Source organism: Gopherus flavomarginatus, chromosome 1, assembly GCF_025201925.1.
Source record: "Gopherus flavomarginatus isolate rGopFla2 chromosome 1, rGopFla2.mat.asm, whole genome shotgun sequence".
Classification (NCBI taxonomy): domain Eukaryota; kingdom Metazoa; phylum Chordata; order Testudines; family Testudinidae; genus Gopherus; species Gopherus flavomarginatus.
The window spans coordinates 144418326-144562504 of record NC_066617.1 but is presented as its reverse complement, the minus strand read 5'-3'; the positions used below and the strand labels follow the sequence as shown (position 1 = coordinate 144562504).

The 144179-nt window shown below is 46.8% G+C and overlaps 1 protein-coding gene across 1 annotated transcript; it reads left to right on the top strand.

The window, feature by feature from the left end:
* Nucleotides 1–38576: 38576 nt before the first annotated feature.
* Nucleotides 38577–98351, top strand: LOC127047175 (alpha-2-macroglobulin-like). The gene is made up of 36 exons (XM_050945205.1): nt 38577–38709; nt 42506–42689; nt 44620–44776; nt 45079–45131; nt 50209–50229; nt 51337–51505; nt 53180–53264; nt 54298–54421; nt 55390–55504; nt 55685–55794; nt 56258–56419; nt 56799–57026; nt 57407–57470; nt 58448–58590; nt 59033–59182; nt 59668–59838; nt 60790–60898; nt 62458–62593; nt 63293–63521; nt 64663–64789; nt 66726–66847; nt 72206–72257; nt 72863–72946; nt 73428–73604; nt 75564–75648; nt 76879–77035; nt 77380–77454; nt 79324–79489; nt 83018–83241; nt 84253–84471; nt 84774–84901; nt 92841–92931; nt 96171–96239; nt 96689–96791; nt 97730–97771; nt 98233–98351. The coding sequence occupies exons 1-36, from the start codon at nt 38621–38623 to the stop codon at nt 98256–98258; spliced, it is 4446 nt and encodes a 1481-aa protein (XP_050801162.1). The 5' UTR covers nt 38577–38620; the 3' UTR covers nt 98259–98351.
* Nucleotides 98352–144179: the final 45828 nt, after the last annotated feature.

Sequence of the window (144179 nt, the reverse complement as noted above, 5' to 3'; positions counted from 1 at the left end):
TTATGCCATCTTGTGACTTAATCTCACTGTTAATTTATTTGCTTGTGCTAACTCATTAAGCAAGTGCTCCTATTCAGGCTGTAATGCCCTGTACTTGTGCTAACTGCTTGAGCTTTTCCTATGGGTCTGGGCCTATAGGTCTCTTGCATTTCTCCTATCAATTCCTTATAGTAGTAATCATAAGATAAAGGGGTAATTGGGGTTGCAGAAGGGTGGAGGGGGCTTTCTATGACATTTTGCCCCTTTCTCTGGTGGCTAGGAAAACCAGCACTGGACTGCAAAATGCCTTCACCAAGCACCAGGTTTCTTATTGCTGGGCACTGTTTGATGCCCAGGCTGAAGGGTAACTGGGGAGGAGTCTGAGTCAATCCTGCACCTTGATGAAAATATTATACACACAAGGTCTCTTAAATCTGTCTCCCCAAGCACTCTGGCCTTGTGCCATCACATCTGTGCTTCTGCCAGCTGTCACTACAGGGAACTCCCATTCCACACTCCATTCACGCTGCTCCTGATGAGTGCTCTTCATGTAAATCATATGGTGAACTAGGAGTGTCACCCACCCATTGTTTCCATCCTCTGCTGCCTCACGGAAGCCACGGGCTAAGAGCAAGACACCAGACTCCCTCTTGGCAGCATTTATACCACCGTCCGAGGCCACTAAACTGAGCATTCAGATGGGTTTCCCATCAGCCCTTAAGAGTGCATGATGGATGGTGAAATCACTTTGTAGCGGGGTGAGCACCCGCTCCAGCCCGGAAGGGGTTGGAAAAGCCCTGCAGAGGGCTGGGGCTGGACAAGGGAGTAAAATCCTGGCTGATTGAGGGAAGTGGCTGCAGCTGAGGCCATGCCCCAAACTAGGCAAGTTGGCCTTATAAAAAGGCCAGGGAAGCAAGAGGGAGGAGTCCCTCTCTGACTGGAGAGGGAGACAGGCTTGGCTGCTTGGGAAATCACCTAGGGGACCTAGAGAAAGGTAGGGCTGGAGAAAGGCCTTCGGAGCTGGGAAGCCCTAGACCAGTAACTCCCCAGGCTGCAGGGCCTGGTCCTAGGCCCATCTAGGTATTGGGCTTGCAGAGGGGCAGCTGGAGGGAGGGTAAAGGCAGCAAGTCGAAATCCCTTGTTGTCAATGATGATTGGCTGATAAACTGCAGTCTGCTCCAGGGCACGGGGGGCTAAACAGAGACTGACAGTACCCATGACTGAGGTGATGTGGGGATAGGGAGTGGGGGTTCCCCTGGGGTGGGAAAGCATAGTAAAACTGTGAGGTACTGCAGGAGGCAGAACCCTGGGATAAGGGCACCAGGGTCCTTGGAGGGACACGGGGGGCCAATGGCAAGTGGATCACTGGCTTGCAGAGGGTGCTCCTGGGTCAAAGAGCTAATTCCTGAGGATGACCAGCAGGAGGCGCTGCCGGGTGAGTCTGCACCAGCTTACTCACTTATACCATCTGGAAATTAGTTGCTGCACAAAATATCTAAGGAGGTGCTAGTCTAAAATAGTGGTTTAGCATGCCACTAGAAACTCCTGGATTCCACTAGTGATTCTTCCACTGATTTGCTGTGCTGGTGAAAGTCACTTGCCTTCCCTATCCTTCAGTTTCTGCGTCTTTAAGAAGGGGATAATAACTTCTCTGTCTGGTCAGAGAGATTAGAGATTAGTGTTGGTATGCTGCTTGGAAGATGTAAAGTACTAAAAAAGTGGTCAGGTTAATTTAATGCTGCTTTCTCTGATTTCTGTCCATTGTGTTAATCACCAGGAAGAATTTTCCTTTCGTGTGATCAGAAAACAAGTAACTCATGCTGAGAAGAGTCTCAGATGCATGTTAATATTTGTAGGAGAGGCATTTGCTTTTCATTGTAACATACCAAGGACTTTTGGCCTCCAGGGCTCACCAGATGTTTTTAAGGGATGGGAAAAGAGACTTTCAGGTTTCAGTATTTCCTGAATGTCTTAGATATCTGCTTTTTTTCCCCTTTGCCTTAGCTCAAGCTAGTACAGGAGGACAACTCTCCCATCGCCAGTGACACTGTCCAGCTGAAGCTCAATGGAAAGAATGTGGGCAACTACACCGCAGCTGAGAATGGCACTGTTCAGTTTTCTCTCGACACGCCTGAGCTCTTCTTCAATCCTGATTTCAATCTGACAGTGAGTCGCCAAAAAGAGGAGGAGCCTATGCCCTGGAAAGTTCCTCTGCAGAGGAGGTTGAGGGATGGTCTTGGCCATCATCAAAGCTAGAGAGGGGGCTCAAACCAAACGCTCAGATCTGAACACAGCTTCACTTTGGGGAACTCTGGATCCAGATGTGAAAAGCACAGCTGGCCCAAGCTCTGTACTGGAGTGAAACAAAACCCTGGATTGTCTCAACAATCCCAAATTTGGTTGCCATTTTTGACCCAGATCCCATAATGATTCAGACAGTAACTCTTCAGTGGCAGCCCCATGTATTCAGTGATGGCTTGTGCAATAGTAGCCTCAGACATTAGTCTGTTTTAGATATGGAAACTCACATCCTTTTGCTCCCAGATCACAGCCTCCAGCCACTGAATCTAATCTGAATCTGTCAGCAGTACAAGGTGTTTGCTACACAGCTGAACAAGTCTGATGCAGTCCTTGAAGAAAGTGGACACACACGCATACAGTAGCCAGTTCATTACAGTAATTACTGCAAGGCTTGTGGAAACTGCAAATCTCACAGATCTGGCATTAACACTAAATGCATCTACACAGTAAATGTAGGAAATTCAGTGCAATCACACATCTTAAAAATGGCTTGCGACTATTGGTCTCTACAGGTTTGTGTGATTTGATGTTCTGCTTCTTCTCCAGTGAAGTATTGTAACTTTTTTCTCTCCACCTTCCCCCTTTCCTGTCAGGCAATATATAAAACCAATGACAATTGCTACAGTGCTGGCTGGCTGGTATTTTATTATCCTGAGGCCTATTACTCTGTCTAGTGCTTCTTCTCCTGGACTAATGGCTTTGTGAGATTGAGCCTGTGTGGGAAGATCTGAGCTGCCAGGAAAAGGCGATCACTGTGCATTATGTCCTGAGCAAAGAAGGGAACGGGGAGGCCACCAGTGCAAATTTCTCCTATGTGGTAAGTGTTGGATGATTGCTCTGCTTCCCTAAAAGCCTTCGCTGAGTACTGGTCAAATCTGTAAAGTGGGTAGAGATCAGAAATTTTCCAAAGGGCTTTTTCTGGGATCTGCCCAGCAAAACACCAAACTGAATAATTGCCAGTTTCTATATTCATCTCCCAGAGCATGGGAAGCAGAGACTCACCACTGGATGGACTGTCCTTCAGTCCAGGAAGCTGCACAACTGGCAGGCAGGAGAGTCCTAAATCAGAATAGCAAGAGGTGCCTCAGGCCTTCCCAGCAGTCCATCTCCAGAGCTCTGAGAAGGTGCCCGGAACTCTGGCACTTGGGAATGAAATAGCAGAGTGAATGACATTGGCATTATTGAGTTTAAGGAAAGCTTGCACAATATCTGCTCACACCGTGGCTTTGTCTACACTGCAAGCTAGGGTTGTGATTCCCAGCTGAGGACACACTCACTGGCTTCAGGCTCATGCTGCTGCTCACAGCTGCCCATGCTGCCTTGGCTACACCACTTTTGTCAGCACACTAGCTCAAAGAGAGCTAGCTCCAGTATGTCTGCACAAGCTGAGGATCACAACACCCCCCACCACACACACACAGACCCCAAGTGTAGACATACCCTGAGTGGCTCCAAATTCACCCCTCAGTTACAAACACTGAGATGCCATAGTGAAGATTTTAGGATCATAGAAACTTCCCTGTCTCCCTGAACTAGGCCGCTGCCCCTTAGCTCCCATCTCGAGAAATCTTTCTATGCACAGGTGATGGTGAAAGGTGTGATTGTCAGGAATGGCCAACAGCAAGTTAGATTCAGTGGAGGTAAGTGCAGTCCTTGGTGAGAATTAGCTAGGCAGGATTCTTAATAGTCACTTTCCCTTAGATCTCATCCTCTGGAGTCAGGATCTTTTGACAAAAAGGGCCCAATTCTGCCCTCAGTTAGATGGGCGTATCACCCACCCATTGGCTTTACTATAAATGAGGACATAACTGAGACCCAAGATGGCTGCTTCTCAGCCACGTCAGGTTCCCTTGGCTCCTCTAATCACTATTTCCTTTCCTCCCCGGTTCCCAATGGCACTTTCATGCTATCGCTCACAGTCAGCAAGGAGCTGGTTCCTGTTGCCAGAATGCTGCTCTACATGGTGCACTCTGCTGGGGAGCTGGTGGCTGATAGCACCAGATTCCAGATCGAGAAGTGCTTCAGGAACAAAGTGGGTGCTCTACTCCCTCTCCTGAGTCAGGGAGCAAGTGCAACTGTGTCTACTTGTGCCCTGTGCTCAGGCTGGTCTTCAGGGAATCAGAAGACATATCCCATGGAGAAGAAGTTCTAGTGAAGACTTAGACCTGGTCTATACTATGACTTAAAAAAAAACAACTTTAAGTTGAATTTAGCCATGTTACCTCAATCTTACCTGGACCCATCCACACGATGAAGCCCTTTTTTTTGACTTAAAGGGCTCTTTAAATCGATTTCTTTACTCCACCTCTGACAAGAGGATTAGTGCTGAAATCGGCCTTGCCAGGTCGAATTTGAAATAGTGTGGACACAATTCAATGGGGGGAAGGAAAAACTCTGGTTTGAACATTGGCCTGCTAAACCCAGGGTTGTGAGTTTAATCCTTGAGGGGGCCATTTAAGGAACTGGGGTAAAAATCTGTCTGGAGATTGGCCCTGCTTTGAGCAGGGGGTTGGACTAGATGACGTCGTGAGGTCCCTTCCAACCTTGATATTCTATTGATCTCCAGGAGCTATCCCAGAGTGCTATATTGTGGTTCTGCTTTATTCTGTATTTGAGGTTTTTTGATTAATCAAGTAAATAAAAAAAACCAAATATTCTGTTTTGGTTTGAAACATTTCCCCACACATACCAGATTTTTTTTCATTTTGGCCACTGGATCAAAATATGTGATTCACTCAGCCCTTTACTTGTGCTCTGTCTAATCTGAGGTTTAAATGTCTCATACTGTTGGAGCTGTCTTCAGGTTACACAATGAGTGCATTTAATAAAGGCCAAAATAAGTCATGTATCTCTCATGGATATAACCACCCAGCCACTCCCATTCCTGTTAAATCCCCAGTCACTACCCAGCACTTGCACCAAAAATACTTTGCTATTTCATTTCTTTTAATCCCAACATAGCCATCCCACAGCATTTGCCCCTGTAGGTACCCAGCCGCTCTATACAATTTTTATCTTGTAAATATCCAGATACTCTACAGCTCCAGAAATTGTAAATATCCAGCCTTTCCACAAAACCTTCTTAGATATCCATATAGCTTTATCTTGCTCCATGATGTCTTATTCAGAGATCAGCTAAGTGCTCTATGACATCGTACCCTGTCAGTGCCCCAGCACTCCCAGGTGCTTCTCTTCGTAGCTGAAGGGGGTCTGTCACTTGGGAATTCTCATTCTTGAGAGGTCAGTGCTGTTGAGTCTCTCTGCCTTTGACGCTCAAGTCTGGTGCTATTTTATTCAATCCAAGACAGGAAGAATTTTTAATCAGTGGCTTTCTATCCAAACCAGCAGTTACTCCTAAAATCCTGGCCCCAGAAGAGTGACTTCCCAGGAAATCACGGAAAAGAAGCCTTCGAGGAATTCCACCTTGATTTTAACAATTTCCATCCCACCATCAACCTCAGCCTAGACCAATCCACACAAGTAGTCCATTTCCTAGACACTACTGTGCTAATAAGCGATGGTCACATAAACACCACCCTATAACGGAAACCAGTGACCGCTATACTTACCTATATGCCTCCAGTTTCCATCTAGGACACACCACATGATCCATTGTCTACAGCCAAGCTCTAAGATACAGCTGTATTCACTCCAATCCCGCAGAGATAAACACCTACAAGATCTCTATCAAGCATTCTTAAAACTACAATACCCACCTGCTGAAGTGGAAAAACAGATTGACAGAGTCAGAAGAGTACCCTGAAGCCATCTACTACAGGACAGGCCCAACAAAGAAAATATCAGAACATCACTACCCGTAACCTATAGCCCCCAACTAAATCCTCTCCAGCACATCATCAAAGATCTACAACCTATCCTGAAAGATGATCCCTCATTCTCACAGGTCTTGAGGGACAGGCCAGTCCTCACTTATAGACAGCCTCCCAACCTGAAGCAAATACTCACCAGCAAGCGCACACCATACAACATAAACACTAACCCAGGAACCTATCCTTGCATCAAAGCCCGATGCCAGCTCTGTCCACATATCTATTCAAGTGACACCATCATAAGATCTAATCACATCAGCCATGCCATCAGAGGCTCATTCACCTGCACATCTACCAATGTGATATATGCCATCATGTACCAGCAATGCCCCTCTGCCATGTACATTGGCCAAACCGGACAGTCTCTACACAAAAGAATAAATGGACACAAATCTGACATCAGGAATCATAACATTCAAAAATCAGTGGGAGAACACTTCAACCTCTCTAACCACTCAGTGACAGACTTGAAGGTGGCAATTTTGCAACAAAAAAACTTCAAAAACAGACTCCAAAGAGAGACTGCTGAACTTGAATTAATATGCAAGTTAGATACAATTAACTCAGGCTTAAACAGAGACTGGGAATGGTTGGGTCATTACACTAACTGAATCTATTTCCCTATGTTAAGTTCTCCTCACACCTTCTATGGGTCATCTTAATTATCACTTCAAAAGTTTTTTTTTCTCCTGCTGATGATAGCTCATCTCAATTGATTAGACTCTTCCTGTTGATATGCATACTTCCACCTTTTCGTGTTCTCTGTAGGTATAAATATCTCCTGTCTATGTGTTCCATTCTGTGCATCCGAAGAAGTGAGCTGTAGCTCACGAAAGCTCATGCTGAAATAAACTTGTTAGTCTCTAAGGTGCCACAAGTACTCCTGTTCTTTTTCCCAGGAAATATCACTTCCCCATCCAAGTGGCCACTTAACTCTGCTTTTGGGGACTGCTGCATTGTGGATGATACTCTATTTGATGGAAAGTCCCTTTCTGAATGATGGGGCTTTTCTCTCTGACTTTCTCATCTCTCAGTTCCACTGGAAATTCCAGTGTCTCATTCACGATCCCCAAGACCATCACCAAATGTAAAGCTGGAGCCTTCTGCCTGGAGGAGGAGGCTGGATTTAGGATCTCTGTGATTGTCTCCTTGATTGCCTTCCAGCCTTTTTTGATTGACCTCATCTTGCCCTACTCCATCATACATGGGGAAGACTTCCTCCTTATGGCCATCTTCAACTACCTGGACAAATGTACCCAGGTCCATTCTGTCCCACTCCATCTCTGCTCCCTTCATGTAGGTGCTGCTTCCTTGACAGGAAGTGCACATGCACATGTATGAACAAACCCAGGTCAGGACACTAGGTTACCTCTGAGAACTGCTATGGAGGGTTTATTTTGCCCTGGTGAGGCCATGAGAGAGGGCAGGAAGGGGGATGGGCTTAACCTCTTTGGCCCAGGACAAGACCTTGCACACAATAGCATGTCTGTGTGCAGTACCACCTTGCTGTAGCAGTGTGGGAACCTTCTGGACATGGGTGAGAGAGAGTTCAGTTTGTCTTCTCTGAAGAACCCTCCCCTACCGCTGACATTACTGGCCTGAATGGTCAATATTGAGATCCAGCAGAGACGGAGGTGACGGGAGCTCTGAGTGTCTGGTGCTCACTCTCCCTCTCTTTCTGTCTTTACCCCACACAGTCACTTGCTCTGTCCCTCTTTGCTGTGAACATATGAACATAAGAACGGCCATACTGGCTCAGACCAAAGGTCCATCTAGCCCAGTATCCTGTCTACCAACAGTGGCCAATGCCAGGTGCCCCAGAGGGAGTGAACCTAACTGGTAATGATCAAGTGATCTCTCTCCTGTCATCCATCTCCACCCTCTGATAAACAGAGGCTAGGGACACCATTCCTTACCCATCCTGGCTAATAGCCGTTAATGGACTTAACCTCCATGAATTTATCCAATTCTCTTTTAAATGTTGTTATAGTCCTAGCCTTCACAACCTCCTCAGGTAAGGAGTTCAACAAGTTGACTGTGTGCTGTGTGAAGAAGAACTTCCTTTTATTCTTTTTAACCTGCTGCCTATTAATTTCATTTGGTGACCCAATGTTCTTGTATTATGGGAATAAGTAAATAATTGTTCCTTATCTACTTTCTCCACATCACTCAAGATTTTATATACTCTATCATATCCCTCGTTAGTCTCCTCTTTTTCAAACTGAAAAGTCCAAGCCTCTTTAATCTCTCCTAATATGGGACCCGTTCCAACCCTCTAATCATTTTAGTTGCCCTTCTCTGAACCTTTTCTAGTGCCAGTATGTCTTTTTTGAGATGAGGAGACCACATCTGTACGCAGTGTTCAAGATGTGGGCATACCATCGATTAATATAAAGGCAATAATATATTCTCTGTCTTATTCTCTATCCCTTTTTTAATTATTCCTAACATCCTGTTTGCTTTTTTGACCACCTCTGCACACTGCACGGACGTATTCAGAGAACTAGCCATGATGACTCCAAGATTTTTTTCCTGATTTGTTGTAGCTAGATTAGTCCTCATCATATTGTATGTATAGTTGGCGTTATTTTTCCCAATGCACATTATTTTACATTTATCCACATTAAATTTCATTTGCCATTTTGTTGCCCAAAGACTTATTTTTGTGAGATCTTTTTGAAGTTCTTCACAGTCTGCTTTGGTCTTAACTATCTTAAGCGGTTTAGTATCATCTGCAAACTTTGTCACCTCACTTTTTACCCCTTTCTCCAGATCATTTATTGATAAATTGAATAGTATTGGTCCTAGGACTGACCCTTGGGGAACACCACTAGATACCCCTCTCCATTCTGAAAATTTGCCATTTATTCCTACCCGTTGTTCCCTGTCTTTTAACCAGTTCTCAGTCCATGAAAGGATCTTCCCTTTTATCCCATGACAACTTACTTTATGTAAGAGCCTTTGGTGAGGGACCTTGTCAAAGGCTTTCTGGAAATCTAAGTACACTATGTCCACTCGATCCCCCTTGTCTACATGTTTGTTGACCCCTTCTAAGAAATCTAATAGATTTGTAAGACACAATTTCCCTTTACAGAAACCATGTTGATTTTTTGCCCATCAATTTATGTTCCTCTTTGTGTCTCACAATTTTATTCTTTACTGTTGTTTCAGCTAATTTACCCAGTACTGACGTTAGACTTACTGGTCTGTAATTGCTGGGATCATCTCTAGAGCCCTTTTTAAATATTGGCGTTACATTAGCTATCTTCCAGTCATTGGGTACAGAAGCCGATTTAAAGAACAGGTTACAAACCATAGTTAATAGTTCCACAACTTCACATTTGAGTTCTTTCAGAACTCTTGGGCGAATACAATCTGGTCCCCCCGCCCCTGATGACTTGTTAACGTTAAGTTTATCAATTAATTCCAAAAACCTCCTCTAGTGACACTTCAATCTGTGATAGTTCCTCAGATTTGTCATCTACAAAAGCCAGCTCAGGATTGGGAATCTCCCTAACATCCTCAGCCATTAAGACTGAAGCAAAGAATTCATTTAATTTTTCTACAATGACTTTATCGACTTTAAGTGCTCCTTTTGTATCTCGATCATCAAGCAGCCCCACTGGTTGTTTAGAAGGCTTCCTGCTTCTGATGTACTTAAAAAACATTTTGTTATTACCTTTTTGAGTTTTTGGCTAGCCGTTCTTCAAACTTCTCTTTGGCTTTTCTTATTACATTTTTACACTTAATTTGGCAGTGTTTATGCTCCTTTCTATTTACCTCACTAGGATTTGACTTCCACTTTTTAAAAGATACCTTTTTATCTCTCACTGCATCTTTTACATGCTTGTTAAGCCACGGTGGCTCTTTTTTAGTTCTTTTTACTGTGTTTCTTAATTTGGGGTATACATTTAAGTTGGGCTTCTATGATGGTGTCTTTAAAAAGCATCCATGTAGCTTGCAGGGATTTCACTTTAGTCACTGTACCTTTTAATTTCTGTTTAACTAACCCTCCTCATTTTTGCACAGTTCCCCTTTTTGAAATTAAATGCCACAGTGTTGGGCTGTTGAGATGTTCTTCCCACCACAGGGATGTTAAATGTTACTATATTATGGTCACTATTTCAAAGCAGTCCTGTTATAGTTACCTCTTGGATCAACTCCTGCGCTCCACTCAGGACTAAATCTAGATTTGCCTCTCTCCTAGTAGGTTCCCGTACCAGCTGCTCCATGAAGCAGTCATTTAAAGTATCGAGAAATTTTGTCTCTGCATTTCATCCTGAGATGACATGTTCCCAGTCAATATGGGGATAATTAACACCCCCCCACCACTATTATTGAGTTCTTAATTTGTGTAGCCTCTCTAATTTCCCTTAGCATTTCATCATCGCTATCACTGTCCTGGTCAGGTGGTCAATAATAAATCCCTAATGTTATATTCTTATTAGAGCATAAAATTATTATCCACAGAGATTCTGTGGAACATGTGGATTCACTTAAGATTTTTACTTCATTTGATTCTACATTTTCTTTCACATATAGTGCCACTCCTCCCCCTGCATGACCTGTTCTGTCCTTCCGATATATTTTGTATCCCGGAATGATTGTGTCCCATTGATTGTCCTCAGTCCATCAGGTTTCTGTGGTGCCTATTATATCAATATCCTACTTTATCATGAGGCACTCTAGTTCGCGCATCTTATTATTTAGACTTCTAGCATTTGTGTACAAGCACTTTAAAAACTTGTCCCTGTTTATTTGTCTGCCCTTTTCTGATGTGTCCTATTCTTTATGTGATTGTTTCTTGTCTGATCTGGCGCATACATTATCCTCTTCCATCCTCTGCTCCTGACTATAACATAGAGAATCTCTATCAATAGACTCTCCTCTAAGAGAAATCTCTGTCCGATCCAAGTGCTCCGCTACAGCAACTGGCTTTCCCCCATCTCCTAGTTTAAAAACTGCTCTGCAACCTTTTTAATGTTAAGTGCCAGCGGTCTGGTTTCACTTTGGTTTAGGTGGAGCCCATCTCTCCTGTATAGGCTCCCCCTACCCCAAAAGTTTCCCCAGTTCCTAATGAATCTAAACGCCTCCTTTCTACACCGTCATCTCATCCACGCATTGACACTCTGAAGCTCTGCCTGCCTACCTGGCCCTGTGCGTGGAACAGGGAGCATATCTGAGAATGCCACCACAGAGGTCCTGAATTTCAGTCTCTTCCCTAGCAGCCTAAATTTGGCCTTCAGGAAGTCTCTCCTACCCTTCCCTATATCATTGGTACCTACATGTATCACGACCACCAGTTCCTCCCCAGCACTACACATAATTCTATCCAGATGCCTCGAGAGATCCACAACCTTCGCACCAGGCAGGTAAGTCACCATACTGTTCTCCCGGTCATCACAAACCCAGCTATCTATGTTTCTAATGATCGAATCTCCCATTACTAACACCTGCCTTTTCCTAGTGACTGGAGTTCCCACCCCCGGAGAGGTAACCTCAGTGCGAGAGGCAATCCTAGCACCATCTGGAAGGAAGGTCCCAACTATGGGAAGGTTTCCCTCTGCTCCCATTGACTACTCTGGTTCCCTGGGCCTTTCATTCCCCTCAACAGCGCAGGGGCCATCCAGCCAGAGGTGGGACAATTCTAGAGTGTCATGGAAAGCCTCATCAGCATACCTCTCTGCATCCCTTAGCTCCTCCAGTTCCACCACCCTGACCTCCAAAGCCCATAGACGGTCTCTGAGGGCCAGGAGCTCCTTGCAGCGAATGCACACATACCCTACCCGCCCACAGGGCAGGTAGTCATACATGCTACACTCAGTGCAATAAACAGGATAGCCCCATTCTGCTGCTGGTCTTCTGCCTGCATTGTCTCCTTGTCAATAACCTAGTCCCAGATTTGGACCTTAGCATCCAAAATATGGGGGTTAGCATGAAAACCTCCAAGCTTAGTTACCAGCTTGGACCTGGTACTGCTGCCACCACCCAAAAAATTAGAGTGTTTTGGGGCACTCTGGTACCCCCAAAAACCTTCCCTGGGGACCCCAAGACCCAAATCCCTTGAGTCTCACAACAAAGGGAAATAAACCTTTTCCCTTCCCCGCCCTCCAGGTGTTCCTGGAGAGATACACAGAAGCAACCTCCGTGAATCTAAACAGAGGGATTCCACCCTCCCCGTTCCCAGCCTGGAGAACAGAATTACCGAGAGTCAATCTCTCTTCCCCCCTCACCCAGAGTGAATGCAAAGTCAGGCTAGTATATCTAACACACACAGGTTTTCCCCTGACTTCTTCCTCCCACCAATTCCCTGGTGAGCTGCAGACCCAATTCCCTGGAGTCCCTCACTAAAGAAAAACTCCAACAGGTCTTAAAAGAAAGCTTTATATAAAAAGAAAGAAAAATACATACAAGTGGTCTCTCTATATTAAGGTGATAAATACAGGGTCAATTGCTTAAAAGAAATATTGAATAAACAGCCTTATTCAAAAAGAATACAATTCAAAGCACTCCAGCAACTATAGACATGTAAATACAAAAGAACATAAACCCACTTTGTACTCACAACTTGGAAACAGAAGATTAGAAAGCAGGAAATAGAAATCACTCCTCATAGCTGAGAGAGGCAGACAGAAGACAAAGAACTCAGACACAAACTTCCCTCCACCCAGGGTTGAAAAAATCCGGTTTTCTCATTGGTCCTCTGGTCAGGTGCTTCAGGTTACTTTTTTTCCAGGTGAAAGAGACATTAACCCTTAGCTATCTGTTTATGACACTCCTACAGCTACCTAGTTAATGAAAGGGTTTTGTTTAGATCAAGACGTTTTGAATGTAGTTTAGTTTACAGGTTTTAGAGAACAGCAAGTGAACCTTGCCCCCAGTGTGTGCCCCAGTCTCCTCTCAGTGCTGTTTGTTTATCTGTGGCTGACACTTAACATGCTGGATGCTGCAAGAGCTCCCTCCTCACTCTGTCAGTCTGAGCTACTGGGCAGAAAGCTCCATTGCTGGTAGGACTTGATGTTGTCTGTTTGGCTGAAGAGCTCAGCACTCCATGCCCATAGCCCTGGTGCAGAACCCTAACTTCCACCATCATGAGGAGAACTATGCTGGGGGACATCGTCTAACCGACTGATCACAGGCTGGGGAGCCAGGAACTCACTTTCTACTCCCAGTTCTGACATTCTCTTTGTGACTTTGGGCAAGTCTCTTAACCACTCTGTACCTCAGTTTCCCTACCTCACATGATGAGGACGAGTAATGTCTGTGCAGCGCCTTGTGGATGAAAATCTCTCTAGTGGGGCTCATTCTGAACAATTTAACATGAAGCCAGAACTAGTTTGAGTCACTCAGGATTTAATTCTCTCTCTCTGGTTTGGTACATGGGCAATTATCTCAGGTATCGTCAATTTCATGGTTAGTGCCGAGGTGAAGCCAACCCTGGAGCCTGTGGGAATGGGACATCCCAGGAGCTGGAGAGAGGACAGAAGAACATCCTGATCAAGCCCCTGTTGATTGAGCTATGAGAGAAAGTCCTTACCCCTGAGAAGAGGGAACATTCTTTCTGTCTCATCCCAATCATTGATGAAAACTAATTAGGATTTTTCCTGCTTGTGCTGGGGATAAGGAAAGCTGGCAATGAAGCTAATGTGGACACCAAATAAGATTCCTTCTCCTCAGGAGACCCAGTGCTTGGTAAATGTGACAAACATGGTCTGTTGGGGACTTTGTAGGTTCCAGCCAAAGAGCAGGAGGGGATTGGCTTCAGAAGAATGGGCATCCCTGACCCTTGCCTGCTAAGCTATGGGCAGATGTTCCTCACAGCCAGTTCTTGTCCCCTCCTCCACCATAATACCCCTTGTTGTGCATCTCATCTGCAGGTTACTGTTGCCCCCCATTGCCTATAGGGAGCACCAAGGCCAGGAGAGACCAGAACACCATGCTTAGCATTTCATGAAGACACATCTGCTTGGGTCTGCTCCCCTCTGTGCTGAGCAGCCTGAAGGCATCAAAAAGGAGGTGATCCAAAGCTCCCCGGTCTGCACAAAAGTTAAGGGCATCTCTCCAAATTCTGCACTGCTGGGACTAGAACCAGCAGGGAAGGCAGCAGAGAGTGGGAATTGACACTGTCTCCCTCAGTCCCCAGCTAACATGGTACACTCAGATACATTCATGTAAAAGAAACCCTTGGATGTGAACTAGTAGCTAGGACTCTCTGGCTAAACACTGCAACTCTCTGTTACACTGCACTGTCCCTAATCTTACATCCACAGTCAGGGCCGAATCTTGGTCCTGTTAGAGTCAATGGCAAAGGGCCCATTCGTTTCAATGGGACCAGAATCTGGACTTAATATCAAAAGGTTTCGCCATAACTGATCTGAAGCAGCTTTAGCTTGCTGGCTACCAGTGGAACTTCCAGGATGGATGCCAGTGTGGTCGTATCTCAGTTACCATCTGAACTGCATGCTGGAGCTTGCCTGGTCCCTGAGAGCACAGCCCCTCCAGGTGTCAGGCTTCCAGCCATCACCTGGGGCTCAGGATGGACTCACATGAATCTCTGTGTGGGAGTCTCCTGGGCTGCAATCCCCTGTGTATCCACGACGATTTACCTCCACAGGTATTACATATCCAGACACTGCAGTTCTGATCCCTCCAGGGCAATGACAGTGGTAGCTGCAGTAAGTGAAGACCCTGATAAAGGCCCAGTATGAGGCCTGAGGCCTGAACTAAAATAATGGCCAAGACTTTGCTAACATAAAGCAAAGTGAAGCTGTAAGCCAGAGGCAGGGCCCTGCTCACAGAAGCTGGCAAGGAAAGGGCTGATGCTGCAAGAAGATTCGTACCTAAAAGGTACTGAACACTAGAGATCAGAACATTCACATACTTGCACATTCCACACAGATAACAAGGAACAAACTGACCCATCCCAATGACAGGGGCAAAAGGGAAATATGATGGATAGAGTTGTTTTGATCGAACTAACATGTACAAGGTGAGAGGCGGCACTTTACTACGTAGAAGGGTTGTACCTTACTGCGTAGAGGGGCTGCACCTCAATACGTCAGGAGTGATGTGTAACTTGTTTGTACCTGTGTATAAAAATGTATCCCTGGGGCCATGTCTTTGTCCGGCCTAGGGGGCAGTGGAAAGTCCCGCCACTAACTGAGCCGAGTCCATTGCCAAGAGGCACTCTGTCGCAGTATGCCCGGTAGACTAAGTAATCTACGGGGACCCTGCAAGTGTGTCCGAGCGCAATAAACCTGGCCGACGTGCCTTCGTACCTTACTAGACTCTGTGGTCATTGAGAGTTCTCTTCTGGTCTGCTGTGTCAGCTATCTGCAGAGCTGGGACAGCACAAGAGGGAACACGCGCACGCAGCCGAGTGATACTAACAAGGAGAGAGCAGAGCACCACACCGGTAGCATCTGACAACACACCTCTGACAACACTGGTGACCCCGACCGCTGATCTGGTGAGTAAGCGAGCTGTCCGCTGTAGGAATCGCTATCTAACATGGCAGAAAACCTCGTGCTAGGGAACCCCCTGATCCCCTCCCTTTTGATCCCCATGGAGTTTTATAACTCATGGACCCTCTGGATTGCCAGTAAGGGGGGTCCATATGAATTGAAGAATGGGGAAACATGGACTGGCATATGTAGAGTGATGGTAGAAACCGAGGCTCTGAAAAATAGTAATAAAAGTAAAAAAGCAAAAGTAACAGTAACAAAGAAACAGTTAAAAGAATCAAAAGAAGCTACACAGCCCTGGAATGCTCCCACCGCCCTAGCAGGGTGGCAAGCAGCCCAGAGACAACCAGTACAGGAACAGAGTGAAACACTGAAAACAACTGTAATGAACCTACAAAAAATACATGTGCCGTCCCCTATTATAAATATTGGTGGTAAACAGCAGGCTTCAGGTAGCTACCTTGTGCCTGAAGAATGGGGACAGAAGTGGAAAGAGGTGGTCCTAGTAAAATTAAAATATGTAACTGGGTCCACTGCATTGCAACCATCACCTTATGATAAAAGCCGGGTTCCAGTTAAACTTAAACCGGAACCTAGACTGGTGCCTGTCAGAACGGGACAAGTAAGTGCACAGAAGGAAAGAGTAGCAAACAATACTCTCATTGAATTGGTAAATCAAATGAAGGAAAAAATGGAACAGTTCACAGAGCACATTAGGAGACAGGAACTGCAAATTGATCGTAGGGGAGTGAATAAAAAAGAATTTCAAAATAAAAAACTAAAATTAAGCGGGTTAACACCTAGAATTGATGCATTAACACATGGAGCTGCCCAAAAACAGTTAACTGCAGCAAAAAAGGGCACTCCCACTATCCATTTGGCATGCACACAAAAGCAACAGACACTGGGGAAACAAATTCAGGTTTTACAAGAGCAGGTAACTACCCCCAATCTCCTCTCAGAGCCAGAATAAAAACCAGGGGCGCAATCCCCAACTGTGCAGGTTCCCAATTACTTTAACCCATGGAACCACACTCCGTGCTCATATCTGAAAATAGAACCTGCCTCTGGCTTACAGCTTCACTTTGCTTTATGTTAGCAAAGTCTTGGCCATTATTTTAGTTCAGGCCTCAGGCCTCATACTGGGCCTTTATCAGGGCCTTCACTTACTACAGTAGCCAGTGATCAAACAGCCTCCTTACAGCAAAGTGTCATTTATTAGAAAAAAAAATCTTAAACACAATAAACCAGACTCTGTGCATGTCTAGCATACCCGTTGCTCAACCATCTTCCACAGGGGACCCTAGTAGAACTGCCTCCCTAGAGACTCTTCCACAGCGTCTCTGTGTCAGTTTGTCTCCCTGCCAGCACTCGCTGACAACTCCTTGGACAGCCACTGGCAACTCGTCCCCTTTACCTCCGAATGCTTTCTAATGCTTTAGTTTTCTTTTGACTTCTAGATTCCCAGCCTGGCAAAACCCTGTCACTTCAGCCTGGAGCAATGTCATCATCTTGCAATTGCCCATGATGTTTACCAGGAGGTTGCTGATCTGGGGACCAGTGTGTTGCCTTCCTGTTTGTCCTTCACATTGCCCCCTAGTAAAGTAGATCAATGCAGTCCTATGGAACAGTTGTATAAGCCAGTCTACAAAAACTTCCCTGACTAGATCACATACTGTAATCATTTAATGAAGACATCTTGGTATTCATAACACTGCTACACTTCAGCTCCAAGGCAGTCAGTGCCAAACAGCTAGTACAGGAAAGGCAATGAGTCCAACTGGCTGATCCTTTTATTAATATATTCTACCCTGTAAGACTCTGCAAGCTGAGCATTTATAACAGAGTCTTAGATAAACACACCCATCAGACAGGATTCAAACAAAAGACTTGCTCAGAACTGTAGGGAGGCTTGGATCCAGATCTCAACTTTGCATCTTGCTCTTGCAGAAACTCTAATGGGGTGAGCTAAACCCCCAACTAAACTACCCCACATCAGTGGGAAAATTCAAATCTGGGGTGACAGCGGCCCATTAAACTGCAGTTTTTTTCTGAAACATGACTGTGGGAACAGCACCTTCCTCAGCAGACTTGCCCTCTGTGTGCTTTTTAGAGTCAGAGCTGCTCACTTTAGGGATGCAAGTTTGTTTTAGCTCCTGTTTACTCTGCAGAGCCATCTCAGATCAGAGAGAGGATAGTCTGTTACTTCTTGTGCATCAGAAAATTATTCAACAGGTGCTGATCAGTGCCACCTGCGTAAACCCATTGAGGACAATGAGGTTGTAGGCGTGTCTGTGAGGGCATCATTTGTCCTGCTGGATCTCTATTGCAGGTGGTGATGTTTAAGAAGGAAATCTTTTTTTAGGTAACATATGGACTTTGGAGCATGCTTTGGTCCAGCATCCCTTTTCAAAGTAGGTCCGTCCATTATTTTCCAAGTTAGCTAAGATTCCTTGCTTCAACATCTAACAGCCTCCATGTCAAGGGCTATAAATCTAGTACTGCATATGATATCACAGCCAAATGTCTGAATTGCTGGAAAACTTAGAATCTTAATGTCCACGTGTAGCAGGGTGCTTACCCTGCTCCTGCCCTGAAGGGCTTAAAAAACCCTGGGAGAGGGCTGCGGCCCAGAAAGCAGCTACTAGGCTGATTGGGGAAGCAGCCGCAGCTGGGCCATGCCCCATCAGGCCTCAACTGGCCTTTATAAAAAGGCTGGGAGTCAGGAGCTGAACAGTTTCTCTTTGTGTTCAGAGAGAGAAGGGCCTGGCTGCAGGGAGGTTAACCAGGTATCTGGCGTGGAGCAGGGCTGGGAAAAGGCCAAGGGACCTGGAGACCTCTGCCCTAGGAAAGGTAAGGCCTATTAGGTACTGAGTTGCAGGGGCAGCCCATGGGTAGCCAGAGGCAGCTGGTCAAAACCCTCTTTGCCTGTGATGAGTGGCTTATACTGCAGTCTGCCCCAGTGAATGGGGGCTAGATGGAGACTGGGCAGTAGGCAAGACTAAAGCAAAGTGAGGATAGTGGGTGGGGGTTCCCCTGGGAGGGAGAGATACAGAACTGTGGGGGTACTGGCAGGGGGCAGCACCCATTTAAAGGGGTCCTGGGGTCCTGGGAGGGATACGGGGGTGGAGGCAGCAGTGATAGTGGATCACTGACTGACATAGGATGCTCCAGAGGGCTGGTGAGCTAATTCCCATGGATAACCAGCAGGAGGTGCTGCAGGGTGAGTCCTGCACTTACACCACTAAATTTGTTATTTTAGTGGATTTATAATACAAAACCAAATTTAATTGATACTAAATACATGGAGCTAGACTGTGACCTGGAATGCACTGCATGAGGGGGCTAGGAACTTCCTATGCACTCCTGTGCGGGTTACCCAGCCCAGGATCCAGGTGCACAAGGGTCTGGGGGTAAAGGTGGGAAATGGGCTTAGCTGAGCCAGCACGTAACTTGCTGCTACTATAGGCCAGCAGCAAATTATTATCCAAGTGAGCAACTTCTATCTCAGAAGGGGTACCCGAGGCATGGTGCTTCCCAGAGCTCATCCTGAACTGGAACAGTTCACACATCACCCCTTGCATAGAGGTTTGTCTAACGGTGCAGCCATGTGGCTACACTTTTCAAAAATGAAGTGCAAATGAGACTAAACTAGAAAGTGTGAAATATATTGCCTATGAGTTTTCCATTTCAACCTTCTCCAAGTAAAGCAGCTGTTGCAATGTCATAGGGGTCCGCCCTAGACCTTCCTCCATGTGTGTGGAGGGCCCTGACCCAGCAGATTCAGTGTATCTCTGCTGCAGAAAAAGAGGAGGGAGAGTAGGATTTGGGGACCTATCCTTGAGTATAGGCCCCCCTCCTCCCATACTCTAGTGCATGTGGAAAGTTGGCCAGAGGAGGATGGGGCTGATAGATTCACGACCACCTTTTTATGCAGTATGAATGCCTAGCTAGATGCAGAGAACAAGATGGATTATGGTTGCACAGAGTCTTGACTGTCTGAGGTAATTAAGCCCTGCTGATCCACAGTCACCTCCTGCAAAAATTCCTTTAGTTTTCTTCATGTTGTGTTTCCATTTGCAGTGTCACTGCAAAGGCTGGTGTTTAAAGCATTCAGCATTTGATGTTTTCCCTTTTGTCTTTGGCATTGTCTTCAGATGTCTTTTCCTTGTGAAAGTCTCACCACTGTTTGCCACACACAGTTGTGATCCCCTCATGCCATGCCACCTTCAGAACAGAGTTGCACCGAAGCAGATTCATCTCACTCTAGCTATTCCGCCAGATCCAACACTGATGGTGAGATTTAGGGTGGCATCTGATCCTCAGTTACTGAGGCAGGAAGATGCTTTATCCAGCTACTGCCCTCTTGACATTTTTAAGCAGTTAAAGCTGAGGGTAGTGGGATGAGAGCCTGTAGGCCATCACCACGACTCCGCTTCAGAAGTTAAGTTCTACTATCTAAGTGTATCCAGGAGGTTCTTAAACTGCTACTCCCCTTAGCTTCCTTCAGTCCTGGCGGTGTGTTTGGTGGGCCGAACTCTGCAAAATTCCAAGTGCTTCCTGGCAGAAAAGATTCAAAATTTTCATTGAAAAAGTATTTTCATGGATTGTCTTTCAAAAAGAGAAAAAACAAATGTACAAGGGTAATTTTGTTTCCCCCTTGAAGTTTGCCTGTGACTACATTGTTGGTGGTACTTGCCACTACATTGCTAAGCCTCCTTAATGCTAATGCATACTGAAAGGAGGCACGTCCAACGTGCCAGTCAATTCTATAGCACAAGTTATGGTTTACCTGGCTTCTCTCTTCTTGCATATCTGGAGAAACAATCCCAGCTGCCTAAATGAAATCTTCAGAGAAAATTAGTGTGAGGAACATACACACTTATGTTGTATGTTTCAACCTGCCGTATGTTAATGTGCACTAGGGAACTTAGTGTGCATCCAACAGGGTCTATAATGACCAGCTGGTGTGCAACATATTTGTGCACTTTATAATCACGCCGTCTAGTGCACATTACTGCACCACGTAGAGCAGTCCTAAGACTACTGCAGTTTGCAATTTTCCCTTCACTGATCTTATAGATGGTACATTGTTTATTGCTATTTCACAAGTAGCATTAGAGATAGCATTGAGATCAAGACTCTTTGTCTAGCCCCTTAGATAAATTTGTGATCTGGGCATCCTCCTATGTTCATGTGTATTCAGATCTGTCTCTAGTTACTGATGTTGCAGATGGCTTCAATACACACTCCAAAACAAATAGAAAAGATTCTAATGACCTGCTCACATGGGTAATGGCTAAAGATGTGCAACTAAAACTACCTGCTAGAGATCTGTGAAGACTCCTATAGAGATGTGTTCCTCTGGGATTTTGTATGACTTGTGTGTCACCATTTGAACATAAGATTTCTGAAGTTGCTTGAAGATCACTCCCAAAGTTCGTGTTAGTCATCAAAATATCTTGCCAGTTCATCTGTGGGAGGGATGCCAGCCCTAAAAGTCAAAATAGGTGTATCAATATAAAATGTCCTTTACCAGGAACCAGACACTAACAGAGGGAGCAGACTCTCTCCCTTCACCTCTTCTTCAGGTATGTGGCAACCTCCCAGCAGACCTGCTGGAAATAGTGATTCGGTTCATCTCTGCTATTGTCAGCAATTGGCACGGCCACAAGAACTTATCAATACACCTAGCTAGATTACAAAGCTACAACAATACATCCAGCTGGGGTCCAGAACAGAGACCATCCATAAATTGAAAGATCTAAGGGGTGGGGGGAAGAGTTCCTTCCTTATCAAATAATATTGAAAACCTGGGAAAGCCAGGTAGGCACTAACTACTGAATAGCAGTTTTTGCTGAAAGGAGAGAAAGAGACAGGACATGTGCAGGTCTTCTATAAATCTTAAACTTTTGTGGCTCTCTGCTTTATGCTAGCTTCATGTTAGTTTCCAGATCTGCTTCTAGGTCTAATCTTCCAAGCCCTAAATCCATTAGCTTAGCTATCTTGGGAACTGCCTCTCCCTCCCTAACACACTGAGCTCCAAAGGGATATCGAGGCTGCTGGAACTCAGCATGATGTTCTCAAGGCCTGGGGTCGTGGCATTCTCCATGGAGGACCCTCAGTGATGGTGGGATTCCCTAATGATTGAGATGAGCTTAGTTCTTTCTGCAAGCCTCCCCTTAAGATCAACCACATACCGTTCTGTCTGTTTTTCCCAAAGATGGAAATAATGAAATAACTACTTCAGAAGACAACCACACAATGAAGTGGAGATGGAGAGTACAGTCTTTTGGGGCAGAATTTGTGCTTTGTACTTATATGTTCAATATCTATATATTTTGGATATGTTCCTAATAGTTGCCCTTAAAAGGTGACAGCCCAAAGCAAGTTTAAGGAGTGTTTCTTATTCAATGCAATACCAGAAGAAATGGTTAGCTAACATGTAATATGACACAGTGTAAAGTCTTTGGCGGCATGGTCATAAGCATGATGGACTCTTATATACACACTCTCTCTCCAACAAACTGGCAAAACGGATTTGTGGGGGAAAAAGTTCCAGTTCTGTTCAGTTAGGTGTAGGGAGAAAATTAATATCCTTGTTAGAGGGAAGAGGGGCCATGAAACTGAATAGAGGAGGCCACTTTTCCACGAACAGTTCTGCTGTGGCAGTCTCAGTGCTGAGATCAGAAAGACAGACCAGCAATCAGCATCAAATGTTTTCCTATTTTAAAGATAATCTGCAACCAGATTCTCAGGTCCTAGAACAGCAGTCTTGTGTCGTAAAACCTCACTGGGCCCAAGCAACTGCTCCAAAATTAAATGTGTCCTTACAGAGTCATAAGGCCACAAGTTGGTGTTGAGCATCTTCAATCCCCACTGACTGCAACAGAAGAGGAATGAGCCTCCTAGTGAGGAGAGGTGGAGAAAGAGACAGGAAATGCCTGTTTTCTTGCAAGATAAGTTTTTCATTTACCTCTCAGGGATTCTTCTCCATCTGCACTGCAGATGCTTTCATCCCTGGACTTAATATTACTTTGGCTTGGAGTCTTTGCATCACATCTAATCCATCGCATTGTATTAGGTATGTGGCTGGGAAATGTATTCTGAGTTTTGCCGTTTTATTAAAATCTTCATATGGTAGATCAAGCAGTTGGACACAGTGGAGATGCAGGGGCTCAGATACATCCCTGCAATAACACTGCAGTTAAAACAGGGATAAATCAAGCTTAGATCTACGAACAAATAGCAATGCACTTTTTTTATAAACCCACTCACTGTTATGTTACGTGCAGAGTGTTGACTAGTATTTAATTTTTTTATTTCATGTTTGTTTATGTGTGTATGCAAATTAAATTGCTCAGTGACCTGTTCTGCATAAATAGTTCTTTGCACACTAGAAAACTGTTACCTGGAGAATGGGAAGGGAGAGATTGGGGTTCAGCCCCAGGTTGAGAAAGAAACAAACATGTTTTTGTTTGTCACACTCAGATTTATATTTGTACAACGTAAAGAATTTGTATTCTTTATTTATTCACAAGCTCTTCAGTTTCTGAACTAGAGTGTCTGAAGGTGCCAGCAAAATGGTTGCAGGAATCAGTCACAGCCTTGTTCTCCGTCCTTGGTAAATTTACTAATTCTCAAGCTTAATTTCATACTTAGACTCTTGTGTCTCAGACACCAACTTCTGAACTCTGAGCTTGGTTCTTTTCCGTTAGAAACTTGCTGCCCTTGCTCAACATTGTGTGTAGCAAAGGGGACACCTAGTCTTCAGTGAGGAGAAATGGATTCTTTGAACCTTATAGTATGTACAGACTGGGTGCTTTGATGCACTGACTCCCTATGTCTCCATCTTCAGGCGATATCCTGGGCACAGCCTGCAGAACCTGCAGCAGCTTCTGCAGATGCCCTTTGGCTGCAGGGAGCAGAACATGGTCCTGTTTGCCCCCAACATCTACATCCTGGACTATCTGAATAAGACAGGGCAGCTGAGCGAGGAGACCAAATCCAAGGGCACTGAATACTTAGTCAGCGGTGAGGGGCATTAGAGGACTCCTCCTTCTGATATATGCACATATTTTAGGGCTGGTTACATTGACCTTGGCAACTCTTTTCATCAAATTATAATTCATGAAGAACACTTCCTCCTTCTGTTCCTGTGTAGCTTTGTCACATTATCCAGGGCCAAATGATCGCTTCACTTCCAGTGCTGCAAGTCAGTTGATTTTCATAGGGTGGCTTTGGTGTAAATGGCAAAAGAATTTGGTCCCCTGTTAGTTTATAAATCCTATGGAAAGCTGTTTGGAGACTGAGGTTTAATTTATGGCAAAAATGGATTTTACCGTTCACCTAACTTTAAAAGCAGGGAATGGTTCAGTCTCCTCCTTGTGCTTTTAGGGTACCAGAAGCAGCAGTCTTACCAACACCCAGATGGATCCTACAGTGTCTTTGGGAGCAGAGATAAGGAAGGAAGGAACACATGGTGAAAACTGGGAATCTGTGGCGGGGGCAGGGTTGAGACACTAGCATTGTCTACACAGACTCCAATTTCTTATCTGAGCTTGCATGGAGGGAAAGGGATCTGAGCTGAGCTTTACTGCTACTGACTCATAGTAGGTGCTCATGTCTCTGTGGTTTCCTTGCAGGCTTTCTGTCTTCGTATATAAGTCACTTGCAAAAGCCAGGTGCTACATCCATACTGATAAAAACAGCGAAGAGTCCTGTGGCACCTTATAGACTAACAGACGTTTTGGAGCATGAGCTTTCGTGGATGAATACCCACTTCCTCAGATCACATGCATCTGACGAACTGGGTATTCACCCACAAAACCTCACACTCCAAAATGTCTGTTAGTCTATAAGGTGCCACAGGACTCTTTGCTGCTTTTACAGATCCAGACTAACACGGCTACCCCTCTGATACTTGACATCCATATTGATGACATTCTCAAACTCTGGTCTGGATGGCAAGCAAACAGAAGCCAGACTGCTGCTTCCGAAATGCTGGGAAACTCTTCAATAACACCTTGAAGGGATTGTGTCTCTGCATATTCAGCCATTGCATATTTAATGTAACCGCTAAAAAAATTGTCCTTACCAAGCACATTTTGTTCTACCACTGGGCTTACTGGTGTGTGCAAAATATTCTAGGCTGAGTTCTGCTGTAACACTTGTGTAAATCTGGAGTAACTCCATTGACTTTCATCAGGATTTGGACTACCACATCCAAGAGCAGAACAGGGCAATCAACTGCATCCACACAGTCCAGCTAGAAATATTTTATAGCACATATATGTTGATATCAATGAAAACTGTATCTCTCACCATCTCTCCTGCACTCTGCCCACTAATTCATATCCACCAGGATTTAGTCTAACTTTCCAAACTTCTGATAAGCTTTTTAAAAAGCCGTCATTTTAAAGTCAACCTGCCATGATCAACACACTCAGTGTTCAGGTGTACCAGATCTACGGACGCTGTGATTCTAGAGGTAAATTTGCTATTTGTGAATATGGTTGCCATCACAAATTCATGCTGATAGAACCTTTACCACACCATTATTCTAAGCGCTGCAACCTGGCACCACACTCTTGAGGTTGGGGCGGGGACAATAAAGATGTGGATTTTGAACAAACCTATAGAGTGGGTATCAGTGGTCCACCATCCAGTCATACAATGGGTTAGGGAGAAACTGTAAGAAGAAGGGGAGAAGATGCCTTGTTCACTGCTTGCAGGAAGAGCAGCCCGTTGGAGCTAGCTGATGAGGGCTTGGAACCAGGCTGGACCGGAAGCCCCCCTATCAGCTCCCCGCTCCTGTGTGGCAGCCTCCCAACAGGCTATCATTTGTCGGCAGTTCAGCTGTCCCTCCCCCCACAGCCATGTGCTGCTCCTGCTTGCTGTGCAGGGGGAGAGGGGGCTAATGTCACGGTGTTCCCTTCCCCCCTGCTCCTGCTCCCTGCTTACTCCATTTCCATATAGTGGGGGGAGGGGGCACAACAGGGCTCAGGACGGAGGGAGCTTCTTGGCAGCAGCTTCTGTCTCAACTTGCTGATCTACTTAAAAAGGCAGTATAGTTAGAGTGGGGTCAGCCTACTTAAAGGGGAAATGTGTATCTCTCTCTCTCACACACACACACATGGTGTGTCTCTGTCTGCCATGCTGTCTACCCTCCCTCCATTCTTGCTGCCTTGTAGAGTGTGAGGCTACATTAACAACAATGGGTTAACCCTTGAGGGCTCAGCTGACTGATAGTTCATCATTTAGCAGCAAGGCATTCCCTGGGAAATATCCCACCCTCTGACTCCTCCACCTCAACCAGGCTTCACAAAAATCATTGCTGTGTACAAGTATTATATTGTTTGCTTAAAACTTATACTTGTGTGTGTTAAAAGTAATAGATTGTGTCTCTGATGCAAATGCAACCCTTACCTTGGAGTCACTGTGGGGTAGTATTTGAGTCACAAGTGAAGCATTTTTGGAGCTGAATTAATGATGTGAAAAATAGAGAATAGAGGCTGATCTGTCAGAAAAGTGTTTGAGAACTGCCACCGTGTTAAATGAAGGATGGGAGTGATTGGGGTTTTATTGTCAGGATTATTTCCCTTTTTTCTAGATACAACATCCTTGTGCCTGAGAAGGCATCTGGGTTCTCTCTGTCTGTGCAGCCAGTGAATGCTACCCGCACAGCTGATGTGCTAACAAAGTTTGACCTTGTCCTTTCAGCCAGGTAACCTCCTCTCACTGCCTCAGCTCCCTGAATGACAAGAACCAGCTGACTGGGAAAGGGGTGCAGGGAGGGTTTAAAACAAGGCTGATAATAAATATTAGAACAAATCTGTGGCACTCCAGGACTTTGCCATGGCTAGTGTGATTGTGAGCATAGGACATGGCTTCTCCTACTCTGAAAACTAGGTCTTAACAAATGGCTCTAAAGGAGATTTTCCACTAGCTGTTAGCAGTATGGGGCCTATGATACACAACTAAGCATTTCTGATTCCATTCAGCAATGCCCTGCAGTGCGCATATACACTCGGCAGTTGAGTACAGTGTTAGTGCTGTTTTATAATGGGGATGATTCACATTTGCTCCCTGCACCCCTTTAGCCACATGGTGGTTGTTTGCATGCATACAATGTGCATATAAGCAGTGAATCATTTAAATGGCAGTTGCCATTGCAGAAGCCATTGTAAGTATGCTGGGGTTCTCTCCAGCCACAGCCCTGTGGTGCCCGAGTCCCCTGAAGCACTCTCTCCTGCTGAGACACCTGTTGCCTGTTCCTGATGCTGGGACCTCTCCCCAAATGCAAGTCCGACAGTTCTGGATCGTGTCCCTTTGACTATATATATATATATATATATATATATATATATATATATATATATATAACACTCAGAACATTAGCACCCTCACCCTGCATGGAACTTACTGTGCTTCATGGCAAGACCCTTTCCATCGCTAGGTGTTTATAGAGCACCCAGCACTATAGAAACTAGATGCTGTATTAATAGACCTCTCCACACCCTGTCCCTCTCATGCACTTATGCCTCTTGCAGTCCTGTCTTTCTCCTCCATGTAATCAGGGCTTGATCTGCACAAAAAAACTAAGTCAGTTTAACTATGTTGCTCAGGGGTATGAAAAATCTGCACCCCTGAGAGGTGTAGTTAAGCTGACTTAAGCCCTGGTGTAGATAGCTATCTAGCCTGTTTGGGAAGGGGATTATCTACACCAATGGGAGAACACCTCCCATAAGCATAATGGTGTCTACACAGAAGCACTGCAGTGCTGCAGCTGTGCCACTGTAGTGTGTTAAGTGCAGACATACTCTAAGAAGTAAAAATAGAACAGGTTAATCAAAAAGGTCTTATGCTCTGGAGCAGAAGGTAACATTGTGATTCCTCCTCATTCATGGTCCAAACTGCTCTGGTCTCTCTCATTGCAGTTATGCCAAGAAGTGTAATAGCTCCAGCATGGCCATTCTTGATGGCAAGATGCTCTCAGGCTTTGTCCCAGTCGGTTCATCCCTGTGGAAGGTAAAGGATGAGAGTGAGGTGAATAAACCACCCTGGGGCAGAGGGGATTATGAGCTGTTATGCCCTGGGCTGGATAAAGGGAGAGGACTGGGCTAGGCAACCAGTGTTCTGAGCCATGCGAGCATTCACTGGAGCCCACTTGTCTCAGGACACATTGCCATCCCCTTCATTCCATACAACCAGTAACCCACTTAATGAAACAAACATTATACCCAAACTGTGTGTGGATGCCTGACAGACTGCTGCAGACTAGCTTAGGCCAAATAAATACACACATAGACCGGGGGGCAGGGTGTATGTTACAGCACCCTCCACTTCCCCACCCAAGGACAGATTTTTAAAGGTATGTAGGCTCCTAGTGGGACATTCAAAAGAACCGAGCTCCCATTAAAATCAGTAGGAATCAGGTATTTGAGCACTTTAGAAAAATTCACTTGGGCATCTGCCTATCTGTATTCTTAAGTACCTAAATACCTCTGACAATCTGCCACCTAGTGATTATTATGCAGTTTCCACCTTGGCTATTACACAGCACTGGTTCCATGGTAATAGAGCTGCCAATACTTGCACTGATTAAGAATGTGTTAGGTGTTTAATGACATCATGTGGCCATTTCTGCAGGTTCTGGGATGTCTTTTGTGTTAATAAATGAATCTTTCCTTTTTCCTTGTTTCAAGCTTCAGGATGATGGTATGGTGATGTAGGTGGAAACCAAGAACAACCGTGGCCTCTTCAACTTGAGAGTGTAAGTCTGAGAAAATATTAGTTTTTCTTGACTGTTTATGTATATTTTATAAAACTGTTTTCCCCTAAGACTAGAAGTCCTAACAAGACAATTGTAAAGCAACCAAGTCAAGTGAACAGGGTCTCTGGGAAGATGGTATCATACAAGGTAAGCAGCCATGTGTCTGAGACCCACTTTAGGGGTCTTTGGTGGAAAGAAATTGATATTAAAAGAAAATAATCTGACAAGCTTGTCTGTCTTTCCATTCTCGGACCTCACAGAAGAATATTGCTTTCTCTTTCTCAGTTGAGCAAGAACTTCCTGTATTCAACATCAAACCAGCTTCAGTGCTGATCTATGATCACTAGGAAGTAGATAGAAGGCCTGGCTGAGATCCTTGTCTGTTTCCACTAAGCTGGATGGGATTTGTTTAAATGCTACTACTCTTACCTTAACACACATTGACGGGGGGAGGGCATTCCCAGCTTTTATATTGGATGTTAGCCCCATGTCCCTCCCAGACGGGACCAGGGGACACCTTAAAACTCGCCAGACACTGCCTGTATATTGTAGCTCAGCCTGAGGAATGGATCAGCCTGAAATGGGGAGATTGCAATGGAGTTTCATCATATGTTTAGGGACTTATTGAACATGTCAAATGCTGCCCATGAATTTATAGATCAGCCATGAAGACAGGTCATTCTGAAACAAGGGACGCTTCAAGTTCTCAAAGGTGTTTGTGAGCTGAGAAGATTTTGTAACTGGGGCAGGGACACTTATTGAGGAGATGGAATATTTGAATTGAATGTGTTCGGGTTTCTTCTTTTGTAGATGTACTTGCTGAGTACAGCACAGCCTGTGGTCAGACATCTCAGCCTGAAAGCAGCTACAAGTCTGCACCAGATAGAGCAGCTTGTGAGTGGTACTCTCCATAGAGCACAATAAGAATGGGGAGAGGACAGGCTGGGTGGAGGGAAGTGGACAAGAGACTGGGTAACGTAATCCAAATGAAAAGGAGAGCTGTTCAGAACCTGAGGGCTTTGATGTATTTTGTAAAGAATTTGAAAGTAGTGTAGTGGGATGGATTTCACTGGGAAAATATACTAGATTTTGTAGATGTTGAGCTTGGAAACAGATCCCTTCACCATGTAAATAAGCCATTTTCTGAGCAGAAAATGGCCCCACTGGGCTGGAAAGGGGGGTGGGTGTTTCAAAAGCAGCTAAATGACTTAGGAGCACACATGCTATTGAAAGTTAGTGGGACATGTACTCCTGAGGCACTTCTGAAAATCCTACTGATCAGCTGGAGGTGACTCTGGAATTGGAACTCTTGCATATACAGGATTTGAAACTTTCACATGGTGCTGGTGTTGTAACCAGCCACTTCAGGGAGTTTTCTGGAAAAGTGAAACTTGGTGAAAATGTCTGTGCTTAATTATGCAGTTAAATTATCAGCTATTTCATACAGCTACAGTAGTTTGTAGAGCAGGAAAAGAAAGGCAGAGCGATTAAGTGTGGTTTTGTCCTCCTGGAACAACCAGAATTGGCACATTGGCTTTTAATAAGAGAGTCTGATCTCTGTCTCTCTCTAGCTTGCTTCAAAAGTAAATCCTCTGAAGTCAATAGAGAATCTACAGTGAAGGAGAGAGCATGAGTGGGGCCCAATGTGTGGGGATGCAGGATTGCTCTGCATGGGACCGAACAGGCTGATGTTTCATTGGTCCCACATGGAACTGACAGAAACTTCCTTTCAGGATAGGCCTACTGTCATTCTGTACAACTGAACATCATTTTCTGGGGAGAAAATTAAGCTATACAAAAAAAATTCCCATTTTCATCATTCTCATTTTTAGTCTTTTTTTTTTCTTGGTTTTTTCCCCCCTCACAGAACAAAACCAGACTGAGAAAAGAAGCCAGAGCATTTATTTCCCCTCTTTCCTTCTGCAATCCCTCCACTACTACTTGCTTGTAAATGTTACACTTACAGCATGCAGTCAGTCAGGTTGTGACTGTGCAGTAGATAACTTGGCTTGATTTCAACCCCAGCCTGCATGTCCCATCATACTCTCCCTCCAGACTTATATAGACAACCCTCTACCCTGCCTCCAAACTGACTGAGAACAGTAGTTGGCAATAAAACACATAATATTCCCTATAATAATCAAATTCCGTGTGTCTGGGTCCTGATTATCTTGTCTTTGCTCACCAAAGCATGATTATTACTTGTTGACCAAGCAAAGTCAGGCCCTACATTCAACTTGTTGGAGTTTTTGTCTGTAATGTGATAACTTTCTCACACTTTTGACCGGTGTGAGAAAAATCAGGCCTACAGCATGCCCACTGTGGTGCTGTAAGCAAAGGAATTTCTCTATTGCCTCTGTAGCTAGCTACACAAATCATAATCAATAGTTCAATATACTGCTTTCTCTCACACTGCAGGGGAGAGCTCAGCCTCAGTAAGCAATGAAGTGTGTAACTAGTTTGAGCTAATGCCAATTTTAAAGAGCCAGTGACCCAGACAGTAACAGAAGGGCAATGGAGTTGTACAAGGGTCAGAGACTGATAGTCAGGACTACTGTGGACAAGCTGAAGTGCAAAAATCTGCCGCATAGTTCTTTAAATGCAAGCTGTCTTATTTCAGTGCTGGACTTCCTGTACAGCTCTGCCCATGCCCCTCAGTCCTGCCCTGCAGCCCCCTGCTATTCCAGTCCTGGGCTCCCCACACAGCTCTGCCCATGCCCCTCAGTCCTGCCCTGCAGCCCCCTGCTATTCCAGCCCCGGGCTCCCCACACAGCTCTGCCAATGCCCCTCAGTCCTGCCCTGCAGCCCCCTGCTATTCCAGTCCTGGGCTCGCCACACAGCTTGGCCCAAAACTTCTTTAGGAATGCCAAGGATACTGAGATGTAGGTTTGTAGGGGGAAAAAGCAGCTGAATTTTTCGAGTTACAGAGAGGCAGGATGAGAACAATAGCACTATATAGAGTCCTTCCACAGATTAAACCCTTCAGCTCTTAAGCAAAGTAAGCCATTATGGGATAAGAGGGAAAGTCCTCTCATGGATCAGTAACTGGTTAAAAGACAGGACACAAAGGATAGGAATAAATGGTCAGTTTTCAGAATGGAGAGTGGTGCCCCCCAGGAATGTGTATTGCCACCAGTCCTGTTCAACATACTCATAAATTATTTGGAAATAGGGGCAAACAGTGAGGACGGCTCTACTGGGTCAGACCAAAGGTCCATCTAGCCCAGTATCTGTCTACCGACAGTGGCCAATGCCAGGTGCCCCAGAGGGAGTGAACCTAACAGGCAATGATCAAGTGATCACTCTCCTGCCATCCATCTCCATCCTCTGACAAACAGAAGCTAGGGACTCCATTCCTTACCCATCCTGGCTAATAGCCATTTATGGACTTAACCTCCATGAATTTATCCAGTTCTTTTTAAAACACTGTTATAGTCCCAGCCTTCACAACCTCCTCAAGTGAGGAGTTCCACAAGTTGACTGCGCACTGAGTGAAGAAGAACTTCCTTTTATTTGTTTTAAACCTGCTGCCTATAACTGGGTGACTGGGCAAAAAAATGGCAGCTCTAATTCAATATTGATAAATGCAAAATAATACATGTTGGAAAACATAATCTCAACTATATATACAATGTGATGGGGTCAAATTAGCTGTTAACACCCAAGAAAGAGCCTTGTTGTCATTGTGGATAGATCTCTGAAAACATTCACTCAATGTGCAGCAGCAATCAAAAAAGTAACAATGTGAGGCACCATTAGGAAACGGCTAGATAATAAAACAGCGAATATCATAAAGCCATTCTACTCCTAATCCATGGTATTCCTACACCTTAAATACTGCATACAGCTCTGGCTGCCCCATCTCAAAAAAGATATATTAGAATTGGAAAGGGTACAAAGAAGGGCAACAAAAAAGCTTAAGGGTATGGAACAGCTGACCTGTGAGGAGAGATTTAAAAGACTGGGACTATTTTTTCTGGAGGATAGCCATTGATGGAGCTATCAGACAAGATGGGCAGGGGTGCAACCCCATGCTCTGAGTGTCTCTAGCCTCTGATTGCCAGAAGCTCGGCATGGACAACAGGGGATGAATCAATTGGTAATTGCCCTGTTCTGGTCATTTCCCTCTGAAGCACCTGGCACTGGCCACTTGCAGAAGACAGGATTCTTGTCTAGACAGACCATTGATGTGACCCAATATGGTTGTCTCCCCAGCCCACATCCAAAGAACCTTTTCCTTCCTCTTGCCTCTGAGGTCCCTCTAAAGGTCATCGCTGTCCCTCTTCCACATGCTCAGGAGTTAGTCCGGCTTTTCCTTCTCAATGGTGTAACTGAGCCAGAGCTCTACATGCTACAGGCATGGGGGAAAGGCTAACAGGAACCACACTGGCCCTTGCGATCTCAGTGTCTGCACAGGGAAGAGTAACAGTAGATCATAAATCTACTTCTGAGCTTCCTGTCCATTAACCTCACTGCATCACTGAAGGGGACTCTTCTCAGCATTGCAAACCCCAACCAGTAACCAAAATTCTGGCTCAAATTCTAATAGTCACTATAACTACTCTTCTTTATTGATTGGTTCAGGCCATAGGTTTTCACCATGGAGCCCATCCCAGTGTTGTGCAGGATGGAATGTGCTGAGAGCCATGTGGTGAGGGACTGGAGTTCTGGGTGTGCCTCTCTCCCACCCAGTGTGGGGACCAGAATGAAAGAGCTGCAGAGCTCCTTGGCATAATGTCTGGCCCCAGCAGGGGTGCTGAAACAATTTGTATAGTGGGGGTCCTGAGAACCACTGAGCCAAACTGTAAACCATGGATAAAATGGAAACCACTTCAAGCCAGGGGTGTGTGGCAGCACCCCCAGCACCCATAGTTCCAGCACCTACGGGCCCCAGAGAAGCTGGAACAAAGGCAACGTGCATGTCCTTGCTGGGTCTCTTGGTTGTTTACTCCACGTCCCTCCTATTAGAACAAAGGTGACGTGGGCCATGGCCCTGCAGCAAATCAGTTCCTCACTTGTAAATATGCAGCTGGCTGCTCTGTAGTTTGGCTCAAATCCACTGTGCTCCCCTTGGCCCTTGTTATAATGAAGCCAAATCATTAAGTGATGAACCAGCAAATTCTGTTCTGTCCCACTTTCCAAATCCTCTGTTATCTGCTCACTGCTTCCTGTCTTCTCCTAAACTCCCACACTGTCAATGTACTCAGCAAATACAAGGTGTTGGAAATTGCCAATGGAAAGTTCTTCCATGGGAAAATGATGATTCATCAAAATCAGAATGTTCCCTGGTACTGGGTAAATATTGATGAAACATTCAATGGAAACCTGCCTGCTTTTTCTGCTAGCTCATCACCAGCCTCCCGGGGCTCCTCACCTGGAGGGCTGGCTGGAGCCTCTGCTCCCAGGGCTCCTCAGACAGCTCAGAGGGCATCCCTTGGCCCAGAGTCAGCCAACTCAGGAAACCAAATGACTAGGGAGTCAGTCAGCCCCTGGAGCAAGTAGTTAAATTCTGGCTTGGTCTCCCCAAAGGGAATCTTTTCAGGCTTTTCTCCTAGTGAAAAATTTCAAATTTTATACCTTATGTCTTTGCTTGGGACAAAAGAGTTTTGTTTTGTTCTGTTCAAAACAATTTTAATTTTTTCACAAGAAAGGGAAACTGTTTTTCAGCCACTTCCACTAGTGGGCTATGCTTAATGCCAGCCAGGACACAGCTTCATTCCCCCACGCATGAAGGTTCAGACTTGTCAATGAGACCCTAAAAGCACCACCATGGTGTGGAAAAGGGGTCTCACAAGTTTTATCCAGAGATATACCTCAATCCTGCTCTGCAGTCCCCCTTCTTTTCAAGCCCTGGGCTCCCCACATAGCTCAGATGATGCTCTTCAGTCCTGCCCTTCAGCCCCCTGCTATCCCAGTACTGGGCTTTCCACCCAGCTCTGCAAATGCCCCTCAGTCCTGACCTGCAGCCCCCTGCCATTCCAGTCCTGGGTTCCCCAAAAAGCTCTGCCAATGCCCCTCAGACCTGACCTGCAGCCCCCTGCCATTCCAGTCCTGGGCTCTCCACACAGCTCTGCCAGTGCCCCTCAGTCCTGCCCTGCAGCCCCCCTGCCATTCCATTCCTGGTTCCCCACACAACTCTGCCAGTGCCCCTCAGTCCTGCCCTGCAGCCCCCCTGCCATTCCATTCCTGGTTCCCCACACAACTCTGCCAATGCCCCTCAGACCTGACCTGCAGCCCCCAGCCATTCCAGTCCTGGGCTTTTCACACAGCTCTGCCAGTGCCCCTCAGTCCTGACCTGCAGCCCACTATTCATAGATTCCAAGGCCAGAAGGGACAGCTGTTGTCATCTGCTCTTACTTCATGTCTAACCCAGGCCATAGACAAATCTTTTTGAACTAGTGCACGTCCTTTAAAAAATCCAGTCTTGATTTAAAAATTGCTCCTGATGGAGAACCCACTGTGACCCCTGGTAAATACTTTTAGTTATTAATTACTCTCACTGTTAAAATGTAGACCTTATTTCCAGTCTAAATTTGTCTAGCTCAGCACTTCTCAAACTGTGAGTCAGGACTCCAAAGTGGGTCAGGACCCTGTTTTAATGGGGTCACCAGAGCTGACTTTAGGCTTCCTGGAGCTGGAGCTGAAGCCAAATGCCAAGCACCACTGCTTGGGCCAAACCCCAAGGACTTCAGCCCTGGGCAGCAGGGCTTGGGCTTCAGCTTCAGCCCTGGGTAGGGTTGGCAGCTTTCTACTTCCCACAAAACCAAACACCGTCCCGCTGCCCCATTCCCTCCTCTGAGGCCCTACCCCTGCCATGCCTCTTCTGTGAGGCTCTGGGCTGGGGATGGAGCTGAGGGGTTTAGAGTATGTGAGGCAGCCCCAGGCTGGGGTTCTGGGCGGGAGGATTGGGCTCCAGGTGGGGATGCTGGCTCTAGTGTGGGGCCGAGGATGAGAGATTTGGGGTGCAGGAGGGTGAGGGCTCCAGCAGGGAATACAGGCTTTGGTCTAAGGCCATGGATGAGAGGTTTGGGATGCAGGAGGGGACTCCGGGCTGGGATTGAGGGGTTCAGAGGGTGCGATGGGGATCAGGGCTAGTGCAAGGGGTTGGAGTGTGGGGGTTTGGAGCTCTGGCTGGGGGTGTGGGTTCTAGGATGGGGCTCAGGATGAGGGTTTTGGGATGCAGGAGGGGGCTCTAGGCTGGGATCAAGACATTTGGAGGGGGATCAGGGCTTGGGCAGGGGTTTGGGGCACAGGAGAGGGCCAGGGCTACAGGCTCCAGTGGTACTTACCTCAGGTAGTTCCCGAAAGCAGTGGCATGTCCCTCCTTCAGCTCCTATGCAGAGGCATGGCGAGACTGCTCTGCGTGCTTCCCAGTCCACAGGCACAACCCCACAGCTCCCATTAACCATAGCTCATGGCCAATGGGAGCTGCAGAACCAGCGCGTGAGGCAGGAACAGTGTGCAGAGCCCCCTGGCTGATCCTACAGATAGGAGCTGGAGGTGAGTCTTGCCGCTGCTTCCAGGAGCCGCACATAGCCGTGGCAGGCAGGGAGCCTGCCTTAGCCCTACAGTGCCACTGACCAGACTTTTAATGGCCCTGTCAGCAGTACTGACCAGACCCACTAGGGTCCCTTTTCGACTGGGCGTTTCAGTTGAAAACCAGACACCTGGCAACGCTAGCCATGGGCGCTGAGGCTCAGGTTACAGGCCCTCCACCTGGAGCTGAAGACCTGGGCTGAAACCCTTGGGCTTCGGCTTTGGCCTCCCCTCCTGGAGGCAAGGCCCAGGCAGGCTCAGGCTTCGGTTCCCCCCTACTGGGGTCATGTAGTAATTTTGTTGTCAGAAGAGGGTTGTGGTACAATGAAGTTTGAGAACCTCATGTCTAGTTTCAGCTTCTAGCCATTGGATCTTGTTAAGAACCCATTATCAAATATTTTTTTCCCATGTACAAACTTATATTGGATTCAAGTCACCCGTTAACCTTCTCTTTGTTAAACTCAAGGAGTTCAATCTATTTATCTTATCACTAAGTCATGTTTTCTAATCCTCTAATCATTCTCAAGGCTCTTCTCTGAACCCTGTCCAGTTTATCAGCACCCTGCTTGCATTGTAGACACCAGAACAGGGCACAGTATTCCCCAGCAGTACCACCATGCATTCCTGGACTCCCTCACAGCTCTGGCAATACGCTTCATCCTTCCCTGCAGCCCCCTCTGGACCTCTCTCAAGACCATTATTTCACAAAGCCTTCTTGATCCCCGAATTCTCAGACATTATGAACTGACAGCTGGGGCATTAAAAATTTCCTTTGAGCATAAAGGGAGAGACAGTATGAAGGGGACTGTGCAGGGGATATTAACTCGCTGTCCTGTTCATTGACAGGACCCTCTGAGTCCGTGGTCCAAGGACTTTTAAAGTGTTGTATTAACTCTTCACATGTTTTCACTTCCCACTCCTGGACCCACAGTGGGGTGAAGGCTGGGTTATCACCCACAGCCAATTGCATAACCTCACCACATTTGTCTTTTCCAACTGTTTGTACTGGAAGTGACTAAAGCTGGGCCTGTGTGGGTTTGGGATTACAGCTGAGTGACAATTTTTGTACAAAAGGCTCTTTTATTGGCAGTAAAAATGCAGCTCAGGCAGCAGCAAAACATTTTGCAAATTATTTTATTTTTTGTGGTGGGAAAACCTTAAACCAAATGACAAAAAAAGAAAATATTTTTTTTTAAATTTTCCAATAAAATGTTATAGGGTGGGAGGTATTTTGGTTGGTTGGTTGGGGTTTTTTTTGTTTGTTTGGTTGGGGTTTTTTTGTTTGTTTTGTTTTCTGGTCTTTTCAAAATTTCCTTCAATTTATTTTTAAAATACACAAAAACATAAAAAAAGACAACATAAAAATGAAATGTTTTCTTTCAGAGTGAATGAAATGTTTCTTTTGAGCCAAAACCATTTTTTTCAACCTTTTGCTTCAGTAAATGTTTAGTAAACTTTTAGTTGTCAGGAACTGAAAAATTACTCATTCTCCCAGGTCTACTGGGGAGCTGAAATGGATTCATCCTTCCCCTGGCTAAGGTTTCCCCAGTATTTCAGATCTCTGTTTCGTGGAATCAGGGCAGGGGCTGCCCACACTCCCTGAATGATCTTAATTCCCTAATGGGGTAAAGGATTAATCTTCAGAACATCTGATTTCTTTTTTCCCATGTGCCCCCCAAAGGGCTTCTTCCTTTGCCTTTCTATAGCACTTCCCATCAGAAGATCCTAAACCACTTGACAATCATTAGTCAGTTGAGCCCAACATATCCCTGCCAGATGGGTCAGGATCATTACCTCCATTTTACTGATGGGTAAACTAAGGCACGGAGAGGGATGTGGACGTGCCCAAAGTCACACTGTGAATTGGTGGCAGGACTGAGAAATGAACCCACTTCTCCCAGCTTTCTCTCACAAGACTTTTCTTCCTCTGTTTAGAGCCCCAGTGTGCCAATTTTACTGTGCTCCCAAGAGACCATTCACAACTAGCATTGGCTTCCTGGGGAGCTAAGGAAGCAATCCTGCTCCCTCAAACAACTGAGGACACTGATATGCCCAGAGCTAGCTCTGAGGACATGAGCAAGTGTGCTCTATGCACTCCTAACAAGGCAGCTCCACTCCTGCAGCCAGCAAAGGGCACTTTTACAGCCATGGCCAGCTCTGACACTCACCATGCAGCGGGGGCAATGATACACAAAATGGTCTCTCACTGGCATCCCTGTGATCTGTACCAGAGGGATATTATTGGAAGTAGCTGACTATCATAGCAGTGGAATACAGCATACAAACAGGAACATTTTCTCTGGAAACACTGGGCAGGATTTGGGAGTTCGTTCCAATCCCCACAGAAAACTGGACTAGCCCTGTAATGAGCTAAAGGGCTTCTCCAACCACTGCAAAGAGCTGCTGGAGTGATACAAACAGGAGTTTGGGGTGAATGGCTCAGACACAGGACAGTGTATCACATGAACACCTCCAATAAATATCTTCCCCCCCGTTTGTCAGGGTCTGGCCAGGGACAGTCTCTGTGCCATGGGTCAGAGCTGTTGGCTCTGGCTCCTCCTCACGTAACTCTCCCCATTTCCCAAACGATCCTGGCCCCTTGCCCTTATCTCGCCCCTCCTGGGGGCTGTTTGCAGAGAGACATATAAAGGGGTGGACCCAGCGGACAGCCAGGGAGCAGGGAGCCAGCGAACAAGGCTGTGTGGCTGCCTCACTCACCATCCTCGCTCTGCACCATGGGGAAGAACAGGCTGCCCGGTGGCCCCAGCATCTTCCTCCTGCTCCTCTTCCTCCTCCCTGGAGACACTTCGCCCACCACCGAACCGTAAGCTGCACATGCAAGGGCTCGTGCTGCCTTCTCTTTTCTTTCCTTCATCCCCCTCACAGCTCTGCCAATGCTTAGCCACCCCCTGCTATTCCAGTCCTGGCTCCCCACACAGCTCTGCCAATGCCCCTCAGTCCTGCCCTGCAGACCCCTGCTATTCCACTCTGGGGCTCCCCACACAGCTCTCGCTACCTATATCCCTACCTAGACATCTTCAGGAGCTTGGCTTTCCCTGTGGCTTCATGGGCAATATGCCATCTGCCTTGTGGTACCTTTAGTGGATGGGCCCCAGTTTCCTTGCCTGTGAGCTAGAGCTCAGAAAGGTGTTTCTCTTTTCTCTTCTTCTTTAAAGACAGTTTGCTTCCCTTGGCAGCCACAGACTGTGCTTGTTCCCAACTAGAGTCTGTGACCTAGATTCCTGTCTGTCAGCACAGACTCTGGCAGTGCCACACTCTGCTGGAATATCCACCTGCGGCACTGCAAACTAACAACTTGGCTGCAACCTCATCTCCACTGAGGGGCCTGAAGAGGGGGTGTAGCCAAGCTCAGTCAGGAGCTGGGCAGACTCAGAATATCTCTTTGCTAGCGTCGACTGACAGAGAGTTCCTGTAGATGGAGTCCAACATAGATTAGAGCATTTACCCTCCAGTGCACACTCCCTTCTCCTGGTATAGCATCCCTCCTCGCTGGTGTATATGAGCAGGTGCAATTTACGCTGCCCTGATTCAGTCCCCTAACTCCAATGTCAGATCGCTTAACCCAATGAATGCCTTGTTAGAATTGTTTGTTTGTGTCTTGTAGTGCCTATGCACCCCAGCTATGGATTAGGGTCCCCACTGTGCTAGGCTTTATACATATACAGAACAAGGAGACAATCTATAGCTGGCTGGAAACCATAACTGCCATGCCACCAGAAAACCTGCCATTTTAAAATTTGTTTCCATTCCAACTCGGAACATGCAGTTTAAATTTTGAGAGGAAGGAAATTCCAGAAAATTTTGATTCAGAAACATAGACGTGTTTCATTTTGATAATGTCACAACATTTTGTTAACAATAATATTGAATAATTATAATATAAATGTATATAAATATTATATTACAACATAATATTAAAGGGAAAATGAAACATTGTGATGTTATCAAAATGAGAAAGTTGAAACCATTTGTTTTATCATTTTTCTATTGGGCCCTTGGTCAAACTCAACATGTTCCAACAAACCAGTTCCATTTTGACTAAACTACACTCTCTGACAGAAAACAGTTTCATCAGACTTTTTTCACCCAGCTCTATTCCATTCTGAGCATGTAGCTTGTGTCTGGTCAGATATGTTGTCTGCATCCTGCACCTTTAAATGGAGAGAAGACCACTCTGTGCTGCAGAAGCAGCTGCCTTTTTGTGTTCGGTTGCATCCTGCTGCACAGGAAAGGCCCCGCTCTTCTCTCCATCTGTCTTACCTTGTATCCAGTCTGGTTCTCTCTGTCACAGCTAAAGTTAATGCAGGCTGAGAAGGCAAGGGAAGAACAGAATGTGATGCCAGTCACAAGTTTTATTCTGCTCCATGAGGCATTTTATGCTGTTTAATGAAGTAATCATCATATTAGTGACTGTTTTGCATATATGCTTAGTTTATAGTTGACATGCTCTGCCCCAAGCTGGTTGGGAGGAGAGGAGGAGGGAAGGGGTGGTGGTTACCAGGAGACTGAACAAAACCTGGCAGCTTTGGCTGGGGTAGCAGGTGCCCAAGAGTGTCAGATGCGGAGTGGCTGGGGTTACTGTTACTGAGTGGTAAGGCTGCTGGAGCTCCTGGGATGCTTTGGGCTGTTGGGGTCACAGCGGCTGGGGGTTTGTACCGGGCGGAAGCCTGGGGCCAGTATCAGATCTCTCACATTCTGCCATCACCTCCAGGCTGCTAGCTCTGATCCAGCAGGGAAAGAGGAGGCACCTGGCTGCTGGCTCAGCAAATGCCACAGCTGCCTCTAGCAGCAAAGGGGCAACTGCACGAAACTGCCCGCTACCTGCTTACAGCTCAGCTATTCACTGAGGCTCTCATACTGTGCTAATCACTGTAGTACCAGCAAGCCTTCCACTCGAATGTTAAGCAACACGACTGTCACGTGTTGTTTCTTCTGTCATCCAGAGGGAGAAGTGTCTGCAGCGCAGTGCTTCATTTGTAATGAAAGAGATGCCGGGGCTCAAGCAATTAGGTGCTGGGGCTCAAGCAATTTTTTTACAAGCCCAGAGGTGCCAGGGCAATGAACTGCCAAGCCTAGAGGTGCTGGGGCTCAGCCCTGGCACAAATTAAGCACTAGAGCAGTGTCTGGTTATGGTAGTGTAAGGGGGTTTCTGTTCTGTTGTGTCAGAATCCAGCTGAGCTGCAGGGACATGTGACAGGGCGGCTGGACAAACAGGTGAGTGTCACACATCAGGCAGGACACTTGACAGCACTAAACGTAGGCCCTGGATTTCCATGGCCCTGCTCTTCATATCGCCATTTACAACAGGGCAGAGAGGGTGTCAAATGCTACCAGAGCAGAACGGCGTGTTTCAGGCTCCCTTTGCACTCACTCTGCACCAGGTGCCAGGCAGGGGAGAATCAGCCCCCAGCCTTTATTGGCTGAGACTAAAGGTAGAGAGAAAATCACTCAGGGCTTGATCCAAAGCCCAGTGAGGTGAATGGAAAGAGTCCTATTGACTTCCATGGGCTTTGGCTCAGGCCTAACAAAGGTTGAAGTGGAATTTAATCAGAGCCATGTTAAGGCTGCTCCTACCTAACTCTGTCACTTTGAAATCTTGGCTAAGCAAGATGAACAGCCCCCCCGGCAGAAAGCTGGGTGTCCCAGGGAGCTTCACACTGCTGCACGTCCAGCCTCCCAGCGGTGATGCTCTGCCAGCGTCTCTGCTCTAAATCAGCAGGCTGCAGCCATGGCCAGCGAGATAACCTTCTGTAGCCCAAATCACTCTGTTGTTGCCACTGCTGGCAAGCTGCGTAAAGTCCTCACTAACACTTGAACCTGTAAGCGAGCACTTTTCATCAAAAGTTCTCCAGGCACATGAAAAGGGGGAGGGTGGGTGTAAGCAGCATCTTCAGGATCCCCATATCAGAAATGGAGAAATTGAGGCACAGAGCTGTGAAGTCCAGTAGCACATGGCATGTCACTGACACACCCAGGAATAGCAATGAGTTCTCCGGCCAAAGCCCTGTACACTAGGCCACGCTGCCCCTTTAGCACAATGGCCATTCCCTAGATTCAGATGTCAGTGCACTCGCAGCTACCTCTACATTTGTATCTCTCCATTACTGAGGGCAGCAGGTGACACACCTAGATCCACAGGCAGCTAGAGAGGATGTTGGATTAAAGCCCTGATCCACACTCCTGTGTAACTGCCTGCCAGCCTCCATGGAGGTAGAACAAACATTTCATCTGAGCTCCCTCCCCTTGTTCAGATAATGCAGCCGGGGGCTGTGGGATACACAGATTTCAATTAACAGCCTGGAACTTTTCAAGCCATCCCCACTCCCTGCTGGAAGCCTGAACAAACAGCCCTTGGACAGCAATTGCTGTTAGCACAGAACCAGCTCCTTTGCTCCAGGTGGTGTCCTAGGTTCCTGGCTGACCGAGCAGACCGGCTGGTATGTTACAAAAGCAAAATGAAATTCACCATCCTGTATGTACAAATTACAGTGTGGATGGATGGTTGGGGATTTGGCTGTCGCACTAGCCCATGCCCTTTCATCAGTACCTTCTCCGTTCCCCATCCCCGCCTCTCTGACCTGTGTCCTTCTCCTTCCCAGGCAGTACATGGTGCTAGTGCCCTTTCTGATCCACACCAACGTTCCTGAAAAGGTCTGTATCCAGCTGACCCACCTGAACGAGTCTGTAACGCTGAGCGCCACGCTGGAATACGCAGGGGAGAACAGGAGCCTGATCGCAGACGTGGTGTCGGAGAAGGACGTGTTCAAGTGCGTCCCATTCACGGTGAGTCTCTGACCCCCACAGGGTTTATTACCTGAGTCTGTAAGATAGTGACAGCCTGGGACCAACCCTTGAAAGACCTGATACCATCAGAAGTCACAAACAGAGACAGGCTTAGCTAGGAGACATTCAAGAAAAACTACGGTTCTTACTGGCAGTGCTGTGGATGACTCATTAGGAGCGATCTTCAGTGGGTACTGAGCTCAGTGACCAGCATGATTCTTGGAGAGGCTGTGCTACAGGCTTTGGTTGGCTGGCTTTGTTGGGTGCTTTTCTCTCTGAGACAGTGCTGACCTTACGGCTGAGAACTGGTCTCCCATTTCTCAAGGGGCTCCACAAGCCTCTGAGTGAGGCCAGAAAGAAAGCCATGGAATATGGAGGTTAGAGAACATCCTCGAGACCATTGACACCTGTCAAGGCTGAATCCTCACTCTGTCACTTCGAGTGCAGAAGGTGAGGGCCCGCAAGGATTCTAAAAATTAATACTGGCCACTCCAGGCTTGTATTAAACTCCCAAGGTTACAGCTTCTCTCTGACCTTGGCTTGGTAAAAGCTGCCACCACCCAAATGCACAAAAAACCCTTGGACCCTGGAAGGAGCACTTGGGAATTCCTCCCTGTGAGGTACCCTTAAGCCCTTCCTCCCCTCAACTCCAGGGAAACGCTGAGAAAGAAAAGAAAGGAAATTAGCTGTTGCCCCCAGTCAATCAAACAGCATGCACAAACCTCTTAAAATATCAAAAATCTAATCCTGTTCTTTAAAAAGAAAAATTTTATTTAAAACAAAAAGAAATTGCTAGATTTTAAAAGAGCAAAAATTCCAACAATTAAGCACCCAAAATAGCTTTTTGAGGGTTCAGCTTAAAGGTTACAAGCAAACAAAAGCATCAGGGGTTAGCACAGAGCAGATCCACAAGCCCAAATAAAGAAATAACTTGATCATGTCTATCTAAACATTCCCTATCCCAATGAGTCCTGCTAGATATGGAAAATAATTTTTCATATTTGGTTCAAACCTTACACAGCATTTCTGCTTATAGCACTGCTGTTCCATGTTCCTTCAGCCCAGAGAGAGCAACCACAAGCAAAGGGAAAGTTTATTTTCCCATTTTAAAAAGTTCTAGCCTTCCCATTGGCTCTTTTGTTCAGGTGCCCACTTTTTTTTCTTTTACCTGTGGGCTTGTTAACCCTTTACAGGTAAAGTAATCAGAGAACAGACCAAGAAGGATTTTACAGCTAACTGGTGGGCTGGGTGTCCATCAAAGGGAGCTATCCCCCCTTCATTTATTACAACGTTAATGAGCTCATCTTGTGCCTCTCCCGGGGACCAGTTTAGGATTTCTCCCTGCAGCTCTCCAGGCTGGCTGGGAGGACAGTAGAAGAAAATGGACCCAGCACAGAAGTAATTACTCAAATGTAGCTTCCCATTTTCCTCCATCACTGGGATTCACAGCTAGGGGGACACAATCACAGTCCATCAATCCCTTTGAGGCAGGAGCATAACAAGGGAAGGGAAATGACCCTCAGTCTTGGCAAGAGGCAGCACAAGGAGTGATGGGCAGAAGGAAAAGCTGAGACTTAGACATTGGAGGACGTTCTTAAGATACAAACTCCTGGGGTGGAGGAGTCAGAGTCTCCTGGTAGGGAGGGAATGGCCAGGGGTGGCCGGCAAAGTCTCCTCTGGAGGAGGTGGTAGAGGCCCCATCACTGCAAAGATTCTGGCAGCATAGAGGTTACATTAGTGGGAATGGAGCAGAAGAGTCCGGCAAAACCATGGTGAAGTGAGACTGGCAGAGCCCCAGACCCCGCAATCCCTGATTCTGGTAGGTAGATCGTGACCTTTTTGTTTTGGTTCCATGTACAACTCCAGGCTCCAATGGCTCAGTGCAGAGCGGAGAGTCTCTAAGGCAAGTGGCTCTTTTGCTGTTTTCCAGGTTCCAAAGTCCAGCAGCTCATCATCAGCGTTTCTCACGGTGCTGGTGAAGGGGCTGACACTGAAGTTCAGGAGCCGGAAATCAGTGCTGGTCAAGAACTCAGAGAGCCTGGTCTTTGTCCAGACAGACAAACCCATCTACAAACCGGGACAAACAGGTACAGGAAATCAGGTGGGGAATTATATACAGAGCAGGAAATCCTCCCTGCCTCCCTAGAAACCCCACAACTCGTCACTAAGTTAGTACAGCTGGCAGTAAACCTGCCTTCCCACTTCCTTCCCACCAGTCATAAACCTGGGCAGTGTGGTGCATGCATCCAACCCTGCCATGTGTCCATGGGTCATTGCATCTAGGCCAAGCATGCACACAGCATCTGCCTCAATGACTGATGGTCCCTGGGTGAGCAGCTGCAAGTTTAACAGTGAAAATCTCTTCCTCTCTCAATCATGGCCTCCGCAGTTCTGTTTCGTATCGTCTCTCTGGATGAAGACTTCCATCCCCTGAAGGAGAAGGTAGGTCTGATCACTGACCAGTTTCCATGGCTGACATGGTGAGCGCTGATGATGACCCTTTTAAAGTCCTTTGTGATTCCTGAGGAATTTATTTCTATTAACATCTTCTAGCACCATAAAAGTGACTGTGTAAAGCAAGTGATGCCTTCTGACTCCCCACATCTTCTTTATAAGGGTCAGATTCTGCCATGATTTACACCCCATTCAACTTCATTGACAGAGTTTACATAGGACAGAATATGTTCTTTTATGTCATAATATGAATCATGCTTTATTATAATGTAAAACTGGCTAATGTCAAAACTTTTTGGTAGTTTTATTAAATCATGATTAATTTAAACATAAGTCTTTTGCAAATACAAAAAGAAAAACATAGAACAGTCTACAACAGCAACATCATATAAAACATATAGAACCCTAAAAGGTCAATTAGAACCTAATAAAAATGCTCCTTATTAGGCAAATGCTGGAAGGGCAAAAATTGGCAGTGATTTGATTACTACCTGGGATTGAGAAAAAACTAAAAACATTATCCTTTTGAGATGGTGATAAAAATTCTTTTTATATAAAAGAGGTAAATCCAGCATGTTTTCAGAGGCTGGAAAAATCTCCAGTCCAAAAGATAATGAGGTAGATCTTCCATTGCTCCATGTGAAGAAACTTTTCCATATCTACCTGTAAGGACAGCAATTTCCATGGTTTGGAATCTTAATTGAGTATATACCTTATATAAATGAGGATTTCATAATTCAGTCAAATACTGTTCAAAAACATGAGCCATCTTCAAAGTAGAAAACCAAAACACAAACTTTGAACCATGAATCATAGCCAGATCTTCTTGTCGGGTAATATTTGTCACTCTATGTTTGAGTAGTTGATTACACTGATTAAAAGATATTGACAATAGATAATAGAAAAATCCAGCCTATTTATAATAAATTGGAGTGCACAGGTTGTTCCTCCATCTCCTGAAGGCAAAAATGGGGCAATCTGTAATCTGGAAGAGTACAGATCTTAGACCAAAATTTAAGAAAAGCAATACAAGCACTATGATGTACAGTAAAACCATTCACCTCAGCATGTAAAATCAAAGGAGGAGTAAAATTATTTTGAATGATCTCTAAGGCCGAAACTTAGCCCCTAAATCAAACTTCAGCCTCATAGATCATCTACAACATTATTTTTGCATTAAAGATTCTTAGCACTGGGGCAGCTCTGTTCCCAGCATATGGGCAGGTAGACCAAGCACCCCTTCGCCAGAGCTAAGGGCCTTTTGTTTTAAGTCTTCATGATAAGGAAACCAGTGGCCTAAATGATGAAACTTTATCCCTAAATAAGTAAAAGCAAAGACTTGTTTTGTTCTTCCCAAAAATCATGACTTTGGGCTTATAATTGAGAACTAGGTCTTGAAAATTATAATAAGAGAAAAAACAAGATAATAACCATCGAAGGCCTCTTGGATGCTGCAATAAAACAACCGTGCCATCAGCATATAACAACACTGGAATGGATCTACTCTTAATTTCCAGGGGAGAGAAATTATCTTCCTTTACAACATCATCACTTCATTAATATATGCATTAAAAAGAAGAAGCACTGGAAAGCAACCCTGGCATACTCCCCTAGAAGTAAGGGAAACAGTACATTCCCCATTGGCTTTAGTTCTTAGCCTCACCATAGTGCACTGGTGTAGAGCCTCCAAAGTATGCAAAAGTTTTAGATCGATTCTCATCCTTCTTAATTTTGCCCAAAGTTTTTCTTGGTTAATAAAATCAAATGCCATCTTTAGATCTATGAAAGTAGCATATAAACTACTACCATTAACCACAGCATATTTATAAATCATATAGGATAAAATAATTATCCACTCTACCAGACCTAAAGCTGGACTGCTCTTTGTGTAGTAAATTACCCTCTAAAGCCCATATTTCAAGTTTAGAGAGTAAAATTCTGCATTAAATCTTCCCTACCACATTTAACAGACCAATAAGTCTACATAGAATCATAGATTATTAGGGTTGGAAGGGACTTCAAGAGATCATCTAGGCCAACCCCCTGCTCAAAGCAAGACCAATCCCAAAGTCACCCCCTCAAGGATCAAACTCACAAGCCTATGTCTAATAGGCTAATGCTCAAACCACTGAGCTATCCCGGACATCTTTCTAGCCCATTTTTTAAAAATAGGAACTATAATCGTGAGCCAGACAGAATGCATCCGATATGATTCAGGACAGTAAATAATTTAGCCAAATCTAGGGACCACCAATTAGGATTATCCTGAGAAACTTCATCAGAGAGAAAACCTTCTCCTAGAGGGTTTTTTCCATTGTTGGGCTAAAATTAATGAGTGGATTTCACTGTGCTGTACTGAAAGACAGAGTGGTAAATCAAAGAGAGGATTCCTCATTGCCTCAGCTATGGTAGAATTAGATTTAAAAACTGGTTGAGGGAATCATTAAAGACCTGGCCAAAATGTACTATCCAAGCTTCATGATTAATATGGGGTTCATCATTCAGAGTATATCTACCAGAACCCGTGGCCACCATCTTCTAAAATGTGTAAGAATTTTTAGCCTTAGCTGCTGCTTCAAAACCCTTCCGCAAGGATCTAAGATATTCTTGTTTTTTCTGATATAATAAGCCTTTATATTGTCTTCTGGTAGCTACTAAATTATGAAGTAAATTAGGAGATGGATTGCATCTTACCCTATTGGCTAGACAGGCTAGAGCTGTCGTTTCCTTCACACAGTCTGCATCAAGCCAAGTGTGCTTATCTTTGAAAGCATTTTTAGAATAGATAAAAGAAAAATCAATTTGTTCAGAGACGAGTGGTTGCAAGGACTTTCCCAGCAACTCATATGATTCACAAATTTGAAAGGAATTCAAGGACAGTAATGATGTCTCTGAGAAATCTAACATCAGAGTCTTCCAATCTCCTAGATAATTTGTCAGGAATGGCTGCGCTTTAGTTTTTGTAGCCACATTTAATTTAAGGCATCCTCACCATGGGTAATAAAAATCTCACTAGAAAGAGCACATCATTGTAATTACAGAGAAATCCCTACAAGGATGAATTATACAAGGATAATAATATTATCAATACCACTCCCAGCAGTCAATTAAACTTATGTGAAATGTGCCCTCACTTCTTCCATTTACAAGTATCATATTAAACTTATCCAATAATATCTTCTGGTTTTGTCCAGAGATGTTAACCATCTGATCTCCGGAGTTTCAGAGGGGAAGTTGAAAAATCTTCTCAGTGTTTTCCTCTCCTCATACTTGGGAAGGAGATTCGTCTTGCCCTGGAGCAGGGAGTGAAAAATGTCCTGTTAGGATCTTGTTGCCAGAGGTGAATAAACTGGAAAGAGTCCAAAGGGAGCAACAGAATGTATAAGAGTTTTCAAAAACCTGATCTATGAGGAAAGGTTGAAAGAATTGGACAATGTTTAGAGAAGAAAAGGCTGAGGGAGGACTACATGATAAATTGCCCACAGTTGGTGGAGCTAAGAACCTCCCTCTATCTTCTGTTACATCTTAAAAATCATAATCCTTTGTTTGTGGCATCCTTACGGGCCCTCTGAATACGGGAAACAGAATTTCAGGACAGAGGGAATGAACAGCAGGGCAGATGAATCTGCAGAGGCAGATCATTATTCTGAACATAAAGGAGCAGGCTAGTGTAATAGGGAGAGTCTGATCACTTCATCTGATCGCAAGGAAAAGTAAAACACTACCAGAGAAGTTAGTGCTTTGAACAGAATTGCAAAGAATATCTATCAAAGAAGAAGTAGTTGGTTTCCACATGCCGAGTAATAACTGGATACTCCAGAGCTTAATTTATAATGAAAGAGATGAGTTATGAATTTGTAATGAAAGAGGCTCAAGCAATTAGATGCTGGGGCTCAAGCAATTTTTTTTACTTTCATAACTGACACAGAAAGCCCAGATGTGCCGGGGCTATGCACTGCCAAGCTCAGAGGTGCCGGGGCTCAGCCCTGGGACAAATTAAGCACTGGGCTTCTCCATTTGATAGGCATCGTTAACACCAAAGCAAAATGGGCATAAAATGTTGCCAAATGAGGCTGGTCGCGGTGTGCCCCACTTTGTACTGGTGTGAGTAACAGCACCAGGGTGGGCTAGCAATGAGTCAGGCCCTGAGGAGATCACTTCTGTCTTGTGGGAAGCCATGTGACTGCACCTCAAGACCCCTATACCTGGCTCTGTCCCACCTTCCTGCATATCATACACTGTGATCTAGCTGACCCCCCTCCATAACCTCACTGCGAGTTTGCAGGGGCAGGGGTCCCTGAGGAGACATCCCAGCAGCAGGCCCCACCTGATGCTGCAGAGCAGGACATAGAGAATTGAGTTGCCACATGAAAGCCCTGGAAACCAGCAACTTTCCAAATGGCTACACTCTTAGGGGCACATTTCCAAAGTGCCTCAGTGACTTAGAAACCCAAGTCCCATTTTCAGAAGTGACTTGGGCACCTTGGGCCATATTGCCTAAGGGATTTAGATGCCTAAAGCTGCAGGTAGGTGCCTAGTGGGATTTTAAAAAGCACATAGGCAGGTTAGGAGACTAACTCCCATTGGCTGCAGTGGGGAACTAGATACCTCAGCACTTGGAAACTCCACTCAGTGCCTGTCTGCATTGTTGGGCACCTAAAAAAATCTGCCTCCTTTACAAAGTCTCACTGAAGGTCAGTGGCTCTTTGGTTCCTAAGCCACAGAACCTCAGAGGTATGTAAGTGCCTGATTCCCATTGAAATCAATGGCCTAAAGTGCCTAAGTCATTTTAAAAGGCTCCTAAGTCACTTAGATGATTTTGAAATTTTTACCCTGAATCCTCTAAATGCAAAACAAAGTGTTTATTTTCACAGCTGTGTTAAACTGACCAGTTCAGGCTCTAAAACATTAGAAGGCCCCGCTGGAGTTTCTCATTGAGTAACAGTGAGCAAGGGGCAAAGGGAAATGCAGGGAAGAGATGCAGAAGTCCCCTGAACAGGGTAAATGAGCTCAGTGCAGGTATGACCTGTATTTCTAACTCTGCTTCTCCCCGTTTTCCCCACAGTTTCCATTGGTCTTCATCAAGGTAAGTGGCCCATTGATTTTTACTCTCACAACCGCTGGCAGAAAGCTAGGGCTGTTTCAGGGATGGGCAGACTCCTGTGCTCCACAGCAGAGGGAGGGTGTAGTGTGGTGTTCATTGTGAATGGATAGTGCAGCCACTATGGGTCTCAGAGCAAGGAAGTAAGGGTGAGCCTGTGTGAACAGGAAATAGAGTCCTGTATGCACCCCACTCACCCTGGAGGCTGGGTCTCTGGCATCTCAGCTGCAGCGCAACATTGGAATATGACTTGGAAAGGGGGAAAATGGGCCCATGGCCTTTTCTGCTTCTTTAGGTTGTTTAAAGGAGCCTGAAAAGGGTCTTTTGTGAAAGTGAGACCTGGTCTGCACGCAAATTTCATTCCAGTTTAACTGTGTCAGTCAAAGTAGTTATACAGGTGCAGTCGCTAGCATGGGCATGGTTATACCAGCATAGAGGTGCCTTATATTGGCACCGCTCATTCCCCTTCCCGTACAGGGATAAGCTATACTGGTCAAAGATATACTGGCTGCCTGAAGAGAAGTAGCAGCCCAAACAACATATTTAAGACCAGATGAGCATTTCCATAGCCCATTGCCTTCCGCATACCTGCATGGGGAGGGTTTTCTCAGCCCCAGAGGTAACTTGAGTATTTCAGTCCTCAGCCAGAGCAGTTACCAGTTCTCAAACTGCAAATATAACATTCAAGCTCACAGGCGCAGAGAAACTCATTGCATCCTGACGTCTGTGCATTGGTCTTTTAGCCTGGTTCTTTCTCAACCTCCTTGCCCACTCCATGCGGATATGGGCATGTTGATCAGGTGGACAGATGCTGGAATAGATTCGGTGCTGGTATCTGGCTATTTCACATGCTGATTGCACAGGACTTGACTGCTTAATCCTTACAGACTATTGGGAAAGTACAGAGCTGGCCACCAGGTGCCCTAACCTCATCTATAGGAGAGGGAGATGATCGCATATATCCTGTATCTCTGCTGAACATTGGACTGCAACTGCCCTGCTCTCCAGCCTCATGCTGTGTAGACACCCTGCCTGTAAATGAAAGGTTAAGAGTCATCCTGTCTTATGACCTTGTGCTCTCCTCACCTCTAGGACCCGCAGAAGAACCGCGTGTACCAGTGGAGAGAGGTGGAGTTAAACGTGGGCCTCACCCAGCTCTCCTTCCCCCTCACCTCCGAGCCCATCCAAGGCACCTACAACGTGGTGGTGCAGAAGGAGTCGGGGACCAATCTAGAACACCCTTTTATGGTGGAGGAATATGGTAAGGAAGAGCCCTACTCGTGCTGGGGCTGAGGGTGTTGGAAGCAGGAGCTTCATCCATTCCAGGCACAAAAATCCAGTTCAGGATTGTCTGGGGTGTAGCTCAGTGAAGAGTGGTCTGAGGAATGGGCCAGGAATACACTGGATGCTTTTAAGGGTTCCGGATCTGAGCCCCCATCCAGTGGTGTGTAGCTTTCTCCTCAGCACTTGAACTGTCAGGGTCACTGTTCACTGTAAGCCTGAGAGTATCTGGGTGTGAATACAAAGGCCTGTCCCTTGGGCCTACTGGATTTGGGCTGTGATTCCAGCCTCAGTACAATGCAGCTTTATTTTTGTGTAGGGTCTTTCCTACCAGTTGTGTGCAGTATATGATATGGATGCAGAACAAACTATGTAAATGCTGCATTTCAGTGGCACAGTTTGCTCCACCTGTGATTTGCCAATGAAACTGGCTTAACTCACCTCTCCTTTCTCCCACTCTGGTCTTCACTCCTTTGTCCTCGTGGCTCCTGATGCCCAGAACATCTTCAAACATTCAAAATAAATAAATAAAGACACTTGGCTGGAGACCAAGCCTGGAAAACATCAGCCCCAAAGGACAAACATTCAGAAGGTTCATGAGGAAAGGAAAATGAGGCCAGCAGGGGTGGTAGATTCTCAAATAACTTTAATTATAGGGTTGCCACTAATCACCCAAGGAGAAACAAATTACAGCTCTGTCTAGTCTAGGGATATGTACCACTCCAGCCCCCACCCCGACCACTTGTGAACCATCCCACAGAAGTGCTCCAGCCACTTACAAGCATTCCAAGAGCTTGATCTCAGCAAGCCTAAGAACGAGCTCATTCTGATCAAGTTAGTAAAAGTGGCTCCACTAGTCCTCTCGCTGCTGTCCGACAGGGCACTCTGAAACTTCCCAGAATCTTCTGCTTCTCTTTCCACCCCGCCAGTGTCTCTCTCCCATTATAACCCCCTCATTCAGTTAGTTCAGAACTTCTGAGAAAATTCACTTTGGGGCTGAAACTTGACATTCTAGTGCCCAGCCAGGAGGTGAATGCAGTCTGTGAGCTCAGCCAGCAGGAAAAAATATTTGCTTTTACTGTGTTATGAAACAGGTTTTATCCGACTCTTTTCATGCAAGGATAAGTTTAAAATGGCTGAACTTTCGCGGCCAGATTCACTGGTGCAGTCTGTCTGCTTTGTACCACTCCAGGGATGCAAAGTAACCGAGCTTATGGCTGCTTTACTTCACTGGAGCAGCACAGGAGCCAGAGCATACAGTGAATGTGGCCCTTTAAATCTGGTGAGTGACGATGGTGCACTGGGGAGTCGGGCCCTCACTAGGTATCACTTGCGTAGCATAGCATACAGCCTCTAAAGCAACGATGGCCCAGAGGTCGGGGTTGGGCAAAGGGAGCAAAGGGGAGAGGAGCAGGGGTTACGATGTCTTCCTCTTCAGTTCCACAGTCCCTGGCCAGATCCTCAGCTGGTGTAAGCTGGCACAGCTGCACTGACGGCCATGGAGCTGTGGTGATTTATAGCAAGCTGAGGATCTGGCGCCATGCGTTGGGATTAGGAGGGGGAGAGGCTGTGTCTGTCACTCAATGGGGAAGTGACAGTGATGTACACGTGTTCCCACCACTCTGCTCAATTCTAGCCTGTCTCTCCCACTCAGTGCTGCCCAAGTACGAGGTGTCGGTGAAGCTGCCCAAGAAAATCACCATCCAGGACGAGGAGCTGAAAGTGGCCGTCTGTGGTCTGTGAGTCGCGGGGTTTGAGTCACTGTACTTTGTGCTCATCCACCGTTGCCTTCCCACTGCTACTCCAGAAACCAGATCTAGAGAAGGTCCCTGGGGTCACTTTCTCTCCCTCCCCAGGGGCCCTGGGCAGGATTGTTCCTACTGTCTAGTCTGTACCCAGCCCAAGCTTTAAACATCCCAAGAAATGGGGCTCCCCCCCATGCCCCAGGAAACAACGCCTCAGCCCGGTACAGCTCCCTCTCAGAATGTTTTTCTCCATTATTCAATCCAAATTTCCCCTTTCTTAACATCATTCTATCCTTCCTAATTAGACCCCCAAGTGCCTCCTTAAATAATCCCGGCCCCCCTTCGTGATGCCTCCTTCAGACCCTTGTAGGCAGAAATTACATCCCTTCTTAGACATACGGTAACCATATTCACCAGACTTAACTCTTCCTCCCATCCTCATGAATCCCTCCCTCCAGCTCCCTGCTCATATTTCTTGCTCTTCTCTGAACTCCCTCCAATTTGTCAATGGCCTTTGGGTAAAGAGGTGCTCAGAGCTGAAAACAGTGCTCCCGAGGTGTCGTGTAGCAGTGACGGGAGATGATAATCCCTCTCTATACAGCATTAGTGCGACCCACCCTGGAAGACAGTGTTCAGCTCTGGGCCCCACAGCTCTGAGGAGACTGCACCTGGAACATTGTCTGCAGGTCTAGGCTCTTCCATACCTGAAAGGTTTGGCCAAATGGGAGGGAGCTGGGAGAAGGGAAACTCAACTGATTAAGGAGCAAAAGAGCCGGAATATCAGGCAACATTTCCTAATGGGGCAGGCCTGCTGGGTAATGGAATAATCTCCCTCGGGAAATGCCTGGAGCCCTGTCACTTCAGTCATTGGAAAACAGGGCTAGACCAAGCTCCAGAGAATAGATATTAGGAAACCAGCAATTGAGTCCTCAGGGGCAATGGTATAAAGGGCCCCAAAAGGCCTCTTCTGCCTGACTCTGTCTCCCTGTCTAAGCACCTTGTGTCTCTTTAACACCTCTGGTTACAGATACACTTATGGGACCCCTGTCCCAGGCCTGGTGAATGTCCGTGTATGTCGGAGATTCTCCCAGTCCAGCTCACGCTGCTATGGAAGAGAGGCTGAGGCTGTGTGTGAGGAATTCACCAGACAGGTGAGTCCAGGCCCATCGCATAGGCTGGAGGTGACTGTCTTGAGGATGGTGATCTGTGTCTGTCAAAAGGGATTGTTAGACCTCAGCTGGGATTCTGTGTTTTGGGCTGGGCTCTGTCTCACAGGAGGGAGGTATTGGTTAGAAGGAGGTGAGGCCAGGGCTGGGTGATATAAATTATGAAGAAAAATCCCTTGGGTGAAATCCTGGCCCCATTGAAATCAATGGCAAAACTCCCATTTACATCAGTCAGGTCAGGATTCACCCCTAGATGGATGTTTCTTCTAGCTGGGAAAGAGAAGACCCTGACAGGTTTTTGTATCAGTGAACGGGATTGAGATGGGAAGGGGAGCAGAGCAGAGCAGAGGAGAAAGCAAGAGGGAACTGTAGGATCTGGAAGAGAGAGAAAACTCGGGAGGAAGAAGAAAGAGAGAGACAGGGCAAGGAGGTAGAGAGAATGGGGTAGAGCAATAAAGAGAAAGATGGAGAATATGAAGGAGAAGAAAGTAAGAGAGAAAATAGAAGTAAGTTAGACAGAGATAATTGGAGAAAAAGAAAGAGAAAGAAAGAGAGGAGGAAGACAGAGAATGTGCATGGAGAAAGAGAGAGGATTCTAAGGATGGATAAAAGACACAACTGGATTTATCACACTGATGGGAAGTTGCAGATCTAGGGGATCTGATTTGAACAGTCAGGGAACCAGGTGTGTAACCTGGAGAACTGGTGATGAAATGCATCACAGAAGGCAGCATATTGGATACATCACTGGGGACCAGAGATGCCTTGATTGGTTTGGTGAAGAAGAAGGGAAGAGAGGGAGTCAGGTTGGGTGAAGCCAGTAAGAGGATGGGATTAAAGCAAATCAAGCAGCAGGCAAATGTCTCAGGTGCTGGTGTATTGGTTCCTGTTCCACACGGACCTGAATTGTACAGGGTTTTCCATGGTAATTTCCTCTTTGGTCTCTGGCTCAGGCGGACGTTCGAGGCTGTGTCTCCAATGTGGTGGAGACTAAAATATTCCAGCTCAAGCGAAAGGGTTATGAGATGAAAATTGAGGTGCAAGGCAAGATCACGGAAGAGGGTACAGGTATGCATCATGCTGCTCTGGTGGAGCTGTGGGGCCACACTGCAATAGCAGTGTGTGTTTCAAACCAGCACTGAAGGGCACTGGCAGAGCTGGACAACGTGGGGGGCAAGACTGGAGCATCTGGAGGTGTTGCAGGTCAATGCATTAGTTCAAGCCCCTCTTTGCTGTGTTTTCTTGCAGGGGTGGAGTTAACTGGGACAGGGTCCAGTGAGATCACAAACACCATGAGCAAAATCAGCTTCGAGCAGGTGGACTCTCATTACATACCAGGGATGCCCTTCTCTGGGCAGGTAGGGAACCTCTGAGAGCCCAGGAAATTACCTGACATGAGTGTGCTTGTCTGTGGAGAATGAGAACTTGCAAATGGAAAAGGGAAAATGTGGGATGATCACAGGAGCCATCTCCCTCTGCCTCTACACATGCTGCGGTATCCTTGCCATTGGTGGGATTTGCAGCACCTTCCTCTGACCCCCTGCTACTGTCAGAGACAGGATACAGAAAAGGAGGTCCATTGGTGTGAGCCAGCACAGTCCTTCCTGTGTTCCCAATCACACACTCTGTGAGAACGTGCCACCTTCTCAGGTGGTTCAGACTCACCCAGCACGTTCATACAAACCTGCCCTTTGGTCGGCTCTGTAAGAAACACCCTCTGGAACTGCCTCAGGGGAATAACGTGGGCAAAGGGCCATTGGCACTGTGGGGACTGCTTTCCCTGCCTCGTATAAGCAACAAAGATTGGATTTGTTCCTTTAGGTGAAGCTGGTGGACGGGACCAATGCTCCAATCGCCAATGAAACAATCCAGATTTTCATAAGGGGAAACAAATATGACGCCAACTACACAACGAATGAAGAGGGCCAAGTCTGGTTTTCCATAGACACTGTCAACTTCACAGACACCTCCATTCAAATCAATGTGAGTGGCTGAATACAGGGAGCTAGGGGATCTGAGATGTCACAGGCTGAGCTTCAGGGGAGATGTCTGTGAGTTTATCCATCTCTCCACCCATTGGGAGATAAAACAAGGAGTTTGTTGGCTGGGAATTTCAGTCTCCTCCTCTCTGTCTTGCTCTCTTTCTGTCTGCCCCTTGCTCTCTGTGTCTTGCACACACTCTGTCACTCTCCCTCTGGTTCTCTCTCTCTCCACACGAGCATGGAAAATACAGATCAATGCACTGTGCACTGAAAAATCTGCCAAGAAAATGTTTTTAGAATTACCCACTTTTTCCTTCTGAAATGCTAGTAGACTTGTTACTCACTTTTTGATCTGATGTAAAAACATTCTTCTTTATCAGGCAAACCATAAATCTGAACTGAACTGTTACGACACACACTGGTTCACCCCTGTGTATGGTAGTGCCGCTCACACAGCAACACGCTTTTACTCCCTGAGTAAGAGCTTTCTCAAAATCGAGCCTGTGTCTCACACTTTAAGCTGTGGCTCCAATGAGATGATCCGGGTGCACTACATCCTGAAGCCAGAGGTCTTGGGGGAGCAGAAGGAAATCGTCTTTTACTATGTGGTAAGCCCAGACTTAGTGACCTCTACCTCCGTACACATGACACAGCACTGGAGACCAGACACCCATATTTGTCCCAGGACACCAAACTCCCCCTAGGTCAGGTTCACTTGACCTTGACAATTACATGTAAAAGCCAGTGAAGGAAATGCAGAACTGGCCAGCCAGTGTATGGTTTCTGCAGGGAGAGAAAATTTCTGACTTGGTCGAGGTCCCAGTAAATCCAGTCTGGGTCTGGGACTCTGTTTGGCTCTGTGGGATTTTCTGCTCCTTCCCCACAGGAAGGCATCCGTATAGACACCCCCACCCCCAGTGTTCCCCCATAAGCATCCCCCACCTCCCACCAGGACCTCTGTAACAGGAGAGTTTCTTCTTCCTGGCAGGTGATGGCCAAGGGAGGCATTGTGAGGTCAGGCACCAAGGTGCATCCCGTGGGGGATGAAGAACGTGAGTAGAGCTGTGTGAATAACTGATTTCCCGATTCGCTGGCCGAAACAGAAACCTCAAAAAATAATTGTTTGGGGACTACTGAACCATTTCACTTTTGAGCTGTTTTAATCTTTTATAAATAGAATTGAAGGGAAATTGTAAATGAGGAGTTGTTTTGAATTGAAAAACAGAACCTTTCATTTAGGAAATGTCAAAACAAAACCACCTGCTTTGCTGCTGATATTTTTTCTGACAAAAACCATTTGGTGAATTTCACACAAATCTGTGAAATGTTTTGGTTGATGTGGGTCTGCATTTTTCAACAACAAAAAAAATCTGAAAAATTTCAGCCCTTTCTCATTGTGAGCTCTCCTCACCCCTTTCTCTGTCTGTCCTGGGAGGCTGAGTGCTGTGTCTGAAGGAGGTGCCGAGAACAGCAACCTTCTCTCCTCTTTGCTTTCTCTCTTTCCTTCTTGTCTCACTAGTCGTGGTCTCTCTTTCCCTTTGACACGCACACAGTTCCCCTGACCGATTTCATTTCATTAATGGCAGTCTCAAGGGATTCCCAGTTTGACTGATTCAGGCTGGCTGGGCAAACTCCACCTTGAGGAACAGGAGTGTGGAATCCCACACCTTCTGCAGCCCTGTGCACACAACCATCCGCACAGAGCCACTGTACAACATGCACTTCTTTCCTTGCCTTCATTATTGCATGGGCAGGGGCATCCTGCACTGACGGACAGCAGTGCTAGACTCTAGCTGATATGGATTTAGGGGACATGCTGAGATCCACCAAACCCATCTCACCTGAATATCCCACACCGGGTGTCTGCAGTAAGAGTCAAAGACCTCAACTATGCACCAAAACTCTTACCCTTGGATAGCGAATTTTTCAGGGTGGCTGATATTGCAGCCATAATAAGGGAGCCTAGGGAAATGTGTGGCCCTGGAGCTGATACTCTATAGCTTAGTCACCCCCTCTCTCTGTTTGCCAGTTATCCAGGTATTTGAGCTGAGGCTGCCCGTGGGGCCTGATATCGCCCCCCTGGCCCGGGTACTCATATACACTACTTTACCCAGCGGAGAAGTTATCGCCAATTCCGAAGATTTCAAGATTGAAAACTGCTTTGCCAATAAGGTGAGTATCCTGTTTCTGTAACTCGCATTCACCCACGGACAATGGCCCACCTGTGGAACCTGGAACGGCAAATTTCAGGGAAGACTCAGGAAATGTTCAGTGGCTCCATGAGCCCATGGGGCACTGACCATGGATCAGCAATTGAATATGAGAGATGAATGCGCATCAGGAGTTATTTGCATAGGCAGAATTATGGAGGGTGGAAGCAGAACTGACATATGGGGGCGCTGCTGGTCATGTTTGAATTGCATTGGCCAGCACTGAGGGGCATTGGCAGAGCGGTGTGGGAAGCCCAGCACTGGGATGACAGGGGGCTGCAGGGCAGGGCTGAGGGTCATTGGCAGAACTGAATGAGGTGGTTCCAGGACTGAGTTGTGCTGCAGGACAGTGTGTGAAGGTATCTGGAGAAGTAGCTCCTCTAACTCCTTTCCTGGGGTTGCAGGTCAACTTGAATTTCTCACCGGCCGAGGGCCTCCCCGCCTCCGACACTCACCTCCGGGTCGGAGCCTCCCCGGGCTCCCTGTGCGCCGTCCGTGCTGTGGACAAGAGCGTCCTTCTCATGAAGCCTGAAGCCGAGCTCTCGCCCAGCTCTGTAAGTGCCAGCCTGGCCCGGTGATCAACAGACACAAGAGCTGGTCTTGTCTGGAAAGTGCCAAGAATCACTCGTGTGAGCTAGGGCAGAGCAGTGTGTCTGTTATTGTAGGGTCCCTCATCAGCACAGGGACTGCGCCCACTGCTTGATCTATATAGTGCCCTCATGAAAACTATTGCTGCACCCAGTGGTTTATAGTTCTGGGGCCGCTTGTGAGGACACAACCACACATACTGATTTATTACTGGAGGGCCAGTGGTGAGCACTGGTCAGCACATACTCGGTTATTATTCAAATGTCAGGGCTGAGCCTTGGAGTCAGACATTCTGCTCTGTTACTGTAGGGTTTGTTATTGTAGGGTTACCCTTGGTCACTGGGATTGCACGCATGGGAGTGTTGCAAGTTGTCTGTGATCACTAGGGTGGCGCACGCCAGTTTATTATTATTGGGCCTGTGGTCACTGACATCGAGGCATGTCCCCTCAGGTGTATGATTTGCTCCCCGTGAAGGAGATCAGGGGTTATAATTACCGAGAGCACCATTTGGAGGAAGAAGACGATAACCCTTGTGTGAAACTCGACAACATCATTTTAAATGGATTCATCTACGGACCCATTTCTCCTGACAGTGAGGGGGACGCCTACAACATTCTCAAGGTGAGTGCCACATCTCCCTTTAGTGTGTGAAATCACTGTTAGTTCAGAAGATTTCTTCACTGTGTTCTTGGGTGAGCAAACTCCTGTCATAGCCCATAGCTGCTGTCTGAGTGCACTTAGCTGGGTGCTTGTTAGCCAGCACATTCGAGGTAATAACTAAAGCAGGGCCAGAAAACCCCAGATGGGAACCCTCCATCACTGAGGACTGAATGCCTCTCTCAACCACTGAACTCTAGAGGTTTCTCATCACTAATTTAAACATGACAAAGAGACATCCTAACAACTGGGGTAAAGAAATAGAGCCCAGAAATGGGCAACTCAGCCTCTGCAGCAATTTTGTCAAAGAGGTCTTGTCCCACATGCTCTCTATCCCGTCTATGTAGGTCTCTTAAGTGTCAGTCTCCATTTTATCTAGACACCCACATGCACACACATGCACACATGTGCTGAGTGTTGCTCTGAGCCAGCACCCAGGGTAATTATCCAGCCCCACCTTGTAAGGGTTTGGTGTCCTGCGGGATCTCAGGTTTGTTCCCAGTGGGACTTGCTCCCAAATCACCCAAAACCCAGCACACCTGACAATCACTGTTAGGAGTCTCAGCAGAGAGGCAGGGGATGGACTGTGCCAGAGAGCCTGAACTCCCTCCAGGGCAGGGATGAGGCAGGGGCTGAGTGCATAGTGGAAGCTTGCACTGCTTGTGCCTCTGATGAACCTGCTCTGAGGACACACTCCAGCTGCTGGTCCGATGCCTTTCAGTGACATAGACCTCGCCCTTGGCTTCCCGCCAGCCACACTGGCATTGACTTCTCAGGCCTTAGTATCTGCTCTTGCAATGACCCATCCCTGCTCTGTGATAGGTCTGTCACATCCTAATCCAGTCCAGACGGCACGTTTATCTCCTAACGTATGGTTTACTTTACCACATGGCTGTCTGGGTTATCTTTTTACAGGAGATGGGTTTAAAGGTCTTCACCAGCACCAAGGTCCGTAAGCCCAGACTCTGCATGGAGAGAATGTATGGTGTATCTGGACCATATGTACCTGTGGCAGCTGGTATTGGTAGTAAAAGAGTCTGCTTTGTTTTACCCCACTTATATCCCCTTGTTAGCTGCTTTTCCTACTTTCACCCTCCCTTCCCTTTCACCCTCTCCTGTGCATGGAAACTAGACCAATTGAACCAGACTGTGTTCTCAGCTGTGCTGGCTGAAATTCACTAACGTCAGTCCTGAAATAGGAATCTGGTCCATTTCCACCTGCTCGCTCACCTACCTGTTTGCTCCACCTGCTTGCTAACCTTTCACCAGCTAAGGAAATATGCACTGTTGTAACTACACTGATGCAGTGGCACCTTGCATCCCCTAATGCAGATTTGCTGCACTGGCACAAAATGGCTGCTAAATCTTGCTGACTTTGGTTGCAGCTCTCTCAGCCTGGGACAGAACAGTTTCCATTTCTAGATTTTCACCTTCCAGCAAGTGCTAGAGAAAAAACTAAGCAGAAAAAGAGCCAGGTTCAATGAGGAGGGAGTGTGAACCCAGGGGGAGAGTTTAGGATTGGGAATCAGGAAATCTGTACTCCATTCTCAGGTCTCTCATCAGCTTGAACTTGGAAGTGAATCATTTCACTTCTTTGTGCCTTAATATTCCTATCTGTAAAAGGGAACTAATTATACTTAGTCTTGTGAAGAACTCTGAGATTGGATGGCTAAATTTAGTGTTAATTATGCTCTCAGTTAGCTAGTGGAAATGAAGAGTAACCAGATCAGATTACTGACCCTCTAATCGAATGTCCCCATTCCTACTGTAGAACATCAGACTACTGGTCTATATATGGCAGTCTCCTGCCTCCTGACCATATTGGATCAGCACTGTCTTCTTTTTAGTGCAGGATCCCTCTTCAGACAGTGGCCAATGGTGGCTGCTTCAGAGTAAGGTGGAAAACCTTGGTAATACCCCTCACTGTGCAGTACTGTGGGGCAAATTTCTTCCTGGTCTATGGCTTCTTATCAACTTGTATCCTGATACACGAGAACTGATATCCCTGACCATGTGAACCCTAGCTGGTGTCACTAGTGTTGCTGCTACTCCTAGTCATATACAAACATAATTTTTTTTCCTGTGAATCTGACTCAGCTACTGCATCTATAATGTCTTGGGGTAGTGAGTTCCACAGGTTAATTCCATATTGAAGTGGATATAGGCAGGGCTCTAGGAGTTGCTTCAACACAGTCATCACATCTGGACTCCCCATACACTCTGGGATTGGAGGTGGGGGAATAAATATGTCCTGTAAGAGGTGCAGAAGTCTTTAGAAAGCAAACAGTTTGAGATCACAATAAGGCAATGGAGATGTTTTTTCAATGACTTTGAAAACGGTTCTAAAAAGATAATGACGCTGGGGGGAGTGGCGTGCGGAAGAGAATGCCTGGTTGCAAGCAGAGACAGGTCTAAGTTTGGGTCTGAACAAGATTAATGTTTGTGAGGAAGGGTTAATAGATCTTGGGTTTAGGATCAGGCCTATCACTAACTGGAAACAAAGTGCCATGGTTTAGAATAAGGTCTAACATATTATGTCCTCTCTCCTCTCACCACACCCTGCACCCCTAATGTCTAAAAAAGAACGTATGTCTGCGCCGATGTATGCACTCAGTTTGGATGCAGTCGATCGTGTGCCTCACATCATCGATCATGGCCCAGTGGAGACCATCCGGAAGTATTTCCCTGAGACGTGGATTTGGGATTTAGTTACAGTGAAGTAAGTGATGATTATGGGATGTGATGAGTGTGGTCAACTGGGTTACAGAGACATTCAGAAGAAGTTGCTCAAACACCATGAGATGTGCTTATATCCATCTGTGATAGATGGAGTACCTTTTGTAGATAGAATAGAGAGAGACAAGCATGAGGGATGGATAGGCAGGCAGAGGAAAGGCAAGAAGTAACTAGTTCTACTAATATACCACATCCACTCCTTCTCCTTTCAGTAACTGGGAGACGGTTAATTGTGTGGATCACAATAGACAATCCCCTGTAAATTGATCCATCACTATGTGGCCCACCTGGGATGTGTGTGTGTGTGTGTGTGTGTGTTAGAGGGAGATGTAATTTCTATTTGGTCCTAGCTTTGGTGCAGAAGTCGCTATTAGCTATGCATTTCATCCTTTTCTGTATCCATGTGTCTGAGGGATTTTCTGTTGTTCACTGTGGAATCTTAACCCCAGTCTTGTTACTTGGATGATTCTTCTGCAGAGCTGAATGTAGGATGGGATGGGAGGAAGTGGTCTGCAGTGAGCCTACAATAGCCGACCAGCATGCACAACCCCAGTGCTCCTGAGGGACCCTGTAGTTACAAAGGGTTGTGGGGGGTGTAATTCAGGATGCCGTGAAGGACACAGTTGTTTTCCCCAAAGCTAGGAAAGCTCCCCTCATCTCCTTGTTCTTGTTTTGTGACTAGGTCTGTCGGAAGTGCTGATCTGGCCGTGACCATCCCCGACACCATAACAGAATGGAAAGCCAATGCGTTCTGCACTTCAAGTGACACTGGTTTTGGCTTGTCCCCGACTGTGTCCCTTAGAGCCTTCCAGCCCTTCTTCGTGGAGCTCACTCTGCCCTACTCCGTGGTGCGCGGCGAGGCCTTCATGCTAAGGGCCACTGTCTTCAACTACCTGACCCGCTGCATCAGGGTAAGGGACACTCCCAGCTTTGCTCAGCAGGGACCAGGGAGGAGACCACATGGGCCAGTTGCAACATGGCTTCCCATCCAGGAAAGGCAGATAATTGGCCCCTAGGAAAGTGTCTTCTTACAGTCCAAAGAAATGGGTGATGGGAAAGAGGAATCTGATTGGTTCCTGTGTGTTACCATAGGGGTACAGAGTAGGCGTTATGAAAGAAGGAATCTGTTTGGCTGACAAAGGTTTGCAAGCTGCAGATATACCTGACAACAACTTCCTGTGTGGCTGAAGGCACCTGGCCTTAGACATCCTGTGCCTATCTCATGACCTCCAAGCAAGATACCTGGGGTGACCAAACACTGTGCATCACCCCTTACGCTAGTGGAGACTCCACGCTTCCCAGAATGAATACATGTGCTTGCCCTTTAGCCTCATGCCGCACAACAGCTGCACTACAGGCTCTGGGAAATTCGCTGGCCTGTTGCATCCATGGAAACAGCACTGACTCTTTAGCCCCAGTAGCCTGCAGTATATTCCTGCTCCAGCACAAGGGACTGGAGGGGACTCAGGAAGGGGGTCCCTGCAAAGTTATGGTGACTTTTCTCTCAGCTTTTATTTAAATGGGTTTCATTCTAGATAAAGAGAAGCGGGAACAAACTTTACAGTGTTAAGGGCCCTGAAGCCCCTCTCATCTGCTTCCCCATCCCTTTCCTTCCCTTCACTACACTCACTGATGGTCCGCATTCTGTTCTCTCTCAGCTACTGCCAGATAGCCTCCCATCCCCCACAGCCAGCACTTCACCTCCTCCCCTAACAAGACACCAGAGGGCTCAGACTCATACCAAGGTGGTAAATTTAGGGTCACCACTTTGTCTTTATTCCCACAACTGGTCCCGAATCCCTCAGGCCCTGCAATCACCTGTTTCTTCAGAGCCATGCACCCAACTCACTGCCCCTCTTCAGTTTCCTGCACATCCCCAAACCACAGTACCTCTCAGGTTTCCCCACCTCAATCCCTGCCCCACCAAATCCCTGTGACCCTCAAACTCCCTGCCCCCTCTCCTCCCCTGCACTGTCCCATCTCCATTTACCCCCAAACCTTTTGAACCCCTCTCTCTGCCTGCCTGATGGCACCTCTCTGTACAATTGACAGGTCAGCATCTCACTGGCTTCATCTGATGGCTTCCGGGCTACCCCTGTGGAGAAGGAAGAAGAATCTTATTGTCTCTGTGTGAACGGACGGAAAACAGTGTCTTGGGCTGTGACCCCAAAATCTCTGGGTAAGGGACCTGGCAACCCGATCTTATTTAACCTTTTTATTACTGACCTTGGCACAAAGAGCGGGAATGTGCTAATAAAGTTTGAGGATGACACGAAGCTGGGGGGTATTGCTAACACGGAGAAGGACAGGGATACTATTCAGGAAGATCTGAACCACCTTGTAAACTGGAGTAATAGAAATAGGATGAAATACAATAGTGAAAAGTGCAAGGTCATGCATTTAGGAATTAATAATAAGAATTTTGGATATACGTTGGGGGCGCATCAGTTGGAAGCGACGGAGGAGGAGAAGGACCTTGGGGTACTGGTTGATAGCAGGATGACTATGAGTCGCCAATGTGATACGGCTGTTAAAAAAGCAAATGCGATTTTGGAATGCATCAGGCGGGGTATTTCCTGCAAGGATAAGGATGTGTTAGTACCGTTGTATAAGGCGTTGGTGAGACCCCATCTGGAATACTGTGTGCAGTTCTGGTGTCCCATGTTCAAGAAGGATGAATTCAAACTGGAACAGGTTCAGAGACGGGCTACAAGGATGATCCGAGGAATGGAAAAACTGCCTTATGAAAGGAGACTCAAAGAGCTTGGCTTGTTTAGCCTGGCCAAAAGAAGGCTGAGGGGGGATATGCTCGCTCTATATAAATATATCAAGGGGGTTAACGTTAGGGAGGGAGAGGAATTATTTAAGTTTAGTACTAATGTAGGCACGAGGACGAATGGGTATAAACTGGATATTAGGAAGTTTAGACTTGAAATTAGACGAAGGTTTCTGACCATTAGGGGAGTGAAGTTCTGGAATAGCCTTCCGAGGGAAGTAGTAGGGGCAAAAGACTTTCCTGGCTTTAAGACAAAGCTTGATAAGTATATGGAGGGCATGTTATGATAGGATCGTTAATTTGGGCAATTGATCTTGAATTACCACCAGACAGGTCTGCTCAGTGGTCTGCGGGGAGATGTTGGATGCGATGGGTACTGAGTTGCTGCAGAGAATTCCTTCTTGGGTGCTCGCTGGTGCCTCTTGCCCACATGCTCAGGGTTTCGCTGATCGCCATATTTGGGGTCGGGAAGGAATTTTCCTCCAGGGCGGATTGGCAGGTGCCCTGGAGGTTTTTCGCCTTCCCCTGCAGCGTGGGGCACGGGTCGCTTGCTGGTGGTTTCTCTGCAGCTTGAGGTCTTCAAACCATTTTTGAGGATTTCAATAACTCGGTCCTGGGATAGGGGTTGTTATAAAATTGGATGGGTGGGGTTCTGTGGCCTGCCTTGTGCAGGAGGTCAGACTAGATGATCAGATTGGTCCCTTCTGACCTATGAGTCTATGAGTCTATGAGTCTATAACTCCAAAATCTCAGGATCAGGGATCAATGGATGGGTCTAAAACCTCTGTGTGAGGGACCAAGTGGCTTCAAAATTTCTGGATCAGATTCAGGATGGCTCCATCCTCTCTGGAAGGGACTGATCTACTGTGAAAGGAGGGAGGCTGGCCTTATGGCTGAGGCAGTGTACAGGACTCAGGAGACCTGGACTCAGTGTCCAGCTCTTGGGCAAATCAGTGTCCCTGTGCCTCAGTTTCCCCATCTGATTACTGAGATGGGGGCCATATAAATACTGGTTGGGTCTGAAGTTTCTGGAAAAGGAAGATGATGGCTCTGACACCATGCAGGGGTCTGGGCAGCAGAATCTGAAGACCTGCCCCTGCGCTCCCCTCCTCTCCGTCTTGCCCAACTCCCTTTTGATGTAGCCACTGAAGCTGATGAGTTGGAAGGCTGCCACAGAGCTGTGCAAAAGTGCTAACCTGCACAATGTGACTTGAGCTCTGCCGTCTTTAGAGAAGTTTCCATGTAATCTCTGGAGCTGCAGAGCAGAACACCATGCAAATGACACTGGCACCCCTGTAGCTGCGGTGCCTGGCAGAACACTTATCCTTCTTTGTTTCAGGTAATGTAAATTTCTCAGTGAGCGCTGAGGCCCTAAAGATAGATCTGCCCTGCGGGAACGAGGTAGTGGAGATCCCGGACAAAGGGCGGAAGGACACGGTGATCAAACAGCTGTTAGTGGAGGTAGGTGGGTTGTTTAGTCCCTGTGGTATAGAGAAGCCATGATAACTTACTGCTGTGTTGTGACAACTGATATAATGCTGCAGGTCTTCTTGGTTTATAGGGAAGCCATAATGACTTAATATGATCTCAGCAATAACACGTTCTCTAACGCTGTAAAGAGAAGCAGCAATAAGTCACTATATTAGCCTGTATGAGCTGTAATACTGCATAACTTCTTACAGAAGAATACTGGTATCTTGTTACACCATGTGATTGAAATAATAAGCAAAGGTGATAAGTTCGTCACAGATGTGTCTTTTGGAACAGAAACCATGACTTTTAGGTTTTGTCCATAACAAGTCATGGAATCAAGCCCTCAGCAATGGAAATTGGCATAGTTTCATTAAATTCAATGCAGCTGTGCAGATTTACACCAGCTGTGGATGTGGATCATAGTCCTCATAAACAGAGCTGTGTGAATAACCAATTTTTTGGTCCACTGGCCAAACTAAAACATAAAAAAAAAAAAAAGAATTATTTTGGGTCAACCCGAACGGAAATGTTTCAGGTTTTTTTGGTGAACCAAAACAGTCAAAAAAATGTAGTTTCAAGTCCAACAAAATATTTGATTTGACCTGACATGAAATGTATTTTTCTCTTTCAATCTTTTTACCCTTTTAAAAAAAATAGCATTGAACTAAAATGAAAATGAAAAAAAATTTTGAATTGAAAAATATTTTGGGTTTTTTTAATTGAAAAAATTTGGTGAGTGTAGCACACATATGAGAAATGTTTTGGTTAACCTGAATCTTCATTTTACAGTAAAGAAAAGCCTTTCCAAACATTTACTTTTTTTCTTGTAAATCTTGCTATCCCATTCTCTAATAGGTCACTTCCAGGACCTGTAATGAATCTTGTGCTTATGTGACCAGTGTAGTAGAGTATGGGAGAGTGTGATGTTGTTGATATAAACTGGGACCATATAGAACATGGTTTGCAACCATGGTCCTGTAGTGGCACCCAATCTTATGTAAAGGGGATCATATAAGGTGTCTAAGACCAGATTATGGGTTGATGGTTATGATTATGCTATCTGTTTGTCTGTATCATTTTGTAGTGGAAGTTATGAGTATTGGCTGTATACTGTCTGTATTTCAACTTTGTGCTGTATTTCTGGGAAAAATCCCAGGCAAGTGGGTGTTAGCTCTGCCTAGCCTGCTTGATGGCCCATTAAGGACCATCAGCTACACAACTGACCCATTGAGAGGAGGCAGATACGCCTTGTAACTCAGCAGAGAGTGCAGGAACTTGCCCATATGACTGCAGACTCCATTTTACTGTAATTTTCCACAGTAAGAACAAACAAGCCTGAATTAAGAACTTTGCCATTATTGTATGTAATTGAATAAACCTTTTGATTTTAGATTCTAAAGGATTGGCAACAGCATGATTTGTGGGTAAGATCTGATGTGTATATTGACCTGCCGACTACGCCACTGTGACGATGTGGTTCTGGCAGGACCGAACTGAGAGTGCCAATTCAGGACCAATTGCCCGAGGCTGGGGTTTTTCCACCTCTAAGGCAAACCAAAACCAGCCAGACAAAAATGACTTCAGTTTCACCCCACTGACTAACCACAAGTCACACAAGCAATTTCCTTAGACACTCCAGTCTCCCAGTATCACCACCAGTGCCACTCATCCTGGGGATGAATGGTTATGAAAACCAACACCCCAGTAAAAGACAAAGGTTCTCTCGGTCCCAAGGGACCAAGCCCCAGACTCAGGTCAATATACACATCAGATTTTACCCACAAATCACGCTGTTGCCAATCCTTTAGAATCTAAAATCTAAAGGTTTATTCATAAAAGGAAAAAGATAGAGATGAGAGCTAGAATTGGTTAAATGGAATCAATTACATACAGTAAAGGCAAAGTTCTTAGTTCAGGCTTGTAGCACTGATGAAGTAAACTGCAGGTTCAAATCAAGTCTCTGGAGAACATCCCCCGCTGGGATGGGTCATCAGTCTCTTGTGTAGAGCTTCAGCTTGTAGCAAAGTCCCTTCAGAGAAAGGAAGCAGGATTGAAGACAAGATGGAGATGAGGCATCAGCCTTATATAGGCTCTTCCAGGTGTAAGAACATTCCTTTGTTCTTACTGTGGAAAATTACAGCAAAATGGAGTCTGCAGTCATATGGGCAAGTTCCTGCACACCCTGCTGAGTTACAAGGCGTATCTGCCTCCTCTCAATGGGTCAGTTGTGTAGCTGATGGTCCTTAATGGGCCATCAAGCAGGCTAGGCAGAGCTAACAATCACTTACCTGGGATTTTTCCCAGAAATACAGCACAAAGTTGAAATACAGACAGTATACAGCCAGTACTCATAACTTCCACTACAAAATGATACAGACATACAGACAGCATAATCATAGCCATCAACCCATAACCTGGTTTAAACACCTTATATGACCCCCTTTACATAAGATTGGGTGCCACTACAGGACCATGGTTGCAAACCATGTTCTATATGGTCCCAGTTTATATCAATAACGTCACAGAGAGTGACTGCCTCTAAAACATTTTTGAATTATTTATGAATTATCATTATTTATTTTAAATCACTTAACTTCATAATTTAAAAAAAATCTCAAGATAATGTGAGCCGTTTTTGGAGGACATATTTTTCTATAAATTTGTCTCTTACAGTATTTTGTGATGAGGATCCCATGGCTGTTTCCATTTTTTTTAAATGACACCCAACGAGACTTAACAATAACTCCTAATATAAACCTCCATAGCTATTCTCTGTAATAGAGAAGTAGTGATAGCTTGTTACATAGTCTGATCAGAGCAATATGACGTGATAAAAGATGGCCACTCCTCTCTCCATTATAGGAAAGCACTAATCATTTTTAAATAGCGTGATGTAAGCAGTAACACATGACCTAATACTGCAGCTCATCTCTGAGTTACAGAAACACAGCCCACCTTTTTCAGCAAGGCAAAGATACAATTCACATTATTGAATCGACGCAGAAAAAACCACTCTCTAAACTTTAAGGCAAGAATGAATCCTGTGGCCAGTTCTGCGTGCCACACTTTAGGAAAGACGTGAGCAAATTGGAGAGAGTCCAAAGGAGAGTAACAAAAATGAAAAAACCTGATGTATGAGGAAAGATTGAAAGAATTGTGCATATTTAGTCTAGAGAAGAGATGGCTGAGGGGAGAACAAGATAACAGTCTTCAAATATGTGCTATAAAGGAAATGGTGATCAGTTGTTCTCCATGTCCACCAAGGGTAAAACAAGAAATAATTGGCTTAGATTGCAGCAAGAGAGATTTAGGTGTGATACTGGGAATAACTTTCTAACTGTAAGACTCATAGACTCATAGACTTTAGGGTCAGAAGGGACCAATATGATCATCTAGTCTGACCTCTTGCAAAAAGCAGGCCACAGAACCCTACCCATCCACTTCTATAACAAACGCTTAACCTATGTCTGAGTTATTGAAGTCTTCAAATTGTGGTTTGAAGACCTCAAGCTGCAGAGAATCCACCAGCAAGTGACCCGTGCCTCACACTGCAGAGGAAGGCAAAAAACCTCCAGGGCCTCTGCCAAACTGCCCCTAAGAGTAGGTAAACACTGGCCCGGGTTACCTGGGAAGGCTGCGGATTCCCAGTTATTGCAGGTTTAAGAACAGTTTGGACAAACACCTGTCCAGGATAGTTTAGATGTACTTGGTTCTCCCATGTTTTGAGCAGGATGGATTAGATGGCCTCTCAAGGTCCCTTCTAGCCCTACATTTCTATGATTCTCTCATGTTACAGTAAATGTGTTTTGGCTTTTGCTTTAAAGTTCTCCCATGTGCCAAGTGAAATTTGAATTATAACTTGGCTCCTTTTTCAACATATAGGGACCCAAAGAACTGTGAAACTCTCTTCACAACAAAATTCAAAATAAATGATTTCTAAACCTCTTCAGCTGAAAAATATTCTCTTTGCTGGGATGTAGGGGGTGTACTAATCTTGCCCTGTTATTTTAAAGTACTGACTACTCGGATGGAATCAGAAATGCTCTATCGGATGGAATCAGAAATGCTCATCTGTGTGTGCTAGGCTAGCAAAGAGTTAGAGCTGGTTGGAAAACAGGATTTTTTTTCCCCAGTGAATTTTCCACCAGAAAAAAAGAGTCTTTAAAACATCTTTGATCACTGAATTTGGATTTCGTGTGAAATGTTCAAAATTAAACTCAACAGCAGATTTGTCGCTGAGATTACTTTTGAAAAGACATTTGAAACAAAGCAAAAACCATTAATATTCACCTTAAATTTGGTTTTAGTAGGGATGGAGTCGACTTTTGGATTCTCTCCCCTCCCCCCTGCCATACACACACACTTTTTAAAACTTTTTACTTTGTCCAACTGATGAAAGAGAGGGAAAGGTTTTTTAAAAGTGTGAGAAAGTGAGGGAAAGCCCCTTTTCATGCTTGGCTACCGGTTTCCATCTGGCAAATGTTGGAAAACAGTTATTAAAAGGGGGGAAACTGACCACTTTCAGAATAAAAATTTGCAGGGGAGGGATGTGTTCCAAAACCAAAAATTGATTTGACTAAACACTCTTTTTTCACAACGTTTAGTTCCTGAGTTTTAGTCAGAATTGTTCTGGTTATTTCAATAAATAACAGGGCTTCTTCTTTAGCTCAAGCCTTGGGGGTCTGGGCCTTTGGAGCAGGAGGAGCTGAGTTCTATCCCTACAGGACTAATTGGCCACAGTGTGTAATGGTGAATTTCTAGGTGGCCCTGCAGTCATTACAATATGTCATTTCAGGACACTGAGCGCTTTGGGCCTGACCCAGCAAAGCTTGCTTTAGTTCAGGCACATGAGTTGTCCCATTGACCTCAATCAGGCTTAAAGTTTAACACTTGACAGGATCGAGCCCCTACATCACTTCATTAGCATCACGGCATATTATCAGCACCAGCACATGGTGTAAAGCTGAAAGTTCTCTCTGCGTAACAAGGAAAGTCCAGGTTTTACAGTGTGCTACCAGCAACTAATCACCCATGGTAGAGCACTGCAATATCCTCCCCTTGGGAGTGAGGAGGCGATAACTTGTTAGTAGCCAATATCCAACCATTATCTGCTGGCTTCATAAGAATTATTATTACATGAGAATTTGCTAGTCTCCCTCTTTCTCTGATTCATGCTCTGCTCTTTCTTTCTTTCTTTCTTTCTTTCTTCACCTAAGCATTTTCCCTTCTCCTAATCTCTCCCCATCACCCCTGGCCATATGTTTCTGCCACCAGGTGCTCAGTGTCTCTGCAGGTTCTCACCTCTCTCATTTTCCTTCCCCTTCCCTTTTCCTCCCCAACCCGAAGCCTGAAGGGCTTGAGAAGGAAACGACCTACAACTTCCTGCTCTGTGCAGCTGGTAAGAGCCTCACCCCTCCTGACCTGCCTCTGCAAAGGGAAGGTTGGAAACCCCGGGTGTCCGAGGGGAAGCGCTAACTGGAAGCAGTAATATGGAAATGAGAAAGTGGGACACCTCCAGCTGGATAACGAGGAAATGTTTCCTAACACTGAAGGGCTGGAATGGCCCCCAAGGGAAGGGCTGGAAGCCTAGGTCTTAGGGAACATTCCTGGCCTGGGTCCTGTGGGGATGGGCTAGATGGGAATTAATGGGGCTTTCCCCTTCTCTCACTCTCTGATTCCATGGAGTGAAATTACAAACGGGAAGGTGCCAGAGAAATAGCTGGAGACTGCAGTTCACTTGCCTCACCAGGTGATGGCACCTCACTCCATGTGGAGGGCTGAGCGGGGGGCGAGGGGGATCCGAGCCTGAGAGGGGAGTTGCGGATGGGTGGGGAGTTCACCTTAAAGCTATGGAGGAATGGAGCTGCTAAAGATAGGGAGCCCCTGTGCAGTGCCAGGGGAAAGACAGCAGCAAGGGCAGTGTCCTAGCTCCTGTGCTGGGGCCTGGTCACTGTTACACAGGGGGGATTTTACTACAATCCCATCTATGTCACTTTTCCCCAGGAAAGACAGCGCCGCAGACAATGTCCCTGAAGCTCCCAGAGAACGTGGTGCAGGGATCAGCCAGAGCCTATTTCTCAGTGCTGGGTAAGTGAGCCCGAAGAGCTTGGCTGTGGGTGCTGCTGCCGTTCCTTCCCCCTTCCTGACATTAGTGGTCTTTTCACCCATTCCACTCCTCACCCCGTTGTGCACCCATCACAGCCCCTCCATTTATCCCCCAGCTGCCCACTGCTGTAGTCACTAGCTAGCACTTCACCTCTTTTTCTCTCTCCTTCCCCCCACCTCTGCCTCTGGGCCCATGTCTCTAGCTATTCATCCAGCCTAGTGCTCCCATCTGTCCTTCCAACAACATGCCCTTCACTTTGCCTTTCATGTGTCCCTTCTCTCTCAGAGAATATTTCTCTGTTTCCTCCTTTTCTGTGTTGTGTGTGTCTCTCTTTCCCTCCTATTGCCTGTGATCTCACAAGCCTGTTATGGATGTCTCACACTAACATCCTTGCTCTGCGGTGCACTCTGCCTCAACGAGTCAGCTTTGTACAACACTGACTCCCTGTGTCTCCATCCCCAGGCGATATCCTGGGCACAGCCATGCAGAACCTTCAGCAGCTTCTCCAGATGCCCTTTGGATGTGGGGAGCAGAACATGGTCCTGTTTGCCCCCAACATCTACGTCCTGGACTATCTGAATAAGACGGGGCAGCTGAGCGAGGAGACCAAATCCAAGGCTATTGGATACTTAGTCAGTGGTGAGGAGGGACGGGGCTTTTGTTTCTTCACTTGCTCCCTTCCAAGGTTGTGCTGGGAGCTTTTTGTGTCTGCCTTGCTCAGATAATGCTCCCACTGGGAAGGATGGACGGACTGAGGGGACCACCTGTCTCTTGGGGGGAGGGGAACGCATTGTACCTCCTCAGTCCTTTCATCCCATTGCTCTCCAGTGTGTGAGCCCAGTGGTAATTCACTCTTGCCCCAGCAAACCAGACTTGGCTCCCCAGATGGCCTGTATAGGCCTTTCCTAGCCACTAGAGTATTGGCAGCACCGTCACAACTGACCCTTCATCATTTACCTTTGAACCAGGGCCTCTGACACTCCCTCTCTCCAACCCCGCCCCAGAGGTCAGAGGTTCCCTTTCCCAGGAGTTACTCTGAGTAGTTGCTCCATTAATGGTTGGTGTTACAATAGATCGCTTCCCAACAAGGGGTGCCATAGCATGGTAGCATGCTTAGATCTAGGGTGACATCTAGGAACACAGAAAACTCTACTCTCTGGAAGTGCACAATGGGAGAAGATGGGTCCATGTGGACATAGCCTAGGTGCTGCACTGCACTGGGTGCATTTCTGCTGATGACATGCAAGGCGGAGAAGAAGAGCTGGGTTGATTCTGCAGGCCTGGCAGCAGTAAATGGAGCAAAACCTGGGTTTAAGCCTTATTGTCACTAGAAGAGATTTATCTATTTGTAACACATTTAGCCAACTTAGAATCATAGACTATCAGGGTTGGAATGGCCCTCAGGAGGTCATCTAGTCCCACCCCCTGCTCAAAGCACAGGTGCCCCCTAACCCTGCCCCCGGCCTGGCCCCAACTCAGCCTCCTCCGTTTTCCTATTGGACTCCTCCCCAAATCCCCACCCCTGCCCTGCCTCTTCCCCAAGCACGCTGCATTCCTCCTCGGTGAGGAGCACCCACCAATTTTTCCCCGTGGGTGCTCCAGCCCCTGAGCACCCATGAAGTCGGGGCCTATGGCAGGAGCAATCCCCAACTAAATCAGCCCAGATAGGGCTTTGTCAAGCTGGGCCTTAAAAACCTCGAAGGAAGGACTTGTAGTTTTAATATGTTTGTTGATCAAGGTAAACTGTAAGCTCGTCGCTAAGGTTAACTCAACCAGCCAACATGTGTGAAACTACAAGTGCCTTCTCTGTGTTAGGATTGAAACACGTGTTAGCTGGCAATGTTGGTAATGCTCCTTTATTCTTAATGTGGCCATGACCTTTGCCAGTAAAGCCAGTAGCCATGACTCTGAACACACCTGGAGTAGAGCCGCTGAGAGACAAGAGGCCCTTTCCACATCATCGCTTTTCAGAAGAGCCCCAGCTTGGGTCACACCTTTAATTATTCCTCATTCTCCATTTCTGCTCTACCCTGTTTTTAATGAGCGTTAGCAATCTTTCAGAGATAGCCTTCCCATGTATTTATTTTAGGTGCTGCAAAGGGATCCTTGAACCTGGTATAGGTGGCTATTAGATGCACATCATAACCCTGTTGCTTGTACCTTCTTTTAATGCCTAACAGAAGACCAAGGCCACTCTGCTGAGACACTGAGGCTGTTTTTAGGAATGGGAGGCCTGCCTGGCTTGTGTACTCTACACTGGACCTGCTTCTGCGTCTAAGGCTTGATCTAAACCCAGCTTTGTACCAGTGTAACTATTTCAGTTAGGAGGTGATAGTTTACCAAAATAATTGAATCAGTACAACCCCTAGTGTGGATGCAGTTCTACCCCCTTCCCATCTGGGAAAAAGCTGTATTGGTGTTAGCACTTTTATACTATCCTAACTACATCCACTCTGCGGGAGTCACAGCATTTTAATGCTACGCGTACAATTAAAACAGGATCTTCATGTGTAGACAGGGCTGAAGATTGTCTTTTCCTGGCTGACATCTACAGCTGGACATTATTGCAGTGAAACACAACTTTATTCTCCCTTTCAGGTTACCAGACACAGCTGAAGTACAAACACCAGGATGGCTCCTACAGCACATTTGGGCCACGTTATGGGAAACCAGGGAACACCTGGTAACATTTCAGTACTGCTGAATTCTTTCTCTTCTCTTGTTTTAACCTGGAGCTTGCCCACTGTTAACAGGTGCTGATCATGAAGGGGCAGAGGCGAGGGGAGGAGCTGTAGAGCTGATGATGTGGGATAAGGCAACTATGAGAGCTGGTAGGGAAGGGAGATCTCCTTTAGTTCATATGCTAGAGGCCTGCAATTTTGGCTTAATAACCATTTACAGCCCCCTGATTCCCTGCTCAGCTCAGGTTAGAGAAGCCTAGAGGCTGTTCTAACTTGCTCCAGCTGGCCACAGTCCCCTGAGGACCATACATCAGCTAGGTGTGTCTAGAACACAGCACACTCCAGCCACTCACTCTCTGTACCAGGGGCTATGTGGAAGGTTGTGTAAAGGGGTCAGCCAAAGATTCCCCGGCTGGTGACTTGCTGGTAGTTTTAGCTCCCTTTGTGTTACCTGAGCAGGGTGCAGGGGTCAGAACAGGATAGAGAATCCATCCCAAAGTCCTGATTGTGGATACTTGTCCCTTCTGAAATTATATGTTCGATCCTCAACTAGGAAAGTTTAGCCACCACTGCCCTCAGGATAAGGAGGAGGCTGGTAATAGGGTGGAGCCATCCCAGCCCCTCAATGCTTAGTGCATGCCTGAAAGGGTGAACAAACAGGTTCTGCAGGGAGTGGCAGTGGGCAGCTCTGTAGGGGTTGCTCTTTCCTCTGCCACTACTGACTCTATTGCCCCAGTGTGGTGCTAGGAGGCGCTGTGCTGCAGGGAGCGGGGTGGGTGGCTCAGTAAGGCATATTGTCTCTCTGAGTGCTGACCCCAGTCTGATGCTAGGGGGCGCTGTGCTGCTGTTTTTATAATAAAATGCAGAGCCCGTGTCCTGGCCATTCCTGGTCACTGAAGATTGTGCGGGCTGTTCTCTCAAGGGCTCTGGACAACCACCTTCTACCCCTAAAGTGTGCCCTGGCTGTTCAAAACCGATGCAGGAAGCTGGCTCACTTCCTGTCCTAAAGTGGGCAGTTTGGCTGTGCCCTGTCAGACGGCTGCTGAGTCTTTCCCCCAGGCTCTGTTGCATGTCAGTAGGTGGCTGAGTGAGATAATGGTTCCCTGGCCCATGGCCACCAGCTGTCCGGCCCCTGCTGCTTCCATTCAGGCTGGCGATGCCCCAGGACCCCGTCCCCTCTAGTGAGCACAGGGCATGGGAGGGAGCTCTCACTGCTGTCCACTCTGTCTCAGGCTGACGGCCTTCGTCCTCAAGTCCTTCGCGCAGGCCCGCTCTCACATCTTCATCGAGGAGAAGCACATCCAGGACGCCCTGGCCTGGCTTGCTGGCAAGCAGAAGGACAACGGCTGCTTCCGCAGCTCCGGGACGCTCCTGAACAATGCCATAAAGGTGATGTATCCGCCCAGACAGCTTCCCATGGGCCTCCTGGGACCCATACAGGACTCCAGTGACATAGAGAAAGCCTGCAACTGTGCATGGGAACAGCACAGCCACTGCAGCACATGGGGCTGGGGCAGGGGGCTTGGAAATGTGGCAGATGGGATCTGCTAAGGGAGGCAAGAGCAGGGGAGAACCATACTGTACATGGAGTGACCGTGGCTAGGGGAAAGAAGAGAGGTAGGTATATGGAAGCTACTATAGTGTGGGAAGAAGAGGGATGTTTAATGCCCCTGGGAGGAGGGGCGAGTGGGAGGGGTTTATGGGTTAATGTCTCTCTCTGTGGTTCCCTGCAGGGTGGGGTGGACGATGAGGTCACGCTCTCTGCCTACATCACCATTGCGCTGCTGGAGATTCCTCTGCCCATCACTGTACGTACCTGTAACCCCTCAAGCCACAAACAGAGCTGGGGACCCCTAAGTCACAGCCTCCCATCCCGAGAGAGAAGCCTTTAAAAAGGGGGAAATCTAGTCAGAAAAGACTTTAAATGGAGGTCCAAATCTGGAACTGGAATTTCCCTGCAGCTTCCCTTCCAGTCCAGGATGCTTGTTCTGTCTCATCTCTTATCCTCTTATATGATCTTTTTTAAAAAACTTTTCAGGCAGTGTTTGCTTGATCCTCTCTTACACACCTACAGCTTAGAGTTTTACAGATATTTAACACTTGGGTAAATAACACTTAACCCCTTGGCAGTTGGCAGTAGCCAAATGGGTCCCCATCAAAGGCTGATTTCTGTTCTCCTTCAGTTAGGTCTGTCCACATCCAGAAACTGCACTGGTAAAAGTTTTATCATCAGGGAGCAAACAAAAAGACTATATCGGTGCAGTGAGTTCACACTGGGCCACTTGTGCCAGTGTGTTATGTTCATCTAGTATCAGGCCAGACTGGCAAAAGTGTGGCGCATTGTGGGTAGACATCCCAGTGTCCTCTGTGCCGCTTTCAGCAGCATTGCTTTGTGTGGAAATTTTGCTGCGTAGCTTTCGCTGTGCTTGTGGGAAATGTTCACTCAGCAGCGCATGGGAAAAGGTAGCAAGTAGCAGGAACAGCTGTGGCTGTGGAGAATGTGCTAACTGTGTAAAAGCCAGGCAGGTTTCCCATCTTGGGACCCTTGGTTCAAAAGTGCTACCAGAGAATCTCTGTTAAAGGGAATGTTGCACTGTGGCACTGTAGTGGAAGGACCGCTTACACTGGTACTTCCAGTGAGCATGCACCTTTCACTGTGCTGATATAACTCCAATGACATGGGCTTATGCTGCTCCAGAAAAGGGAGTCAGTATGCCCCCAAAAGTGGAGAATTTTTCTTGGTAGACAAGTTGAGTGTGAATGTGTGCCAGGCTGTGCCCAGAAAAGATGAGTTCTGTAACTTGAGTCTAAACCAGGCCTTAGATGTGTGGTGCTACTGGCTGTGGTCAGACAAGACAAGTGGATGTGGCCCAACATGGACTGCTTGTTAACATTGTCCTGATGAAGTGGCAGTCAGTTCCCATCCACTATCATTAGACTAACCTGATCCCCTGTATTTAACTGAGGAAAGTTGATGTCCTGATTAAGCCCTTCTCAGTTAGAAATAGTATAAACCCCAAGGCATTTTGTTTTCAGGCTTTCCTGTCTCAAAACCAGCTGAGCTCATTCCCTCCAGCTTCCCAGAGAGAACCTCTCTCTTAGCAGACACCAAGGACTAGGAAGGTTCAGATCAAAACAGTCTGAAAAAGTTTCAAGCCACTGAAAATGGGACTGTCTGTTGGACTTTCCATTCTCAGCCATTGATGAAAACAGATGAACTGCCCTGCTGTGTATGTACCTGTGCACATTGGCATCCCTTGGAATGTCATTACGTAAACGGCTGATTCCAAACTTTGCTTCTCAAATGTTCCTAAGTGAGGACCGACCACAGGACAAATTTAAAGGGCCAGATTCCACAATATGCCATCGCCATTCACCAAATATGAAGGGCTGGACTCATTGGTTCGCTCTGGATGCTTAGTGCCAGCCTAGTGATGCAAAGCAGCTGTAAATCAGCCACTGCACATTGCTGCAGTGGTGAAAGTGAGAGAGTGTCCCGGGGAATCTGGCTCTAAGCTATTGTTTAGAGTTACCCATGTGTCAGAAAGTCTGGAAAAAAATACTTCATAAAATAGAAAAAGTGCATATTGTTTCCTGCCTGTTGAGCTCACAGACTGAATTCACCTCCATGGTGACCTCGCCTCCCCCTCTCAGCCCATGTCTCTCTCCTCACACAGCACTCTGTGGTCCGTAATGCTCTGTTCTGTCTGGAGACGGCAGCAGAGCAGGGAGGAAACCACGTGTACACCAGGGCGCTACTGGCCTACGCCTTTGCCTTGGCTGGGAAGGAGGAGAAGCGCAGGGCACTGCTGGACTCGCTTGACAAGGAAGCTGTGAAAGAGGGTGAGAGTTCCCAATGGGCCCTTCTCCTGCATCCCAGACCCCTGGCCCTACCTCCTCAACTTGTAAGGTGACCATGTATTGAGAATCATATACAGGGGCTCAGAGGGGAAACCACAGCAAAGGAGTGTTACGAGGGGCCAGCACCAAGTGAGAGAACGTTATTTGACATGAAAAAAACAGATTGAGAGAGAGGCAGCCCAGGCAGATTTCTGACCTCACAGCATGTTGTATCCCTGCCCTTTTAAGGACTCCTTGTTCTTTTAAACTGGGTCATTGATTGCACTCTTCAGTATACAACCTGCCCATTAGGTAAAATGTCAACATTCCCTTTTCATTTATCTCTCTTGCCCTTTCCCTTGTCCCTGCCTTCCCTCCATTTGCCTCCTTCCTCTACTCCGAGCTTGTTAGCTTTTCCTCTGTTTGTTTCAGTCCGTTTCCCCCTTTTCTATACTGTGAAATAACTGGTCTCTCCTTTCTTTTCCTCCTGCTCTCTTCCTCCTTCCCCCAAGTCTCCAAATCTCTCTCCTTCCTCCTGCCTCCCACACCAAAAGCTCTCACATACTCCCTACTTCCCAGCCCACAGAATCACAGGCATATTGTCCTGCTGCCTTGCACCCCACAAATCTCTCTCTCCCCACACACACACTGCAGCCTGCTTCAGGCACAAGCTAATGCACAAGCACATGCAGGGTTGCCCCAGGATCCACTCACACACACAGGCTCCTTCTCCCCCACCCAAAAGCCATTCTCACACACACACGCAGAGGCTGCCCCCAACCGTAGTGAACATGGGACTTGTTATGCAGGGTCCCGGCACATGCAAACTCTAAGTTCCCTTCCTATCACATCAGACACCTGGGTTCTCTGTCCCCTGCCCCAGCCCCACAAACACAGAGCCTCAGCCCCACACTCATAGGCCTCATGCAGGTGAGGAAACTCACTGTGTTAGAAAATGCATTAGTTGACATACTGCTAAAGACAACTCAGCACCTTGTCACAGAATCATAGAATTATAGAATATCAGGGTTGGAAGGGACCTCAGGGGGTCATTTAGTCTAACCCCCCTGCTCAAAGCAAGACCAATTTCCAACTAAATCATCCCAGACAGGGCTTTGTCAAGCCTGACTTTAAAATCCTCTAAGGAAGGAGATTCCATCACCTCCGTAGGTAACCCATTACAGTGCTTCACCACCCTCCTAGTGAAAAAGTTTTTCCTAATAGCCAACCTAAACCTCCCCCACTGCAACTTGAGACCATTACTCCTTGTTCTGACATCAGGTACCACTGAGAACAGTCTAGATCCATCCTCTTTGGAACCCCCTTTCAGGTAGTTGAAAGCAGCTATCAAATCCCCCCTCATTCTTCTCTTCTGCAGACTGAACAATCCCAGTTCCCTCAGCCTCTCCTCATAAGTCATGTGCTCCATCCCTATAATCATTTTTGTTGCCCTCTGCTGGACTCTTCCCAATTTTTCCACATCCTTCTTGTAGTGTGGGGCCCAAAACTGGACACAGTACTCCAGATGAGGCCTCACCAATGTTGAATAGAGGGGAATGATCATGTCCCTTGATCTGCTGGCAGATCTAGACAGAGTTAGGTGGGGTGAAAAACGGCAGCTGGTCATGGCCAACTCAATCACATTAGCCGCCTATGGCTCACCTGAGGGCACCCCATAGCCTAAATTTACAAACAGCAAATGAATTTATAAGCCCAGGCATCCCTGTCTGTTCTAGGTGCTGAGTCATATTTACCAGCATGCTGCTTAATGCATTTTCTCTTCTAAAACGTAGCATTTCCCCAGGGTAGATGGACCTTCAGGCCTTGTCTACACACAAAAGTCATTCTTCTGTATCTGTACTGGTATAATTAAAGTGGTACGACTCCCGCAGTGTGGACGCAGTTATAGCAGTGTGAAGGTGTTCATACCAATAGAACTGTTCCCGTACAGCCCTACCTGTACAAGGCATCTTTATGCTGGTATGACCATGCCCAGACTACAGGTATCAGTAGAAAACTCACAGCCCTAACCAAAATAGTTCTAGTGGCACAAAATCTGTGTGTTGACCAGGTCTTAGAGGCATCTTCTCTCCTTTCCACCCTCCTTGAGTGTCTCTCTCCTCCCTCCCACCCATGTGTGCAGATTATCCCCGTCCCTTTCCTGCCCTCCTCCCTAGGATCTCTCACTCAAGATTTTTCTTTCCTTCTCCTCTGGTTTCTTCTTCCCTCTCCCTCTCCCCACACTTTTGGGTCCAGGCCGTCCCTACTCTTCTCTTCCGCTTTGCCTCAGGAGGATTCCTGTCCCCACACCCCTCAGGACTGTCACCCATTTTAAGAAGCCTGGTGCAGGGGGAGGAAGCCTCTCAGTGGCATCTAGCTTCCTGCACCCCCCGCTCCCAGGCTCTGGTGGCTACAGCAGCCCAGGAGTGGGCCGGCACCGAGAGCAGCTCAGGGGGCAGCAGGTGAGGCAGAGGATGGTTGGGTCCAAGGGGCATTACATGGATAGCAGTATCAAGGGGGCACATTTTAGGATTCTGGGAGATGCCTTACAGCTCCCCAGACATAGGGGTCATCACCAGGGAGGAGAGAGTTGGGGCCTGGGTCTCCTTTCCCGAGGGCAAGTTCCTGTGGGAACAGTTTGATGGTGGCTCTTTTTTAAGGTGCTGAAATATTAATGTAAAGACAAAGGGAACTTTTTAAAAACATGAGCTGGGGCCAGAGCTGCCGGTGCCTGACTTTGCAGCGACACAGGTGTATCTGTGGGGTCCCCCACACATCTCAGTGCTGTGAGTGAGCATATCCTGAAACCCTGACCAAATGGTCCCATTCCCACTGAGCAATAGCACAGCTCTGCGCATATCTTAGCTGGCTCTGCTCCGTTCCTCACTCCAAGCACTGCTCCTCACTCTGGATACTCGTTCCATGGGAACGATGGCCCCTGGTCAGCACAGAGTGATGTCTGCTCCCTACAGCAAGAGACAAACGAAGAGGAGAAGCCTGATCTTTGGACTGATAAAATGAAAAAACAGATCATTCCAGGGGGCCCCAAATTAAGGTCCTGGTGTCCCAGGAAATCCCAGGAAGAACTGGGCCTGTACTGGTAAGAGAAGGACTTATGGGCTGTTCACCCTGCTGGAGTTGGGTGCGACCATCACTGCTGTAACTCTTCGGCCTTGAGCGCCTGAGGCCACTTAGCAACCTCACACTTTTTGGATCAAAGAGCCCAATAAAGGCTGCTACTGTCCATTCCTGGGATGTCCCTTCATAAGATAAAGGGGACGTAGACACAGAGGTGGCAGCCTGATTAGTCACTGAGTGTTCGTACCAGAAGGTTTGTGTAAATCCACTAGACCATCAAGTGAGGGACTATTTAATCCTTTCACGTCTCATGTCAATATGCCAGACGAGCACGGGGAGGCTCTGTTATCCCACTTGCAGCAGCAGCAGGTCAATAACCCCCTTAGAAATGGCATGTACTAAGCATCTATATATCCTTCTCTCCTGCCCTCCCACTCCCTTCTCCCGCTGCAGATGGCTCCATTCACTGGCAGAGGCCCGGGAAGGAGCCGAAAGCCGAGCTCCCATTCTACCAGCCCCGTGCTCCTTCTGCCGAGGTGGAGATGACGGCCTATGTGCTCCTCGCTTACCTCCCCACGCAGCCGGCACCATCCCAAGAGGACCTGTCAATAGCAACTCAAATTGCAAAGTGGATCAGCAAGCAGCAGAATCCCAACGGGGGCTTCTCCTCCACCCAAGTGAGCTGTTCCCATCCCCAGCCTCAGACACCCAGGGCAGGAGGGAGAGGCAGACAGGAGAGGGCAGGAGACAGACAAGCAACCTGGGGGATGGAGGAGGCTGCCCTGGGGACAGGGAAGCGGTGGCAGCCCCCTGGCTGTATAGTTTAGTTTAGATCAGGGGATAGTCACAGCATGGAGTATGGCTGCATCAGATACCCACAGGCCCAGAAGGACTAATGAGTTAGAAGACTGGACAAGTGATGCTGCTGTGTATGGAGAACAGAAGAGTCACCCTGAGCACTCACAAGGTAGTGCAGTGCCATCCCCAGCTCCCCCCAGCACTGACCCCATCCAGCCGGCCAATTCAGCTCAGGAGCAGAGGCCTCCCCAGAGATGCAGCAGCAGCCAGTCACTGCCGGACATAACCAGAAAGGGAAGGAGGAGAGCACCATTCTGAGTGACAACCAAATGGGAGGTGCCACCTCAGCCGTTGAGCAGGTGCAGACCATGCTGGTGCTTGGAGGCTGGGACCTCAGGGAGTGACCTCTCTAGACAGGACCAATCATTTGCCCCATGCTCCACCATTACCTTGGTTGCTTTGATGCCCACAGGGCTGAAAGACTTTCTCATACTCCATTACTGAGCCTCCTGGCTGCCTCACCACGGTCCTCTCTGAGCTACAGGCAGCTCCCATTTCACCTGGTCCTGAACTGTCCCTTTGGGTGGGTCCTTCAGGGAAGGGTGGTGGCATCTTCCCTCAGATGCCTGTGGTGGAGTGTCAGAGATACCAAGGCCTAGGTTCCCTAAGGTACTTAGACACTTGGCTGCTTTCAGTGGGAGAAAGGTGCTTAAATATGTATGATGATCTGGACCCAAGGGAATAGAGTGAATGGCTTGTGGGAGTGAGGAGTAGAAATGGGAAAATCAAGGCACTGCTGTGTAGGAAGAGCTGGTGGAGTGAAGGCTCTGGGTCCATACAAATAGCTCATTCATCCCCTTGGGCACCTGGGCCCATCTCTTGTCTGGCAGGACACAGTGGTGGCACTCCAGGCGCTGTCCCAATATGGAGTCTCCACCTATGCCAAGAGCGGAGGAGCATCCACAGTGACTCTGCAATCCACAGGGAACTTCCAGTCCCAATTCCAGGTGGATCACACGAACCGTCTGCTGCTCCAGCGTATGGCACTGCCAGAGGTGCCAGGGGACTACAGCATGGGGGTGACAGGAGAAGGATGTGTCTACGTGCAGGTGAGGGGTTCTGGGGAAGGTTGAGTGGGAGAGGCTGCCGCTGAGGGGAGCCCGTCTCATTCCCACTGGAGATAGGAAGATGGGGTGGATTGGGGAGGGAGGGAAGGAAAAGAGAAGAAGAGATGGGAGAGAGGAGGAGAAAATAGGAAAGAGGTGTGAGGAGAAGAGAGAGTTGACAGATAGAGTTGGGGAACGGGGAGAGAGAGAGAAGAGATAAAGGAAAGAATGAAACTGAGCAGAGGGAAGGAGATTGAGGAGATGGACGGATGAAGACACACAGAGAACCGTGTATTCTCTTTCAGACCAGCCTGAGGTACAATGTGTTCCCCAAGCTGGACGATGCACCATTCGCGCTGGAGGTGCACACAGTCCCTGAGACATGTGACAGCGCCAAGGCTCAAAGGACCTTTAACATCGCCATAAACATCAGGTAACTCCCCCTCACAGGGCCGGACCTTCCAGAGCAGCCCTAGGGCAGGGGACAAGTCTTTTCAGTGGTGAGAGGAGCCCCCAGAAAAGTTGATACAAATCAATATTTTTCCAAAAATTAAATCCCATGATATTTTCTTACTTGCAATTGCTCTTTTCAATGTCAATCAGATTTTGTATTTCTGTGTTGCTGGCTCTTTACTTTCTCCTGCTAAATTGTTAGAGTGATTGTTCTGAGCTTGTTTCCCTGAGGCTGAAAAAGACAAGTCAGCATCTTAGTAAAATCCTTAGTGTGAGAGCAACACAAACTCAGACATAAAACTGCCCAGACAGTAACCCGTCCTGTACCTGCAACCACCATCACCTTCCTACAGAGTGAACTACCCCAGTCACAGGAGCTGAATGCTTTGACCCGGCCATTCTCCTTCACCAGGATTTACAGGCCGAGTTCAATCAGACTTGTGCTCCTAAATCATTTCAGTGGTTTTACAATACCCACCCTTAGACACTAAAAGATGGGCTTCAGAGCCTAAGGACAAGTCTACACTTAAAACACCGCTGTAGCACTTGAATGAACTCACTCTACACTGACAGCAGAGAGCTCTCCCATTGGCGTAGTTATTCCACCTCCCCGAGAGGCACTAGCTATGTTGACGGGAAACTTTCTCACTAACCTGGCTTTGTCCACATGGGGGGTTAGATCCGTATAACTACATCACTTGGGTTGTGATTTTTCACACCCTAGAGTGACATAGGTGTAGGTCTGTAGTGTAGACCAGACCTAACTTTAAGCTCCTATTTTTGAAAGTGAGTATCAAAAAGCTCACAATGACTTAGCTATTGTATTGAAATAATAACTTCCTAGTGCTAACACGGAACCAGTTTGGATCTGAACTGACAGAGATTTTATGCCACTAAGGGAGAAATTTTTACAAAAAATACAGTTTATATATCCTATTTTCAGGGCTCCTAAGAGGGTAAGGGGCATCCTCTTATTCCTGTTCTTTCAGTTTGCTTGCTGCTTCCATTAGTATCCAGTACATGGCATTTGTGTATAACAAATTTCTTCAATTCTTTTCTTATTGGAGGCCGTTTAAGTTTGATTCATTTCAAGGACTGTATTTCATTTTTAGCCCCTACTGTCAGTTAGGATCCCTGCTTTTAAGCAATTTCTGTCACTTTCCCAGGTTATACCCTACTTTATATCTTCTAACATTTCTTCTTCCTTGTGCCAGATAATTCCTATTACTGTTAGACCACAGCAATTATTTACAATGAAAACCAACAAAAAATCCCTTATAAGCTTCCCAATTTGGAGGACATGCTCCACACATTCTTGTATTGTACATAAGCATTTCACATTATGTATTAGAACAAGAGACATTTTCCATGTATAGAATGTTGCAAGTTTGAATTTAATAATGATTCAAGATTGTCAAATAACAAGCTCAAATGAGATTATTTAACCAAAGATTAATACAGCTGTGTACAGAATACAGAAAGAAGGTCCATCTTGCCCAATATCCTGTTTTCCAACACTAGCTGGTACCAGATGCTTCAGAGGGAATGAACAGAACAGGGCAATTTTTGAATGATCCACCCCTTTTGTCCAGGCCCAACTTCTGGTGGTCAGATTTAGGAACACCCAAGAGCATGAGGTTGTGTCATTGACCATCTTGGCTAATAGCCACTGATGGCCCTATCCTCCATGAACTTACCTAATTCTTTTTTGAACCCTGTTATATTTTGGTCTTCTCAACATCACCTGGTAACGAGTTCCACAAATTGACTGCGCATTGTTTGAAGAAGTACTTCCGTTTGTTTGTTTAAAGTTTGCTGCCCATTCAATTCATTGGGTAATTCCTGGTTCTTTTGTTATGTGAAGGGCTAAATAACACTTCCTTATTCACTTTCCCCACATCATTTATGATTTTATAGACCTCAGTTATATCCCCCCATTAGTCATCTCTTTTCTAAGCTGAACACTTCCAGTCTTTCTAATCTTTTCTCATACGGAAGCCGTTCCATACTCTTAAATCATTTTTGTGGCCTTTCTCTGTATTTTTTCTAATATATCTTCTTTGAGATTGGGCAACCAGAACTGCATGCAGTATTTAAGATGTGCCATAAAATGGATTTATACAGTGGCATTATGTTTTCTGTCTTAATATCTATCCCATTCCTAACATTCTGTTCCCTAACATTCTGTTAGCTTTTCTGAAGGCTGCTACACACTGAACAGATTTTTTTTCAGTGTCTCCAAGATCTTTTTCGTGAGTGGTAACTGCTAATTTAGACTCCATCATTTTATATGTTAGTTGGGATCATGTCTTCCAATGTGCATTACTTTGCATTTATCAACACTGAATTTCTATCTGCCATTTTTTTGCCCAGTCTCCCAGTTTTGTGAGATCCCTTTGTAACTCCTTGCAGTCAGCCTTGGACTTAACTATCCTGAATAATTTTGTATTATCTGAAAAGCTTGCCACCTCACTGTTTACCCCTTTTTTCCAAATCATTCGTGAATATATTGAACAGCACAGGTCCCAGGACAAATCCCTGTGGGACACTGCTATTTACCTCTCTCCATTCTGAAAACTGATCATTTATTCCTGCCCTTTGTTTCTTGTCCTTTAACCAGTTACTGATCCATGAGAGAGCCTCAGTCTTATCCCATGACACCTTAAGTTGCTTAAGAGCTTTTGGTGAGGGACCTTGTCAAAGGCTTTCTGAGAGTCCAAGAACACTATATCCACTGAATCACCCTTGTCCATGTGCTTGTTGACCCCTCTCAAAGAATTCTAATGGATTGGTGAGGCATGATTTCCCTTTACAAAAGCCACATTGACTCTTCCCCAACAAATCATGTTCATCTATTTTTGATAAGTCTGTTCTTTACTATAGTTTACCTGATACTGAAATTAATTTTACCAGCCTATAATTGCCAGGATCGCCAATGGAGCCTTTCTTAAAAATTGGCATTACTTTAGCTATCCGCCAGTCATCTGGTACAGAGGCTGGTTTAAACAATAGATTACATATCACAGTTAGTAGTTCTGCAATTTCCTATTTGAGTTCCTTCAGAACTCTTCAGTGAATACCATCTGGTTCTGGTGATTATTTACTGCTTAATCTACCTATTTATTCCAAAACCTCCTCCATTAAATTCTCAGACTGAGACAGTTCCTCAGATTTGTCACCCAAGATGAATGGCCCAAGTGTAAGAATCTCCCTCACATCCTCTGCAGTCATGATCAATGCAAATAATTCATTTAGCTTCTCCACAATGTCTTTGGGAATAAAGGGAAACAAGAAAACTTTTTATTAATACATTAGAAGCAAGAGGAAGACCAAGGACAGGGTAGGTCGACTGCTCAGTGAGGAGCAGGGCCGGCGCTTCCATTTAGGCGACCTAGGCGGTCGCCTAGGGCGCCAGGATTTGAGGGTGGCATTTTGCCTAGAGGGCGGCAGGCTGCTCCGGTGGACTCCCAGAGGCGTGCCTGCAGAAGGTCCACTGGTCCCACGGCTCCAGTGGAGCATCCGCAGGCATGCCTGTGGCAGGTCTACCGAAGCCGCGGGACCAGCGGACCCTCCGGAGGGACGCCTGCGGCCGGTCCACTGAAGCCACAGGACCAGCAGACCCTCCGCAGGAACGCCTGCGGGAGGTCCACCGGAGCCGCAGGACTGGCGAGCAGCAGAGCGCCCCCTGCGGCGTGCCGCCGTGCTTGGGACGGCAAAATGGCTAGAGCCAGCCCTGCGCCTAGGGTGCCAAAAACCCTGGCGCTGCTCCTGGAGACGAGGGAGAAGCAGTAACAGGAAACTTGGAAATGGCAGAGATGCTTAATGACTTCTTTGTTTCGGTCTTCACTGAGAAGTCTGAAGGAATGCCTAACATAGTCAATGCTTATGGGAAGGGGGTAGGTTTAGAAGATAAAATTAAAAAAGAACAAGTAAAAAATCACTTAGAAAAGTTAGATGCCTGCAAGTCACCCGGGCCTAATGAAACGCATCCTAGAATACTCAAGGAGCTAATAGAGGCGGTATCTGAGCCTCTAGCTATTATCTTTGGAAAATAATGGGAGACAGGAGAGATTCCAGAAGACTGGAAAAGGGCAAATATAGTGCCCATCTTTAAAAAGGGAAATAAAAACAACCCAGGAAACTACAGAGTAGTTAGTTTAACTTCTGTGCCAGGGAAGATAATAGAGCAAGTAATTAAGGAAATCATCCGCAAACACTTGGAAGGTGGTAAGGTGATAGGGAATAGCCAGCATGGATTTGTAAAGAATAAATCATGTCAAACCAATCTGACAGCTTTCTTTGATAGGATAACAAGTCTTGTGGATAAGGGAGAAGCGGTGGATGTGGTATACCTAGACTTTAGTAAGGCATTTGATACGGTCTCACACGATATTCTTATTGATAAACTAGGCAAATACCATTTAGATGGGGCTACTATAAGATGGGTGCGTAACTGGCTGGATAACCGTACTCAGAGTAGTTATTAAAGGCTTTCAATCCTGCTGGAAAGGTATAACAAGTGGGATTCCACAGGGGTCTGTTTTGGGACCAGCTCTGTTCAATATCTTCATCAACAACTCATATTGGCATAGAAAGTACGCTTATTAAGTTTGTAAAAGCAGCAAAGAGTCCTGTGGCACCTTATAAACTAACAGACGTTTTGCAGCATGAGCTTTTGTGAGTGAAAACCCACTTCGTCGGATGCATGTTATTAAGTTTGCAAATGATACCAAACTGGGAGGGATTGCAACTGCTTTGGAGGACAGGGTCATAATTCAAAAGGATCTGGACAAATTGGAGAAATGGTCTGAGGTAAACCGGAAGAAGTTTAATAAAGACAAATGCAAAGTGCTCCACTTAGAAAGGAACAATCAGTTTCACACATACAGAATGGGAAGAGACTGTCTAGGAAGGAGTACGGCAGAAAGGGATCTAGGGGTTATAGTGGACCACAAGCTAAATATGAGTCAACAGTGTGATGCTGTTGCAAAAAAAGCAAACATGATTCTGCGATGCATTAACAGGGGTGTTGTGAGCAAGACACGAGAAGTCATTCTTCCGCTCTACTCTTCATTGGTTAGGCCTCAGCTAGAATATTGTGTCCAGTTCTGGGTACCGCATTTCAAGAAAGATGTGGAGAAATTGGAGAGGGTCCAGAGAAGAGCAACAAGAATGATTAAAGGTCTTGAGGACATGACCTATGAAGGAAGGCTGAAAGAATTGGGTTTGTTTAGTTTGGAAAAGAGAAGACTGAGAGGGGACATGATAGCAGTTGTCGGGTATCTAAAAGAGTGTCATCAGGAGGAGAGAGAAAACTTGTTCACCTTAGCCTCTAAGGATAAAACAAGAAGCAATGTGCTTAAACTGCAGCAAGGGCGGTTTAGGTTGGACATTAGGAAAAAGTTCCTAACTGTCAGTGTGGTTAAACATTGGAATAAATTGCCTATGGAGGTTGTGGAATCTCCATCTCTGGAGCTATTTAAGCATAGGTTAGATAAATGTCCATCGGGGATGATCTAGACAGTATTTGGTCCTGCCATGAGAGCAGGGGACTGGACTCGATGACCTCTCAAGGTCCCTTCCAGTCCTAGAGTCTATGAATCTATGAATCCTTTTTTTCCTTGAATGCTCCTTTACCTTGATTGTCCAGTGGCCCCACTGATGTTTATCAGGTTTCCTGCTTCTGATGTACTTTAAAAAATTGCTCTTAGTTTTTAGGCCTTTTGCTAGTTGCTCTTCAGATTCTTTTTTGGCCTCCCCAATTTTACTTCTACGTTTAATCTGCCATAGTTTGTTCTTTTCTATTTTCCTCTGTCGATTTGATTTCCAGTTTTTAAAAGATGTTCTTTTATTCTCTAACAACCTCTTTCACTCTGTTGTTTAGCCACAATGGCACTTTTTTGGTCCTCTTACTTTTTTTTATTTGGGATATACATATAATTTGAGCCTCTATTATGGTGTTTTTAAAAAATTGCAGGCATTTCACTCTTGTAACTCACGGTCTCTATTCAAGTCAGGTGGTCAGTAGCATATTCCTACTGCTATACTGTTATTATTCAAACATGGAATTTATATCCACAGGGATTCTATGGTACAGTTTGTTTCATTAAAGATTTTTACTATATTTGACTGTTTTCTTTCACATATATTCCCTTCTTCTGTACCTTGTGAAATGCTGAGAGTGTTCATTCCCAAATTAACTTTCCAACCCTCTTTTCTTTTATACAATATGAGATAAAGAAACTTCTTTTTGGAGGGAAAAGTACTTTCCCATGATTATTTTTGCCATATGTTCTGTTTTCCTAGTTACTGATGGAATTTCATTTATGGGCCTCCATTTACCTGACTGAGTAAAAAGGAATTTCTTATCCAGCCATTATTACTAACAGCTGTAACAACTGAAAGTTCTTAATGAATTAAAAACATGTTCAATGGGCCATTATTCCATCCATTAGAGAACCCATCTGTAACAACAAATACCTCTTATCAATCACAGAACATAACTGGATCATAAGCATCCCTTATTAATTACTCAGGCTTGTTTATGAGAACATACTTCTGTAGATAACTTTCAGTAGTTTTGAGGAGTTCCCTTCCGTGGCTGTCTGGGCTATATTAGTGAAATCGGGGTAAAAAACAGGGTAAACAATTGCCCTAATTCCATAATCTTCCCTTCACCGTTAGGTTAGTTTCAATATGTATTTGGCAATAATTATATAGATACACAAAATGAAAAGGCTTTTGGTTAGTATATAAAACTATTACGAGAGTTTAACATACAAAAATCATAAAAGGTTAATATTTACTAGCAAGAAGAATGTTCAGCTTCTAATTTGGGGTGAAAGATTGTGGTTTGGATTTCTTGGGGAAATGAGTAGTTTGACCTTCAGTCTTACAGCCACACTTCTGGTTTGTTTAACTTGCAGCTTCCCCACCCATCTCTTGATCCACTCAATGTGCAGTGGGCCACTTTGCATAGGAAAGCAGGGAATGACCCTTTCTTGATAACTTGGAGTTCTTTTTAGCTAGATTAGGAGGGAGAAAGAGGTTTTGTCCATATGCAAATAATGAGAGATTCTTTTCTAGGCGATTAACAATACTCTCATTAGCCATTTTAGTTTCTCTTCTTGGGGAGAGCAACTCCTGACCTTGGCTGAAGTGTGAATCCATAGACAAAGGGTCTCACCTGATGTGAACTATTCCTAAGAGCATCCTATTTTGGGATAAATAGAAGTGAATAGCTTCTCTCATTTTTGAGAGCCGGAAGTAATCATTAGTTATTAATCATTCAAACCAGGCCTGTTCTATATGTCCCTTACAGTTCCTACTAAACAGTTTGCAGAAACAGCACCTTCACTTCCAGGATTTTGTTTTTCTGTCTAAAAGTTCTGTCAAATTCAAATAGGATCCCCTAGCCGTAGTGGCATTTAGAAACATGAGTCTTTATAACTTAGTTCATCACAAACTGCAATCTAAAGTAGCAATAACACCAATATTTACATTGGTTCTACAACCCCTCAACCCTATTTTAAATCAATAATTTAAAAAGAAACAAGTGATTTAAATCCTGATTTAAATTGTTCCCTCCTCCTCCTGCCGCCAATGATGGGAGTAATTTAACTAAAACCCTTATTGGAAAGGATGCTGTCTTGTTTCAGGGACTTTCAACAAACTTCCACTGCTCCAAGGGCAGGACTGAGGGGCACTGGCAGAGCTCTGTGGGAGCCCAGGACTGGGATAGCAGCGGCACTGGACTGCGGGACAAGAATGACAGGTAGTGGCAGAGCAGGGAGCCAGGGACCAGGACTGGACTAGCAGGAGCCAGGCAGGGTGGAAGGTGCTGCAGGTCAGGATTGAGGTGCATCAGCTCTGTGCTGAGATGTATTAAACCTTGTTTCGTTTCCCGCTTGGTCTCCCAGTTACACAGGGAAACGCCCCGTCTCCAACATGGTCATCGTTGATGTTAAGATGCTTTCAGGATTCATCCCTATGAAGTCATCAGTGAGGAAGGTAACGGTCTGTTCTATGTATGGGTTGCAGCCCCCCAGGGGTATCTGCCCCATAACCCAATGGAGTCTAGTTCCCCACAACCCCAGCCTCACCTAGTGGGCATCTAGGGCCCCTTGATTCCAACCCCACTTCAGGGATATCTGGCCCCCAGTCAGTTCCAAACCCCAACCCCTCACTTTACTGGTGCAACCTGACCCCTCCTTAGTCCCTTCTCCAGTATCAGGCCACCCCCTTTGTCTCCGTCTCTCTGATCCCACCTCTTCTTTCTGACCCTCCCTTAATTCCCCACGCCCTCCCCATCCCATCCCATCCCATTCCCCTGAGCTCCCACTCAGAAACTCCCTGATAAATTGTTACACATGAGGGGAGCAGGCCTGTCTGGAGGCACCTCACAGTCTCCCCTGGAGGGGGCAGTGCTCCTGTAAGGGGAAGTCAGGCTCTGCTTGTGGGGTGCTTGGGAGAGAGAGTGATGAGCCCCCACCTCCCTCCATCCCTCTCTTCTCCCACAGCTTTAACACCTTCCCACCCCCCACACACTGCAACTCCTGAGCCCACCCTGGCCCTGCATCTCCTCAGGGAGACTCAGACATTGGGAGGTGTCCCTTGAGGGGCCCTGAGGTGTGATGGCATCAAACTAATGATGCCTGTGAGCAGCACAGGGGAAGCAGTGCCCAGAGCCCCAACCCTGCCCACAGCCTCAGCCCTTCCCTCAGGGGATGGGTCAGACACTGCACTGATGCTGCACTTGATTGTGGCCTAGCCCCACAGGTCTCAAACCGTGGTACTTCACATCTCAGTCCACTAGGTGGGTAGGGCCATACATAGGTGGTGCACGAACCCCCCCATTCGAGGAACCCCCTCCACTCAAGGCTCTACCCCTGCCCTGCTCCTTCTGCCTGAGGCCCCACCCCCATGCCCCCACACTCTCACCCACTGAGGCCAGAAGAGCCCTGAGCCCCTCACCACAGACCGAGGAACCCCAGCTGGCCTGGCCAAGCAGCCCCAATCCCTGGCTCTGGAGGAGCTCTGAGCCCTGCTGTGGCCCAGCCCCTGGGCTGCGGCTGGGCACATTAGCAGAGGTTTGGGGAGGCTCAGCCTCTCCCAGCTGCATTACGCACTGCCCCTGGGGCCATAGTACAGATTTTGCCTCTTCCTTTAAAGCAGCAGCCAGAGGCACCAACTTGCTTGCTTCCCTGAGGGCACTTGACCCCTGCTGTGCCCCAGGCCCTGCCTATACTTGCCACTTTCCCCCGAGGACTGCCCCCACACTGCCTCTTCCCTCCCCATTCCACCCCCTTCCCCAAGCACACCCTGCCCTCGCTCTGCCTCTTCCTGCCCCTGTTTCTGTCACTCCCTCCCAGAGCCTCCTGCACACCACTGAACAGCTGACCACTGATGGGCAGGAGATGCTGAGGGGGAGGGAGAGGAGCTGATCAGTGGACCACCATTGGGTGCTGAGCACTCACTTTTTTTTCCATGGGTTCTCCAGCCCCAGAGCACCCACAGTCAGTGCCTATGGCACCAGCAAAGAACCACAGAGCTATAGGCTAGAGCCCTGTGTGGGACTAGTGTAGAGCTCTGCAGTGGGATTGGGATCCCGCAGGACCCGTTGCCATAATAGCCGGAGTGGGTGGGAGCAGAATTAAAAAATAGTCCCATGCAGGACTCTATTGTAGGAATGGGAGGGAGCACAAGAGGTCATCCTATGAGGAAGTTTCAGCTGCCTGTGAGGAAGCAGGACCATGTAAACCTAGCTCAACCCTGATAGGTGTCTGTCTAACCTGTCCTTAAAAATGTCCAGTAATGGGAAATCACAGCCTCCCCTAGAAGCCTGTGCCAGAGCTTAATTGTCATTACAGTTAGGTTAGATTTAGGACAAATTTTCTAACTCTCCGTTGCTGCAGATTAAGCCCATTATTTCTTGTCATACCTTCAGTGGACATGGAGAGCAATTGATCACCATCCTCTTTATAACAACCCTTTAAAGTATTCAGATATGTTATCAGGTCCTTCTTCGGCCTTATTCTCTCAAGACTAGACATGCCCAGAGTTTTTCTCTTTCCACATAGGTCAGGTCTTCTACATTTTTTATCATTTTTGTTGCTGTTCTCCCTCTAATTTATCCACACCTTTGCTGAAGTGTTGTGCCTAGAAGTGGACACAGTATTCCAGCTGAGGCCTTACCAATGCCAAGTAGGGTGGTATAATTACATACCATCTCTTACATATGACATGACTGTTAATGTACCCCAGAATGATATTAGCCTTTTTCACAACTGCATCACATTGCTGACTTATATTAAATTTGAGATCCTCTCTAACCCACAAACACTTTTCAACAGAACTACCCCCAGCCATTTATTCCTCATTTTGTAGTTGTGCATTTCATTTTTCCTTCTCAAGTGTAGTATGTTGTACTTGTCTTTACTGAATTTCATCTTCTTGTTTTTGGACCAATTCTCTAATTTGGCAAGGTGGTTTTAAATTCTAATCCTGTCCAAAGTGCTTACAGCCCCTCTCAGCTAGTGTCATGCACAGATTTTAGAGGCATGCTCTCCACTCTATTATCCAAGTGATTAACGATCATGTTGAGTAGTACCAGACCCAGGACTGACCACTGCAGGACCCTACTAGATGCATCTTAGCAGTCTAACAGCAAACCGTGGATGACTGCCCTTTGAGTACAGTCTTTCAACCACTTGTGCATCCAGCTTATAATAATTTCTTTTAGGACACGTTTCTCTGATTTCCTTATGAGAATGTCAGGTGGGACTGTGTCAGAAGCCTTATTAAAATCAAGATATATGGTGACTACTGCTCCCCGCCCCCCACACACACACCGACCACCATCCACTAGTCCAGTAACCCTCTCAGAGAAGAAAGTGAGGTTGGTTTGGCATGATTTGTTCTTGACAAATCCATGCTGGCTTTATCTTGTAATCCTGTTACATTTTAGGGCCTTACAAGTTGACTGTTTAATAATTTCTTTGGCTATCTTTCCTGGTATGAATGTTAGTCTGACTGGTCTATGAATTCCTGGGTCTGCTTTGTTCCCATTTTTAAAGATAGATACTCTGTTTCCCTGCCTCCAATCCCCTGGGAAATCACCCGTCCTCAGGAGATCTCAAAGATAATTGCTAACAGCTCTGGGATTGCTTCAGCATCCCATTCCTTAGGGTTCTGGGGTGATTCGAAGGGGGTTCAGTGACATCCTGCTTCTCTCCCTTGGCCGCTGGCAGCTGGAAGGACATCACCACATCCATCACACAGAACTGAGCACCAATCACGTGCTGCTGTACATGGAGCAGGTGAGCACTCACAGGGGATGGGATGGGCCAGGGAGAGTCACCCCCTGACATACCTTTGATAGAGGCACTGAGTGGGGATCTCTCAGGCGTTGGCCAGGGAAAACAAACCCATGTATTCCTGCACAGCTGCTGCTGCTGCTCCCCAGCATTTCTGTGCAGCTTTTCCTGCTCCTCCCAACATATAGAGCTGGGACACTGTTCTCCCCACAGCCTATGGGTACCAGAGAGAGCAGCTTGTACCTGGGGGAGGGGGATTGGGATGGCAGGGCTTCTCTCTTCTACCTCAGAGCCTGAATCCCTGCCAGGCCCTGCAGCCAAGGGGGGCAGATGCTGGGCCTGCGGGATCATGATGAGGGAACAATGGAGGGACACGGGGTAGATGGGGAAGGAGACGATGAGGTGCCTCAGAGTTGCCTCCTGAGTCTCATCTGTTTTCCCTCCGACTCCAGGTAAGCAATGTGACTCAGAGCTTCTCCTTCGCGGTGGAGCAGGACTTCCCCATACAGAGCCTGAAGCCGGCACTGGTGAAAGTCTATGATTACTACGAGACAGGTGTGTGTGGGGGCAGGGCTGAGGGGAACGTTAGCTCCCGTGGGCCTGTCACAGGGAGGGGAGAGGCCACAATCAGAGCCACAGGGGGACTCGCTGGGCTCAGGATTGTGTTTGGCCTCGTTCTCTCAATGATCCACCTCCCCACCTTCGTGCTGCCTCCTGAGGGTGGGGACAGGCCTCGGGCTGAGCTGGGAACCTCATGCCAGTGCTGCCTGCTCAGCGACTGCCTATGGAGGTTCAAGGGCAAACCCCATTCCCTTCTCCTCCTGCTTCCAACCCGAACGGCCCTGCCGCACCATCCCTGACACTGATTTGCCCCATGCAGACAGCATCCTCATCTCATCCCTGGACACAACAGGCCCATCTCAGCAGTGTCACCCTTTTCCCAGATGAGAATGTGGGGCACACTGGAATTATGGGCGAGGGATCATATTCCACTGGCCTCATGCTCACACCATGAGCCCCAGACCCCTCCCACACGGTAGAGGGAAGGTGCCAACCCAGGTGGGTTAGAGGCCAAAAGGACCTGGGAGGGTCCTGGGTTCAGATCCTGCCCTGAGATCTCAGCTCTGGGTGTGACCTGGGGGAGGCACATTTGCTCCTCCACTTTCCCAGCCAGGACATCGGGTGACAAAACCAGAGCCCAATGGCAACCCTAACGGTCGTGTGTCAGACGAGGTGCAAACGGACATAGGGCACCTGGCACAGACCTGCTGGAGATACCTGTTGTGCTGTAGCCTTGAGGTAACCTTTGCCTTCCTCCCATGGATCCTGGCTGAGCTTCCCCCAGTGCCCTTGGAGACAGGGCTCCCTCCTCTCCTGCTTGAGATCTCTGATGCAGTGCCAGCTCTCTGCCATAGGGCCTGGTGAAAGTGTGAGGAGTCCTCGTTGGGTCTTACACAGCCCTGATCACATCTCCCTTCCTTTGTGTCTTCCAGATGAATTTGCCATCGCTGAGTACAGCGCCCCCTGCATCAAAGGTAGCGTATGAAGAGCCATTTCCTCCCCTCGTCCTGCTCACAGCACCCCCATACCTACTCCCCACTGCGAGAACTCAACTCCATTCTGTGCTGGGTCTCATAGGAACAAAGGGCCAGGGAGAGAACATGCTCCTCAGATCAGCACCTCACTCCCAAAGCAAATGTCCGAGCTGAGCCTCAGCATGTCTATGGCACCGAGTATCCTGTGACCCCAGGTGAATCCCAACTGGGCTGCGATTCCCCAGTGTTATGAGATGCTCTGTGTGGAGGCAGATGTGGCAAGGTCCTGTCCCTAGTGGGAAGAGGTCAGGGCCATGGAATCTCCTGCCTGGGGCCCTGGCAGGGCTGTGCTCCCTAAAGGAGGAGCCGTGCCCAGCCCTGGATGTGTGCCCAGGCTTAGGGGAGGAGTGGCAATTTTCTTTTCTAAACCCCTCCCATTCCCGCTCCTTTCCCCCTCACAGTGGGAGCTGAGCAGAGCAATGTGTGAGGGATGGAGTCGTGTTCCAAGCCTCCCGCGTCCCACCTGCTTAGCCCCTGCGCAGGCTGAGGTAGATGGATGGAGCAACAGAGAGAAAACAGCAGCAAGAATTGGGAAATAAACATTACAAATAAATGAATTCACCAACCTGACCAGTGGCTCCTGGCCTCTCTGTTCCCAATCCCCTTATCCTCGTTCAGCCCCAGATCACAGCTTCACCCGGGACTTCTCAGGCCAAAGTGTGTCCCATCCAGCTAGGGCTCTGCCCTGCACAGCCAGAATAGGGGAAAGGGTCTGTGGGAGAGGATCTGCTAAGCACCATTGTGTCCAATAGCCCTCACCTTTTCCAGCTAGCAACTAGTGCGGGATTGTTCCTTACTTGTGAACATGAACTGTGGGACTGTAGATGCTCCCTGCCTGCTACAGATTGGAAACAGAAATACTCAGTTGTGTGCTGGGGCCTGATACAGCTAACATGTAATAGGGTCTCCTTTGGATGAAGTGATCGAGACTTGGGGATTTGGAATACCAGTCTGTAAGCATCCCTGCTGCTTCCATGCAGTGCCAACTGGCCACAGCGTGTAACATTGTGACAAGTGCTTTGTCCTAGAATTGAATGGCATGTTCCAGGGATTTATATAATACTAGTTGTAAGTGCCTCAGCTAATGGGACTTCCAACCTCCTTCCCTTCGGGAAACTACTCCACAGTCTGAGAGTCCCTTCACAGTTAGAAAATGTTTCCTGAAACACTCCCTTTTCTCGGTTTCAGCCCATTTACTAATAATTTTACCTGTCCAAGTCCCCTAAAGAATTTCCCTTTAAATGCATGTAGTGAATTATTGTGCCTTCTAGTTATTCATTATTTAGCCAAACTATGTGTATTTAGGTATTTCAAAATACCTTCATAGGTCACTTTATTCAGCCCTTTCTCTGCACAAAGAAATCCTTGCATCTAGTTCTCCAGCTTTTCACCTTATTTTATGTCTTTGTCTCCTGCTGTGGGGGCCCCATTATTCATGCCCTAACGGGCCTGTCTGCACTACAGTGGTGGATCACCTATGGTCTGTGGGACCTGTGCCTATGGGCCCTGGCCATAGGGAAGTTCCCCCACAGGCTAGGGTTGCCAACCCTCCCGAATTGGCCGTGAGTCTCCTGGAATTGGAATCGAACTCCTGGTGGCTTCTGAAACTAATCCCGGAGATTTTAATAGGCCGCTAAAACTCCAGTCAGTGGTGCCGTGGGGCGAAGGCAGGCTCCTACTGGCCCTGGCTCCCCGTGGCTTCCAGAAGTGACTGGCACATCCCACTGGCTCCTAGGCATGGGGCAGCCATGGGGGCTCTGCATCTTGCCCCTACCCTGAGCACTGACTCTGAAGCTCCCATTGGCTGGGAACCACAAATGTATCTACTTCATCTAAAACAGCAAGGCCTAGCTATTTCATCTACTAAAGTACACCTAGCAGCCATCTCAACTTTTCACCATCTGGTAGCTGGTCGGTCAGTCTTTTTGCACAAAATGTCCATTTGCTTCCTCAAGGGCTTAGAAAAGCTATACCCACAGATCTGGGAACCCATTCCCCCCATGGGACTTAAACCTGGTCCTGACAAGACTTACAGGCCCTCCTTTTGAGCCACTTGCATCATGCCTTCTGTCATGCCTTTCCTGGAAGGTCATCTTTTTGGTAGCCTACCTTGGCGAGGAGGGTCTCAGAGATCAAGAGATCAAGCTCCTTACTTCAGAACCACCACATACAATGCTGTTTAAGGACAAGGTACAACTTTGCCCCCACACTGCATTCTCCCGAAGGTGGTTTCACAGTTTCATAGTAACCAGGTTATTTTCCTGCCAGTTTTCTTCCTGAAGCCACACAAGAATAGGGAAGAGCAGTGTCTCCATACACTGGATTTTAGGTGTGCACTAGCTTTCTATATAGAAATGATCAAACCATTCTGTAAATCCATGCCTCTCTTGTGGCAGTAGTAGACAGGATGAAAGGTCCACCCATTTCGGCTCAGATAATTTCATCTTGGATCACTTCCTGCATTGGCATGTACTATGAGCAAGTGGCCATCCCATCACCTGTCAGGGGTGGCAGGTTTGTAGAAATTTTGGTGGCGACTAGAACCCACCCGTCCCCACCCACACACCACCTACCCAAACTCCGCCCCCACCCACATGTCTAAGGCTCTAGGAGGGAGTTTGAGTGGGGGAGGAGATCTGGGGTGCAGGCCCTGGGCTGGGGCAGGGGATTGGGGTGCAGGAGAGGTGCAGGCTCTGGGAGGGAGTCTGGGTGCAAAAGGGGTGAGAAGTTGGGCTCTGGGAGGAAGTTTGGGTGGGGAAGGGGATCTGGGGTGCGGGCTCTGGGATGGCATTTGGATGCTGGGTGCAGACTCCGGGCTGGGACAGGGAGTGGGGGTGCAAGAGGAGGTGAGGGATGCAGGGTCTGAGAGGGAGTTTGGATGCAGGCTCTAGGAGGGAATGCAGAGGGCTGGTGGCAGTCTCTGGGAGGGAGTTGGGGTGCAGGCTCTGGGCTGGGGAGGTGTGTGCAGGAGGGGGTAAGGAGTGCAGGCTCTGGGATGGGAATGGTGGTGTAGAAGCAGGTGAGGGGTGCAGGCTCTGGAAAGGAGTTTGGGGGTTGGAGGCAGGTGCGGAGGGAAGGGGTGCAGGGTGAGGGCTGTGTGGTGGCTAGGGATGAGGAGTTTGAGAGGGAGTTCAGGGCTAGGGCAGAGGACTGGGATGAGGGCTGGGGGGTGGGGATGGGGGGGTCATGTTGCAGGAGGGGGCTCAGGGCTGGGGAAGAGGGTTAGGGTGCCGGGAGATGAGGGATCCGTCTGGGGCTGGGGATGAGGAGTTTGGGGTGTTGGAGAGACTCAGGATTAGGGCAGAGGGTTAGGGTGAGGGGGGATGAGGGCTTTGGCTGGGGGTGTGGGCTCTGGGGTGGGGCAGGGCTGGGAATGAGTTTGGGGTGCAGGCAGGCTGCCTCGGGGCTGAGGCCAGAGAGGAGGACACACCCCAGCCCTCTTCCAGCTGGCAGAAGTGAGTTCTGGGGGAGGGCTCCCTCCTTCCCCTGGCAGCACTCACCCCCACCACTGTCACTGCACATGCTCCTAGGGCCCCTTGCAGGTCCAGGAAGCCCTCTCACCTCCCTTGTGGTGGGTGCTGGAGGGGGGCTGCCATCACATGTGCACCTCCTCCCCTGCTGCTGCCCCTGCTGCTGCCCCTCACTGTAGCCTCACTAGGGTGAGGGATGAGGCTGCCTTTTGCCCCACGTGGGGCAGGAGCAGTGACTATGGGCAGGGGGGGTCCCTGTACTGGTGGAAGGTCCCACTGGAAAAGGGAAGGGTCTGAGGTAGAAGGGCAGGGTAAGGGCAGCCTGCCCTGGCACCAGTGAATGGAGGGCACTAGGACCCTGCGGCAGCAGTTGATGCCCGGAGCTAGCAGAGTGGAGTTAGAGTCAGTATGGAGCTGAGGGGGAGAGGCAGGGACATGCTCTGGGGCCTGGGGGAGGCAAGTGGAGGCAACAAGTGGGGCCCATGGGACACTTGGGGGAGGCGTGCGGGGCCGGGGAAGAGATCTGGCCCCAAACATTGATGGAGCCAGGTCCCCAGGCCCTGAATGTTGCTGGAGCCCAGGCACCACAGGCCCATGCAACTCATTGCCCTTGTCACCTGCCATCCTGACCACCCATTCTATGAAAACACAAGTTTCCTCAGCAATGTTCCTAACCCACATCCCAATCCAGGACATTTGCAGAGTGCCAACCTGGTCATCAGTGCATATTTTTCTTCCCATTATGCCATCACCCAGCAAGCTAGGGATGATGCCAGGTTTGGTAGAGCAGTGCTGGAATCTTCTTGTCCATGAACTCTGAGCCCACCTCCTAGAGTACTGCTTGGGGGTCACCTAACACGGAATGGACTTGTGCAAGCACTTGAAGAAGAAAAAATTATTGCTAACCTTTCTGTAACTGTTGTTCTTCAAGATTTGTTGCACATGTCCATTCCACGATACATCCTCTTGCCCATCTGTCGGAGTTAGCCAGCAAGAAAGAACTTCGAGGGTGAGGGGTCAGCTGGTTCCCTTATACACGCCATGACTGCATCTCACCAGAGGGCATTAGATTCTACTCAATGGGTACCACTGAGGGAAAAATTTCCAGTGACTGTGCATGGGCATGCACATAATTAAAATGGAATTGACACGTGCAACACATCTTGAAGTATAACAGTTACAGAAAGGTTAGTAACTGCCTTCTCTTCTTCATTTGGCCACACAGAGCCCCTGCAGGTGAGCAGTTAGCCATTGCCCCCTAAGAAGATGGGTGATTGGAGTCCCTATATAGAAAATGACTGTAGTACAGCGCTGCCAAATGGGGCAACTGAGCTAGAAGCTGGGACAATGGAGTAACAATTGGTGAATGTGAACTTAACTCCAGATAGTTGCTCTAGATTTTGGAAATAGGGACTTCTCTTACACAAGCCACAGATGTTGACGATCTTTATGCAATACTGTACAAAAGGCTCCAACCCTTAGAGTTTGAATTTCATGCAACCCCCAAGCTAAGGTGATGGCAACTAAACCAATCATTTTAATAGAATGGTGTGTGGAGGCCAGGATGCTTGGTCACACACAGGAAAGATGGGTCATTTGCTGCCAGCCTGTGTCTTGAGAAATGATATTGTGGGTCTCTCTATGCTGGCTGGGAATCTTCAGTCCACCCTTGGCTGGGCCTGAGTGCCAGGTATGGGTAACCCTGGCTCAGAATGTGGATGACAGGGTGAGCAGATGACAAAGATGAAATATCAGGATGGGGGAGGGGAGGGGAAAGCCGGTGGCAGAGAAAAAATAAAAAAGCTAGAGCCCCCCACTCCCCTGCTGCCACCACCAGGCAGCACAGCCCCATCTCCACCCGACTCTATGGTGGCCACAACAGCTGAGCGCGCCCCGGCCCGGAGCTGCCAAGCCCACGCGCTGCACTAGATCCCTGGGGCAGCCTGGCTCGCTTTCCAGCTGCCCTCCCTGCCCGGGCTGGGCCTCTCTGTGAGCCATGGGCATGGCGCAGGACTCCCAGGCCTGCCTCGCCTTCTACCGGGGACTCAGGCGGAGGGAGCCGCTGCGGGATCTCTGCCGAGACGTGCTCACCTTCCTGGAGAAGCTGGACTGGAGCAGTTCGCAGGGTGAGTGCTGGGGGTCACCCCCTTCCTCCAGGCTTGCAGCACCATACAGCTAATTAACGCAAGCCTAGGAGGGAGAAGGAATGCAGCATTCTTGGGAAAGAGGCGAGGCCAGGGCAGGGATTTGGGGAGGGATCCAATGGGGAGAGGAGGGGGTGGGGCTGAGGGGGGGCGAGAGCCCGTCTGGGCTCCGCGTGTGCGCTGGAGCGGAGGGCAAAATTGCTTGTTTGTCCGGTCGGGACGCGGGACAAAGAAGCAAATATCGGACAGTCCGGATAAAATTGAGACGTCTGGTCACCGTAGAGACAGTCTGGCCCTGGTTCTCAGGTCTTTGTGACCCAACTGCAGCCAGAACCTTTTCCTTAAAGTCTTCAAAGTCAATATTGGGCTGCTGGACACACAAGGAGTGCAAAGCCTGCCAAGCAAGATGGTCACGAGTTCTTCTGCCTATCCTTGGGCCAGGTCCTGTTCTAGGTCCTGGACTAGGTAGGGTCTTGTAATGGAAGGCTAAACTATATTATACTGTTCAGCCACTAAGTTGCACTGTGTGTAACATAGCTTATTTCAATGAACCTCATCCATACCCGGCAGAGCTTTAAAGGATCTTATGTAGAACATATCTGGTGTGTATAAGCAAGCTCTGCAGCCAGTCCATATCTGAGGGTATGTCTACAATACAGGATTATTCTGATTTTACAGTTATTCCAGTTTTTGGAAACAGATTGTATAAAGTCGAGTGCATGCGGCCACACTAAACACATTAATTCAGCGGTGTGCAGCCATGTACCTAGGCTGGCATCGATTTCTGGAGCGTTGCACTATGGGTAGCTATCCCATAGTTCCCGCCGTCTCCCCCACCCATTGGAATTCTGGGTTGAGATCCCAATGCATGATGGGGCAAAAACACTATCGCAGGTGATTCTGGGTAAATGTCGTCACTCAATCCTCCCTCCATGAAAGCAACAGCAGACAATCATTTTGCACCCATTTCCCTGGATTGCCCGGGCGGACGCCATAGCTCGGCAACCATGAAGCCCATTCAGCCTTTTTTCACTGTTACCGTATGTCTACTGGATGTTGCTAACAGATGCAGTACTGCAGCGCTACAGAGCAGTATCCCCTTGCTTTTGCAAGTTAGTAGAGACAGTTACCAGCCCTACTGTACTGTCTGCTGCTTTGCAAGTTGACAATGACAGTTGCCAGTTATACTGTACCATCTGCTGCTGTCATGGGTGCTCCTGGCCAGCCTCAGTGATGTCGGCCGGGGGCACATGGACAAAAATGGAAATAACTTCCCACGTCATTCCCTTCTTTACGTTTTGTCTAAAGGGAGAGTCAGTCCTGCCCAGAATATCAGGCAAGCCTACTAAAGAACCAGAGAGGCAAACGGCCGCTCTGGGTCAGAGCCCCAGACATCCCGCAGAAATGATGAGCTGCATGCCATTCTAGGGGATGCCCCTGCAACAATGCCACCTGTTGCTTCCCTCCTCCCCTACCCCTCCTGGGCTACAATGGCAGTTATCCCGGCATTTGTGTGATGAAGTAATAAAGAATGAATGAATTTGAAACAACAGTGACTTTATTGCCTCTGCAAGCAGAGATCAAAGGGGGGAGGGGAGGGCAGCCTCCAGTTGCTATGATATTCCAGGCAGGAGTGAATCTCCAGGAGACAAAACTTAAAGAAGAGAATGACCGGAAGTCATTCCCATTTTTTCCCAGGCTCCCCCTGCCGACCTCACTGAGGCCAGCCAGGAGCACTCACAGGACAATGATGACGGGCATCAGTCATACTGCATCATCTACTGTCCGGAAGGGAAGGGAAGGGAAGGGAAGGGAAGGGAAGAGGATGTTGCTGTGTAGTGCTGCAGCACCACATCTGCCAGCAGCATCCAGTAGACATACAGTGACATTGAAAAAAGGTGAGAAAGGATTTTTTTTCCATTTGCTTTCACAGGGAGGATGGGGGTGGGGCAACGACATATACCCTGAACCACCCACGACAATGTTTTTGACCCTTCAGGCTTTGGGAGCTCAGCCAAGAATTCAAATGGTTTTCAGAGAGTGTGGGAACTGTGAGATAGCTACAGTTGTCAGTCCATGAGCGTCCATTTCATTCTTTGGCTTTCTGGTATGCTTGTCTCAGCTCCTTAAGTTTCACGCAGCACTGTGCTGAGTCCCTGTTGTAGCCTCTGTCCATCATAGCCTTGGAGATTTTTTCAAATGTTTTGGTTTTTTGTCTATTGGAATGGAGTTCTGATAGAACAGATTCATCTCCCCATACAGAGATCAGATTCATTATCTCTCGTACAGTCCATGCTGGAGCTCTTCTTTGATTCTGGCACTGCATGGTCACCTGTGCTGGTGAGCTCTCCATGCTTGGCAAACAGGAAATGAAATTCAAAAGTTTGCAGGGCTTTTCCAGTCTACCTGGCCAGTGCATCCGAGTTCAGATTGCTGTGCAGAGTGGTCACAATGGTGCACAGTAGGATAGGTCCCGGAGGCCAATACCGTCAAATTGCGGCCACACTAACCCTAATCCGAAATGGCAATACCGATTTCAGCACTACTCCCCTCATCAGGGAGGAGTACTGATATCGATATTGTGAGCCTTTATATCAAAATAAAGGGCTTCGTTGTGTGGACGGGTGCAGCGTTAATTCGGTTTAACGCTGCTGAATTCGAAATAAACTCATAGTGTAGACCAGGCCTAATACAGAAGTACCTGACATGATGTCAGGAGTAAACTAACAGACAAAAGGAAAACAACAACAAAGAGTGCAAACAGAAGGAACATATCAAGAGCAATTGCAGGATCTCATCAACATGTCACTCTTCAATGCCCCAGAGAAATTCAGCTCTGGCAAACCTTAAAATGGATAGACTGGAAACAATATTATGCAAGATTTCACATTGCCACCAAGCTCCACAAAGAAACTGGGGAAATACAGGTATCTTTTTTTAATTAGTGCTTTGGGGAAGAAGGCAGAGCATATTTCTAAATCCTTTGATTTTACTGAAGACACTCACAAAGATGACTATAAAAGGGTTCTGGCTATCTCTGATGCACTCTTTATACCTCAGAGAAACCTGGTTTATGACATATCATGTTTTCACCAGAGAATTCAAGAATCAGGGGAAATGCTGAATGTTTTATAAGAGCTCTACATACATTGGCTGAAAACTGTGATTTTGGGGAATGCAAAACATGAAAATATCAGGCTAGTTATTAGGATAACAGATATACACCTTCCACAGCATCTACAATTGAAACAAGATTTAACTCTAGCCACAGCTATTCAAATAGTAAAACAGTCTTAACTGGTGAAACAGCAAAATCTAGCGAAACTTGAAAAATTTGACAAACCTGGAACTAGCTTACAAACTGTAAACAGACAGCTGAATGTCAAAAGTCATTATCATAAGATCCCTGAAACAAGGAGAAAGAACTCCCAGGCTAACAGGGGCAAATTCCAGAATACATGCACAAGATGTGGAAAAAGTCATATCTCAAAATGCATGTCCAGTCAGAGGAACATGGTTTAATAATGCATGAAATATGGCCTTTTTGTAGCTGTTTGCTGCACCAAATTAGACAATGAAGAGTCATTGTTTCTGGGATCTATCCAAAGCCTGCTGATAGAGTGAAACTGAACGGTCATGGCAAGACTATTGACTTTCAGATTGACTCAGGAGCTAATGTCAGAGTTGTCTCAGGACGGATTTACACTCACCTTCAACCCCTCCCAGTGCTGAAGTCACCTAACACAGTCCTGAAGGTATTTTGAGCTGCATAGGGCAGTTCACCACAGGAACAATTTACAAAGACAAAAGCTATGCATTCAGAGTGTATGTAATCAAAGGACCAAAAGCCTTCTCAGCCACAGCATGGCAGCCATGATGGGCCAAGTGAGAAAGGTGGAAGAAGTCTATGGACTTTGAAAGGAGATCTGTTATAAATAATCTTAGGAGACAATGCTGAACCAACACTGAATGACTTCTTCCCCAAAGTGAAAGGAGCTACATTTATCACACCTTTTGGGAGATTTTTGCTTTTGAAGATTACCTTTTGGGATTACCAGTCAGGGCCGGGCCACAATATTTTGGCACCTGAGGCGGGGAGCTCAAATGACACCTCCATGCCTCCTCACTTGGGCCAAAACTTTGAAAGGTTTCAATTCTGCCTTCTTCCTGTTCTATTCCTCTCATGATACTGTTCTGCTACCTACTCCAATAAAGAAGAACCAACAACTTAAAATGACTTGTTAAAAAATTTTAAGTAACACTTAACTTTCAAACACCTGAAGGGCAAATGTAACTTTTCTTGTCTGTGCAGTAAACACTGACATTTTTATCTGTTTGAATAATCAAAATTGTGCTTTCCGTGCAGGGCTAGCTCCAGGCACCAGCTGAGGAAGCTCGTGCTTGGGGCAGCAGATTCCAAGGGGTGGCATTCCGGCGGTCCTTTTTTTTTTTTTTTTTGGTTCCCTGCTCTGGCCGCCCTATAGAGGGTGGCGGTGTGGAGGAGGGGAGCGCCCTGCAGCAAACTAGGCATGGCAGCCCTTGTCCTTCCCTCCCCGTCAATCAGAGTGCAGCGGAGTCCTCCCAGCAGGCAGCACAGCAATCGGGGCTGCGTGGCGAGTGCCCCACTGAAGCCCTGGCCGTCTCCCTTCTCTCTCTCTCTCCTCCCCATTCCTTCCCCGCCCCCGACTAGACTGGGTGCACACTCTGCTGCACATCTGCAGCACAGGGAGTCCTCCTGCTCCCTGGCTTCTGCCACCCGGCAGGTTGTTGGTTTTTTTCCTGCTTTGCCACTCCGGCCGCCCCACAGGTTTTGTGTGTGTGTGTGTGTGTGTGTGTGTGTGTGTGTGTGTGTGTGTGTGTGTGTGTGTGTGTGTGTGTGTGTGTACTTTGCCGCTCCAGCCGTCCCGCAGGTTTTTTTTTTTTTTGTTTGTTTTTTTGCTTGGGGCAGCAAAAAAGCCAGAGCCCTGTTTCGGTGCCTTCTTGGTTGCAAAGATTTGAACTGCTTCCTGTAGGTCCACAGTCTGGGCCAGCTCATGCTCTATTGAGATGGTTGCAAGGCTGACCAGCCTTTCCTGTGTCACTGTGGAGCATAGATATGTTTTTATTAACTTCAGCTTGGAGAAGCTGCGTTCTCCACTGGCAACTGTTATAGGAAGTGGTAGAAGGATGCGCAAAGCAACAAAAGGATTTGGAAAGAGGGTGTCATAAACAGATAGCTAAGGGTAATGTCTCTTTCACCTGAAAAAAAAGTAACCTGAAGCACCTGACCAGAGGACCAATCAGGAAACCGGATTTTTTCAACTCTGGGTGGAGGAAAGTTTGTGTCTGAGTTCTTTGTCGTCTGCCTGAATCTCTCTCAGCTATGAGGAGGATTTTTCTATGTCCTGCTTTCTAATCTTATGTTTCCAAGTTGTAAGTACAAAGAGATCAAATAGTGAGTTATATGGTTTTTTTTCTTTTGTATTTACATGTCTATAGTTGCTGGAGTGCTTTAAATTGTATTCTTTTTGAACAAGGCTGTTTATTCATATTTCTGTTAAGCAATTGACCCTGTATTTGTCACCTTAATACAGAGAGACCATTTGTATGTATTTTTCTTTCTTTTTTATATAAAGCTTTCTTTTAAGACCTGTTGGAGTTTTTCTTTAGTGGGGAATTTCAGGGAAATTGAGTCTGTACTCACCAGGGAATTGGTGGGAGGAAGAAGTCAGGGGGAGATCTGTGTGTGTTAGATTTACTAGTCTGACTTTGCATTCCCTCTGGGTGAAGAGGGAAGTAATTCTGTTTTCCAGGACTGGGAACGGGGAGGGGGGAGTCCCTCTGCTTAGATTCACGGAGGTTGCTTCTGTGTAGCTCTCCAGGAGCACCTGGAGGGGGGAAAGGAAAAAGGAGTATTTCCCTTTGTTGTGAGACTCAAGGGATTTGGGTCTTGGGGTCCCCAGGGAAGGCTTTGGGGGGACCAGAGTGCCCCAAAACACTCTAATTTTTTGGGTGGTGGCAGCAGTACCAGGTCCAAGCTGGTAACTAAACTTGGAGGTTTTCATGCTAACCCCCATATTTTGGACGCTAAGGTCCAAATCTGGGACTACGTTATCTGACAGGGTGGTCATCTTATTTGTGCACATATATTCCAGAATAGCCTTGGGAGTTGATCCTGCTGAAATGTATCTTGAAAGGGCTTTCAGTTCATCGGCTAAATCACTCACATCAATATCGAGCATATCATCATGTGTCAACACTGTCTCTAGTGCCCTGCATTGCTGGTGTAGGTCTTCTTCAGGTATAGTGAGGAGTTTTGGAATATCATACAGCATCCCAGATATACTGCTGTGTTCCTTGAGCTGCATGAAACGTTCTTCAGCTGACTGTATTGCACAATCTAGCACCTGGTTAAAGAATTCAACTTTGAATTGTTGTTTGGGGTCTCTTAAGGGATTATCTCATGCCTTGTAATCAAAATGTCTTCTTCTTTGGTGACTCTTGTATTCTTGAATGGGTGGGAAAATAGCTTCGGTGTGAAATTCCTCTGCCAACTTCTGTGCACTCTTCAGAATGTTTTGAAATCTCTCACCTGACTGGTAAGACTAGGTATGACTTTGCTTTGTCTACTTGTTCCATTGCTCCAAATATATCAAACTCAACACCTTGGAATCAAACAGTATGTCCTGCCACAACACTAAGCCACACAGAAATTTGAAGTGATGTATGTTTCTGGTGATTCCATTTCCCTCTGCCACTGTTATTCCATGAACAGTTCCTGTCATAACATTATCCTCCATAATGGCAACTATGGCATCATCTATCTTCCCAATTTGGTGTTTGATAGAGTTTAATGCCTCCAGTCGCCTTTCCCATCTTGTGGTACTCAGTGGTTTCAGTGTCAGAGAGGATGTTCCAAGATGTTGCCTCAAAATTTACCATCGATGAGTTGATGCAGAGAAAAACACATAGATGCTTTGAATTACATTAAAAAATTCAGCAGCCTCACTAGAAGCTGATGCTGCATCACTGACCACCGAATTCGTGAATGAGAACTGGATGGGACAAAAATGCTCGAGAGGTTAACTCTCGGATCTGTGTCTGCACTCCTTTGTTCTTTCCTCTCATGGTGCCACCATTATTGTAGCCCTGACCTCTCATGTCAGCTATCGCAATTCCCATATCTTCCAGCTTTTTAAGAAGTACATTTGTCATACCAGCTCCTCTAATAGCATCAATGTCAATAAATTCTAGAAAATGCTCTGACAGTCACCATTGCAGGGACATTTTCACTAAGTTCTGTTGTTGTTATTACAAAATGTACCATTAAAAGTCATTTGTTCCATATGGCTGATGTCAGATGTGCAATCCAGAATAACAGGGTAATATCTTGCTGACTTCAGATCTGCCACAATCTTCTGTTTGACTTTTGTTGCCAGTAATTGTATGATCTCATTTTGAATTGTTTTTCCAAAGTAGTGGTGTGTGTACATTTCTTGGGTGGTGACTCTTCTTATATGCTCCTGGAGTACAGCATCAGACTCAGCCATCAGCTCCACAATTTTAAGGAAGTTTCCATTGTTTGGCACATATAACTGATCTGAAGTGCCACACAGTGCTAGGTTTTGGGTAGCAAGCGTTCTCAAAATGGCAATGAGCCTTTTCAGAACATTTTGCCAATAAAGAGACTCTGATACAATCTTCTCTTGATGCTGATCATCTATGGTGGCCTTTAAACTTAGTCTCATCTCAAGCTCTGATTTGTGAAGTTAGAAAGCATGGTAATTTAAATCCTGAAACTAATCATGGAAAGGAAATGGTTAAATTGGTTTTCATGTCACAATGTGCAGAGGATATTGCAAAGAAATTTAGAGAGCATCCAGATGGTATACAAGGGAAAAGTTTGTCTGAAGTAGTTAGCGTTGCTACTAAGATGTTTAATGGAAGAGAGAAGAAAAAAGAAAAAGAGAAAAGGAAGTAAAGGCAGAAAGATACAAAGGAGCAAGTGTCAATGTTGGCAGCAGCAATGACCGAGGGAAGGGAAGAGGTCACGGATGGAACAGAGGTGAATGGAATGGATGGAAAAGAGGAGAAGCAGCGAGAGGCAGAGGACGTGGAGAAGGAGTTAGAAGTAGTGGTTGTCATTATTGTGACGCAGAAGGACATTGGAAAAGAAAAGTAGTTTATGAATGGATTTGCATTTGTTCATGAAGGAATCAGACACTCTGGATATGCAGTTATTGATAGGCAGACTGTATTAATAGGGGAAGCTGTTTCTCCTGGGGTGAGTGCCCAAGCTGCAGAGTTAAAAGCCCTAACCACAGCCTGCCTTCATGCTAAAGGGAAAAGGGTTAATATTTATATGGACTTAAAATATGCTTTTGGGGTGTGTCTTGCCACGGTTCAAATCGTTCTTAGGCAGTTTGTATCCCCTGGATTAAGTGAAATGACCAGAAGAGTACTGGAAAGTTGTATTCTTTGTCAGCAATGTAATCCTAAGGAAACATGCCAAGTATCACCTGGTGGGCGCAGATGGGCTCATAGGCCCATGCAGCACATTCAAATTGATTTTACTGAATTATCCTCCCTCAGAAGAAAAGAAACTGCCAAAGCACTTTGCAAGGTGCTTCCTAATGAGATCATGCCAAGATCTTGCCCTCCTGAAAAAATTGATTCTGACCAGGGAACGCATTTTACAGCAAAAATTTGCAAGAAACTTACTGAAGCAGTTGGGACAAAATGGGTTTTTCATGCCTCCTGGTATCCTCAGAGCTCAGGCCAGGTGGAGCGTATGAATGAAACTCTAAAGACCGCCCTAACCAAGTTGTGTAAGAAACTTAAGATGAAATGGACTAAAGTTTTTCCTTTGGCTTTGTATATTGTCCGGACTACCCCAAATTCTAGAACTAAGCTAGCACCCTTTAAAATACTTTTTGGACATGTACCACATTCTTTTACTTCTCTGGTTTCAATACCTAGTGACACTGATCTGACTTGTGAAACAAAAACTTATGTAAAAGCTTTGCAGCAGCATTTAACTACATTACAACAGTACTAAGCACACTCTCAATCTTTACCATTGTGGGAAGCTGTTCATTCTATTTTGCCAGGTGACCCAGTGTGAATCAAAGCTTACTGAAAGACTCCACTTCAACCCCAGTGGCTAGGACCGTTTGAGACTATCCTGGTGAGCCCTACTGCTGTTTGGGTCAAGGAACTTCCCACTTGGATTCATCATACCAGAGTCAAACGGAGCCTCGCTAGGGAGCCCGACCTGGTAAAGGGTTCCCCAGAAGCAGACGGTGTCGGACTTCGAGGGAGCCACGCACGTTCACCCCACCGCAAACCGGGTGAGCCAGAAGCAGACGACCTCCGTGCCCAGGTCAAATGGACTGCTACCCCTTTGGGCTACCTGAGGCTAAAATTCAAGAAGTAGTATACTGGTGCCCATTCCCCAAGGAATGGCAACGAACAGTCGCCTGGGGAGTTGGTGAACTCATTTGTGTATTGTTTGTTGTTTTTCTTTTGTGGTGGTTGGACTAACTAGGGGATATAAACATAATGCCTTTACTCGCTCGGCTCATGAAATGAAAGCCCGTATGCCAGCACTGAATAACATTTCGTGTTGGGTATGCTCCTTAATGTCAGTAGATAGTCACCGAGGTCTTCCCATGATCCCCATACCTCTTAGCCCTATGAATATGACATGGACTCCTTCATGGAAGAACTCCTCAGGCTTGCAGAATCTAACCTGGGCAGATTCAAGAATCCAGATTAATAAGTATCTTACAGTGTGGAAGTGACCTGGTGAGTGGTGCTTCCTGGGTTCAGAAAATGTGTCTGTAGGAGTTAGCAATTGTAAAGCCTATTTTAATGGAACCCATTTTAGTGAAAGACGGGGACCTGATTGTACTCTTGTACAATGTTTACCACGACCTGGAAAGTGCTGGTATATTTTCCCTGCTAACTTTTACAGCTTGTTTAATCAGTTGGTATTGGATAAACCTCATGTGTTTACCAGAATAAGTTGCTTTATAGCACCAGATCTGTCGCACACTGATTGCACCGCAGTGCTGGAGCATTCAGAGGTTATTCGCATATGCTGCATAAAAAAGCATTCTTTTAATTCTTCAGGTACTGAGTACTCTGTGTCAGTGTACTGATAATGCTACTAATAGTTTTCACGGTCTCGCTGCCTGGACTGGATGGTATTACAAACCCCAATATACTGTATCTGTTATATCTAATCCCTTGTTTGGCGTCTATTGGGTTTGTGGAGAAAAGGCTTATTTAAGCTTGCCTGTTTCCTGGAAGGGGTCATGCTATTTGACCTGGTTAGAACCCCCTGTCCTATACTGAGAGCACCTTCCTTCTGGACGTTTAAGAAATGTGCAAGGTGCCAAAAAGGATGTTGACTGGTCTCGACCCCTTACCTGGAAAGCACTTAATGATTGGACAGAAACCTGTGCAGTCTTTTTCTTTGCATGTGAAGGTGCCATTTACCTTATAGGGCAAGGTACAATGAAATTACAAAGAGTGTTAGAAATACTGGCTAATACCACTGGTGAGACCCTCTTTGATCTGGCTACTGAGCAAAAACAGCTTAGGCAAATGGTTCTTCAAAATAGAATGGCCCTGGACATTTTGTTAGCCTCACAAGGAGGGCATGTGCCTTAAAAGGACAAGAATGTTGTGTGCAGGGCTGGCTTTAGGTTTTTTGCTACCATAAGAAAAAAAAATTTTGGTTGCCCCCGTCCCAGCCCTGGGCTCCCCCCCGCACTCCCCTGCTGCCCCAGCCCTGGGCTCTCCCCCCTCCACAGCCCCTGCCGCTCCAGCACTGGGCTGCCCCCTTTCCCCCCCGCCACCAGTGCCCTTCCCCCACCCCCGCCACCCCAACCCTGGGCTCCCGCCTTCCCTCCCACCAGTGCCCCCACACACACACACCTCCTGTCGCCCCAGCCCTGGGCTCTCCCTCTCCCCCCACCTACACCCTCCTTCCGCCGCAGTCCTGGGTCACTGGTAACTCGCTCCCAGGGTGGGTCATTCAGCAGGAATTTTGGATGTGCACAAAACACAGACAGGATTGGTTCCCATATGGTTACAGAACTGCAGTAAAGTGGAACAATTTTCAGCTTGTGTGATTTGAGGATATCTGGATGCATATTATAAGACTGTCCTCCATAAATGAGGAAAAGTTGAGGTGCCTTTATTATTCTTTTGTTTCACTCTTTCTTTTATGGGTAATTTGCCAATGCAATATCACTGTCTTCCTTTTAAACAAACAAACAAAAAAAAGGCAATGGCTGTTGAAAATAGCAATTCTAGTCCTACTAACCACTGGGAAGCATTTCTTGCTCAATTTTATCCTACTTTTTCTACAGCAAGTTACAGTGGATCAGTATATTTGATTTGGGAGAAATGAAATAACAGCTGCCCAAACTGAGCTCGTGCACTCCTGAATTTTGAGGTGTTCAAATCTAGAAGGCAGGGACTGGGTGTGTGTGCGGGGGAGGGGGCTGTGGCTCCGCGGGGGAGCACGGCAGCATATATGCAGCAGCGTGTCTGGCGCTGCACAGAGCCAGACATGCTGGTCTGAGTGGCACAGTAAGGGGGCTGGGGGGTTGGAGAAGGGGTAGGGGGCTCCTGGGGGGCAGTCAGGGGCAGGGAGAAGGGGGGGTTGGATGGGGCAGAGGTTCGGGGGCGCAGTCAGGGGACAGGCAGTGGTTGGATAGGCATGGGAATCCCAGGAGTTTGTCAGGGGACAGGTAGGGGGTGGGGTCCTAGGGTGAAGTTGTGGGGATCTCAGGAGGGGGCAGCTGGAGACAAGGAGAAGGGAGGCTTAGATAAGGGGTGGAATCCTTGGGAGAGGGTGATCAGGGGACAGGGAGCAGGGGGGGGTTGTTGGCTGTGTTGGGGTTTCTGTGGGGGGCAGTCGGAGGGAGTGGATGGTGGCAGGGTGGGGCTTCCCTCCCCATGGAGTGCCCTATTTTTTGAATGTTAAAATATGGTCTCCCTGCCACTCTCCACTCACAGCAGGCTACCACATGAGGTCCCCCTCCTTCCTTTTCAGTTGGTAGTGGCCAGGGGAATGCTGGGAAATGTAGTTCTTTCCCTACTCCAGGGCTGGCTCTATAGGCAGGGAGCTAACCAAGGAACTACAGCTCCCAGAGCCCCCTGTTGGTTCTCAGCTCCCATGCTGGATCCCGGCCGCCTCTGCAAATGGGCTGCCTCAAGCAGGTGCTTGCTTTGCTGGTGCATAGAGCCACCCCTGGTTGCATGTATATTCCTGATGTTTATAATACCACATGGGAGAGAGCAAAACATCTTGAAAAAATTGCAAGGGATCATGAAGGGGAGCGACCAGGCTGGAACTCCTGGTGGAGTGATCATTTAGCTGGTTGCCTGATGTAAATGGATAGCTGCATAACTTGCTTTAAAGTGCTGTTATTTTCATGTGTTGGTTACTACTGCTTTATGTAATTATAAAATATGGGCGCTGTATAGCTGCTTGACTGTGCAGAACAGCCCCTAAGGTCAGGCGACCTTATCATGTAATCTAAGTTGTGTTCCTCGAGTCCCCTTGGTGGGTCCTTTAGGAACAAAGGGGGGACTTGATGAGTTTGCCTTGATGGCATGTTTACTTAGCAACCCAGTTCAGCTTAGTAACCGATCAAGGCCTACTGAAAATTTACTGGCTGGGGTAGACAGGCCAGATTTATAACCTTGCTAGATAAAAGCGTGCTTGCAAAGGCTGAGAAAAATGCTTGCAGACACTTTGTGAAGCAACTTGTACCTTTTTGAAGCTTATCAAGAAATAACAGTTGCTCTTTGTTTTTCTCTTGTATGTTTGGAAAGTATAACTGAAAAGGTACAGTGATAATGCGATGTAAGTGATGATGCAACGGAGTAAATAATAAAAAGCAATTTGAATTTCCTGAAGGGGGGCTGGTTCTGTGTGGAAAACAGGCTTGTTCTTTGTCGTTTGTGTGCATACATCAATAAAGAACTTGGTATTCGGACTTCGTTGGGCTGCCTGTCTCTCTTGCGGTCTGACAACGAACCTGAAAAGTCTGGGATAGAGATAACCCCGATGGTGGTATCATGATATAATAGTGACATAGTTATGATGAATCTTGTACAAAATGTGTCATGTAAGGTGTTTATGGAAAAGTTATGATTTGCTAAATATGATTATCCTATTTGTGTGCATGTATAATTTTTGTATATGAAGTTATGAATATTGACTATGTATTTGTATTTCAAATGTAGTTACACCTGGGTAACACCCACTAGGCAAGATGTTTCCAGTTTAGACAGCAGGTTGTGAAGAGCATATTCAAGGTAAGGGGACATTAAGGGAAACAATAGGCCATAGAAGAAGCTTATCCCCCACCTGGTGATCCTTCCTGGGAATGCTTCAGACAGCCTGTGAATAATGGCTGCTATGACTCAGCAAGACATAGAATCATAGAATATCAGGGTTGGAAGGGACCTCAGGAGATCATCTAGTCCAACCCTCTGCTCAAAGCAGGACCAATCCCCAAATCTCTAAATGGCCCCCTCAAGGATTGAACTCACAACCCTGCAAAGGTATGTGACCAAGCCACATGACACTGAACTCCATTTTGGTACCTGTATTTTTCCACAAACTGGGCTGGGAACTTAGCTTGGAACAAAGGGTTCTCACTATATGGAGATATAATGTGTGGAGTGACATCATGATGTGTCTTCACTCCCCCACGACTCAACACCTGAAAGAAGCTATAGAAGACAAAGGACTTGGAATGGGAGAGGGGAACCCAGGCTGCACAGCAATTGCCTTAAGAATCTGCAAGCCTGCTTGTATCGTCAGTCAGAGTGAGATATGGCTAATTCAAACCCTATCTAATATATTAAGCTTAGCTTGCGTTTTTGTTTATTTTCAAGGCAATCTGCTTTTATCTGTTTGCTATCACTTATAATCACTTAAAATCTATCTGTAGTTAATAAACTTGTTTTATGTTTTATCTTAACCAGTGTGTTTTGAGTGAAGTCTCTGAAAATCTCAGCTCGGTAAACAAAGGCTATTGCATATCTTTCCAGCATCAAAGGGGAAGCAAACTATGTTAATGAGCTTTCCCCGGATAGATCCCTGTGCAGTGCAAGCAACGTATTTCTGGTTTTAGACTCCTGTAGGGGTGCAAGGTTTAGAAGCTGGGAAATTGGCTGTTGTCTCCTGTTTGCCCTTGAGTAGCTTAGGTAAAGCACTCAGATAGCTCAGTTGGGTTTGTGGTGCCATCTGCTGCATGTTGGGTGATAACAGGGCCTGGAGAGGCTAGCTGTGTCACCAGCAGAGCAGTGTGAGAGAGGCCAGCTGAATGGGTAGGGGGAATAGCGTTTCCAATACTTCCCAGACTGCACCATGGGGATGACAACCCGTCCCAGTGGCACAGCGAGCAGGGTGAAGTGCATAGCTTGTTGTTCTGGGTGATATTTTCACTTCATGCACTTATGCAAAGATTTTAAGTCAAACTTTATGTTTGATGGCTGGAGATCAGTCAAAGAGAGAGTGAGAGTGAGGGAGTGAAGCAGCTTACCTCAGTGGCTGCCTGTAGTGAAATGATCATTATTCTGGGCAGTGAACCTTGGGCGCAAACCACGCCTTTTGGTCGGACCAATCAGAGGCTGTTCTACAACTATGTCATAAAATGCACTTTCCTGAACTAATTATATCATACCAAGATTTTAAAACACAAGGGCCCACACGTCCAACTGTTTGAAGATGTAAGATAAACTCTTTTTTAAAGCCTTTTGCTAACATGAAAAACAACACTGTGATGAAGATGAGTTTTGTAGTTAAATAAAGATTGCCAGAGTATGATATTAAAATTCTCTCTCAACCCCTCCCACCACACACACACACACATACACACACACACAGGCTTGCTTTTTAACATTTTGCCTAAAGGAAAACTTCTGTAAAGAAATTATACAAAACACACACACAGAGGTTAACAGAACAGAAAAAGAGCTTATGTAAAGCAGATGAGTGGATAAGAGCTGGGACTGTTTCTCCCTCACTTTCTAACTTCTTAAATGATTTTAAAGTTTTAACAAATGCACCCATCTTTAAAGTTTTGCCTAAAGGAAAACTGTTGTAAAGAAGGCAAAACATATACACGCGCACGCACACACACACACACAAAAACAAAACCCAAACACTAGATCATGTAAAAGCGATAACACTCTTTACCAGAAATAAGGAGTTTGTTTTCCCCCTACCACATACACTTTCTTCTTTCCTAATGTTTTTTTTTAATCTAAACCAAGGATAAACAAACTTTTAAAACATTAATTAGAGGGAACAAGCATATAAATTTCTTTATTTGGTTTTGTACCAGGAAGGGGTCCTTTTAATTTAAGCTTTGTGAAGGGTGAATGTCATATCCTCATCATTTACAATAAATGTTTTTAAAAGATTGAATAACTGCATGATAGGAATAAAGCTATATTAGCGTGCTTTTATACTGGATGACACTAAGAAAGCAGCTTATACAAAAAAGAGGCTACTTTTAGTAAATGTAAAAGGAAAGTCTTGTGTTTTACCACAAAGACATCTCATCTAAGATAAATATAAAAACTGACACCCCGGGGTTAAAAACACAAGCCCTGAATAACAACACAAGCAATAAAATATATGTTCTAAATTAAGAGAAAGTTCCACCTCCAACTCAGGAATTTTTCGTAATTTTTTTTGCTAACATGAAAAAACACTATGACTTAAATGAGCTTTGTAGTGAAATAAAGATTGCTAGAGTATACTATGGAAACACTCTGAAAAAATACACCAGCTTGCTTTTTAAGGTTTTGCCTAAAGGAAAATTATATTATAATATAATAAATTACATGTAAGCAGTGTCAGGATAAGCTCTACACTGACATCTGGTGGAAAGAATTTCAGAGAGTGTATTTGCATAGGCACGCCTACCCTATCCCAGACTGCCGAGCTGTGGGACTGCTTGATGACAAATGACTCACCCTCAGTTGGGTGGTACTTGCTAGACAAGGGACATGGGTTCCAAAACCCAGAGAATTGAGAGAGGCTGGGGACAGGTATCTGTGCCTGGTGGGGCAGTCTCCTTGTGGAGCTAGAAGGACTAGTTCCACCCCCTTCTCTCTCCACTGTGGAATGTTTGAGTTGATTTTTTTTATTCCCTTAAGAATCTAGATACAGGTTACTGAGCTGAACTCACTTTGGGCTAATTGTGCACTGGGGCTCCCCTACTATGAGCTGGAATCACTAAGAGCTGAAAATCACTAAAAAGTTGAAATTACTGAGCTGAGAGCACTGAGTACTGTGCTAACTAGTGGAGAGGCCAAAGCTATACTGTGGAACAGAACCACTGGAGGAGTGGAGCAGTTTGTGGGGACGGCTGGAGCGGATCATGGGACAGCTGGTGGAACAGAGCGGCTGGCAGAGCAGAGTAGCTGTGAGACGGGTGGAGTGGCCCACAGAGTGAGCAGAGCTGAGCAGTTTGCAGGGACAACTGGAGCAGCCCACAGTACAGCTGGTGGACCAGAGCAGCTGCTGGAGCGGAGCAGTATGTAAGAACGGCTGGAGGAGCAGAGTGGAGCGGCTGGTAAAGCGGAGCAGTTCATGGAGAAGGTGGGAGCAGAACCCATGGAGAGGCAGGGCAGTTGGCCCCGGACCACGTAAGATGCCCCTTTCTACCCAGGCTGGGGGGGGGACCTCTGCAGATAGACTCTCGAACTTTGGGGCTGCACTGACCCAGGACAGAGACTTTTGGGATTGTGGGACTTTTGGGACTGTGGGTGATTTGGGGGTTGCTGGACTCAAGAGCCCAGGAAAGAGGACACAGCCCAATTTCCTGGGGTAGGTCTTTGCTCACGGTTTGGTCTATGAACTCTAGTTGAGGTATTTTTCCCAATTTAGTGTTTGTTGTTTATCTCATGTATTAAACCTTTTCTGCTACACCGAGACTCTGTGCTTGCGAGAGGGGAAGCATTGCCTCTTTGAGGCGCCTAGGGGTGTGTGTAAAATTTTCCCAGGTCACTGGATGGGGGCTCGAGCTGGTTTGGCATTGGGTTATTGAAACGGAACCCCTGGATACTGAACCCTGCCCTTGTTGCTGCCAACTCAGAGGGGCAGAAGGGTTACATTTTGGGGGCTCGTCCGGGATGTCCTAGGTCAGTACCCCTCGCAAGCACATTTTGAGTGATTCATTGAATTGGGAAAACCCCTAATTACCTTGTTGTTTTTGATCTGTTGTATTGGGAAAAGATTAGAGTTTGTATAATGGCCCTACACTTGTTAGAGGATTGGTGCAAGGGGATGAATATTGACCCCAGGAACTGTCTTCTGGTAACGGGGGTGCTGGAGGCAGTCGATGAGGGCTCAATAGAACCTATCTTAAGGTCATCCACTGAGTACCTGTGTAAGTGCAAAATGCGTGGACGCATTTTTGTGAGAGAAGAAGGTGCTTTTGCTGTATTATGTGAGCTGCCCTCGGCTGTGGACCCTCTACAGGTTCCAGGCATGATAGCAGTGGATGATGGTGAGTGGAAGGTAATAACAACTGGGAGCCAGCCCTCACCAGCCCCTACTGCTGATGTAGAGTTTTTAAAGAAAATGTCAGACTTTTTGTGGAAAGAGGGAAAAACTTTGGCTGATATGCCGGATCTGTTGGGCCTTAAGCCGAGAGCCCCACAACAGGAGACTGCTCCTTCACCTGATGAGTGGGTCAAGGCTTTGGGGCAAGCATTAGGGAAGGTCATGCCACCCCACCCCGAGTCAAGCCCCTATTGTAAACTGAGGTTGTTTTTTGGGGGTCCCACCCCAATACCTGGGGAGGAAGCATTTGAACCCTGGCTGGAGCACACCACAGAGATGCTGCAGGAGTGGGCGGTGCCTGAGGCTGAAAAGAGAAGGCGACTAGTAGAGTGTCTCAGGGGGCCAGCTCTAGATGTGATTCGCACCCTGAAGCTCGGTAACCCTGGGGTCAAGGTGAGAGACTGCCTAGAGGCCCTAGACCATGCCTTTGGGAGAACTGAGGGTTCAGAGGATGTTTATTGCAAATTCCTCAATGCCAGGCAACAAAAGGGAGAGAAGGTTTCTGCCTATGTCCAAAGATTGGAGAAATTATTACAGAGAGCCATCATGAGGGGAGCAGTAGCCGTTGAGCAAATGGACCGGACTAGATTGGCTCAGATTGTGAGAGGAATTCAATATCAGAACCCAATCCTTCTCCACCTTCGATTAAGGGAACGGCAAGATAATCCACCAAGTTACTCTCGCCTGATAAAAGAGGTCCGAGAGGAAGAAGAGAGGCAGGCAGCTGGCGAGGTTTGGGAGGTGCAGCAACACCAAGCAACTGGCACAACATCCACATGGACACCCAAGGCACTAATGGTGAATCCTCAAGAGGAACTTACTCAGCGAGTGCAGGCCTTGACACAGAAAGTGACTGAACTAGAGAGTACCCTCGATTCAGCAAAGACTTCAAGGTGCAAGGAACCCTCTGCTACCATGGTCCAGAGGACTACGTTTAGAACATCTGCACCCCCTCGACAGCAAGGGAAAGGACAATCCTTCTTCTGCTACCAGTGTGGCCAGAGTGGGCACATTGCTGCAAGGTGTCAGAATGCAGAGAATCCCATGCTGATATATCAAAAGCTGAGGACCACCTGGGGAAAGTCGGGAAACGGCCCCAGGGCCTGGGAAGGGAGCCGCCTAGGCCTGCAGGATGTGGAGGCTCCCCTGGAAGGAACCATGCGGCCCGAATCCACCCAGGATTGATAGGACCCCGAGCGGAGGTCACTGTAAAGGTTGAAGGGACAGAATGTAGAGCAATGCTTGACACTGGATCCCAGGTGACTATCATATTCCAGTCTTTCTACCAGCAGATGCTTGGGCATCTGCCTATACGGCCTCTGACAGGGCTTGGCCTATGTGGCCTCAGCATGGATGAATACCCTTATCAGGGCTATGTCATAGTACACCTGGAATTCCCAGAAGAGATTGCTGGGGTAAGACAGGAGGTGGACACTGCTGCTTTAATATGCCCTGACCCCAAGGGAACCTCTGATGTGTCTGTGCTAATAGGGACCAACTCCATCCTCTTTAGGATACTGGCCAATTACTGCAGACAGCAAGCAGGAGACCAATATCTGAACACCTTGGTGATACACACACACTGTGCCGCGGCTTACAGAAAAATTGAGGACACAAGAAAAGTGATGCCTGATTTGCCAGTAGGAGCACTGAGGTATGCGGGCCCGCTCCCTTTAGTGGTGCCTGCCATGTCAGAAAAGGAGGTGATTGTCAGGAGTACCTGCCTAAAAGACAGTAAGGGAACATTAGCTGTGGTAGAGCAGCCAACCAAGGGAGGGCTCCCAGAAGGAGTGCTGGTTCTCAGCGGAGTCATAACCCTACCTGCTGAAGCCCAGGAGGAGGTGACGATACTGGTTGCTAATGAAACACGCCGTGATGTGTTTGTAAAACCAGGGCAGAAGATTGCAGACATTTTTGAGCCTGAAAGCGTTGTGAGACCCCAGTGTGAAGCTGAAGTTCCAATGATAGATCCTGCGAAGTTTGACATCGGGGACTCACCGCTGTCTGAGGAGTGGAAGGATCGCCTGAGGAAGAAGCTTTGTGAGAGATCCATGGTGTTCTCACTACATGAGTGGGACGTGGGATGTGCAAAGGGAGTGGAACACCATAGCAGGCTACAAGATCCCCGACCCTTCAGGGAGAGGTCTAGGAGGATTGCCCTCTCTGAGATGGAAGACGTGCGCCATCATCTTCAAGAGCTGATCGCGAATGGTATCATCACAGAGTCACGAAGCCCCTATGCCTCGCCCATTGTGGTCGTTCGTAAGAAGAGTGGAAAAATCCGGATGTGTATTGACTACCGCACCCTAAACAGGTGCACTATAGTTGATCAATACACCATGCCTCGAGTACAAGATGCCTTGGATGGTTTGCTGGATAGTCAGTGGTTCTCTGTGTTGGATCTTCAGAGTGGATACTACCAGATCCCTCTGGGAGAAGAGGATAAGGAGAAGACAGCCTTCATCTGCCCGTTAGGGTTCTACCAGTTCAAACGCATGCCACAAGGGATTTCTGGGGCCCCTGCCACATTTCAACAACTTATGGAAAAAGTCGTGGGAGACATGAATTTGCTGCAGGTGTTAGTTTACTTGGATGACCTGATTGTGTTTGGAAGAACCCTGGAGGAACATGAAGAAAGACTTCTTAAAGTGCTCGATAGGTTGGGGGCATATGGTTTGAAGCTTTCAATTGATAAATGCCAGTTCTGCCAAACCTCAGTGAAGTATGTAAGTCACATCGTGTCCCAAGAGGGTGTGAGTACTGACCCCGATAAAATAGAAGCACTCACTACCTGGCCACATCTCATTAACTACAGAGAACTCAAGACGTTTCTTGGATTTAGTGGCTACTACCGCAGATTTGTGAAGAACTATGCTACGATTGTAAAACCTCTGAATGATCTTACCAGGGGATACCAGTCCAACAAGAACAAATCTAAGACCCAGAATAAGCGGAGGCCTCCAAAGCCTCCTTTGCAGAGACACTATAGCCCCTTCGAACCATTTGGGCCGCGGTGGGATGAAAGATGTGAGAGAGCTTTTCGGGAAATCATTACTCGCCTAACTCATGCTCCCATCCTAGTCTTTGCTGACCCAATCAAACCGTTTATCCTGCATACTGATGCCAATTTGGAGGGTCTGGGAGCAGTACTGTATCAGGAAGTGGAAGGCAAACGCAAACCGGTAGCCTTTGCCAGCCGAGGACTGTCTGACAGTGAAACTCGCTACCCCATCCACAAGCTGGAGTTCTTGGCCTTGAAATGGGCCATCACTGAGAAATTTCGAGACTACTTGTACGGTGCTCAGTTCCAGGTGTGGACAGACAACAACCCACTGACCTATGTGTTAACAAGTGCTAAATTGGATGCTACAGGCCAGAGATGGTTGGCCGCCTTGGCTAGCTATGAGTTCAGCATTCAATACCGATCAGGGAGGAGCAATGTAGATGCAGATGCCTTGTCCAGACGTCCGCAGGCACCTGACGTTGCTGTGATACCCACGGATGGCGTGAGAGCTATCTGCAGTGTGAGTCGCCGGGAGCCGGAGGCCCCTGAGAGCCTTCATGGATGTGTTGCTGAAGCTTTGGGCCTGCCCCCTGAATGCGTGCCTTCTGCTTCAGTGAACTATATTGCTTTGGACCAATCTTCCTTGCCCATGCTCAATGCGGCTGACTGGCAGGAAGCCCAGCTGCAAGATATTGACATTCGTGATACACTACTTGCCAAAAGAGAGGGGCAAGGCCCAGCTGCGGTTGTCCCACCTACCCCAGAGGGTAAACTACTATTGAGAGAATGGACCAAACTGAAACTGATTCAGGGAGTGCCACACCGCGTGACCGCAGACCCTCTACAAAAGCAACGGAATCAACTAGTGCTGCCAAAAGAGTACAGAGCCCTGGCCATGAGGGCCCTGCATGATGACTTTGGACATTTAGGGATGGAGAGGACCCTGGAACTTATCCACAGTAGGTTCTATTGGCCTCGGATGGCCAAAGATGTTCGCAGGAAATGTGAGACCTGCGTGCGATGTGTTCAAAGGAAAACTCTGCCCACAAGGGCCGCATATCTGAAGAACATCACCAGCAACAAACCTCTGGAGCTGGTTTGCATTGATTTCTTGTCCTTAGAAGTAGACAAGAGGAATATTGGGAACATTCTAGTAGTGACCGACCATTATATGTGATATGCGCAGTCATACTCCACACGTGATCAGAAGGCCACTACCGTCGCTCGAGTACTGTGGGAAAAATATTTCTCAGTTTATGGATTCCCAGCCCGGATACACTCGGATCAGGGACGAGACTTTGAGAGTCACCTTCTGAAGGAGGTGCTGAGGATAGCAGGAATTAAAAAGTCAAGGACAACACCTTATCACCCACAGGGTGATCCTCAGCCAGAGAGGTTCAACCAAACCCTGTTAGATATGTTAGGGACTTTGCGGCCAGAGCAGAAGGCAACCTGGAGCCAACATGTCGCATTTCTAGTGCATCCCTACAACTCCACAAAGAACAACGCTACGGGAGTCACCCCATATCTCTTAATGTTTGGGCGAGAACCAAGATTACCCATAGACCTGTGCTTTGGTGTATCCGAGGATGGAGATAGCTATGAAACTCACCAGCAATATCTATCCCGACTACGACAAAAGCTGCGGGATGCTTATCACTTAGATACATCTGCAGCTCAGAAGAATGCAGGCTGCAACAAACATCGATATGATGCTAGGGTATGTCTGCAAGAGCTCCAGCCAGGGGACAGAGTCCTGCTGCGAAATTTGGGTATTGCTGGCAAACACAAGATAGCTGACAGGTGGAAGGCAATACCTTACCTAGTGATGGAAAAGCTAGGAGACCTGCCGGTTTATAAGATTAAACCTGAAGAGGGTACAGGGCAGACAAAGACCGTGCACAGAAACCTTTTGCTCCCTGTGGGGGAATTGGTAGGCAGCCCTTATGAGATTGGCCACAACCAGGCAACTGGGCAGAACGAAGGTGCTGTGCCAAAGCCGCCTTCCAACATGGACAGCCAGCTCCCTGCAGCTAACCTACCCCTACTCAGCACATCTGAGAGTGAGTCTGAGGAGGAAGACACAACCATGGTGTATCCTGGGATGAAGACAAGATTACAGTCTCGATCCGCTGAATCAGAAGAGAGCACATCCTCTTCCGCCCTAAACCCTATGGCAGAAGTATTTAGGCCCATTCCTGACATCCCTGAGCCACTAGTGGGACCCCCGTGTAATGACTTACACAGGCTATTGGACAGTGGTGACATACAGATGGAGGATGTCCAGAGCACCTGCGACCCTCCACTGTTAGAACTAGAAATGCAGGGCCCTATGGCAGTATCTGAGGGGAACTCACAGGAAACCTCCTCATCCGTCACTCAAGAGGATGTCCCCCCTACCATAGCAACAGAGATTCTCAATAGGCGAGACAGGGTAATAAGACCAGTGAAACGGTTAACTTACGATGCACCTGGGGTGATTAGTGAGGAGCCTATACATTTAGCACACAGGTTTGTGAAAGCTAAAGTGGGCTATCTAATGCCTTTTGGAGGGGACCAATAAGTTGGTATAGTAGGGAATGTGATTTGTCGGGACGACAAATTCTTGGCTGGGGGGAAGATGTAGCAGTGTCAGGATAAGCTCTACACTGACATCTGGTGGAAAGAATTTCAGAGAGTGTATTTGCATAGGCACGCCTACCCTATCCCAGATTGCTGAGCTGTGGGACTGCTTGGTGACAAATGACTCACCCTCAGTTGAGTGGTACTTGCTAGACAAGGGACATGGGTTCCAAAACCCAGAGAATTGAGAGAGAGGCAGGGGCAGGGGCATTTGTGCCTGGTGGTGCAGTCTCCTTGTGGAGCCAGAAGTACCAGTTCCACCCCCTCCTCTCTCCACTATGGAATGTTTGAGTTGATTTTTTTTTATTCCTTTAAGAATCTAAATACAGGTTACTGAGCTGAACTCACTTTGGGCTAATGGTGCACTAGCACTGGGGCTCCCCTACTATGAGCTGGAATCACTAAGAGCTGAAATGACTGAGCTGAGAGCACTGAGTACTGTGCTAACTAGTGGGGAGCCCAAAGCTATACTGTGGAACAGAGCCGCTGGCAGAGTGAAGCAGTTTATGGGGATGGCTGGAGCGGATCACAGGACAGCTGGAGGAGCAGGGCGGCTGGCAGAGTGGAGTAGCTGTGAGACGGGTGGAGCGGCCCACAGAGCGAGCAGAGCCGAACAGTTTGCAGGGACAACTGGAGCAGCCCACAGTACAGCTGGTGGAGCAGAGCAGCTGCTGGAGCGGAGCAGTTTGTAAGGACGGCTGGAGGAGCAGAGTGGAGCGGCTGGTAAAGCGGAGCAGTTCGTGGAGAAGGTGGGAGCAGAACCCATGGAGAGGCAGGGCAGTTGGCCCTGGACCACGTAAGGTGCTCCTTTCTACCCAGGCTGGGGGGGGACCTCTGCAGATAGACTCTCGAACTTTGGGGCTGTACAGACCCAGGACAGAGACTTTTGGGATTGTGGGACTTTTGGGACTGTGGGTGATTTGGGGGTTGCTGGACTCAAAAGCCCAGGAAAAAGGACACAGCCCAATTTCCTGGAGTGGGTCTTTGCTCACGGTTTGGTCTATGAACTCTAGTTGAGGTGTTTTTCCCAATTTAGTGTTTGTTGTTTATCTCATGTATTAAACCTTTTCTGCTACACCGAGACTCTGTGCTTGCGAGAGGGGAAGCATTGCCTCTTTGAGGCGCCTAGGGGTTTGTGTAATATTTTCCCAGGTCACTGGGTGGGGGCTCGAGCTGGTTTGGCATTGGGTTATTGAAACGGAACCCCTGGATACTGAACCCGGCCCTTGTTGCTGCCAACTCAGAGGGGCAGAAGGGTTACAATATTAAATGCACATAGGCTAGTTTAAAAGGAAATTAATACAAAACATGAAAAACAGTTTATGTAAAAGAGGCTTTTTATTATTATTATTTAAACCAAGGAAAGTTTTTTAAAAAAATATTTAGTTTTGTACCAGGAAGGAGTCTTTTCAATTTCAAGGGTGAATTTGTAAAGGGTGAATGTCATAGCCCCATAATTTACAATAAAAGTATATAAAGACAAAAGCTCTGTGGAACGAGGAACTGCATGGAGGAGTAAGATAAATACCCCCTCCCCCAATATTTGAAGCTTTTAACTACTGCAACAATTTTATTTATTTATTTATTAGGAATAAAGCTATATAGCATGCTCTATAAAAAAATTTAAAAGACAAAAGCCATGGCTTTGTGACTGTATGAAGTTTAGAGATAGCCTCTGACTAGCTGAAGACTCACACCCCGTCTTTTCCCCCCACAATTTAACACTTTCATGTTCGTTTGCTAAACATGCAGTATTAAATGATACTAAAGGGTTTTTTTAAATAATTTAACATGAAAAAACAGCATTGGTCATTTTTTAATTAGATGTATCATAACAAGACCTCCTTTAAGTACACCTCTACCTCGATATAACACTGTCCTCGGGAGCCAAAAAATCTTACTGCGTTATAGGTGAAACCATGTTATATTGAACTTGCTTTGATCCACCGGAGTGTGCAGGTGTTAACTTTTGCAGTGATAGCACAGGCTTAAATTTAAATAAAGTGATTAAAAGCTATGCTATCACCAATTTTTAAAATTATGTAAGCGTGTTTTTACATTTAAAAAAGATGCTAATTTTACTTAATTTCCATAGCTGAATAATTATAATCTCAGCAACACAACAATTTTAGGCTAAATGACTTACCTAGTAAGATCATCCTCTGTAAAAATAGCTTACAGAAATGTAAATTGTGAAGAAATAAGTTCCTGGAGAACAGCAATATTATACAAAACCCACACGTAAAGAAGGATTTTATAATAATAAAATAAAACATGTTATAGCTTTCTAAACAGTTACAGAGGATCTTTAAAATATAGCACTAGCTTCTTTTTCAACTTAAGTTTTTTCACTTTTCCTCTTTCCTAGAGTGTTCATTCTGTCAAGCAGGCTGCAGTTCTTGTTGGCAGAAAGGCACAAATATTTTGTCCAACTGCTGTATAAGGCTCAATTAGTTCAGTACAAATGACCGAAGTTGCCCGCATTCTCCACCAGTGTTACCCCATCAATTTAGGGCTCAAGGTGCGACAAGGTCAATTTAGGCAACCCCGCCCTTTCCCTACTGAAGGATCAGGGTGTAAGGCACCTATCCTTTCCCACTGGGCTCAGGAAAAAATGGATCAATTTAACTACTCACACCGGTCTCAATTGTTTTGGTAATTTATTTCAAAATACCTGTCAGCAATAAAAAGATTGAGGAACTGTGTTTTGACAAATAGATGCCTTATTAAATACACAACTATGAGTAATAATGCATTTAAACTACAGTACAGAACCGTATTTCCTGCACCTCTCAGAAGTAGTGCAAAGGCTTGGGGAGCCAGTGGTAATGGAAGAGCTGAGGGAGAGGGAAATAAGTGCTAGGAAGGAGTTTGAAGGATTGTTGGGTATGGGTGGGAAAAGTATGGAACAGGTTTTTTTTGCAGGGCGTGGAGGGATTGTTAGGAGCATCCCCTGTGCAGACCCTGGCTGATCCCTAGCCTCTTCCATTCAGTCAGGCACATCGGGTCCTGTCCCCATGTGTCCCTGCACTACCGTGTGTCCTTGCACCCCCTGTCCACATGTGTCCCTCCACCCACACACCGACTCCCCCCATCCACATGTGACCCTGCACTCTCTCCCCCATCCCCATGTATCTACCCCAGCTCAGCCAGCTCTTGCCCCCATGTGGCTGCACACCCCTCCCCTCTGTTCCTATGTGACCATCCACCCCCTTAGCCAGCCCCCTCTCCTCATCTCCATGTGTCCCTGGACCCCCTGTCCCCATGTGTCTCTGTGCCCCCACTCAGCCATCCCCCTTTTTCCTGTAGCCCTGCACCTCCACTCCCATTCAGCCCGTGCACCCATATGTTCTCCCCCACTGGCCCTCATGAAACCCTTCCTGACCACCCAGCAACCCATGCTGTCTTTCTCCCCAGATCCCTTGTCTCCTGACCTAGCCCGACAGGCACTGGAAAGAAGGGCTCTCTCTCTTCCCTATCATAGCTGGGGCGGGCCAGGAGCACCTGCTGTGTTCTAGCACCACAGCTCCCTCTGGCAGACAAAAGACATAACTGCAGCAACATTTCAGCAGAAGCTGTTTTCTGCAAAAAAAAATTGAAATATGCACAGCACATGAAATTTGCACACATGTGGTGGTGCAGAATTCCCCCAGGAGCACTTTTCCCAGTGAACGGACCTTACACAGCTGTGCTGTAAAATTTATTTATTAGCAACACACCCAGAATACGTATGCCAAGCAAATCTCTTATGCTCAGCATGCCAAATATACAGACAATTTTTACCCGATGAGCAGTCAGAATCCACTCATCTGGGGATTCCCAGAGATGACTCTGCATATCATAGTCATGCACTGGGGTCAGAGATCCAGCAGCTTGATGTTGAACTGCAGTCTGGAAATGGTTCCCAAATAGCATTATTTTTTATGCACATTATATAGGTAAAACTAGCTCCCTCCTTCAAATTACTAAATCTATCACATTATCTCACATTCCTAAATAACAAAAAAAAATAGCCAATTATACACTAGAACCTATATGTCCTCCTTCCTGCCCAAGTTTTTTTGTTTTGTTGTTGCTGTTGTTTTACATTTTATTTTCATTGCCCAAATTGTAACTTAGTTATAACCTTCTCTGTTTATGCAGATAGTCAGCATAAATTCATTGGTCAGAACTTAATAACATCATTTGTTGAGTGTCTTTCTGTATCCTCTCTAATTTCCCAGCACCTGGGTGTCTCTATTTTACAACCTTTGGTGGTTACAACTCTCGTTAGGGACATTCCTGAGGTGAGAGAGCTTTATCAGTAGCAAAACATTTTTTTTTCAATTTTAGTAGCGAACTCCCTGAGTTTCACCCATGGTTGGTTTAATATGTGGTGGGGGGCTGATCAGGTCTCAGCCCTACAGAGATGTCCTGAGTTTTACAGGTATATTGATAATTGATTGAAATCTTTTTAGTGAAACAGTTTTATTGACAATCCTTCTTTGTTAGTTGTTATGCTTTAGCATGGGCAAGTGTTTGTCATTCAGAATCACTTTCCCGCTATGAGGTATTATCTCCCTCATCCAATGGATTATCCGAAATAATAAATCAGATTATCAAAAACATTGTGGAGTTACATACTTGGAGATACATTGTAGCAGTGACTGCAAAGCAACAAATACAATGTCTAGAGACTCTAGAGAATTTTTTTGGTTTTATATAACACTTTTATGCAAACTGTAACCCTAGATCAGGGGGTTCTCAAACTGGGGTCGGGACCCCTCAGGGGGTTGCAAAGTTATTACATAGGGGGTCATGAACTGTCAGCCTCCACCCCAAAACCTGCTTTGCCTCCATCATTTATAATGATGTTAAATATATAAAAAAGTGTTTTCATTTATAAGGGGATCACACTCAGAGGCTTCTTATGTGAAAGGGGTCACCAGTAAAAAAGTTTGAGAACCTCTGCTCTAGATACTTTACAGCATTAAATAATATGAACTAATAGATGAGAGACCTGAGACATTGCTGAAAACAAAGGTGTCAATGATCACTAAAGTCCTGATGCAGAGGACCTAGGAGAAAATTAATTGGTACAGCTGAAAAGGAAGATGGTATGATTTAAGAGGGTTTCTGGGGCTACTTTGAAATGCCCAAATGCCTATAAACCTCATGCATAAGCATTCATGGGCCCTTGTTTAGTTGGTAAAAATCTGAGTATAGAATATACCACCAATTTGGGGTGTCTGCCCTGATTTTGACAGTCTGCTCTAAGGTAGGCATTCATGGTTGTGAGCTACTGCACACAGCATGACAGATGGGGTAGTGGTAAGTTGGTGTGGAGTTGGCAAAGACTGACATAGACTTGAGTGTCCTTTCTGGACAATTTCAGCACCCAACCTGTAAATGGGAATTGCAGCCCTTGCATCCACAAAAAAAGGAAAGGCAAGTGTCACAAGAAGGAGTAAAGATCCTCCATAACTAGTCCAGGGCTCTCAATTACAGCATCAAACTCCAGCCTGAAGAAGAATGCATGTTGGTATTACGTAGGACGTCTCTTCTTGTGAGCACAATCAGAGCCTGCCTGCTCTTACCATGGCTTTATCTGTACTGCAGTGTAGTTTCTAATAAGCTGGCTGTTTGGTTAGAGAAGGTGTTTACTAGAAACCACCATCCTTTCTCTCTCTTCCTTCCTCTGCCCATGATTACATTTTCACTTCTACATCCAGGAAGCTGGTTTGTGGGGAAGACTAAAATATCAGCGGTTTCCTGAGCTGTGATTGCTTTTCAACACATGACAACTGGAATCCAAGCATCCTGCCAGCCATAGGCACTGACTCCATGGAAAAAATTAGTTGGTGCTTAGCACCCACCGGCAATAGGGGTGCTATGGCCCCAGCCATAGATCAGCAGTTCTGGGGAAGCCCTACCCCTACTGATCAGCTCGCAGGCGGCTGTGCTTATCAGCTGTTTGGTGGGCTCCCCCAAATGCAGTCCTGCCCCCCATCAGCTGTTTTGTGGCCCCTGAGCTGGCTGCAGCAGGGGCTGACCCAGCCCTGCTTCAGCCCTAAGTGGGGCCTCTCCTCCAGCAGCCTCAGGGAGCTGCTCCAGCCAGGGTTAGGGGTGGGTGAGCACAGAGCGCAGGACTCTCTCTACTCTGCAGAAGCCTGGCCTGATCAGCAGCAGTGAGACACTGCTCACCTGTGTTGCCCCACCTCCTACCCAGATCTCCTGGGCAGTCTCCAGCTCCCAGCGTGTTCCAACTGCAGGCAGCATTAGGTGAGTCTTCTTCCAGAGGGAGCCTTGTTCTTTTTGTTCTCCAGTTGTAATTGATTGCCAATTGTTTGTTAAATAATTGTAGATGCTAATCTAGACCCACACATTTACAGAGTAGAGTATCAGGACATGGGGGCTGAGCTTGGACAAACCACAAAACTTGGTGGTCCAGAACAAACACTTGTGGAGAGCCTCAGTTATCAACATAATTAGCATTTACAATCAATTAGCTAAAATTATAACAAGGCCACCAATTCTAGTCTAGACAAAGCCAAAGTATGAGTACTCTAGACTGACAAGACCTAGATTTTTAATATAAAAGGAGGCAACATAAATGTATCTTCCCTCCCCACAAAAACCCAAACGAACATACAAACAAAAAACCCCACCTAGGCACCCAAATCATCACGCCTTCTTTATACAAGAGAAGAAAATCAAACAATGGCACAGTCTCAGTTATTGACTCTTATAGATCACCTTTAAAAATGAAATTATCCTTTACATTCCTAATGCCTCATAATCAAGGTAACGTCTGACTTTGTGGGACTGAAAGCAGGGGCAGCTCTAGACATTTCGCTGCCCCAAGCACGGCGTCATGCCGCAGAGGGCGCTCTGCCAGTCGCCAGTTCCGCGGCTCCGGTGGACCTCCCGCAGGCATGCCTGCGGAGGGTCCGCTGGTCCTGCGGCTCTCCGGGACCAGCGGACTCTCCGCAGGCATGCCTGTGGGAGGTCCACCGGAACCACGGGATCAGGGGACCCTCCACAGGCATGGCACCAAAGGCACCCTGCCTGCCACCTTCCCGGCGACCGGAAGAGCACCCCTTGCGGCATGCCGTCCCAAACACGCGCTTGGCGTGCTGGGGCCTGGAGCTGCCCCTGACTGAAAGACTGGAGCTAGATGTTAAAATGTGTCCCTTTCCACCATTGGGGAGGGATAGCTCAGTGGTTTGAGCACTGGCCTACTAAATCTAGAGTTGTGAGCTCAATTCTTGCAGGGGCCACTTAAAGAACTGGGGTAAAAATCTGTCTGGGGATTGGCCCTGCCTTTTGAGGAGGGGGATGGACTAGATGGTCTCCTGAGGTCCCTTCCAGCCCTGATATTCTATATAGAACAGAGGGCTGGGAGCACAACAGAATAGATTAGGGTAAGAGAAAGTTGACAAGAGGAAAGGTCCTCAAAAAACCTTTGGCTTGAAAATAGCCACAGGGTTGGTTTAGTAGTCAGGATATTTTTTATGTTGTTTAAGTGAGATACAGTCTGTCATAAATATAGAGGGAAGGGTAATATGTATGCATAAAATCCCTCCTTGGCAGCTGTACTGGATTGGTTTACCTGTAAGGGGTTAAGCAGTTCAAATAACCTAGCTGGCACCTGACCAGAAGGACCAATGAGGAAAGAAGATACTTTCAAATCTGGGTGGGGGGGAAGGATTTGTTGTTGTTCTCTTTTGTTGTTCCCTCTCCAGATGGATGGAGAAGCCAAGCAGGTACAATATCTCCTGAAAATATACCTGGAATAATCCATCTAAAACCACAGAAATTGTAAGTAGGGCAAGGAAATGTGTTAAGTTGTCTTTTGTTTGGGCTTGTGAATTTTTCTGTGCTACAGAGTAGTTTTATTCCTGTTTTTGTAACTGTGAAGCTGAGTGCAGAGGGGAATCCTGTTTTAAATCTTTGTATTACCTTGTAAAGTTACTTTCCATCCTGATTTTGCGGGTGTGATTCTTTTACTTATTTGTTTATAAATAACATTTTTCTTTTAAGAACTTAATTGATTTTTAGTGTCCTGAAGACAGAGTCTGGTCTGTGCTCACATTGCTAAGGCAATTGGTTGGTATATTATTCTCAAGCCTCCCCAGGAAGTGGGGCGAAGTGCTTTGGGGAAATATTTTGGGGGGATAGGGATTCCAAGTGACTCTTCCCTGAATTTTTGTGTAAATCACTTGGTGGTGGCAGCAATACCATCCAAGGGCAAGGAAGGAATTTGTGCCTTGGGGAAGTTTTAACCTAAGCTGGTAGAATATAAGATTAGGGGGTCTTTCATTCACTGAGATGAATGGGCCATTCAACACATCAACCTGTAATGCAGAGGGCTACGTAGAGCTCCTTCCTTTGCACTAGCTCTTTGAAGTGGATACGAAGCCTGGGGCTCCCTGCTATTCATCATGCTGCCTCCAGCTGGTAGATGTACTCCTAAAAGCCCATCAGTTACCATCCTCCTTTCTTCTCATGGCCCTTCCAGTCCTACTGCGGGTATGGTGGGGCCAGGAGGAGGGTAGAGCTGGTAGTTAACATGACAGATTATCATTCTCCTCCCACAGGTGCCTCCAAACATGGCCCCCTGACTAATGCCTTCAGAAACAAGGGAAATTAACTGCCAAAAACATGGTTAATGCAGACCTTGTTTACACTACAGTGCCTTTGCCAGTATAACTAGCCGGGCAGAGCCTCTTCATGGAGACATAGGGTAAGCTGATATGAGTTCTGTCGACATGGTAACATCACCTCACTAAACAACATCAGCTAAGCTGACACAGAACCATTCTTCTCATAGCATAATTGTGTCTACAGCAGGGTTTTTGCTTACATAGCTATGTCAGCCAGGGGTGTGAAATTTTTTTCCCCGTGATTCTAAAGGACATAGCTATGCTGGCAAACTCTGTAGTGTAGATTAAGGCCTGCAAAGTTAGGTCAACATAAGTCACCTTGTGTCAACCTAGTTGTTCATGTGTCTACATTCAGATTTGTCTCCTGCTGATATAGGTGCCCTGTTATAGTGACGCAGTAACACCACCTCCCCAAATGGTATTGAGTCATGGTCGACCCTACTGTGGTTGACACAGTGCAAGTATAGACATTGCAGTCCTCCAGCAGCTCTCCCACAATGTCCAGCACTGACCGGTCTGGTCACAATTGTAAATATCAATTCCTAAGGATCACATACACCAGAAACCAATTCCCTCCCTGTAAAAAGCCAACATATTTTTGGAATGATTGCCCAGCTTGGTGAGCACATCTAGCAGCTCTCCATGGCTGTGTGCAACTGCCCAACTGATTGTGCCAGCTACAGATGCGCCTCACACAGAGAACAGAGAGGTTAGGAAAACCTTGTTCACCAGACCTTAACATCCCACAAGGAATGTCCCTCCATTTGAAATAGATAAACAACACATTCGTTCAACTTGCCATAACATAAAACCTTAACTTCTGGCCTCAGTAACACTAACATATTTATGGCTGACTGTCATAAACAGATAGCTAAGAGTTAATGTCTCTTTCACCTGAAGCACCTGACCAGAGGACCAATCAGGAAACCGAATTTTTTCAACTTTGGGTGGAGGGAATTGAGTGTCTAAGTCTTTTGTGAGTCTGCCTGCTTTCTCTGAGCTTTGGAGAAGTACTTTCTACTTTCTAGTCTTCTGTTTCTAAGTGTAAGGACAAAGAGATCAGATAGTAAGTTCTATGGTTTCTTTTCTTTGGTATTTGCATGAATATAAGTGCTGGAGTGCTTTGATTTGTATTCTTTTTGAATAAGGCTGTTTATTCAATATTCTTTTAAGCAATCGACCCTGTATTGTATCATCTTAATACAGAGAGACCATTTGTACTTATTTTTCTTTCTTTTTATATAAAGCTTTCTTTTAAGACCTGTTGGAGTTTTTCTTTACTTCAGGGAAATTGAGTCTGTACTCACCAGGGAATTGGTGGGAGGAAGAAATCAGGGGTGATCTGTGTGTTGGATTGCTAGCCTGATTTTGCATTCCCTCTGGGGGAATAGGAAAGTACTATTTGGTTCCAGGATTGGGAACAGAGAGGGGGAGTCACTCTGTGTAGTTTCACAGAGCTTGTGTCTGTGTATCTCTCCAGGAGCACCTGGAGGGGGGAAGGGAAAAAGGATTATTTCCCTTTGTTGTGAGACCCAAGGGATTTGGGTCTTGGGGTCCCCAGGGAAGGTTTTTCAGGGGGACCAGAGTGCCCCAAAACACTCTAATTTTTGGGTGGTGGCAGCAGGTACCAGGTCCAAGCTGGTAACTAAGCTTGGAGGTTTTCATGCTAACCCCCATATTTTGGACGCTAAGGTCCAAATCTGGGACTAAGATTATAACATGGTGGCAGCAGGTGGGATATAGACAGAATCCAGAAGCCAGTAGGAATATTATATTTTTCTTTTCTCTGCTAAGGGCTTTTTAGCAGAGAGAAACAGTTGGTTTTAAAAGGGAACCAGAGAGAATTTTTTTTTCTGCTCTCTCTGGCAGTATGTGGCTTGCATGTTAAGCAAGAAGCCATTACCAAACTGTTAAGGGTCTTTTGTCATGCAATAGCCCTCCAGTACCAGCACTATATGCATGCAAATACAGTGGTTTTTCTGGTTTCCTTTCATTGAACATTAGCTAGAGAGAGAAAAGGAAAAAAACACTGTTGCTAGGCAGACTTCAGGAGGCAACAGAGCCTGCAGTTCAGAAGATAAACACCGGAGGGCACCCCAACACAAGAAAACAGGAATCATGACTTCTAAGGCAAAAATTGAGGCCGAAGAGCAAATCAAAGAAGCTGAACACAGGCGACAACTGGAAATAAAACAAAAAGAGATGGAGATGAAAGAAAGAGAAGAACAAATCAAACAGGCAGCACACAAAAGAAAACTAGAAGAAGAAGAGGTGGCCTACCGAAGGAAACAAGCAGAAGATGAGTTGGCCCACAGAAGGAAGCAAGAAGAAGAGGAGGCGGCCCACCGCCGAGACATGGAAAAACACCAAAAAGAAATGGAAAAACAACAAAAAGAAATGGAAAAACAACAAAAAGAGAATGAAGAGAAGGAAAAACAGAGAAAACATGAACTGGACTTGGCAAAAGCTGGGCTGCCTGTGCCAGCCAACCCTAACAACCCGGCGCCAAATATTGCTCCACAGCACAGGAAATTTCCCACCTACAAGGCAGGTGATGACACCGAGGCCTTCTTGGGTACAACATCCCCGAAGACCAGTACATGGTAGAATTGAGGTCACAGCTCAGTGGCCCTTTAGCAGAGGTGGCAGCTGAAATGCCTAAGCTGCAAATGAATGACTATAAACTTTTTCAAACCAAGGCCAGATACCGAATGGGGATAACCCCAGATCATGCCCGTCGGCGCTTCAGAACCCAAAAGTGGAAACCCGAGGTGTCATTTCCCAAACACGCCTACTACATTGCAAAAAACTATGAGGCCTGGATAACAGGAAACAACATTCAAACCTTGGAAGAACTGCACCTCCTCATACAAATGGAGCAGTTCTTGGATGGTGTTCCTGAAAACATCACACGGTACATACAAGATGGAAATCCCAAAGATATCGCTGAGGCGGGGGAGATTGGAGCCAAATGGATGGAACTGGCAGAAAGCAAGAAAGCTACTGTCAAGGGGAACGATTACCCCAGGGGGCACACAGACCATAAACCCTACAACCGAGGACAGCCAAAGACCCCACATACCACCCAAGTAAAGCCACAGATACCCTACCCTTCAACCTCACCAGTCTCCAGTAACTCACCTCGGCCCAGTAACCCATCAGATGGAAGATGCTTTAAGTGTAATGAACTGGGACATATCAAGGCCAAGTGTCCCAAGAACACCATGCGAGTGCAATTCATTACACCACCATCACACCAAAGATCCCCAGGCCCGGATGCCTCTCAAATACCCTTGGAGCGAAGGGAAAATTTGAGAGTGGGTGGAAAGAAGGTTACTGCGTGGAGAGACACGGGGGCACAAGTGTCAGCTATCCACCAATCCTTCGTTGACCCCAAATTCATCAACCCAAAGGCCAAAGTTACACTTTACCCCTTCATGTCACAAGCTGTAGACTTGCCTACAGCTCAACTGCCTGTCCAGTACAAAGGCTGGTCAGGAATGTGGACTTTTGCAGTTTATGACAATTATCCTATCCCCATGCTAGTGGGGGAAGACTTGGCCAACCATGTGAAGCGGGCCAAGAGAGTGGGAATGGTTACACGTAGCCAAACCCGGCAAGCTTCCAGACCCATTCCTGTTCCTGAACCGTCCACAGAGGCCCCGTCTGTGTTACCAGAGACCCAGACAGAGGTAGTGGACCCGGATTCCATGCCTACCACTGAAACAGCCACAGCATCTCCAGTTCCAGGCCCGGAACTGGAACAGCAACCAGCCCCAGCAAGTGCAACCACATCTTCAACCTCAACGCCAGAGGGCGCCAGCGAGCCAAAACTGGCAGAAGCAAAAGACAGCCATACCCAAAAGGCTCAGCCAGAGCCTGAAATACCCTCAGGTGCACCAGCGGAGAGCGGTTCACCAGCAACGGAAACAACCCCATCACCTACATCGCTTCCAGAGGGACCAAGCCCAAGTCCACAGTCTGAGGAAGAACTGGTGACCCCAGCCTCAAGGGAACAGTTCCAGACTGAGCAGGAAGCGGATGACAGCCTTCAAAAAGCTTGGGCGGCGGCACGGAGCACCCCACCGCCTCTCAGCTCTTCTAATCGATCCCGGTTTGTTATAGACCAAGGACTTTTATACAAGAAAATTCTTTCTGGTGGACACCGGAAAGAATGGCAGCCGCAAAAACAGTTGGTGGTTCCAACTAAGTACCGGGGGAAGCTCTTAAGCTTAGCCCATGATCATCCCAGTGGCCATGCTGGGGTGAACAGAACCAAGGACCGGTTGGGGAAGTCCTTCCACTGGGAGGGGATGGGCAAGGATGTTGCCAATTATGTCCGGTCTTGTGAGGTATGCCAAAGAGTGGGAAAGCCTCAAGACCAGGTCAAGGCCCCTCTCCAGCCACTCCCCATAATTAAGGTTCCATTTCAGCGAGTAGCTGTGGATATTCTGGGCCCTTTCCAAAAAAGGACGCCCAGAGGAAAGCAATACGTACTGACTTTAGTGGACTTTGCTACCCGATGGCCAGAAGCAGTAGCTCTAGGCAACACCAGGGCTAACACTGTGTGCCTGGCCCTAACAGACATCTTTGCCAGGGTAGGTTGGCCCTCTGACATCCTTACAGATTCAGGGTCTAATTTCCTGGCAGGGACCATGGAAAAACTGTGGGAAACTCATGGGGTGAATCACTTGGTTGCCACCCCGTACCACCATCAAACCAATGGCCTGGTGGAAAGGTTCAATGGAACTTTGGGGGCCATGATACGAAAATTCATCAACGAATTCTCCAATAATTGGGACCTAGTGTTGCAGCAGTTGCTGTTTGCCTACAGGGCTGTACCACATCCCAGTTTAGGGTTTTCACCATTTGAACTTGTGTATGGTCACGAGGTTAAGGGGCCATTACAGTTGGTGAAGCAGCAATGGGAGGGGTTTACGCCTTCTCCAGGAACTAACATTCTGGACTTTGTAAGCAACCTACAAAGCACCCTCCGACACTCTTTAGCCCTTGCTAAAGAAAACCTAAAGGATGCTCAAGAAGAGCAAAAGGCCTGGTATGACAGACATGCCAGAGATCGGTCCTTCAAGGTAGGAGACCAGGTTATGGTCCTGAAGGCACAACAGGCCCATAAGATGGAAGCATCATGGGAAGGGCCATTCACGGTCCAAGAGCGCCTGGGAGCTGTAAACTACCTCATAGCATTTCCCAATTCCTCACTAAAGCCTAAAGTGTACCATGTTAATTCTCTCAAGCCTTTCTATTCCAGAGACTTACAGGTTTGTCAGTTTACAGTCCAGGGAGAGGATGCTGAGTGGCCTGACGGTGTCTACTACGACGGAAAAAAAGACGGTGGCGTGGAAGAGGTGAACCTCTCAACCACCCTGGAACGTCTGCAGCGGCAACAAATCAAGGAGCTGTGCACTAGCTTCGCCCCATTGTTCTCAGCCACCCCAGGACGGACTGAACGGGCATACCACTCCATTAATACAGGTAATGCTCACCCAATCAGAACCCCACCCTACCAAGTGTCTCCTCATGCCCAAGCTGCTATAGAACGGGAGATCCAGAACATGCTACAGATGGGTATAATCCGCTCATCTACCAGTGCATGGGCATCTCCAGTGGTTCTGGTACCCAAACCAGATGGGGAAATACGCTTTTGCGTGGACTACCGTAAGCTAAATGCTGTAACTCGTCCGAACAACTATCCAATGCCACGTACCGATGAGCTATTGGAGAAGTTGGGACGTGCCCAGTTCATCTCTACAATAGACTTAACCAAGGGGTACTGGCAAGTACCGCTAGATGAACCTACCAAGGAGAGGTCAGCATTCGTCACCCATGCGGGGGTGTATGAATTCAATGTCCTTCCTTTCGGCCTTCGAAATGCACCCGCCACCTTCCAGAGGCTGGTAGATGGTCTACTAGCTGAACTGGGAGAATTTGCAGTTGCCTACCTCGATGATGTGGCCATTTTTTCAGACTCCTGGCCCGAACACCTACTACACCTGGAAAAGGTCTTTGAGCGCATCAGGCAGGCAGGACTAACTGTTAAGGCCAAAAAGTGTCAAATAGGCCAAAACAGAGTAACTTACCTGGGGCACCAGGTGGGTCGAGGAACCATAAACCCCCTACAGGCCAAGGTGGATGCTATCCAAAAGTGGCCTGTCCCACGGTCCAAGAAGCAGGTCCAATCCTTCTTAGGCTTGGCCGGATACTACAGGCGATTTGTACCACACTACAGCCAAATCGCTGCCCCACTGACCGACCTGACCAAAAAAAACCCAGCCAAATGCCGTTAAGTGGACTGATGAGTGTCAAAAGGCCTTTACCCAGCTTAAGGCGATGCTCATGTCTGACCCTGTGCTCAGGGCCCCGGACTTTGACAAGCCATTCCTAGTAACCACAGATGCATCTGAGCGTGGTATAGGAGCAGTGCTCATGCAGAAAGCAACAGATCACAACTTCCATCCTGTCGTGTTTCTCAGTAAGAAACTGTCTGAGAGGGAAAGTCACTGGTCAGTCAGTGAAAAGGAATGCTATGCCATTGTGTACGCCCTGAAAAAGCTACGCCCATATGTTTGGGGACGGCGGTTCCAACTACAAACTGACCATGCTGCACTAAAGTGGCTTCATACTGCCAAGGGAAACAACAAGAAACTTCTTCGTTGGAGTTTAGCTCTCCAAGATTTTGATTTTGAAATTCAACACATCACAGGAGCTTCTAATAAAGTTGCTGATGCACTCTCCCATAAGAGTTTCCCAGAATTCAGTAGTTAAAAAGTGTTCTTAAAATGTAAAAGTCTGTTAGTTATATACTTAGGAGTATATGTAAAGGTGTATGTGTTGTATTAATCTGTTTATTTTCAAGTTCTAGAAGGAAATCGCCGCCAGTGAGCTTCCCCACTGTCTGCAATTTGGGGGGCGTGTCATAAACAGATAGCTAAGGGTTAATGTCTCTTTCACCTGAAGCACCTGACCAGAGGACCAATCAGGAAACCGAATTTTTTCAACTTTGGGTGGAGGGAATTGAGTGTCTAAGTCTTTTGTGAGTCTGCCTGCTTTCTCTGAGCTTTGGAGAAGTAGTTTCTACTTTCTAGTCTTCTGTTTCTAAGTGTAAGGACAAAGAGATCAGATAGTAAGTTCTATGGTTTCTTTTCTTTGGTATTTGCATGAATATAAGTGCTGGAGTGCTTTGATTTGTATTCTTTTTGAATAAGGCTGTTTATTCAATATTCTTTTAAGCAATCGACCCTGTATTGTATCATCTTAATACAGAGAGACCATTTGTACTTATTTTTCTTTCTTTTTATATAAAGCTTTCTTTTAAGACCTGTTGGAGTTTTTCTTTACTTCAGGGAAATTGAGTCTGTACTCACCAGGGAATTGGTGGGAGGAAGAAATCAAGGGTGATCTGTGTGTTGGATTGCTAGCCTGATTTTGCATTCCCTCTGGGGGAATAGGAAAGTACTATTTGGTTCCAGGATTGGGAACAGAGAGGGGGAGTCACTCTGTGTAGTTTCACAGAGCTTGTGTCTGTGTATCTCTCCAGGAGCACCTGGAGGGGGGAAGGGAAAAAGGATTATTTCCCTTTGTTGTGAGACCCAAGAGATTTGGGTCTTGGGGTCCCCAGGGAAGGTTTTTCAGGGGGACCAGAGTGCCCCAAAACACTCTAATTTTTGGGTGGTGGCAGCAGGTACCAGGTCCAAGCTGGTAACTAAGCTTGGAGGTTTTCATGCTAACCCCCATATTTTGGACGCTAAGGTCCAAATCTGGGACTAAGGTTATAACACTGACGCATGTAAACTGGTCATATATGCGATCACCCTGCTTGCTTAGTACCCTCTTCAATTCAAGAAGTGTGTTTCAGATTCCTGCTAGCACTGCCAGTCTAACCTGCCTTCTCTGGCTTGTCAAATTTGGGTTTATAACTGCTGGTGAATCACAGAGCTACTCATTAGTCTCCTTCCTCGGCTGGTGAACCACCTGTGGTTCATTAATTTTATACCAGTGTAACTCCACTGATTTCATTGGAGTCGCTCCAGATTTACACTGCTACAAGTGAGGTGAGAATCAGCCGTAAGTGCTGAGTCTATGGGTGCTCCAGTGCTCAAGCACTCATGGGGAAAAAAAACCAGTGGGGGTGGTCAGCACCTGCCAGTCTCAGCTGGGCTGCCATTCAGCTGTTTGGCAGCTGGTGTGGAGTGGAGCAAGGGCAGGGCCTTGAGGGGGAAAAAGGGGGCAGGGCCTTGGGATGGAATGGGGGTGGAGCACCCACTGGGAAAAAATAAAAGTCAGCACCTATGCTGCCAGCTCAACAATACTTAGGGCTACAGTGTAGATGTAGGTGAGCAAGTTTTGTGCATATATGCATGCATGTGTGCGCACATGCCCCATCTCAAGGCTCCCTCTGCTGAAATCCTCATCTCTGCTTTCCTTACTTCTTGGCTGCACCCTTCCAACTCCCTTCTCCATGGCCAGCTCATGTTCCCGTTCTCCAGACTGCTGAGCCCCAACTCTTCACACACACCATGCTCATTTTATGAGTAAAAAGATGTCTTTCCTCACTGTCACCAGGGCCGGCGCTTCCATTAGGCGACCCTAGGCAGTCACCTAGGGCGCCAGGATTCGTGGGGTGGCATTTTGTGCCTCAGAAAACAGCGGCAGGCAATTGAGCAGCTCAATGACTGCCGCTGTCACCTGTGGCATTTCGGCAGAGAGTGCTTCTTCGGCGGCGCAATGGGAGCGGAACCGGAAGCTCCCGCACATCCTGTGGGGACAGCACAAAATGCCGCCCCCCGAATTCTGCCTAGGATGCCAGAAACTGTGGTGCCACTCCTGACTGCCAGTGCCACAAACTTCTCCAAACT

Coding starts and splice junctions, on each gene's coding strand:
- LOC127047175 (XM_050945205.1), top strand. CDS start 38,621: ATGGGGAAGAACAGGCTGCCCGGTGGCCCCAGCATCTTCCTCCTGCTC. Junction 56,420..56,798: donor ACACCTCCATTCAAATCAAT/GTGAGTGGCTGA, acceptor CTTCTTTATCAG/GCAAACCATAAATCTGAACT. Junction 79,490..83,017: donor CAAGGAAGCTGTGAAAGAGG/GTGAGAGTTCCC, acceptor CTCCCGCTGCAG/ATGGCTCCATTCACTGGCAG.